General features: G+C 44.3%; 1 protein-coding gene and 1 long non-coding RNA gene across 3 annotated transcripts in view; both read right to left on the reverse strand.

Annotated features, from left to right (window-relative positions):
- Positions 1 to 44,404: 44,404 nt before the first annotated feature.
- Positions 44,405 to 108,863, reverse strand: LOC141107718 (cytochrome P450 2C8-like). 2 transcript variants are annotated; one of them, XM_073598638.1, is made up of 9 exons: positions 108,633 to 108,863; positions 90,206 to 90,368; positions 85,856 to 86,005; positions 84,739 to 84,899; positions 82,268 to 82,444; positions 63,456 to 63,597; positions 47,111 to 47,298; positions 46,334 to 46,475; positions 44,405 to 44,728 (listed from the first exon to the last, which is right to left on the reverse strand). In XM_073598638.1, exons 1-9 carry the CDS (start codon positions 108,813 to 108,815, stop codon positions 44,547 to 44,549), a joined length of 1,488 nt encoding a protein of 495 aa, XP_073454739.1. In that variant the 5' UTR covers positions 108,816 to 108,863; the 3' UTR covers positions 44,405 to 44,546. The 2 variants fall into 2 exon arrangements, with proteins under 2 accessions (XP_073454739.1, XP_073454740.1); XM_073598639.1 differs by lacking the exon at positions 108,633 to 108,863 and adding an exon at positions 101,382 to 101,399.
- A 33,851-nt stretch (positions 108,864 to 142,714) lies between these two features.
- Positions 142,715 to 144,179, reverse strand: part of LOC141107719 (uncharacterized) — a 6,365-nt gene continuing 4,900 nt past the window's right edge. Inside the window, exons 2-3 of the long non-coding RNA XR_012235956.1 lie at positions 143,154 to 143,297; positions 142,715 to 143,014 (exon numbers count right to left, since the gene is read on the reverse strand). This is a non-coding gene — a long non-coding RNA (uncharacterized lncRNA). The remainder of the gene's footprint in view (positions 143,015 to 143,153; positions 143,298 to 144,179) is intronic.

Consider the following 144,179-nt stretch of genomic DNA (forward strand, 5'->3'; position numbering starts at 1 on the left):
CGGGCAGGTGTGGAGCCGCACAGGCTGCAGGAGCAGTCCCAGCTGCCTTAGGGCCCCACATGGACATGCTGCACGCACATATTTTATAAAGATGGCACCTGGAGACAGGTGCCGTCATCCAGACACTGCCGCCACCTAGAGGCCTCTGCTATCCCGCACCTGCTGCCACCAGACGCTGCATGACGAGGCCACATGGGGTCCCAGCGGTGGTAGGGTGAGCCGCCGGCAACGGAATCTGTGCTTGATCACAGGCAAATTAGGCGGCCGCGAGGCCCCTGTAAGCGCGGGGCCTTAGGCGACCGCCTAATTTGCCTAATTAGAGAGCCGCCTCTGCCTCCTCAAATGGTGACAGGACAGTGCATGCATGCTTGATCAATAGCCACTGGCATGGCGAAAAGAAGCCAAGCTCCCCTGACCCTGTCCTGGTGTCATACCTGCACAGGTACTCATTGATGGCCCTCTGCTGTGCGTGCAGCCACTGCAGCATTGCAATGTTGAGTTCCATCTGGTGAGCATGTCACAAATGAGGTTGGTGGGCAGGTTGCATTCCCTTTGAATGTCAGCCAGGCGAGCACTGGCATTGTATGACTGGCAGAAATGACCACAGACTTTTCTGGCCTTCCTCAGGAGATCTTGTAAGCCTGGGTACCTGGCCAAGAAACACCGCACCACCAAATTCAGGATGTGTGCCAAACATGAAACATGGGTCAAGTGTCCCTGTTGGAGGGTGGAGAGAAGGTTGATGCCATTGCCGCATACATTGCCATTGCCGCTTGCGTAGCCCCTTGAATGCTTACGGAGCACTGCTGGTTCAGAGGACAATTCTGCAGAAGAGGCCATAGAGGAAGAAGAAGAGGAGGGGGTGGAGAGAGATGTGGCAGAATCACCACCAGATTTTTGGAGGCGTGGTGGCGGAACAAGCTCCAACAACACTGAACCCTCTCCTGCATCCTTCCTAGCTGCCAACAGAGTTACCCAGTGCACCGTGAATGAAAGGTAATGTCCCTGCCCATGCCTGCTGGACCTTGAGTCAACGGTAATATGAACCTTGCTGCTGACTCATTGGAGTCGTGCCTCCTCCTCCTCCTCACTTTCCTCCTCTCTTCTCTCAGGCACCCAAGTACAGTCAGTGACCTCATCATCCCCTCCCTCCTCGTCACTGGAACAAACTTGGCAGTATGCTGCAGCTGGGGGAACATAACTGCCAGTTTCTTGCCCTTTTGTGGCACCCCCTCTCTCTAGGCTCATGTTACTCCCTTCCTCAACCTGTGAACCAACATCAGAGCCTTCAAATTGCTGTTCATCCTCTAGCAGCATGTAACTGACACTATGAATTATACTGTCGAATAATTCTGGTGAATCCTCCATGCACGATGGTGGGGCTATGGAAGGAGTAACTGTGGACAAGAAGCCAGTGGAATAGGCCACTTTTGCAGCTGCGTTGGAAGGCAAACTATTATGAGCCTGGGTGACAGAGGATGAGGAGGATGAGGACGGCTTTGTTATCCACTCCACCAACTCTTCTGCATGTTGTGGCTCAATAACACGGCCAGCAGCAGAAAAAAAGGACAAGCATGCCCCACAGCCACCTGCAGAGAATGCACAGTGTCCATGACCACCACTGTTCACTGTAGACACAGAGGCTGCTTGCCCTCTTTTAGTAGCCGGTGAGCATCTGCCTCTCCTTGGTGGCCTTCTGGATATGATTTTTTTTTTTTTAACACTGCACAACACTGTAGTATATACTTTGTACACTGCCTGCACTGTATTAGAAACTGTACACTGCCTGCACTGTATTATATACTGTGTACACCACCTGAAGTGTATTAGAAACTGTACACACTGTATTATATACTGTGTACACCGCCTGCACTGTATTAGAAACTGTACATCGGTTGCACTGTATTATATACTGTGTACACCACCTGAAGTGTATTAGAAACTGTACACATTGTATTATATACTGTGCACACCGCCTGCACTGTATTAGAAACTGCACACCGGCTGCACTGTATTATATACTGTGTACACCACCTGAAGTGTATTAGAAACTGTACACACTGTATTATATACTGTGTACATCGCCTGCACCGTATTAGAAACTTTACATCGGCTGCGCTGTATTATATATAAATTTATATTACATATATACTAGAATGTTTATATATAAATACACCGCCTGAAGTGTATTATATACTGTACACCGCCTAATGCACTGTATATATAGTCTACACTGAATGCAGAGTGTATATATATATATATATATATATATATATATATATATATATATACAGTATATACATATACTAGACTGACTGTATATACAGTATATATCAAATACACTGCCTACACTGCCACTAACTAAATAACCTGCCTGCTTAATCTAGCTCAAGCTATCTCTCCGTCCACGGCAACAACACTACACTATACATAGTCTATACTACACATACTCTATATAGTATGAGGCGTGGACTTAGTACCCCTTGCAGCGGAGCGCGCTGTGATTGGCCAAAGCATGCAGGTCAGGAGAATGCTTTGGCCAATCATCAGATGCTAATGCACTGCAATCTATGGGGCATTCTGCGGCGTTCGAATTTTCGGCGAACGTCCCATAATGTTTGCTGTTCGGGGAACGAGCGAACACCCGATGTTCATGTCAAACTTACGTTCGACTTGAACATCAAGCTTATCCCTATTATACACCACTAACTCATAAACAATTTCTCATACAGTCCTCTAGTGTAGGGGTCTCCAACCCCCGGGCCGTAGTGTCTCTGCAGCCAGGCCATGGATGCGGCGGCCGGCATGAGAGAGCAGGGCGGGTAAGAAAGCCTGCCACATCACAGAGGTGGGCAGGTGAGAGAGCCGGTGGATCACAGAGGCAGACAGATGAGAGAAGCTGGCAAGCAGAGATGACATCATCTCTCTGTGCCCGCCCCACATCACAGCTCTTCCGCCCTCACAGAGCTGGTGTCGGAGGTGCGGCGGGGAGCAGAGAGATGACATTATCTCTCACCGCTGGCTGCGCATCACCTCTCTCCTGCCCTCACTCAAGAACGACTACTGCACAGAGGCCTGCCTCTGTGCTAAATGAACCAGTGCCACCAATGCAGTGACAATCCACATCTGGTGGCACTGGCAGGCAGCATGGCATTCATCAGGTGGCAGGCAGTGTGGCAAGTGGCATTCATCTGGTGGCAGGCAGCATGGAAAGTGGCATTCATCTGGTGGCAGGCAGCGTGGCAAGTGACATTCCTCATCTGGTGGCAGGGTACGTGGCAAGTGGCATTCCTCATCTGGTGACAGGCAGCGTGGCATTCCTCATCTGGTGGCAAGTGACATTCTTCATCTGGTAGCAGGCAGCATGGCAAACAGCATTCCTCATCTGGTGGCAGACAGCGTGGCAAGTGACATTCCTCATCTGGCGGCAAGCAGCGTGGCAAGTGGCATTCATCTGGTGGCAGGCAGCTTGGCAAGCTGCATTCCTTATCTGGTGGCAGGGGACGTGGCAAGTGCACTCCTCATCTGTGGCAGGCGACATGGCAAGTGACATTCCTCATCTGCTGGCAGGCAGCATGGCGAGTGACAAGCTGCATCTGGTGGCAGGCGACATGGCAATTGAAAATGGCAATTGAAAAAATCAGATCAATATCACCATCACAGATGATGATTAGGTCATCAATATATCTCCCGAAGAAAATAATGTTGGCCGCAAAGGGGTTGTTTTTGTAGATGAAATTGTTTTCCCATAGACCCATCGCCAGGTTTGCATAAGAGGGTGCGAAATTCGCCCCCATTGCTGTACCTTGTATCATCTGGGATGGTGATATTGATCTGATAACTCTTTTTGTCCAACATTGCAATACCAATCCTTATGGGCTGTCTTTTACGTCAGCCACTGACTCAGCCACTATCGCTTTTTTAGATCTAGAACTGGGACATGATGGTTCCACCATCACCTCTAAAAATTATACTAAGCCCACAGCAGGCAATTCGTATTTACATTTTGAAAGTTGCCATCTTCCCAAATGGGTTACAAACATTCCCAAAGGACAGTTCTGCCGTCTCCAGCAGAACTGTACTAGGGATTCAGACTACGTTGAACTAAGTGAAACCCTTAAAAGAAAGTTTTTTGACAAAAAATATCCTGAAACTCTAGTGGAAGAAGCCTTCAAACATTATCTGCATGGCAAACCACCAAAATCCAAAACTAATCCACCTACATATGATGGTTCTAGTAGGTTTATAACTACCTTTCATAACAAACATAAAGGTATGGAGAAGATCCTAGAAAGGCATTGGGGTATTTTACACCAAGACCCCCATTTAAAAACTTTACTCCCACCTCGCCCCAAAGTCATCTACCGCAGGGCTCCCAGTCGCTTTCCAGTGACGTCACAGCTCCGCGTCTGCCCTCCACCAGCGTTCCAGGCCTCGCTCTGAATTACATCTCCACCGCGGCCAGCTCGAGCGGTGTTCAGCAAAGCCCCACGCACGGCAGGCAGCAGTGATACCTGTGATCGATCTGATGAACTCCCTCTTTGGATCATATCCGCACTATATGCCTCTTTTTATTCTTCAAAATGTGAGTTGTTTGTACAAAGTGTTTTTAATAAATTGGCTTACATACTACACTTAGAGGCGCCTCCCCTCCTTGTGTTTTTTCCTGCAGATTTTGGAGCTTGGTTTCAGCTCTCCCTGGAAGGCAGCCCTCTGTGTGGATCCCCTAATATCAGTTCTCCTTCTCATATAGACTTTTGTGGACTATATTAGTTATATTTATAATTTTAGTTTGCTACTAGGGATGAGCTTCGAGTTCGAGTCGAACTCATTTTCGACTCGAACATTGGCTGTTCGCAAGTTCACCGAACAGCGAACAATTTGGGGTGTTCGCGGCAAATTCGAATGCCGCGGAACACCCTTTAAAAGTCTATGGGAGAAATCAAAAGTGCTAATTTTAAAGGCTAATATGCAAGTTATTGTCATAAAAAGTGTTTGGGGACCTGGGTCCTGCCCCAGGGGACATGGATCAATGCAAAAAAAAGTTTTAAAAACGGCCGTTTTTTCAGGAGCAGTGATTTTAATAATACTTAAAGTCAATCAATAAAAGTGTAATATCCCTTTAAATTTCGTACCTGGGGGGTGTCTATAGTGTGCCTGTAAAGGGGCGCATGTTTCCTGTGTTTAGAACAGTCTGACAGCAAAATGACATTTTGAAGGAAAAAACTCATTTAAAACTACCCGCGGCTATTGCATTGCCGACAATACACATAGAAGTTCATTGATAAAAACGGCATGGGAATTCCCCAAAGGGGAACCCCGAACCAAAATTAAAAAAAAAAAATGACGTGGGGGTCCCCCTAAATTCCATACCAGGCCCTTCAGGTCTGGTATGGATATTAAGGGGAACCCCGGCCAAAATTTAAAAAAAAAAATGACGTGGGGTTCCCCCTAAATTCCATACCAGACCCTTCAGGTCTGGTATGGATTTTAAGGGGAACCCCGCGCCAAAAAAAAAAAAAAAAAACGGCGTGGGGTCCCCCCAAAAATCCATACCAGACCCTTATCCGAGCACGCAACCTGGCAGGCCGCAGGAAAAGAGGGGGGGACAAGAGTGCGGCCCCCCCTCCCTCCTGAACCGTACCAGGCCACATGCCCTCAACATTGGGAGGGTGCTTTGGGGTAGCCCCCCAAAACACCTTGTCCCCATGTTGATGAGGACAAGGGCCTCATCCCCACAACCCTGGCCGGTGGTTGTGGGGGTCTGCGGGCGGGGGGCTTATCGGAATCTGGAAGCCCCCTTTAACAAGGTGACCCCCAGATCCCGGCCCCCCCCCTGTGTGAAATGGTAAGGGGGTACATAAGTACCCCTACCATTTCACGAAAAAAGTGTCAAAAATGTTAAAAATGACAAGAGACAGTTTTTGACAATTCCTTTATTTAAATGCTTCTTCTTTCTTCTATCTTGCTTCATCTTCTGGTTCTTCTGGCTCTTCTGGTTCTTCTGGTTCTTCCTCCGGCGTTCTCGTCCAGCATCTCCTCCGCGGCGTCTTCTGTCTTCTTCTCCTCGGGCCGCTCCGCACCCATGGCATGGGGGGGAGGCTCCCGCTCTTCTCTTCTTTTCTTCTTTTCTTCTTTTCTTCTTTTCTTCTCTTCTTCTCTTCTTCCTATTCATTTTCTTCTCCGGGCCGCTCCGCAATCCATGCTGGCATGGAGGGAGGCTCCCGCTGTGTGACGGCGCTCCTCGTCTGACAGTTCTTAAATAACAGAGGGGGGCGGGGCCACCCGGTGACCCCGCCCCCCTCTGACGCACGGTGACTTGACGGGACTTCCCTGTGGCATTCCCCGTGACGTCACAGGGAAGTCCCGTCAAGTCACCGTGCGTCAGAGGGGGGCGGGGTCACCGGGTGGCCCCGCCCCCCTCTGTTATTTAAGAACTGTCAGACGAGGAGCGCCGTCACACAGCGGGAGCCTCCCACCATGCCAGCATGGATTGCGGAGCGGCCCGGAGAAGAAAATGAAGAAGAAGAGAAGAAAAGAAGAAAAGAAGAAAAGAAGAAGAGAAGAAGAGAAGAAGAGAAGAGCGGGAGCCTCCCCCCCATGCCATGGGTGCGGAGCGGCCCGAGGAGAAGAAGACAGAAGACGCCGCGGAGGAGATGCTGGACGAGAACGCCGGAGGAAGAACCAGAAGAACCAGAAGAGCCAGAAGAACCAGAAGATGAAGCAAGATAGAAGAAAGAAGAAGCATTTAAATAAAGGAATTGTCAAAAACTGTCTCTTGTCATTTTTAACATTTTTGACACTTTTTTCGTGAAATGGTAGGGGTACTTATGTACCCCCTTACCATTTCACACAGGGGGGGGGCCGGGATCTGGGGGTCACCTTGTTAAAGGGGGCTTCCAGATTCCGATAAGCCCCCCGCCCGCAGACCCCCACAACCACCGGCCAGGGTTGTGGGGATGAGGCCCTTGTCCTCATCAACATGGGGACAAGGTGTTTTGGGGGGCTACCCCAAAGCACCCTCCCAATGTTGAGGGCATGTGGCCTGGTACGGTTCAGGAGGGAGGGGGGGCCGCACTCTCGTCCCCCCCTCTTTTCCTGCGGCCTGCCAGGTTGCGTGCTCGGATAAGGGTCTGGTATGGATCTTTGGGGGGACCCCACGCCGTTTTTTTTTTTTTTTTTGGCGCGGGGTTCCCCTTAAAATCCATACCAGACCTGAAGGGTCTGGTATGGAATTTAGGGGGAACCCCACGTCATTTTTTTTTTTAATTTTGGCTGGGGTTCCCCTTAATATCCATACCAGACCTGAAGGGCCTGGTATGGAATTTAGGGGGACCCCCACGTCATTTTTTTTTTTTAATTTTGGTTCGGGGTTCCCCTTTGGGGAATTCCCATGCCGTTTTTTATCAATGAACTTCTATGTGTATTGTCGGCAATGCAATAGCCGCGGGTAGTTTTAAATGAGTTTTTTCCTTCAAAATGTCATTTTGCTGTCAGACTGTTCTAAACACAGGAAACATGCGCCCCTTTACAGGCACACTATAGACACCCCCCAGGTACGAAATTTAAAGGGATATTACACTTTTATTGTTTGACTTTAAGCATTATTAAAATCACTGCTCCTGAAAAAACGGCCGTTTTTAAAACTTTTTTTTGCATTGATCCATGTCCCCTGGGGCAGGACCCAGGTCCCCAAACACTTTTTATGACAATAACTTGCATATAAGCCTTGAAAATTAGCACTTTTGATTATTCATGTTCGTGTCCCATAGACTTTAACGGTGTTCGCATGTTCGAACGAACTTTTTTCCTGTTCGCATGTTCTGGTGCGAACCGAACAGGGGGGTGTTCGGCTCATCCCTATTTGCTACTAACATGATGGTAATATAAGGCTTCCGGTTTTTGCGCCTTTACTTGCTTGTAGTGACATGGCAATTGACACGCTCAGGGCTCCCACTGATGCTGCATTATGGAGAGTTGAAATATTTCATTTTATATTACAATGTAATAACAGAAATAATGCGCGTCAATCATCCTGACACCATAACAACCATGGTGCCATGATGATTGAAGCGCCAGCACCAGCTACTGCTCCGATAAGTTGCCGCGAAAAATTGCTTACCCCCCGCGCGCGCCCCCAACTCCTCTCCCCTGGGCCTTGGCACAATTTTCTTTCACACAGCCGGTCCACAGTGCCAAAAAGGTTGGGGACCGCTGCTCTAGTGAATATAGAAAAGAGAATGATTGCTATGCCCTGGGGTGGCAATCAAAACACCCTAGATAAAAAGTGCCACATCCTAGTAGTGATAAATTGAAGGATAGAGAAAAATGGACTTTAAAGGCACATATAAAATATTACACCAAATTTTTAATAATTCACATATATTAACTACATATACAATGCACATTGAATAAAACACATTCATTTAGAAAATACAAAACGAAGAAAGGAACCTATTGATCAAACCTAAGAGATGTGGGTCTTGGATTGCTGAATGTCAAAAAAGACCTCCACTAGGGTATGGCATCCACTAGTAGGCTGTTCATAGGTCCTTTGAAGATTTAAAATTTTCTCAACATGTTTCGCGATTTGGAATTATCGCTTTTTCAGGAGCTTCTGTATCTTTGATTAAAGAGATAGTTTTGCAATTAGAAATATACCAATATATATATATATATATACACAGTGGGGACGGAAAGTATTCAGACCCCCTTAATTTTTTCACTCTTTGTTATATTGCAGCCATTTGCTAAAATCATTTAAGTTAATTTTTTTTCCTCATTAATGTACACACAGCACTCCATATTGACAGAAAAACACAGAATTGTTGATATTTTTGCAGATTTATTAAAAAAGAAAAACTGAAATATCACATGGTCCTAAGTATTCAGACCCTTTGCGCAGTATTTAGTAGAAGCACCCTTTTGATCTAATACAGCCATGAGTCTTTTTGGGAAAGATGCAGCAAGTTTTTCACACCAGGATTTGGGGATCCTCTGCCATTCCTCCTTGCAGATCCTCTCCAGTTCTGTCAGGTTGGATGGTAAACATTGGTGGACAGCCATTTTTAGGTCTCTCCAGAGATGCTCAATTGGGTTTAAGTCAGGGCTTCGTTATTTTAGCTGTGTGCTTAGGGTCATTGTCTTGTTGGAAGGTAAACCTTCAGCCCAGTCTGAGGTCCTGAGCACTCTGGAGAAGGTTTTCGTCCAGGATATCCCTGTACTTGGCCGCATTCATCTTTCCCTCGATTGCAACCAGTTGTCCTGTCCCTGCAGCTGAAAAACACCCCCACATCATGATGCTGCCACCACCATGCTTCACTTTTGGGACTGTATTGGACAGGTGATGAGCAGTGCCTGGTTTTCTACACACATACCACTTAGAATTAAGGCCAAAAAGTTCTATCTTGGTCTCATCAGACCAGAAAATCTTATTTCTCACCATCTTGGAGTCCTTCAGGTGTTTTTTAGCAAACTCCATGCGGACTTTCGTGTGTCTTGCACTGAGGAGAGGCTTCTGTCGGGCCACTCTGCCATAAAGCCCCGACTGGTGGAGGGCTGCAGTGATGATTGACTTTCTACAATTTTCTCCCATCTCCTGACTGCATCTCTGGAGCTCAGCCACAGCGATCTTTGGGTTCTTCTTTACCTCTCTCACCAAGGCTCTTTTCCCCCCCCGATAGACCAGTTTGGCCAGCTCCAGGAAGGGTTCTGGTCGTCCCAAACGTCTTCCATTTAAGGATTATGGAGGCCACCGTGCTCTTAGGAACCCTAAATGCAGCAGATTTTTTTTATAACCTTGGCCAGATCTGTGCCTTGCCACAATTCTGTCTCTGAGCTCTTCAGGCAGTTCCTTTGACCTCATGATTCTCGTTTGCTCTGACATGCACTGTGAGCTGTAAGGTCTTACATAGACAGGTGTGTGGCTTTCCTAATCAAGTCCAATCAGCATAATCAAACACAGCTGGACTCAAATGAAGGTGTAGAACCATCTCAAGGATGATCAGAAGAAATGGACAGAACCTGAGTTAAATATATGAGTGTCACAGCAAAGGGTCTGAATACTTAGGACCATGTGATATTTCAGTTTTTACTTTTTAATAAATCTGCAAAAATGTCAACAATTTTGTGCTTTTCTGTCAATATGGGGTGCTGTGTGTACATTAATGAGGAAAAAATGAACTTAAATGATTTTAGCAAATGGCTGCAATATAACAAAGAGTGAAAAATTTAAGCAGGTCTGAATACTTTCTGTCCCCACTGTATAGATATATGTATATCTATAGTGTGAACTCGCCACACTTGGTGTTCAGAGAATCTTAATTTAACCCCTGCTGGTGGAACGCTGCTGCATACCAACACAAAGCCTCCCCTGGTGGATAGGAGGGGCTGACCACAGGACCCGGCAACCCCCCCCAAAAAACAAACAGCAAACTAAAAATGCAGATTGTGGTATGGGGTGCATCAGGTAACTAAAAATGTAAGATATACATATTGTACTAGACTGACTTATAAAGCGCTAGAAATAAGAGACAATAAGGAAAAGGTAATTAAATACTTACATTGCTGGAGCAAGCAGGAATCCACAGCTGCCTGTGGGTGCTAATATGGGCCGTCCGTGGCCGCTATATTGTCTGGAAAAAGATGGGGCATGATTATAGTTCATGGACAAATCCAAATCGCGAAACTTTTAAATCTTCAAAGGACCTATGAACAGCCAATTAATGAATGCCATACCCGAGTGGAGGTTCCCACAGGAAGCACATAATTGGCATCCATCTCTTGGGTTTGATCAATGGGTTCCTTTTTTTCGTTTTGTATTTTCTAAATGAATGTGTTTTATTCAATGTGCATTGTATATGTAGTTAATATATGTGAATTATTAAAAATGTGTTATAATATTTTATATGTGCCTTTAAAGTCCATTTTTCTCTATCCTTCAATTTAGCTCTAGTGAATAGGGATGGGCCGAAAACCCCCCGTTCGGTACGCACCAGAACATGTGAACAGGCAAAAAAATTTGTTCGAACACGCAAACACCGTTAACGTCTATGGGACACGAACATGAAAAATCAAAAGTGCTAATTTTAAAGGCTTATATGCATGGTATTGGCTTAAAAAGTGTTTGGGGACCTGGGTCCTGCCCATGGGGACATGTATCAATGCAAAAAAAAGTTTTAAAAATGGCCATTTTTTCGGGAGCAGTGATTTTAATAACGCTTAAAGTGAAACAATAAAAGTGTAATATTCCGGGGCATGGCCTGGACGGGAACCGAAATGGCTGCTTGAACAGGAGGCTCCCGCACTCGGAGGACGACAAACGCCTTATTTGGGGCTTAAAGATCACTTACCCATGATGGGAAAGCCCAACAGAAGCACCTCGACACCCCGCACACAAAAAGACCCAGGCACGCAGATTGGCGGTAATATTCCGGAGATATTTCGGACCAGACAAGCGGCGCAACTCGAGGCTTCTCAGGCCGCGCAGTCCTCACACACTCTACAGGCCTCATCCCCGGACTCAATTAGGAGCAGCACGGACCCGCTTATGGACGAAGACGGCTCCGGAGTTCCTCTCCCAAGCTTACTTGACCTGCAAAGAGACCTCCAAAGAGTCGCCCTTGACATCAAACATACCATGATGTCGGCGATCTCAGATCTCAAGGCGGACATTCACTCCATGAACGATCGAATCACAGAGGTGGAGGAAAACGCTTGCACACAAGCCACCTCTATCAGGCAAGTACAGAAAACGTATGATTCACATCTGCCACATTTATTTGAGCTCCATAGACAAGTGGAAGACCTGGACAATAGGGGACGCAGGCATAACGTGAGGGTGAGGGGGGTCCCAGAAGGAGTCGACCAGGCCGCACTGCAACACACAGTCTGTTCCATCTTTAATGACTTACTGGGCCAACCAGCAGACTCCCCCATAGAAATGGAAAGCATACATCGTGCATTAAGATCCCCTCCCCGCGATAATGAACCACCCAGGGACATAGTCTGTTGCATTGTTAACTTCCCCTTGAAAGAGGAGATTCTTAAAAAAGCAAGAGACAGAGGCCGCATATTACTCAATGGCACTGAAGTGAAATTGTTTCAGGACTTATCTCAAATCACTCTACAGAACAGGCGCACCTTGCGCTCCCTGCTGGAAGTTTTTCGCATGCACAATATCCAATATAGATGGAAGTTTCCGTTCTGCCTGTCGGCATCCACTAGGGGTCACACAGCTTTTCTTAGAACCCCGGAAGATCTACCCACCTTCTGCGAACAAATGGACATTCCTCAGATGGACATACCTTAGTGGTATGCTTTCTACTTCCCTACGGATCCATGGAAGCCAGTCTCATACAACTCATCACCCAAGGCCCAAAGACAACGCTCCAGACACCGCAGACTGGACCCTACTTCACCGGGAGATCGCCAATCCCACCGAGACCTCCCAGCCCGCAGCCCCGGCCTGGCAGATACTCCTCGTCTGAACCACTAGAGGACATCGCTCTCCTTTACACTGACCATACTGTTTTTACACAGTAAATCTAACTTTTCCTCCCTTCTAGCATATTGCTTATCCCCCTCCCCCGGTTTTCTTTTTGTTTTTTTTCTCCCTATGTTTTTCTCCCCCTTTTCGTTTAGCCGAAGGAGCAACACCAGTCTTCTCAAGGACTAGTATTGGAATCTCTTCGCCCAGATAAGAGACGCATATATATGACCCTTGCAGAAGTTTCAACACCTCATCTGGACTTGTGAGTAGCGCTTTGGCCAGATGTGACCGATCTGTTATCCTACTCACTCACATCCCTAACACCAATACCAGTTTTACACTTACCTTGGTTGTAACAATAACTTTCCAAACGGGCCGATCTCTCTTGCCCACAGCAAAGGGCTTTAATTTTATTCTTGGTTATGTTATGCTCGTTTTGCCTGTTTTGAATGGTTAAGAATTTACTTTAAAGACAAAAAGGTGGGAGTCTGGATCCTTAAACTCTTAGTTCCTATTCAATCTATTGTCTGTGCGGCCTATATTCGCCAGACATGCAGTTAATTTTCCCTTCCAACGGTATCTCATACCCCACCCATGACTTATATACTTGTATCAAGCTCTTTGCAGCCACACTTTACCATTAGCAAGTAAGGAAATGAGGCCAACCCATCCCATTAACAGTAAATCCTTACCAATACTATTTCCCCTTTAACTCTCCATTGCCTACGCAAATTCTTGAACCCGGAGCAGAGATCCAGACTCCCACACTAACTAACTAAAGGGGGGGCAGAAAATACAAAAATTTAGAGAAATATTAGGAAAACTCAGTTACAGTAAGACATAGAGGACTATGTGTAGAAGTTTTTCTTGCCTTCCCTAACGGATAAGCCCCCAAGGGGTCAGGTTACCATCGGTTGTTGTTTTCGCATACTTACATACATGTTTATTATGTTCTATGAGGGAAATGTTTCTTTTTCTCCCTTTTTTTTCCTTTCTTTTTTTTTTTTTTTTTTTTTTTTTGTTTGTATAATGGCTTAATGTGCAGAAACATAGATCATTGACAGGGATCCTAGGATACCATTATTAACACCAGAACTATCATATAAGGTACCGAAAAATTTTTACTATACACAGGATTGAGCTGACATGCATTTGGTTCCTTACCACCCACACATAGCTTTCCATAGTGTAGTTTATTGCACACATTTCCGTGCCCCCAACCATTATTATTTAGCATGATTCGTCCTCCATAGTGCTGCAGCACTCATTCCTACCACAGCTCGCATAACCCACACAGCTGTCCATACGGACTAGAGCTACTAAACCGGACATCTCTCCCTTAGGTGGATAGGCAAGCCTTCGCCCACCTCCGGTACATCCTATTTATGTACCCGTTGTATTTTTGAGGTACGTTCCCTAATTCCCCAGACTTTAAGTCTACCTACTTCGCCTTTCCTTCCCCCCATCTTTTACCCACCTCCCTTCCCCCCTCCTGCTCCCTCCTTTTTCTGTCCTCTCATTCCCCCTTTACCCTACTATCTCTACTTTATCTAACCCTTCTTGCCTACTCTACACCCTCTTTATATCACATCTACTCTATAGGACGGGGGCCGCTCCTCCTTCCTCCTCTCCAGCCTCCAAATATCCACGGATCCATTCTGCAGCATGCGTACAGGACACAATACCAGCTAGCTCAACTTAAGACCCTTTGATCTCTGGGATACCCACAATGTCGAGGGGAGTTGCAATCTCTACACAACAGCGTTCACTCAAATGCCTATCACTAAATGTAAAAGGCTTAAATATTCCAGAAAAAAGGTTGCAAGTATTATCGGCACTGACTAAACACAAAGCTCATTTCCTCCTGTTACAGGAAACACACTTCTGTGCAAAACATGTCCCCAAACTGTTGAATCATATATATAAACACACACTCCACTCTACGAACCCAACGTCGAAAACAAAAGGAGTATCTATCCTTATCTCCAAACACGCTGACTTTCAACTGAAAGACTCCCTGATTGATCAAGAGGGTAGATACATTTTTATCAAAGACAATTACGCATCAAAACCAATCACAATTGCAAATGTGTACTGCCCAAATGAGCACCAAGTAACTTTCTTCAGACGAATTTGTGACCTTCTTTCCACATTTCAAGTGGGCATAGTACTTCTTGGTGGTGATTTCAATGTCCCACTAAACCCAACCTTAGATTCTTCCATGGGGACCTCTGCACTCCCCTATCGGGCATTACGACAAATTAAACTCCAATTACAGAACTTGACACTCCACGACTCATGGCGCACCATGTACCCGACTGACAAAGATTATACATTCTTCTCCTCCCCACACCAAAAATACTCGAGAATTGACTACATATTTCTATCACAAACAGACTTAACACTTCTCTCCCATGCCACAATAGAACCTATGTTCCTATCACACCACCATCCCATCACAATCACTTTAACATTCCCAGACTACAATAACAGAACCAAGACCTGGAGACTGAATCCCTCCCTCCTTAAAGACGCTGACGTAGTGAGACAAATAAACACCCGACTCCAACAGTACTTTCAAGAAAACTCCTCCCCAGATATAACCCCGGTCACACTTTGGGAAGCCCACAAATGTGTCATTAGGGGGAAACTCATAGCCCTAGCAACAAAAGAGAAAAAAAGACGACAGGCACATATTGCATCCCTCCTCGAAACTATCAATAGACTTGAAAAAACTCACAAACAATCTACCTCTCACTCCACACTACAGGACCTCCTTTATGCTAGATCCACTCTATTGGAGGAACTAGGGAAACGCACAAGACGACAATATGTGCTCAGACAAAAAGTGTTCTATGAACACGGTAACAAAAGTGGGAGATTGCTTGCACGCACTATACAAGCTGCCAAGACCTCTTCCATAATTCATCACCTTCGTACCGATAGGGGTGCAGTGCTCTCTAAAAATGAGGACATAGCAGCCCACTTCGAAAGCTTTTATGCTAAACTATATAACCTGCCATCCCATAACACAAACTCTTCCAACGTCTCACTTCGCCAATCTTAAATATATGATTTCCTAGCCCAATACTGCCCTAAACCGATAACTCCACAACAGGCTGCTGCCTTAGAATGCCCTATGACCACAGAGGAGTTGTGTTTGGCAATAAAACAAATGAAAGTAGGCAAGAGCCCAGGCCCAGATGGCCTATCACTAATATTAAAATATAATTACTACAAAAGCTTCCTAGAAACTCTTTCACCGCAAATGCTCAACGCCTTCAACTCCCTGTCGGACCCTTCTACCCCATCAGGCAACCTGCTTGAAGCCCATATAGCAGTCATACCGAAATCAGATAAAGATCCATTCCTAGCGTCCAATTACAGACCCATTTCACTACTCAACGTAGATATCAAACTATATGCAAAAATGTTAGCAAATCGATTACTGCCCCTAATTCCTGGCCTGGTCTCAGCAGACCAAGTGGGTTTTTTTTCCGGGGAGGGAAGCCAGAGAGAATACCATCCGCACCTTAAACATACACCATTGGCTCACTTCCTCGGAAGCGAAGGGGTTCCTGTTGTCACTCGATGCCGAGAAGGCGTTTGACAGGGTGGCCTGGGACTATATGCGGGAAGTGCTGAAGGGCATTGGTTTACTACCACACATGCGTACATACATCAACGCTTTATATGACAATCCCTCAGCAAGAGTTAAAGCAAACGGCCTCCTGTCAAACGCCTTCCCAATAACCAACGGTACCCGCCAAGGATGCCCCCTATCCCCTCTCATTTTTATCTTAACCTTAGAACCCCTTTTAAATAGACTGCGGGCGAATACGGATATTCAAGGAATAACTATAAATCTGAGGGAATTTAAGGTAGCAGCTTTCGCAGACGATATCCTGCTAACACTCCAAGCACCTCACATAACTCTACCTAGCCTGCTGAAAGACATCAACCATTTTGGGGTCTTATCAAATTTTAGGATAAACTATCCTAAATCACACGCTCTGAACATATCCCTCTCCCCGCAGGTGGTCACTCACTGCCAAGACTCCTTCCCCTTTCAGTGGAAAGGCGCCGCCATTACTTACTTAGGCATCCAAATTACTAAGCGACTCACAGACCTATATGACTAGAATTTCCTTCATGCCCTCTCGAAAATTCAGACGGAACTAAAGGAGTGGGCCACCCTTAACGTATCATGGTTTGGACGCTCAGCCCTGATCAAAATGATTGTCCTCCCTCGCCTCCTGTACTTAATGCAGACCATTCCAATACATTTACCCACTGCATTCTTTTGTTCGTATAAAAAGGCTTGTACGACCTTTATTTGGAAGAGCAGTCCTCCAAGAATCAAATACTCACGTCTGACCTGCAGCAAGGTCAAGGGTGGGATTGCACTTCCAGACCTCCACAAGTATTACATGGCCTGCCATTTAACTAGAGTAGTTGACTGGTGTACCAACAGAACAGGGAAACCCTGGGTGACTCTACAAAAAACTCTTTTATACCCGGCCATCTACACAACCTCCCCTGGCTCTCATCCAAACATTGGACACAATCAATCAAGAAACATCCACTTATTTACCCGTCACTACTCGCTTTTACTTCTGCTATGACAGCCTCTCAACTATCTTCACAACCAGGACCTTTGACCTCCCTGAGGGGAAATCCAGACTTCTCCCCGGGAGCATCAGACACATTCTTAAAACAAGAATGGCCACATGAAGAAGTCCAAGCACACCACTTCTTCCATGCAGGCCGGCTATGATCGTATGATAATCTCAGATCCATATCCCTCACAAAAGACTTTCCTTTTTGGACATGTAGACAGCTGACACACTTTCTCTCCTCTACAACTCCCAATAATACATGGTCAAGAAAACTAACTCCATTTGAAACCCTATGTACCCAGAACACACCTCAAAGACACCTAATATCCACCGTCTACTCTCTCCTCCAAGAAACGCCACACCACTCACAGACTGAAACCCTTCGCTTTTCCTGGAATAAAGACCTACACATAGACCTCACTGAGGAAGATTGGGAAACCATTCATGTTCACAACCACAAAGGCTCACTAAATGTTGCTATCTAAGAGAATGGATATAAAATACTTACCAAATGGTACAGAACACCGTCCAGCTTACATAAATTCTCGCCCTCAATCCCAAATACGTGCTGGAGGTGCAATAAAGAAGAGGGCTCTATGATCCACATATGGTGGGAGTGCCCGATCCTTCAGGTTTTCTGGAGGGAGGTTCACGACATAATACAACGAGTCACTACTTACACCCTGGATTTCGAACCAGCACAATATCTCCTCCATCATACAACCTTACCTAAAAGATCTTACCACAGATCGCTGGCCATGCATATGGTAAATGCAGCCAGGTTATGCATTCCTGTAAAATGGCGATCAACCAACCCCCTGACAATCAGGGAATGGTTGACAAAGATTGCTAAGATAGAGGAGATGGAGGAATTGATCTATACCTCACAAGACGGCATACAAAAATTCACCAATCTATGGGCTTGCTGGACACATTTCAAAAGCACTAACTGCTATAAGTCGTATTTCCCAATATAATTTTTTCCCTCTCGTGAGAGACGAGAAAGATTTCGGAAGCTCCTTATAGCAGAGTGGATCAGCTGGGGAGAAGGGGCGGCCCCCTACCCTCCCTTTTTTACCCTAATGCTCTACGTATATCCTTCTTCTCTGTTTTTCCTCTTTTTCCCTTTCCCCCTACTGTTTCTCCCTACCCCCACACCTTCCCATTCCAAATTTTTCCATCACCCCCATTCCACCCAAAGTCTATATCCCTCTTACCCATACCTATACATAACCCCCTTGCAATATTAGATTGTGATAACTCAACACAGTCTAAAACTTAATAGAGACAGACCTTCCCGTTTTAGTTCCACACAAGTTTCATGCTCCTACTTACTTCGTGACTGATCCTGGTGAAAATGGCCCACACGAAGTACTCCTGATTCCTATAGTACTTGTATACAGAAAATGTCTCGTAGTAACATGTTCAGCTAGTTCTTCTTTTACACATTCTAATTAACCTACCATATGCTTGTGTTCCCCATGACTTTAATGGCATTAACATTTACTGTAACACTATTATATAAAATGTCATGGAGCATTTCTCAAAATCTGTTCAACTGTTTGTACATGTAATTGTGCTTTTTTCTCAATAAAATCTTTTTTGTGGAAAAAAAAAAAAAAGTGTAATATTCCTCTAAATTTTGTACCTGGGGGTGTCTATAGTACACCTGTAAAGTGGCGCATGTTTCCCGTGTTTAGAACAGTCTGACAGCAAAATGACATTTCTAAAGGAAAAAAAGTCATTTAAAACTACTCGCAGCTATAATGTATTGTCGGTCCAACAATACACATAAAAGTTCATTGATAAGAACGGCATGGGAGCGCCCCCCCTCCTGAACCGTACCAGGTCACATGCCCTCAACATTGGGAGGGAGCTTTGGGGTAGCCCCCCAAAGCACCTTGTCCCCATGTTGATGGGGAGAAGGGCCTCATCTCCACAACCCTTGTCCGGTGGTTGTGGGGGTCTGCGGGCAGGGGGCTTATCGGAATCTGGAAGCCCCATTTAACAAGAGGACCCCCAGATCCCGCCCCCCCTGTTTGAAATGGTAATGGTGTTCCAAATTGTTCGCTATTCGACGAACGGGCAAACAGCCAATGTTCGAGTCGAACTCATGTTTGACCCGAACATAAAGCCCATCTCTAGTAGTGAATATAACAAGTCCCATTTATCCAATGTAACATGCTCTTGTCATAAACAGTTCATCAGTGCTGTGCTATATTGCATACACTTTTCTTTGTGCGTCATGCAAAAAAAAGTGTGCTTTACCCACATTTACCAGAGAGCAATTGACCCAATGCCTTTCAGCAATGAGTCAAACTGCACTTTTTGGATTTCACCCTCCCGGGTATCGTCCGTGGTTATCAATAGATGTCACCCTCTCTCCACTCTTGTTGCTCTTCTTCCTCTTCTCCAGTCTCAGCAGTGGAATCAACCCTTCTGTGATCTTGTATTTCTCAAACAATAGGGGAACACATGGGGAAACCATCATAGTGCAGTAACCTTCATTCATTAAAAAGAAATTGCCAATGCACTTACATTACATAGAACAAGGGACTGCATGTAATACCAGAATCGCTGCCACGGCGTGCACTCCATGGGGTGGAAGTGACATTACCGGAAGACCCACCCAATGCGTTTTGCCTTGCCAATTAGTGTTATTTGACCACTTCAAAACATGTCCAATTCTGACATTTCTCACATGCATGTTAAAATCTGCATTTTCTTTGCTAAAGAATCACCTAGAACCCCAAACATATACAGTACATATATATATATATATATATATATATATATATATATATATATATATATATATATAGAAAGTAGAGGCTCTGGAGAATACAATGGTGGTTTTTGCATTTTTTTTTATTTTTTAGCCACTTTAAAAATGCAAATTTTCCTGCAAAAATAGCTTTAATGGTGTTTAGTGCACACAAACACAAAAAAACACTACTATGCAAACGTTTAGGCAGTTGTGAAAAATGCTGTAAATAAACAATGCTTTCAGAAATAGAGTTGTTAATATTTTTTTTCATCAATTAACAAAATGGAAAGTAAATGAACAGAATAGAAATCACAATCAAATCAATATTTGGTGTGACCAACCTTGCCTTCAAAACAGCATCAATTCTTCTAGGTACACTTGCACATAGTTTTTGAAGGAACTCAGCAGGTAGGTTGTTACAAAAATCTTGAAGAACTAACCACAGATCTTCTGTGAATTTAGGCCGCCTCAGCTCCTTCTGCCTCTTCATGTAATTCCAGACAGATTTGATGATGTTGAGATCAGGGTTCTTTGAAGGCCAAACTATCACTTCCAGGATGCCTTGTTCTTCTTTACACTGAAGATAGTTCTTAATGACATTGGCTGTATGTTTGGGGTAATTGTTTATGCTGCAATAAATTTGAGGCCAATCATACACCTTCCTGATGGTATGGTATGATGCATAAGTATCTACCTGTATTTCTTAGCCTTGAGGACACCATTGATCCTGACCAAATCCTCAACTTGCAAGGAACCTCCACCATACTTCACTGTTGCCTGCAGACACTCATTATTGTACCACTCTCCAGCCCTTCAGCAAACAAACTGCCTCCTGCTGCAGCCAAATATTTAAAATGTGGTCTCATCAGTCCAGAGCACCTGCTGCCATTTTTCTGCACCTATGCTGTCATGCATAGTTGAGTCGCTTAGACTTGTTTCCACGTTGGAGGTACGGCTTTTTGGTCTCAATTCTTACATGAAGACCACATTTGGCCAGACTTCTCCAGACAGTAGATGGGTGTACCTTGGTCCCACTGGTTTCCGCCAGTTCTGTGCTGATGGCACCGCTGGACCTCTTCTGATGTCGAAGGGAAGTAAGCATGATGTATCTTTCATCTGCTGCATTACGTTTCTTTGGCCGACCACTGTGTCTACAGTCCTCAACGTTGCCTGTTTTTTTGTGCTTCTTCAAAAAAGACACAAACCGCAAATCTTGAAACCCCAGTCTGCTTTAAAATCTTTGCTTGGAAGAGATCTTGTTGATGCAATATAACTACCATGTTTTTTGTCACTGTGTTCAGTCTTGCAATGGTGTATGGACCTGTGACATGAAACTATCTTCTACAACCTCACCTTAGAGTGAGTTTGGCTGTTCCTCACCCGGTTTTAAGCCTCCTACAAAGCTGTCTCTGTTTCAGTTAATGATTGTGCTTCAGCCTACATATGAACTGGATCATCATTAGCAACTGCTTGGCAGAATTGGTTATTTATACACCTGACTCTAATCCTCCAAAATCCCTTACTTAGGGTAGTCACACCAAATATTGATTTGATTTAGATTGTTCTTCTGTTCGCTCATTTTGCATTTTGTAAATTGATAAAAATAAACAATTAAAATATGTATTTTTTAAAGCATTCTTACTATACAGAATTTCTTCACAACTGCCAAAAACGTTTGCATAGTACTGTAATACTCAATATTTTGGTAAAATATAAAATATGATGTTAATCCGAGTAAATAGACACCTCACATGTCACACTTTAAAATTGCACATATCGGTGGAATGGCGACAAACTACGGAAACCTAAAAATCTCCATAGGCAATGCTTTTAAAGCCTTTACAGGTTACCAGTTTAGGGTTAAACAGGAGAATTGCTCTCACTGTGATGTACCTCAAATGTGTGGCGTGGGAGATTGGTTTGGTCAGATGCTTTACAAGCCGTTACTATTACATCAAAGCAAAGGCAGAAGTGATGAAATCTGTGTCACTTCTGGTTTCTTATGGCACAGAGGGGGGTGGGTATGTAAATTCTTCCCCACTGTGTTCTCCGGGACACCCATTGGCAGCAGTCCCGGGCTCCACGATTACATGGGAGAGCCCGTTAAGGGCGGCGGGCAGCAGCTGGAGGGGGCCCACTTTTGTTCCCTGTAGAAGTAATCAGCCGGCCGTAGAGCCACTTGGATCACTTCTACATTAAAGCCGATCGTGGGCTAGAAATTCTGGTACCACCATGATCCTGGTACAACCACTTCAGCCTAAGGACATACAGGTATGTCCTAAGGGCATGAAGTGCTTAAAGTGTATGCAAACCCTTGCAGTGGAGTTCTCTTATTAGGTCCCTTTTGGTCTGCTAAATATACCATTAAAAGTGTTTTGTTATATTGGTTTGATAAGTGCAAAGAAATACTTGTTGATCCTGACAGAGATCTAGTGAGCTCCAAACTTCCTGTGTTCTCTGTAATTAATTCCTACCAGTTAGAATTGCTTCCAGGAATCTCTATGGACCACCTATGTTATGGAGAGAGGCATTCTGTAGTCCTAACATACTTCTTGTCTTAGGGTGCCAATAGTGATCTTCACTAGATTCTATCCAGTGAGCATTTGGTCAGCTCAGTCACATGTGGCCATCACATGCAGCTGAATCCCATCCCAAAAAATGCAGATTACAAGTCTGCACATACTGTCCTTGACACAGGTGGTAGCCAGAGGTCTATGCATCACATCCTCCTGACCCTGTATGGTTAATACCTTTCTGGGGGTGTTCACACAGGTGCTCACGACTCATGGCCAGATATTGCAAAAAATAAAAAATAAAAGTCTTTACTGTTTTGAATCAGTTTATACAGCACAATCTATATAATGGTATAGGATAATAACTGTCTAAATACTGAGTGAGGTAGTTGAATGTTTTCTTCAGCTTGGAGGTGCTTGAAACCCCAATAAGAGCTTACAATGTGTCTTCCTATTCTACACAGCCAGATCACTAGAGAAATATCAGGGGGGTATAAAAGAACTTCTAAATATTATGGTAATGGTGGGCAAAGGTACAGTTGTATATTCGCCCAGATAATTGCATATACCAGGGGCACCAGGGCCATATAATAGGTACGTTCCTCTGAATTATTTGCGCATATCAAGAGAAAAAAGGGGAAGAGGAAAAAGAATTCATCAAAGAGGAACAGGCAATTAGTAAAATCAAAAATTTACGCCCTTAGAAATCCTGAAGGCGGTGATTGGTTTTCGGGGCCCCGTACGCGGCTAGGCTCCCAAAAAGTCCCACACATGTGGTATCCCTGTACTCAGGAGAAGCAGCTGAATGTATTTTGGGGTGCAATTCCACATAGGCCCATGGCCTGTGTGAGAAATATATCATTTAGTGACTTTTTTTGTAAATATTTTTTTTTTTTTGTCATTATTCAATCACTTGGGACAAAAAAATAAATATTCAATGGGTTCAACATGCCTCTCAGCAATTTCCTTGGGGTGTCTACTTTCCAAAATGGGGTCATTTGGGGGGGGGTTGTACTGCCCTGCCATTTTAGCACCTCAAGAAATGACATAGGCAGTCATAAACTAAAAGCTGTGTAAATTCCAGAAAATGTAACTTTTGCGCAAACCAATAAATATACGCTTATTGACTTTTTTTTTACCAAAGACATGTGGCCGAATACATTTTGGCCTAAATGTATGACTAAAATTGAGTTTATTGGATTTTTTTTATAACAAACAGTAGAAAATATCATTTTTTTTCAAAATTTTCGGTCTTTTTCCGTTTAAAGCGCAAAAAATAAAAATGGCACAGGTGATCAAATACCATCAAAAGAAAGCTCTATTTGTGGGAAGAAAAGGACACAAATTCCGTTTGGGTACAGCATTGCATGACCGCGCAATTAGCAGTTAAAGCGACGCAGTGCCAAATTGGAAAAAGTCCTCTGGTCCTTAGGCAGCATAATGGTCCGGGGCTGAAGTGGTTAAACAGCCAAAAAGGAATCAAGACCTGTGTATGGGGAGCAGAACGAGCTAATTGTTGATAGCTTGTTGCTGGAGCAGTAAATACTGCAATCCTAATCGGCAAAGTTCATTATACACTTACACTGCCGGGGGACACAGATTACAAGGAAGAGCGGTTCCTATATGTGAGGAGTGGTGAAAAGCTGTGAACCATTGAGGGATGGAACGGGCTACAGGTAATAGCTATACAGGTGGATCATCAGCCCTTAGAGCTTACCGCTTAGATAGACAGTCCAGTACTGATAAATAGCAAAGGTAAGATCTCACCCATGTATGAGCGCTGGAAAGTGACACCGATCCATATGAAAAAGCCATGAATTCATCAATCCATCCCTGGGTAGTTCATCGGACTGTCTTCCATCGCTGTGTGTAAAGTGTCCCAAAGGCAGTATTCAGGGAATGTGATGTTTAGAACAGGGAGGTGCAAACAGTGCATCCGGTCATCCCGTCATCCAAATCCAAGTCCCGGGTAATTTTAAACTGACCTCGTAAGAGTACAGGCGGACGTTCCAGGTCTGTGTGAACGCTATTGGGAGCGTGATGGCGTCATGCTGACGTGTTTCATCCGTCACTCAGGTTTCCTCAGAGCATGCTCCATAGCCGAGACATTCATCTTATATACCCCGTACATAAAGTGACGTGGGTGTGTTAGTTTCTAGTTGCCTCGGCGACGGAGCCACTAATTTACAGCCATACGTGTATACAGGACCATAGTACACAGATAGCGGGCCGATTCATAGGTGCCAACACCCATAGAAGAAGAGTAAAGGGACGAGGGGAACAAAGTAAATACAAAATTAAAATAGATCACAGATGATTATAAGAAGATACAAATGAAGAAATTAGTTAAGATTGAACAAATAAAGATTAACAAATAAAGATTAATCAAAAAGGGAAATAATAAAAAGAAGAGAGGGAGAACCATAACAAGACAAAGAGCGGGGGAGGGAAAGGGGGGGAAAGGAAAGAAAAGGGAGGGGGGTTAGGGGGGATTCCTCCATGGCTAATAAGAATTAGGGTGTAAGAAACACAGAGAGGTTGCATTCATTATTCAAACCAAATGGGTGCATGCTATTTAGATTGTATATCCACATTTTTTCTTTTTTACAAAGGATTCTGTCAAAGTCACCCCTTCTCTGGGGAAGGTTCAGCCTATAAATACCCTTGAACGTCATTCCAGAGGAATTCCCACCATGGAATTTCAGAAAGTGCAGGGGGATAGGGCACTCGTCGTCCTTGCTGAGGATACTTTGGAGGTGTTCACCGATTCTGATTTTAAGTTGCCTTTTAGTTTTACCAACATACTTCTTCCCACAGGGGCAGGTGAGCATGTAAATGACTCTGGTGGTATTACAGTTGATGAAATTATGAATTTTAAACTGTTTTATACCATCAGAATCGGTGAACACATCCATGCGTTCAGCATATCTGCAGACCGAACATCTGCCACATCTGAACATACCCTTCAGAGGTGGAAGTTGAGTGAGCCAGTTAGGAGTTGGTGATCTCTTAAATTCTGAATGTATAAGATGGTCTTTCAGATTCCTGGAGCGACGGGCGGTAAGAAGGGGACGTGCACCCACCAGGTTGCCCAAAGTGGGAGATTCTGACAGAATATGCCAATGTTGGCTTAGTATTGCCTTAACTTGGTCCCAGTGGGCACCGAATTTAGTAATGATCCATAGAGGTCCCTGTGTACTATTAGATCATGTATCATGTATCTTAGGTTTAGGGTCTTTTTTCATGAGTAGTCTCTGTCGGTCTGTCTGAATAGCCCTCCTTTTGGCTTCCCTGATTCACGAATGAGAATAACCTCTCTCTCTGAATCTGCCATAGAGATCCCTAGCTTCAGCTATAAAATCTTCTTGATTTGAACAGTTTCTACGCGTTCTAAGGAATTGACGCACCGGTATTCCCCTGATCAGGGACCTCGGATGATCGCTGGTGGCCTGAAGGAGGGTATTGGCTGCTGTGGACTTTCTGTGGGTTTTGGTATTGATCAGTCCATTCTTAGCTTCAATGGTTAGATCAAGAAAGGAGAGGGTATGGGGATGAGCAGTAAAGGTAAGTTTAATGTTACGATTGTTGGTATTCAGCTCATTCATGAACTGCAACAGTTCCTGTTCAGAGCCCCCCCAGATCATGAGCACGTCATCAATGTACCTCAGCCACAGGCGACTGTGGCTGAGGTACATTGGCGACGGGTATACCAGTTCCTCCTCCCACATACCCAAGTGGAGACATGCATATGAGGGGGTCCAGGGTGCTCCCATTGATGTCCCCCTGGTCTGCTGATAGTAAGTTCCCAAAAATTGGCAGTTATGTTCCAATAAGAAGGTAAGAATCTCACCTATAAATTCACTCTGTTGTCCAAGAAGAGGGAGCTTCCTTTCAAGAAAAAATTGAAGGGCCCTAAGTCCCCAGGTGTGGGGGATTGAGGTATATAGGGATTCCACGTCAATCCCTACTAGGAGAGCACCCACCGGCAGAGCCATAGTGTCCAGCTGCAACAGTACATCCCTGGTATCTTGTACATAGGAGGGTAAATCATATACCAATTCCTTTATGGGTGCATCAATAAATTTTCCAATCTTTTCAAGGGGACCGTTGACAGCAGACACTATGGGTCTGCCGGGTGGGTTGTGCAGGGACTTATGAAGTTTGGGTATGATATAAAATGTTGGGGTGTTAAACTGCAGTACCCGTAGGTAATTGAATTCCTTCCTTGTAATCAGTTTTTCTTCCAAGCCAAAGCTCAACATATAGTTGAGAGCATTAACAATGGCAGGGAAGGGATTGGAGTGGAGTTTACGGTAGGTGGATATATCACCAATCAGTCTCCTTACTTCATTCTCATATTGATCGTCAGTAGGGATGAGCTTCGAGTTCGAGTCGAACTCATGTTCGACTCGAACATTGGCTGTTCGCAAGTTCGCCGAACAGCGAACAATTTGGGGTGTTCGCGGCAAATTCGAATGCCGCGGAACACCCTTTAAAAGTCTATGGGAGAAATCAAAAGTGCTAATTTTAAAGGCTTATATGCAAGTTATTGTCATAAAAAGTGTTTGGGGACCTGGGTCCTGCCCCAGGGGACATGGATCAATGCAAAAAAAAGTTTTAAAAATTGACGTTTTTTCAGGAGCAGTGATTTTAATAATGCTTAAAGTCAAACAATAAAAGTGTAATATCCCTTTAAATTTCGTAGCTGGGGGGTGTCTATAGTATGCCTGTAAAGGGGCGCATGATTCCTGTGTTTAGAACAGTCTGACAGCAAAATGACATTTCGAAGGAAAAAACCCATTTAAATCTACTCGCGGCTATTGCATTGTCGTCCGACAATACACATAGAAGTTCATTGATAAAAAACGCCATGGGAATTCCCCACAGGGGAACCCCGAACCAAAATTTAAAAAAAAAAATGACGTGGGGGTCCCCCTAAATTCCATACCAGGCCCTTCAGGTCTGGTATGGATATTAAGGGGAACCCCGGCCAAAATTTAGAAAAAATGACATGGGGGTCCCCCTAAATTCCATACCAGACCCTTCAGGTCTGGTATGGATTTTAAGGGGAACCCCGTGCCAAAAAAAAAAAAAAAACGGCGTGGGGTCCCCCCAAAAATCCATACCAGACCCTTATCCGAGCGTGCAACCTGGCAGGCCGCAGGAAAAGAGGGGGGGACGAGAGTGCGGCCCCCCTCCTGAACCGTACCAGGCCACATGCCCTGAACATTGGGAGGGTGCTTTGGGGTAGCCCCCCAAAACACCTTGTCCCCATGTTGATGAGGACAAGAGCCTCATCCCCACAACCCTGGCCGGTGGTTGTGGGGGTCTGCAAGCGGGGGGCTTATCGTATTCTGGAAGCCCCCTTTAACAAGGGGACTCCATCTCCCCCTGATTTGGGGGAGAAGGAGAGGCCTTTCTTCAATAATGAGAGGTGGTAGAGCATTAAGCGGGAACTGAGTAAGGTTAAGCACTTTCATATCATGAGGGGAGACAAAGGAAGTAGAATGACATATAATGGGGGATTCTTCTATGTTCTGCGTGTTTGATTCCTCAATTGTCGCTGGCTTTTGCGTGTTTCCCTTGTCCTTCCCTGACGGGATGGAGACTGATGTGTCTATGTCTTGTCTTTTATTTTTGGTTTGGTTTTTCCTGTAGTTGTAGTGGGGCTGTCTAAGGGGGGTTGACCCTTCTCTAAAAAGGTCACAGAGAGGTCTTTATGTTCACTGTCACTGTCAGTAGATGAGTATTTTTTATGATTAATTTTAGAGCTATGAGGATTGCTTCTTCCCCTGCTTTTACATGATCTGCTTCTGCCTCTATGGATCGTGGGATCGAATAGATCACCACGTTCAAGATCCAGTAGATTTTGTTTGAACTTCTCCTGTTTATGAATTTTCAAATTTCTTTGTGTTTTTTAAACTTCTTTTTTGAGAAGTTTGTTATATTTTTCAAAAGAGGAGTCAGTCTTGAAGGGTTCAAGTAACCCCACACTTACATCTATTTCCGCATTGATTTCGTCTAATTGAAACTGTTCCTCATCAACAATCATTTGCATAATCTCAATACCACGTTTCACACAGCTAGCCTTCCATGCCTCAATGAAACGAGGAGTATGGAGATGCCCGGATGGGGTGACTCGTTCTCTCAGACCCCGTGGTATTATACCATTTTCAATGTGGGATTTCAGAGAAGAGATATCCCATTTCCTGTTCAGAAACTTAATATTTAATTTTTTATGGTTTCTGAACAGGGTCTGAAGTGAATCCTCACCACTATTTGAGGTGGGTTGTTCACAGGAGAAGGCAGACTGAATTTCTCGGTCTATGTCAGCATCTAACAAATATGCCATATCAAGGGGAAAGAAGGAAAAAGAAAACAGTAATAGAAATATGCACCTATGAATGGACCCACAGAATAAAAAATGGGGTGGAGGGTACCGATTGGTGTATGTGAAAGCAGGGCCAAGTCATACTAGAGAAATATCAGGGGGGTATAAAAGAACTTACGGCACTGCTAAATATTATGGTAATGGTGAGCAAAGGTACAGTTGTATATTCGCCCAGATAATTGCATATACCAGGGGCACCAGGGCCATATAATAGGTACGTTCCTCTGAATTAGTTGCGCATATCAAGAGAAAAAAGGGGAAGAGAAAAAAGAATTCATCAAAGAGGAACAGGCAATTATCAAAAATTATGTATAAATGCTATTTATTGAAAATACACTTTAACACCAATCAAAAAATATATGGTTAAAAAACCAGGTTCGTCTAATTGAAACTGTTCCTCATTAACAATCATTTGCATAATCTCAATACCACGTTTCACACAGCTAGCCTTCCATGCCTCAATGAAACGAGGAGTATGGAGATGCCCGGCTGGGGTGACTCGTTCTCTCAGACCCTGTGGTATTATACCATTTTCAGTGTGGGATTTCAGAGAAGAGATATCCCATTTCCTGTTCAGAAACTAAATAGTTAATTTTTTATGGTTTCTGAACAGGGTCTGAAGTGAATCCTCACCACTATTTGATGTGGGTTGTTCACAGGAGAAAGCAGACTGAATTTCTCGGTCTATGTCAGCATCTAACAAATATGCCATATCAAGGGGAAAGAAAGGGGGAAAGATCACTGTCACAGGGGAAAGATCACTGTCTCTTCACCATTCACCTCTCCCTAAAGTGGAGAACCATAGGAAACACCAACTCCTGGCCCACAGTCCCTTGTAGAGATTGAATCTATTCCCAGATGAGGATCACCTTCTTCCCTTTAGCTGTTCAGTGTTGAGGACCCCTCCACAGCCGCTTCCCTTCTGTGCACGAAGGTAAAAAACCTTCTGTGTGCTGCTCCTCCCTAATACTCACCTGAACTCACTCTCAATCCAACAATGTGCATGAGAGCCTTGGCTGTCCCAGAACTCCCTCTTCTCATGGGCTAAGACAGCAGCGGGATGCATTGGCAGTTATAGCCAGTGAGTCAATGAGGAATGAGTGGCGGGGCTGAGCCACGGCTCTATGTGTCTTATGGAGAGCAGGGCTCGGGTTTGAGCATGCACCATTGCCCCATAGCAAATAGATTGCTATGGGGCCACTGGTCGAGGGGGAGGAGCCAGGAGTGCCGACAGGGGGACCCGAGAAGAGGAGGATTGGGGCTGCTCTGTGCAAAACCATTGCACAGAGCAGGTCAATTTTACATGTTTGTTATTTTTTTTTATAAATAAGCCAAACCTTTAATACCACTTTAATGTTTAGAGAAAGTGGTGCAATGTTTGCATTTTGTAGTTTGATCTCCTGTTATTTTTCAATCGGTATTATTATTCTATGTCATATTTTAATACAATGGCTGATTTATTACAGTATAGTGCTAATTTAGTTTTAATTTGTTTATTTTAATTCATGGTTATTGTATATAATGACTTGTTCTAATTGTTCATTTTAATTCTTGTTATTGTGTCATACAGTCGTATGATATTGTGATTTTGTGTTGTTTAGTTGAATGTAACTGTATATTAATAATTTCCCTTTGGGATTAATAAAGTATTCTGAATCTGAATCAGAATTAGTCAATTCATGAGCCATCCTCAAGCCGGTGGGGTGCAGCTGGGTACAAGGATGGAATTTAGTAAAGCCTTTTGGCTAGCATACCCTTTTTTGTAAACTACATTAACTGAATTAGAACCTTTGTCATATTTTTCTTGTTCCCTGCATGCCTCTGTGTAATCATATGTGCTTTCATGTGCACATACCTCCCAACTTTTTGAGATGGGAACGAGGGACACCTATTAGCAAATGTATTTAGGCATAGGACACACCACGTGCCATGCTCCTCTAAAGGAGTAGATAAATGCAAACATTCAGGCAAATGGCAAAATTCACGAATGCAGAGTGCCTCAGTTCTTTTTGGAAACAAAAGAGGAGAGACGTTTGATCAATTGTAGTTTGGCCAAACATTTAAAAAAATAGCAAACCTAAAAAAAAAAAAAGAAAAAAAAATTAGCAAACCTAAAAAAAGAAAATCAAAAAGAAATTTGAAATATGAATTTCAGTTACAAAAAAAAACAAAAAATACAGAATTGTGTAGAATGGTTTGGGAGAGTCCTGGCAGCTCTCTCTGATATAATGTCAGGACCGAAAAACAGCATGAGCAATTTAAAAAAAAAGTCACCGGAGCTTATAAAATAGGAGGGTACGACCTGGTGGTACTGGCAGTCAACCTAAGGGTGCCCAGGAAACAGCAAAGTAGATATAAGGCAAAAAATAGCCTTGGGAGCAGCCTTTGATCACTTTCTTCCAGAAGCCTTTTGGTAATAGAAACTGCCAAAAATAATGCTGAAATTTGGATTCAGCTAAGAACATCTGAATTCATAAAATCCATTACATCTGAATTTATGAAATTCAGTACGAATCAAACACTATACAAATTTCAAAACCAACTCTAGTATTTGCAGCTCCTTGGGGAAGTGAAGCCCGTAAGCCAGTGGGTCACTTATAGCTGTCACAGCAACAAGAGTCATGGTGTCTGGTGTCCTGCAACCCCATGTTCAGTGAAATGTGAATATCAGAGCATTAGAAGAAAACACATGAGGGAAAGGTGAGCTCTCTATTGAATGCAGTTATAAAATGTCCCTCTTTTGAATAGGGTTATAAAATGTCTCTGGGGCGTGCTCTGGTCCTGGTCCGAGATTGGGCGCTTAACTCCAGGGCTCCGATATCCCGAGGTCCTGCATATTAACCAATGGATGCTTCTCTCACCAAATGTCAGGGAGAACACACCGCAGTGCTTCTGCCACCAGGTTCCGATCAGCCAGAGATCAGGGAACCCAGCTAAGCGGGAATATTCGGGAGTTATTCTGCACTCTGCAGCAGCGGGACAACATGTCTGCATCACAGGGCACCTCCCGGAGATCCCGCTCCTCTAGCAGAAGTCCACTCCTTTCACAGGATACAAGCTCTGCCCCAGCTCCTCCGAGCTCAAGAGACGAGAGCCACAAGCTCGAATGATGTCCATGAGATCGCTGCCGACATTAAGAATACACTGTGGGCAGCCATCTCCGACCTCAGAGAAGACTTACATGACATCAGCGCTAGAGTGGGGGAAGTAGAAAGAACAGAAACCCGCCATGATGCCTCTCTCTGCCAGGTGCAGCAAGTCACTGAGTTACATGCCATACATCTGCGACAGCTTCACCGCCACCTAGAAGACCTCGAGAACCGCGGCAGGTCTCACAACTTAAGGGTAAGAGGCATGCCTGAAAGTATTAATAGGCTCGCCCAAGCCACAATAGCCCTTTTTAATGACCTCCTGGAAAGGCCTCAAGATGCCCCAATATAAATGGAGCACATACATAGAGCGCTCAGACCACGAGGCAGAGACACTGATCCTCCAAGGGATGTGGTATGTTGTTTTGTCAGCTTTCCTCAAAAAGAAGAAATCCTAAGGAAAGCACGTAACAGAGGCCGCATAATGTCCCATGGTGCAGAAGTCAAAATCTACCAAGATTTATCAAACATCACCCTGCAACGCAGAAAAGAGCTGAGACCCCTCTTAGACCTCTTACGCTCTAAATCTATCAGCTACTGCTGTAAATTCCCTTTTGCCTCTCAGCTACCAACCAAGGTCGCGCAGCAAGTTTAAGAGTCCCTGAAGATCTGGATCACTTCTGCAACACCCTGGAGATTCCTGTGATTGACCTACCTGATTGGTATAGTGACTTCCGTCTGCCACCAACAAGACATTGTCTCTGCTTGCATGACAGAGGATAAGGAGGATGAGGAAGGTTTAGTAAGCCAGTCCACCACCTCCTCTGCATGCTGTGGCTGGATAGCATAGGCAAACTCACTAAACAGAGGAAATGATGCCCTACCTGAGGACTGACCACCACGTCCACCTTTGCCAGTGGACACATTTTTTGCTGGCCCCCTTACAGTGCCATTACAGAATCTGCTGTGCTCTTATTTAGCATTCGGACCACCACCTTATCTCACAATGTATTACAAATTAAAATCATTCTTTTGGATGTATATAATCTGCATAAAAATATTTAATGTGTTTTCTTTTTTCTAAAGCAGCAACTGGTTGGCACCGCAGCCCCATGTCACATGATTATTTACCATGCAATTTCTCTGTAGTACTAACACTGCAAGGGCTGCTAGTAACTGTCTCCTCATTCTTGCATAGCCAGGTAACAAGCATTTTTCACTTGCATCCGGACACAAGAAGTCAGTCTCAGAGCTTGTTTTTTTTTTTGTTTTTATTTAGGGATAATAACTTGGATGAGGTAAAGGGATTATGGGATGCCCAGCTTGACAGAAACAAGAAATGGGGACAACTTCCTTCCTCTGAACAATGTAAGGACCTTCAGTCCTTCAGGATCAGCGGCAAAAAGTCCCTTGAGTACTAGGAGCTCTTAGCCTCCTATTAGAAAAATAGCACAGTGCATTTTAAACTGAATTTAGGAGTAGCTCCTCTCCTTGGTAGAACTGCTCCCAACTCCACTGCCTGCAGGAATTAGCAGCCCACCTGGCTGCTTCAAAGATAGGGATAGAAAGAGTTATGTTTATATCCCTATGTTTTCAGTTATTCGACATTATAAAAATTACATTATTTTCTAAATGTATTACAATTTGCTGTTTCAATAAAACCAATTGTGAAAAAAAAAAAAAGAAAGTGTTAAGCACAGCGCTGTCCTTCATAAATCATGCTACATATGGCAATCATTCCCCTTGTGAATCCCTGGGTGTGCTGATGTACTCACTCTGTCCTCTTTGCTCCCTGCTGCTCCTTAGGCAGGATTCCTCCTCAAACTACAACACTGGTAGGATCTTCCCAAGACAGCCCAAGCCCAGCTTGGAGGCAGAGCCCCTGACAGACCTGGGAGTCCCTTCCTAGGCCACCAGTAGCCTCCTCAACACTCCATCTTCCACCCGACCCCTTTGCTGACATGGCTCCACCATATTTAAGGTCTGACTCAGCCAGCCTGCCAGGACATTCTGCCTGGAGACTGGCCAAGTTCCCTCAAGTATGCAGATCAGTACCTCCTGGCCTACTCCCCCTAACTTCTAGAAGCTTCTATAAGCTTCCAGATCTAGGGGGAGATACCAGAGACCTGCCTCTCTAGAGCCATCCAGCCTGACCTGCAGTAACCTTGACCCAATTTCTGACTCACAAACCTGCCATGAGTCATAACTAACATTTGCTCTGCGCTAACACCAGTAGCATGCCAGAGGGTGCTACATCTCACAGAGAAGAACATTTATCTTACTATGTTACATGATGGTTCTGCTTGCTCATCATTGCTTTGCCTTGATTATCCTTAAATCTCACTACCATAAAACATCTGGCTGAAAGTAATAGAGCCTCTGTTCTCTCTAGTGACACGCTATATTCCCTCCTCCCCAGGTAGCTACATAAAAGGTTATGTAGGGACTTGAGGGGAGGGGTGGTGAAGCTGGGCCAGCACAGGCAGTAACTAGTCATTCCCAGAAGAGGAGAGGACTGTGACATGCAAGGATGGAGGGAGATGTGCTAGGGAACTGACTTTTGAATTAGTCAAATATGCCAGCAAGTTCAGAGGCATATTGCACACGAATGAAACATTTTTAAGAAAGTTAAAAAACCTGCAAGTCAGCATTTACAATGCTTGATTTTTTGGACTTTGATGTATTTTGGTCACAGCTTCTAATTTTTAAATCTACTTGTGCTGAGCGGTGCTGACATGGACACCCATGGCTCCAATTTCCAAAGTGGATATCAGGCAATCAATTTCTCTGATTCTCACACTCCCTACTGATGTCACTTTCTGATGAATCCCACCCTCGGTGAAAGTACTGTTCAATCCTGCTACTATGAAAGCATGTACATTCAATACACACCTTCATTTATTCTACAAATAATTGCAGTGTTTTTTCACTGCTGGCAACACTGTATCTATCACCCTGGGGCTCTGTTCCACCTCACACTCCTGCAGGGCCGCCATCAGGGGTGGACAGCCGATACAACTGTAAGGGACCCCAGTGCCCGAGTTGCCCAGCACGGCCAGGAGAAGGCAGTTTCGGGTGAAGGGGAGCCATGCTGTGCAATATAGATACAATCTCAGCAGCTTCTGTTGCTCTGTGTTATTGAGCTCAGACATCAAGCTCTTTACTGCCTCCTCTGGCTTCTATGTGCATGTGCACCCCTCGTGTGAGCTGCCTGTACTGTGTTATGTAGTCTGATTGGCTGCAGCTCTTCTGTGTGTCAGCAACATGACAGCTTTGTGGAAACAAGAGCTGGAACTAGGTAGGAAGACCTTCTTTACAAGTAGGGGCGGTGAAGGAAAGGGAGGGGGGCTGTTTGTGTACAGAGAGGGGCCAGAGCTTTGTGTGTATGTGGGGGGCTGTAATATATACAGGTGTGAGGGGGGCTGACATATATACAGGTGTGGGAACTGACATAAATATAGGTGTGGGGGCTGACATATATACAGGTGTGAGGGCTGACATATATACAGGTGTGGGGGGCTGAAATATATACAGGTGTGAGGGGGGGCTGACATATATACAGGTGTGGGGACTGACATATATATAGGTGTGGGGGCTGACATATATACAGGTGTGAGGGGGCTGACATATATACAGGTGTGAGGGGGCTGACATATATACAGGTGTGAGGGCTGACATATATACAGGTGTGAGGGCTGACATATATACAGGTGTGAGGGCTGACATATATACAGGTGTGAGGGGGCTGACATATATACAGGTGTGAGGGGGGCTGACATATATACAGGTGTGAGGGGGGCTGACATATATACAGGTGTGAGGGGCCGACATATATATAGGTGTGAGGGCTGACATATATACAGGTGTGAGGGGCAACTGACATATATACAGATGTGATGGGGACTGACATATATACAGGTGTGAGGGCTGACATATATACAGGTGTGAGGGATGACATATATACAGGTGTGAGGGGGGCTGACATATATATAGGTATGAGGGGGCTGACATATATACAGGTGTGAGGGGCTGATATATACACAGGTGTGAGGGCTGACATATATACAGGTGTGAGGGGCAACTGACATATATACAGATGTGAGGGGGGCTGACATATATACAGGTGTGAGGGAGGCTGACATATATACAGGTGTGAGGGAGGCTGACATATATACAGGTGCGAGGGGCTGACATATACACAGGTGTGTGGGATGACATATATACAGGTGTGAGGGGCTGACATATATACAGGTGTGAGGGGCAACTGACATATATACAGATGTGAGGGGGGCTGACATATATACAGGTGTGAGGGAGGCTGACATATATACAGGTGTGAGGGAGGCTGACATATATACAGGTGCGAGGGGCTGACATATACACAGGTGTGTGGGATGACATATATACAGGTGTGAGGGGCTGACATATATACAGGTGTGAGGGGCAGCTGACATAGATACAGCTGTGGGGGCTGACATATATACAGGTATGAGGGGCAGCTGACATATATACAGGTGTGGGGGCTGACATATATACAGGTGTGAGGGGCAGCTGACATATATACAGGTGTGAGGTGGGCTGACATATATACAGGTGTGACGGGGGCTGACATATATACAGGTGTGGGGGCTGACATATATACAGGATTCAGGGGGGACTGAGTATGTACAGGTGTGAGGGGGCTGAGTGCGTACAGGTGGGGTGGCTGGAGTGCGGATTCAGTGGGATGCCCGTGGGCAAGCCCTGGGGAATGTTGGTGGTCAGGCTCGGGGGGGGGCAGGCCTAAAGCTGTGTAAGGGGCACAAACATTTCTGATGGCTGTCCTGCACTCTTGTACTCTGTACTCTTGATTCTGCTTCCAACACTATTATCTTTTGGCTTATTTAGTTCACTTTGCCTGTTCTGTCCAACCTATTTGTATTTTTTCTGTTGTTGTATTGAATTATATCTGGTTACTATTGCTTGATGTACGCTGATATCTAATGGCATTTTTGGCCCACTACAACTTGCATACTGATGTGTTTTGATATCTTTCTCTGGCCTCCACTCCCATTAGAGAATATATAAACCCTATATTTCATATTCCTGATACGTGGCGGCTGTATTATGTATTTGTATAAAAAAGTATCCTGTTCTTTTTGTATTGCTTCCTTTGTGTGAAATCGATGGTGTGCCTGCTAATCCCTCTGATTTCCTAATAAAAACTGACCACACTATCCGTGAGAACACAGCATGGTCAGTCGTCTAGCTGTGTTGGGAATTTTTCCATTGATACATGTCCCCAGGGCAGTACCCGGACCCCATACCCTTTTTATGGCCAATAACTTGCATATAAGCCTTCAAAATGGGGACTTTTGATTTTTTATTTTTCGGGTTCGTGTCTCATAGACTTTAATTGGGTTTGCGGTTTGGGTCAGAACTCTTTCTCTGTTTGGGAGTTCTGGTGCGAACTGAACTGGGTTGTTCGGCCCAACTCTAGTCTGTGTGTGTGGAACTATGCTTGCTACTGGCAGCTTCTGTACCCCTTTGGGAGAACCTGTGTCATTCTCAGCTGCCCTTCCGGGGATTAGCACTATCTATAAAACAGTAAAATAGTGGCACAAGAACATTATTTTATGTCATGGTTTGCATCGACAATGATGAGAGAAGGCAACGTATAATGACTGTTATCCTTGTTTTTTCCAAACAGTATGTAAACTCTGATCGTTTGTAATTTAAAGCAGAACTAAATTTTTTCAACCAACGTAAACTATTGTTAATCCTTATACTGCTAGCCTTAGTAAATTGATAGGAAGGTATATTATATTTACTTGTTCTAAACTGTCTTCAGTTGCTTCCCCTAGGCCAAAATGATGTCATACTTCCAAAGAGTTTTCATGAGCATTTTTTTTTTCTTTCACCTGGAGTAAGCGGGGGGAGACTCTTTCTCAGCTAAGCACATCTTCCTGCCTACTTGCCTAAGCTAAGGGCAGATGGATTCCACAAATTTTTCACTGATCCCAATCACCACTGACACCACCAAAAACATCATCAGAAGCCTCAGAGACAGCACATCACCAAACAACATCATTCCCACAAAACTCCTGAAAGAATGTTCCGACATCTTGGCTCCCACTATAACACACCTCATCAACCAGTCGTTCAAAGAAAGGACTGTTCCAATCGCCCTCAAACATGGCATCGTCAAACCCCTCCTAAAGAAACCCAACCTCAACCCTAAGGACCCTAACTATCGCAGACCGATAAAAAGCCTCAACAACATCTCCAAGATTATCGAGAAAGCAGTAGTACAACAGCTTCAACACCACCTGGACACGCACAAACTTCTGGACCCTCTGCAATCAGGCTTCCGCCCAGGCCATGGCACAGAAACGGCACTTCTCAAAATATGGGACGACGCCCTCGAAGCAGCTGATGATGGAGAATCATGTCTTCTGGTACTGTTGGACCTCAGTGCAGCGTTCGATACAGTGGACCACAATACTCTACTCATCCGCCTCACAGAAGTAGCAGGAGTCACAGATTCAGATTTACACTGGTTCGCATCCTTCTTAGGAAATTGCTCTCAGACAGTGAAACTAGGAGCTTTCACCTCTAAACCCACGCAATCTCTTGTGGAATCCCTCAAGGTTCTCCCTTGTCACCAGTGCTCTTCAACATCTACATCCACCCACTCCTCAAAATCATCAGAAAATCGGACCTCTGCTTCCACTCATACGCTGATGATACCCAACTCTACCTTCTCATCAACGAAGAAAAAGACCATCATCAGCAACTAGAAAAATGCCTCACTTTGATAGATGACTGGATGACCACTAGCTCTCTTAAACTCAACGGATCAAAAACAGAGCTTCTTCTCCTACACGCAAACTAAAATTCCAAAACTAAGACCCCATGGACACCGCCCACCATCTTTGGACAGACCATCTTTCCAAGCACCAAAGCCAAGAGTCTCGGAGTCATTTTTGACTCAGAAATGTCAATGGATGCACAAATAGGATCAGTAGTCAGCTGATCTCACCATCTCCTCCGCCTGCTACGTAGACTCATCCCCTTCGTCCAAGAAGAGGACAAAGCAGCAGTAGTTGGAACAATCATCAATTCCAGACTCCCTCTACATAGGACTACCCCAATATCAGCTTGCACGCTTGCAACTCATCCAAAACACGGCGGCAAGACTGTTAATAGGAAAAAAACCCTGGGAATCCATCTCCCCTTCCCTGAGGAGCCTACATTGGCTAACCGTAAAGAACCGAATCACTTTCAAGACCCTCTGCCTCACCCACAAATGTATATGTCAGGAACGGTGTCATCTCCGGTTTCTCCTGCTGGTGGCACTATTACATTCAGCACCAAAAGGGTGTAATTCCAGTGGCCACCAGCGGGGGTCTCCCTGCCTGGTCTGCAGACTTGCCATCAAGCACACCTGTCATGGTTTTGCTGGACTATATAAACCCGCCCTGAACTAACCTCCAGTGCTTCAGTATTCCTCTGCTAGCCCTTGTCCCTGCCAGTACCTGCTCTTGTTCCAGCCTGTTCCTGTTTGTTCCTGAACCCCGTTTGTGTATCCTGTCCTTGAACCCTGTTTCCTGTTCCCTGTTACCTGCTCCTTGGTCTGCTTCATTATTCCTGGTTTCTGTTCCCTTGTCGCTTTGGCCCATGCCTTATATTTTGCATGTTGGTTTCCTTGCTTGTGTATTATATTAGTTAGATAGATAGTTAGGTTGGTTTGGGGGTTTGCTGTGTTTTCACCATTTTCTTGTTTTTGGTTTGCTGTCTTGTTTTCACGTGTATCGTTATCATTATAATAAACATACTTTCTTTATTTACTCGTTTGTCCCTGATTCCTTGGTGCAGCCCAGCGATCTGATCACCTGCATTGGATGTTGTGTATAACATCCCCGACAGAATACTGAAGCCATACAATCAGATCGGTTGCACCTGGGAATTGGGGCCTGAGTCCCAGCTATTGTTGAAATATGGATTTTGAAAGTATTTTGTATTTATCACTCCTGGCAACTGATGACAGAGACCTTTGTTATCAGACATTGGCTGCATACACTAGGGAACAGTTGTTAGAAGGCATGCGCCTAGCTCATGTTTTTATTGAGCAAGGCAGTTTTTTGTTTGAAGATGTGCAACCATTAATTTGGATCTGTACTGAGTTGGCCCTGTCTGATGTCGCTGAGGGAGGTGATGACTATACACCCCCTTTTAGTGCAGCTCAGGTAGAATCTTTAGTTTGGCTGTTGGAGGATGACTCAGCATTCTTTTTTGAACAATATTCAGCTTGTCCCCAGCAGGTGCTTGCAAAATGCATTGAATCAGTGCAGTCTCTGGTCAGACAAGCCAAGTGCAAACCTGATGCAGTGCAATCATTAATACAGGCCTGGTCAAGTCTGTTGCATTCAGCTTCTGTTAGCTCCAAATATACTTCTCTACCAATGAAATACCAGTACCCTGTTTCCTCCTGCTGCACCTACCCTGCCTTTAACTCCCCTGATGCTTCTCAACTGCCTTCATCAGCTCCACTAAATCTCCCTTCAAAACCTACTCCCTCTGTCTTGCCATCCTTTCACTCTTCGCTTCTACCAGCTGCATTCCCTACCTACAGCCCTGTACCCACTTATAGATCCCTAGTGGCTAAAAGCAAAAAGAAGCGGAAGTTTTTTCCAACCCATACCATCATGCCAGTATCCAATCCTGCCTCCCCACCAGCTGATCTGTTCCAGCCTGATGTGCCAGCACCTGTGCCCACTGTCCAGTCTGAAGTTCCAGTACCAGCTGCCCAGTTTGAAGTTCCAGTACCTGCTATCCAGTCCGATGTACCTGCTGTTCAGCCTGCTGTGCCAGCACCTGTGCCCACTGTCCAATCTGAAGTTCCAGTACCTGCTATCCAATCCGATGCACCTGCTGTTCAGACTGTTGTGCCAGTACCTGCTGTTCTGCCTGATGTGCCAGCACCTGTGCCCACTGTCCAGTCTGAAGTTCCAGTACCAGCTGTCCGGTTTGGAGTTCCAGTACCTGCTATCCAGTCCGCTGTACCTGCTGTTCAGCCTGTTGTGCCAGTACCTGCTGTTCTGCCTGATGTGCCAGCACCTGTGCCCACTGTCCAGTCTGAAGTTCCAGTACCAGCTGCCCAGTTTGAAGTTCCAGTACCTGCTATCCAGTCTGATGTACCTGCTGTTCAGCCTGCTGTGCCAGTACCTGCTGTTCTGCCTGATGTGCCAGCACCTGTGCCCACTGTCCAGTCTGAAGTTCCAGTACCAGCTGCCCGGTTTGAAGTTCCAGTACCTGCTATCCAGTCCGATGTACCTGCTGTTCAGCCTGTTGTGCCAGTACCTGCTGTTCTGCCTGATGTGCCAGCACCTGTGCCCATTGTCCAGTCTGAAGTTCCAGTACCAGCTGCCCGGTTTGCAGTTCCAGTACCTGCTATCCGGTCCGATGTACCTGCTGTTCTGCCTGATGTGCCAGCACCTGTGCCCACTGTCCAGTCTGCAGTTCCAGTACCAGCTGTCCGGTTTGGAGTTCCAGTACCTGCTATCCAGTCCGCTGTACCTGCTGTTCAGCCTGTTGTGCCAGTACCTGCTGTTCTGCCTGATGTGCCAGCACCTGTGCCCACTGTCCAGTCTGAAGTTCCAGTACCAGCTGCCCAGTTTGAAGTTCCAGTACCTGCTATCCAGTCCGATGTACCTGCTGTTCAGCCTGTTGTGCCAGTACCTGCTGTTCTGCCTGATGTGCCAGCACCTGTGCCCACTGTCCAGTCTGAAGTTCCAATACCAGCTGCCCGGTTTGAAGTTCCAGTACCTGCTGTTCTGCCTGATGTGCCAGCGCCTGTGCCCACGGCCCAGTCTGAAGTTCCAGTACCAGCTGCCCGGTTTGCAGTTCCAGTACCTGCTATCCAGTCTGATGTACCTGCTGTTCTGCCTGATGTGCCAGCACCTGTGCCCACTGTCCAGTCTGCAGTTCCAGTACCTGCTATCCAGTCCGATGTACCTGCTGTTCTGCCTGTTGTGCCAGTACCTGCTGTTCTGCCTGACGTGCCAGCGCCTGTGCCCACGGCCCAGTCTGAAGTTCCAGTACTGACTATCCAGTCCGATTCACCTGCTGTTCTGCCTGTTGTTCCAGCACCTGCTATTCTGCCTGATGTGCCAGTGTCTGTGCTTGCTGCCCAGTCTAAAGTTCCAGTACCGGCTGCCCGGTTTGAAGTTCCAGTACCTGCTATCCAGTCCGATGTGCCTTCTGTTCAGCTTGTTGTGCCAGCACCTGCTGTTCTGCCTGATGGGCCTACTGCCCAGTCTGAAGTTCCAGTACCTGCCGCCTGGTCTGATGTCTCTGTGCCAGCCCTCCAGCCTGATGTCTCGGTGCCAGTGTTCCAGTCTGAGGTGCCAGTGTTCCAGCCGGAAGTACCAGTGCCTGCTCTCCAGCTTGATGAGTCCACTGCCCAGCTTGAGGTGCCCATGCCTGCTGCCCAGCTTGAGGTGCCCATGCCTGCTGCCCAGCTCGATGTGCCCATGCCTGCTGCCCAGCTCGATGTGCTTTTGCCTGCTGCCCAGCTCGATGTGCTTTTGCCTGCTGCCCAGCTCGATGTGCTTTTGCCTGCTGCCCAGCTCGATGTGCTTTTGCCTGCTGCCCAGCTCGATGTGCTTTTGCCTGCTGCCCAGCTCGATGTGCTTTTGCCTGCTGCCCAGCTCGATGTGCTTTTGCCTGCTGCCCAGCTCGATGTGCTTTTGCCTGCTGCCCAGCTCGATGCGGATGTGTTACTGCCCAGCGTGATGTACCTCTGCTTTCTGCTCAGCCTGATGACATGGTGCCTGCTAAAACTGTTCCTGACTGATGGCCATCTTGCCGCTGGGTCAATCCTGTCTGTCGCCTGGCTTGAATGTAATGCTCCTGTGTGGTCTGCCTCCGATGGTTTCTTTCCCGTTACCCTGCTAATTTTCATCTCCAGATCCAAACTTCCTGACCCGGGTGGTGGGGTACGTGTCCTATTTTCAGACTCTGATGGCACGTCCCCCATTGAACTAAAAGACTCTGACCTTGGAAGTGCGAAGAAGTCTGCAGACTCTGTAGGGAAACATTTTAAGGTGTTTCTGCACCCACTCGGACTGCCGTACCCAGGGCTGAATGGAGTGTCCGGAGGCCACTCCTTTAGGAGGGGGAACTGTCAGGAACGGTGTCATCTCCGGTTTCTCCTGCTGGTGGCACTATTACATTCAGCACCAAAAGGGTGTAATTCCAGTGGCCACCAGCGGGGGTCTCCCTGCCTGGTCTGCAGACTTGCCATCAAGCACACCTGTCATGGTTTTGCTGGACTATATAAACCCGCCCTGAACTAACCTCCAGTGCTTCAGTATTCCTCTGCTAGCCCTTGTCCCTGCCAGTACCTGCTCTTGTTCCAGCCTGTTCCTGTTTGTTCCTGAACCCCGTTTGTGTATCCTGTCCTTGAACCCTGTTTCCTGTTCCCTGTTACCTGCTCCTTGGTCTGCTTCATTATTCCTGGTTTCTGTTCCCTTGTCGCTTTGGCCCATGCCTTATATTTTGCATGTTGGTTTCCTTGCTTGTGTATTATATTAGTTAGATAGATAGTTAGGTTGGTTTGGGGGTTTGCTGTGTTTTCACCATTTTCTTGTTTTTGGTTTGCTGTCTTGTTTTCACGTGTATCGTTATCATTATAATAAACATACTTTCTTTATTTACTCGTTTGTCCCTGATTCCTTGGTGCAGCCCAGCGATCTGATCACCTGCATTGGATGTTGTGTATAACATCCCCTGACAGTATACAAGGAAACGCTCCTCAATACCTATGCGAGAAAATAAAGCACTACACACCCAATCGCAGTCTTCAATCTTCTAACCAAAACCTCCTCCTTATTCCAAAAACCCACTACAAAACAAAAGGAGAACGAAGATTCGCAGTCCAAGGACCACGGTTATGGAACGCTCTACCTACTCACATTCGCATGGAAGAAAACCATCAGGCCTTCAGGAAGAAACTCAAGACCTACCTCTTCTAAGAAGCTGGACAACACAGGACAGATCTAGCGCCTTGAGGCGATTCAGTTCACATTTGCAGCGCTATACAAATCATTCATTCATTAATTCAGGAAGTAAATGCTACATGAATCATCTGCCCTTACTCAAGATGGCTGCAGCTAGAAACCCTGGGGGTTGGGGGGTTCAAACTGATTTCTTAACAAAATAAAGCATGGAGACATGGATGGATGTGTGAGTTTGCTTTGAATATTTAAAGAAATTAATTAAACAGCATTTTCAGTTTTTGGTGCTCAGATGCAGTTTAGTTCACTTTAATTGTTTCTTCTGTAATGTAACAGGAAGGGTTTTTAAACAGATTTTTCAGTCTGTGAACATACTGTAGTTCATGGAGTTTGGGTTGAGAAGCTGTCAGGATAAAATCTTTTAATTAAATACCTGTGAAGTAATGAGCTCATTAACAAAAAGGTAGGCTTAGGATCTGCCAGACAGAATGCAATGCACAATAAATTATATTAAAAAAAAAACGTGTATAATTAAAGGCTATTCTGTTTATTACCCAATAATTACTCATTATTTAATATTATGCAATTATATTTGTGCTGCAAAAACAAATGGTTATGTTGGTCTCTGATGGTGTCTAAAGTATGACACCATCTCTTTAATGTTATATGATGGGTATTTTACCGAGGGGTGACAAACATTTTATAATTCCGAGCTCTTGAAGCATTGGTTTTGGGTTCTGGGGTGATCTCTAGGTCTTTCTTATCCACTGTTGGTTTCAAAGTAAGCCTCTGGAGTATAGTAGTGAAAAACAAGAAAAGCTCCATACGGGCTAGACCTTCTCCTGCACATACACGCTTACCTAAAAAGAAGAAAAAGGAAAAAAAAAATCAGCTTTAAGATAGCAGCTATAGAGACCACATGTACAACCTGCAATGTACAGTTTTCTGATTGTTGGTAACATGGTGCTCTGGTAACACCTAAATCTGAGCATGGTCCACCCTACATGTTTCGTCATACATGATGTTATCAGAAGCAAGGACAAGTTTGTCCTTGTGTTTAACTTTGCATGCCAAGCCTGGAGAGCTAAGGAGGTCCTGTTTGGATAGCTATGGTGACTGCTCAGCTGAGCTTGGGTGAATGTCTTTCTTAAACTTTTCAAGTGCAATTGACCACTCATAGTCTGAGGGTCAATAAGCTCTAATAAGCTGCAGAGCGTTTCAATGTGGGTGTACAGCATTGATTGTCACTTTCTTGGTTGAGGTTGAACTGTCTTCTTTTGTTTGCATGAATACCATCTCAGGGATTCTTCTTTTATGCAGCATCTGATGACCCCTTTGGTTGAACTCTTCCTTCCAGTCTTCGAGATGTATGTAAATGGCCTGCAAAATGAACTTTTGCTACTGCTTCTATATGCACTGCTCACTGGCTTTCTATGAGGTTTTTAGTATGGTAAAGTGGACCTTTACCCATTAAATTAACATCTCATCTGCTCACTCCTCTCTCTTTGTTACTCAACTACAGATATTATTTTATGTTAGAAAAGGTAATTATTATTATTTTTTTTAAATAGTGCCATTTCCTAAATTTCTCGCCTAGATGTAAGGTTGACCACCCTATGGCTCCTAGGATGTCCATGTCATACATTTAGGGAGGCATTGTTTCTGTAAGGGATGAAGAATTGCTTCATTTGAATCCTGGCAGAGATCAGAACATGAACGGGACCTTGCACATGCACATACATACTTCCTTTGGGTCTCTGCCAGGTATTTGGAACCTCGAAGTGACCTGCCCTCATGTCTGCACATGCATGAGCAGGGCAGGAATTTCAAGATGACAGCACAGAAGCAGAGCAAGGCAAGGAGAGGTTTACCAGCAAAGAAGACAACACTGGACTTAATGAACTAGTAACAATCTATTTTTATTATCTTAGAGGGAAAATTATTAGAGAGTTGAAATTTAGTTTTACCTAGATACGGTGAAGTTCCTCTTTAACCTGTTCTTACACAAACAACAGTTAAGTCTTGCCTTCTGTTCATATTTCCACTATCTATAATTGTGCAAATGAGAAAATCTAGCTAGTCTGACCAACACCTTTGCTGAACAAAAGCTATCAAACATGAATTACAAGTAAAGTCAGCAGGAACGTGCATTTGATTGAAGACTGTGTCTATCCTGATCTGAATAGGTTTTGCCTCAATCACATCCCTGCCTTCCCTGGAAGTTTATTTCTACAGATAAAACAATTAAAGCCCAATCCATTGCGGTTTGCTTCTAACCTAGAAGCAGTGACTTTATATATGCAGAGGAATCAAAGCATGTATACAGAGTATTACATAGCAAACAAAAAAATATTAATATTTATAGGAGCAATGGTTATATCATTTAAATTATAATATTTACATTTAGCTTATTTATGTTACAGATACAATAGATTCCTTTTAATATTTGCATAGTTCTTTGGTACCTGCAGAAAAAGGCATAAAAGCATCATTCTTCTTAAAGGCCCCATTCTCATCAAGAAAGTGTGCAGGATCAAAGTAAGTAGGATTCTTAAAGAATTTGGGATCTTTCAAAACAGATGTGAGGGTAACAACCACCAAGGTGTCCTGAATTGAAAATAAGATAAATATACAATCAAAACATAATTATCATCACAGATTTTCATTTGGGGTTTAGGAGTCATATGTTAAAATATTTTGCTCCTTAATTCAGGGATTAGCAACCTGAACTTGAAGTGGCAGTATGTCCTGCATTTTAAAAGAATCTGTCACTTTGCCAACCCCCAGACCATTTTATATTGACCTCTCCAACAAACTCTGCCACTCCTTCCACCATCACAGCAACCAAAATACCTAGGGTCAGCTGGTGTCAGATTTTAGATGGAGGAGTGACCTAACCTCATCCATTATGTAACAGTGCTCAGGCCTTGTGGTAGGCCTGAGAACTGCATCATGGAATGGGGTCACATGTCCCCTTAGCCAGAAACACTGGGTATTTGGCAGCAACGGCCACAGAAGAGGAGAATTGGAGAAGTAAGAATAAGGTAGTCCGGAGAGGAGGATTTTATAAAGATCCTGCCAATTTGTCCTGAATGTGACAGGATCTCTTTAAAGAAATGTGCATAATGTGCCTTTAAATTGTTTCCATTATACAACTGACAAAATCAATGCACATCAACAAATTTTGTTAGGAGATGATCACTTGGCAATTCCTTTTCTAAAACAGACATTTCTACTCCTACCTTAGGAATCCTATAACCTCGGAAGGTGATGTCTTTGCTTGTAGCATGAAGTAATCCTGATGGAATTATATCAGCAAATCTCTGGATTTCATGTATAACAGCATCTGTATATGGCATCTTGTTCCTGTCTTCCACAGAGGGAAGGCGATCTTGTCCAATCACAGTGTCAATTTCTTTCTGGACCTTTTCTGCAGGTTACATGAAAACTATGATAGAAATGGAAGGGAATTGTCCCTCAAAAAAACATACCATCAAAAAGCAAAAGATCTCCATGAGAAGGCAATGCTGTGCAATGACTAGTCAAGGACATGCTCCAGGCTGGAGAAAGAGATATAAGCAGTAGAAACATGATGTGAGATCCTGGGACAGGAAAAGCCAAAGGTATAGAGCAATTGTGGGTAGTCAGAAAAGTTAGGAGTCAGAGTTGACTTTAAAAAATAGGTAAAGCATAGACAGAAAAGAGATTCTAAGGCAGACCTGGCATCCAGCTATAGATTCAGAAAGAGGTTTGTGGCATGCTCTTCAACCTATAATTTTCACCTTAACCACTTCAATACAGGACGCTCTCACCCCCTTCTTGCCCAGGTCAATTTTCAGATTTAAGTGCTGCCTTACTTTGAATGACAATTGTCCGATCATGCAACATTGCACCCATATAAAATGTTTATCATGTTTTTTCACACAAATAGAGCTTTCTTTTGGTAGTATTTAATCACCACTGGGTTTTTTGCAAAACAAATCCAAAAAAAAACAAATTTTGTAAAAAAAAGTTTTTTCTTTGTTTATGTATATACATAATAACCTATTGCAAATAAATAATGTTTCTTCATAAATTTAGGCCAAACTGTATACTGCTACATTTTTTCTGGTGAAAATAACCAAAATCAGTGTTTATTATTTAGTCTGTAGGAAAGTTAAATGCCACGTACACACGATCGGATTTTCCGACAATAGTTGGATGTGAGCTTGTTGGTGGAAAGTCCGACCGTGTGTATGCTCCATCGGACATTTGTTGTCGGACTTTCCGCCAACAAATGTTGGCTAGCAGGTTCTCAGATTTTCCACCAACAAATGTTTGTTGTCGGACTTTCCGATCGTGTGTACACAAATCCATCGGACAAAAGTCCACGCATGCTCAGAAGCAGAAGCGGTCGGTCTTGTAAACAAGTGTTCGTAATGCAGTATTAACATTTGTAACGTGGCAAATTATGAAATCTCCAAATGCAGCGCACAATTCTCTTCTTCTTTAATGGGATAATAATGAAGCTTCTTTGCTGGTGATACTGATGGAGTTATTGAAAACGAAGTTTCAAAGGCTTTTTTTTTCTAGTGATATCAAGAATAATATTATTATGCTTTATTTATTTATTTTTGGGCAAGTTACCACAATACCATTATCCCATAGTTTTTAAGATCAAGATCAAAGATCGTAGTTTTTAAGATCAAAGATACAGCGATGTTGGTGTCCCTTGTTAATTTTACATTGTATTTTATAAAATGTAACTGCCTACTCCCAAACTGTCATTTGAAGTAAAACACACAGCCAAGTATTATTCTACACAATTTTTTTATTGTGCATTAAAAAAAAAAAAAAATTAGACATGCTATCTGCCAATAGAACTTAACCAAAAAGTGCAATCTATGCATCCAAAAATATAGAAAATATACCAAATCAAATCATTATTATTCAACCCAAATATAATATCAAAGTAATAACTCCAAGGTCAATAATAAATAACACGTTATCTCCTACAATTCTGCAACATGTCTGGTTGACGAACGGCCGTTCAGAAACTGAAAAGCGCTACATGAAAAAAGCAAAAAGAAAAGCACGAATCAACACTCACCAAACTTCTACTAACACGAAATTAGCAGAAGGAGCCCAAAGGGTGGCGCTAAAGAGCTGAAAAACCCACCTAGTACGTCTAGTACGTCACTACATTCGTAATTGTTGGCCAACATTTGTGTGACCGTGTGTATGCAATTAAGTTGGAGCCAACGCCCTTCGAATAAAAATCCACGGTTTTGTTGTCGGAAAGTCCGGTCATGTGCACGGGGCAATAGAGTCCTCAAACTATGGTATATATCTGAAAATTGATTAATCCTGATGTACTGATGGCCTATCTCATTTCCTGAGGCCCAAAACACCAGGAAAGTACAAATACCCTCAAATGACCCCTTATGGAAAGTAGTAAGAGGCATGGCGAGTTTTTTAAAGTTGTAATTTTTTGTCACTTATTTTGGAAAATGAAGAAATTAAAAAAATATTGTTTTTTTCGCAATTTTTTTTTTTACATACTGTCAGCAGTGCAGTACAGCGTCATCATATAACTGGTGTGACAGCGATCAGGGACACTGACTGGTGACAGTATGTAAAAAAATATATAATAACTTTTTTCAATTTTTTTCCTTTTTATGCCATTTCTTTCTTTTCTTAAGATTTTTTTTAAACACACTGTGAGCAGAGCAAAACAGTGTTATCACAGTAATACTGTACTACTCTGGGGTAGTGATTAGGTTTTTTCACTTTTTTTTTTTACACACATTATGATGGCTTATACCAGTCAACTCCACAGGAATAAACAACCGTTTTTACTGAATGAAATGGATTCATTCATTGTTTACTATTGTGATTAGCTGTGATTGGCCACAGCTAATCACATGGTACAGATGGACACAGCCGGTGACAGATTGCACCAGAGCGTGACCCGCGGAGCGCGTTTTGGGAGGACGTCATATGACGTCCACCAAGAATGATGAATGTCCCGCCCAGCCATCATATTACAAAAGGCTGGTCAGGAAGTGGTTAAAGTGACTCACTTTATGGTCATTGCAAAGGACAACGGGGCACTCTTTGCAACTGGAGAAAAAATGTTTAATATCTGCATATGGAAAAGCTTCTTCACAGTAAAGGTTGTGAACACATGGAATAATTTCCCTCAGAAACTAGCTCCAGCCAGCTCAGATGATGTTTTTTAAAAGAACTGGATTAATCTCTAAATGCACAGCATATAATTGGCTATTAAAGCCTAAGTTTACTAAAGAGAAAAAAAATCAGCACAAGAGACATTACTTACGATGATCAATGTAATGTGTCCTTTGTGTTGATGTCTCCTCCTTTAGTAGAAATCCTCTTCTTCGAATTCCCACCCCACCCCGGCACCATAATCTTCCAGCATGGCAGGGGTTAATGGAGCCAACTGTGCTGTGGTCTACCAAGGGTGCTTCTGTACACAGAAGAGGATCCCATGCCCATAGCAGCTCAGTGAGTCTATGGAGACCAACCAATGCTGGGCAAGAGTGGGTTAAACAGTTCAGGTTCTACCCCTACCGCTTTTGTGGCTGTTTTTGTGGAGGGCATGCAGCCTGCACAAGCACACCTGGCTGCCATTACACAAAAGTACTACTACTTTTGCTACACATGTTGGGTATACAGTTAAGTCCCATACACACTATTAGATTTTCTGCAGATTTTTGTCTTCAGATTTACCAAAACCATATAATATGAGATCAAACCTTAAGAGTTTCAATTTGTATGCAATCAGGCAGGCCCTTTCACTACATGGTTTTGGTAAATCTGAAGACAAAAATCTGCAGAAAATATAATTTGTTAAAGGGGTTGTAAACCTACGTGTTTTTTCACCTTAATGCATCCTTTGCATTAAGGTGAAAAAACACCTGGCAGTGACCGGCCCCCCAGCCCCAATTACCTGAGCCCTAGAACTTGACCCACGGGGACGTGCTGTCTCTCTGTCCGAGGTTCTCGGCTCTTGATTGGATAGATTGATAGCAGCCATTGGCTCCCACTGCTGTCAATCAAATCCAATGACGCGGGCGCCGGGGGGCAGGGCCGAGTCCTGCATTCGGCATCTATGGACGCCAAATGCTGGACTCGGGAACGCGCCCACAAGGTAACCCCCAGGGAGAGTGCTTCTGCCAGGGGGTTTTCTGATGTGGGGAGGAGCCGCAAGAGCCGCCGAGGGACCCCAGAAGACCAGGTTTGGGGCCACTCTGTGCAAAACGAGCTGCACAGCGGAGGTAAGTATGATATGTTTGCTATTAAAAAAAAAAAAAAATGAACCTTTAGTGTCACTTTTTCTTACCCTATTCCTGTAAACATGATGCTACAAATTTATGTCTTCTGTGTTTTGTGTATGTTTCTCAATATGCATTCTAATCCTGTATGTATGGATTGTATGTATGGATGGATGGATTCTGCACACTACCAGTTCTGCTTTGTATACAGGGTATATTTCTCAGTATGTGTTCTTATCCTGTAGTATGGATACTGCACAGTACCAGTTCTTTTTGTCTGTATACTGGGTATAAATCTAAGATCCTGTTCTTATAGTGCATGTACTGCACAGTACCAGTTTTCTTGCTTTGTACACATAGTATAATCCTCAGCATTTGTTTTTTTGCATGTATTATATGAATAACACACAGTTGGGCAGATTTACGAAGCATTTGCGCCATGAGTTGTGGTGCACGCCAATGCGCAAGTGACATTTTCGTATTTACAAAACAGTTGCGCCGGTAACACAGCGAGATCCCCCATTTACTATTCTCTTCCCGGCACACGGGAGGAGGTGATCGGTACGCCACTATAGACATGGCGCATGGCATCTTTAACTTAAAATTTAAACAAGCTGAAAGTGCCAATATTATGGGGGTGATGTGATGAAGTATGGTACTAACTGCCCAAGTCACAAATATGCCCAAAATAGAATGAAAAAGTAACTTTCTCCGAACAAGCCGGCAAATACATTAAGAACTGCGGGAGGTGAATTTATGCACTGCGCATGCTCAAACGGCATTTGCACTTGTTCAAATGCTTTGGTTCACTGCGCCGGCAAAATCTTAGTAAATGTCAAGCAACGTAAATGCATTTGCAAAGGTTGAACGGGCGCACCTCTAGACTTTTTTTTTTTTTTTTAACGCTGATTCACTTTGCGGCTTTAATGAAATGTCGGTCGGGCAATACACATAAGAGTTAATTGATAAAAACAGCATTAAGAAAAAAAACGAAATTCAGAAAAAAAAATGTGCGGGGTTCCCCCGAAATTCAATGCCAGGCTCTTCAGGTCTGGTATGGATATTAAGGAGAACCCCACGCCAAAAAAAAAAAAATGGCATGGGGGTGCCCCTCAAAATCCATACCAGGCCCTTCAGATCTGGTATGGATTTTAAGGGGAACCCCACGCCAAAATTAAATGGCGTGGGGTCCCCCTAAAAATCCATACCAGACCCTTATCTGAGCACGCAACCTGGCAGGCGGCAGGAAAAGAGGGGGGGACGAGAGAGCACCCCTCCCCTCTTGAACCGCACCAGGCCACATGCCCTCAACATTGGGAGGGTGCTTTGGGGTCCCCCCCAAAGCACCTTGTCCCCATGTTGATGAGGACAAGGGCTTCATCCCCACAACCCTTGCCCGGTGGTTGTGAGGGTCTGCGGGCGGGGGGGCTTATTGGAATCTGGAAGCCCCCTTTAACAAGGGGACCCCCAGATCCCGGCCCTCCCCCTGTGTGAAATGGTAAGGGGGTACAAAAGTACCCATACCATTTCACAAAAAAAGTGTCAAAAATGTTAAAAATGACAAGAGAGACAGTTTTTGACAATTCCTTTAATTAAAGCCTTCTTTTTCCATCTTCTTGGGATCTTCTTCCTTCCTTCTTCCTTCGGTTTCTTCCTCCATCTTCTTCTTCCTCTGCTTCTTCCTCCGATCCTCGGCTTCTTGCTCCAGTGTTCTTGTCTGGCATCTTCCTCCGCGGCGTCTTCTTCCCCGCTTCATTCTTGGGCCGCTCCGCATCCATGATGGGAGGCTCCCGCTGTGTGATGCTTCTCGTCTTCTGACACTTCTTAAATAACGGAGGGTGGGGCCACCCGGTGACCCCACCCCCCTCTGACATCACGGGGAAAGCCATAGGGAAAGTCCCTGTCAAGTCCCCTCTGAAGCACGGTTCCGTTATATAAGTGTCAGAAGACAAGAAGCGTCACACAGTGACGGAGGATCGGAGGAAGAAGCAGAGGAAGAAGAAGATGGAGGAAGAAACAGAAGGATGAAGGAAGGAAGAAGAAAGAAGACCCCAAGAAGATGGAAAGAAGAAGGCTTTAAATAAAGGAATTGTCAAAAACTGTCTCTTGTCATTTTTAACATTTTTGACACTTTTTTTGTGAAATGGTAGGTTACCATTTCACACAGGGGGGGCCGGGATCTGGGGGTCCCCTTGTTAAAGGGGGCTTCCAGATTCTGATAAGCGCCCGCCCGCAGACCCCCACAACCACTGGGCAAGGGTTGTGTGGATGAAGCCCTTGTCCTCATCAACATGGGGACAAGGTGCTTTGGGGGGGACCCCAAAGCACCCTCCCAATGTTGAGGGCATGTGGCCTGGTACGTTTCAGGAGGGGAAGGGTGCTCTTTCGTCCCCCCCTCTTTTCCTGCCACCTGCCAGGTTGCGTGCTTGGATAAGGGTCTGGTATGGATTTTTAGGGGGACCCCACGCCATTTTTTTTATTTTGTCTCGAGGTTCCCCTTAAAATCCATACCAGACCTGAAGGGCCTGGTATTGATTTTGAGGGGGACTCCCAAGCCATTTTTTTTTAATTTTGGCGCAGTTCCCCTTAATATCCATACCAGACCTGAAGGGCCTGGTATGGAATTTCGGGGGAACCCCACACATAGTTACATATAGTTACATAGTAGGTGAGGTTGAAAAAAGACACAAGTCCATCAAGTCCAACCTATGTGTGTGATTATGTGTCAGTATTACATTACATATCCCTGTATATTGCGGTCATTCAGGTGATTATCTAATAGTTTCTTGAAGCTATCAATGCTCCCCGCTGAGACCACCGCCTGTGGAAGGGAATTCCACATCCTTGCCGCTCTTACAGTAAAGAACCCTCTACGTAGTTTAAGGTTAAACCTCTTTTCTTCTAATTGTAATGAGTGGCCACGAGTCTTATTAAACTCTCTTCTGCGAAAAAGTTTTATCCCTATTGTGGGGTCACCAGTACAGTATTTGTAAATTGAAATCATATCCCCTCTCAAGCGTCTCTTCTCCAGAGAGAATAAGTTCAGTGCTCGCAACCTTTCCTCATAACTAAGATCCTCCAGACCCTTTATTAGCTTTGTTGCCCTTCTTTGTACTCGCTCCATTTCCAGTACGTCCCTCATGAGGACTGGTGCCCAGAACTGGACAGCATACTCCAGGTGCGGGCGAACCAGAGTCTTGTAGAGCGGGAGAATTATCGTTTTATCTCTGGAGTTGATCCCCCTTTTAATGCATGCCAATATTCTGTTTGCTTTATTAGCAGCAGCTTGGCATTGCATGCCATTGCTGAGCCTATCATCCACTAGGACCCCCAGGTCCTTTTCCATCCTAGATTCCCCCAGAGGTTCTCCCCCCAGTGTATAGATTGCATTCATATTTTTGCCACCCAAATGCATTATTTTACATTTTTCTACATTGAACCTCATTTGCCATGTAGTCGCCCACCCCATTAATTTGTTCAGGTCTTTTTGCAAGATTTCCACATCCTGCAGAGAAGTTATTGCCCTGCTTAGCTTAGTATCGTCTGCAAATACAGAGATTGAACTGTTTATCCCATCCTCCAGGTCGTTTATGAACAAATTAAATAGGATTGGTCCCAGCACAGAACCCTGGGGAACCCCACTACCCAGTGGAACGCATCAAAAACGCGCATGCAGAAAAGCACCTGGAACGCATCCGGACTGCGTTTCTATGGTGTGATCTGGCCCTTAGGGCCAGTTCACATCATAGAAATGCAGTCCAGGTGCGTTCCAGGTGCTTTTCTGCATGCGCGTTTTTGATGCGTTCCAGTGCGTTTTGGTGCGTTTTTGATGCAGTCCAGTGCTTCCCACCCCCTCTTTTTTCGTAATCTTAAATAAGGACAAGTGCATTCCAGTGCATTTTTAATGCGTTTTACAGCTTTCCAGTACAGTCCAGTTCAGAAAAAATTTAGCATGTTCTACTTTTTTTTCTGGAACGCACTGGAACTGCAAGCACTGGTGTGAACTATGCCATTGAAAACCATATAACTGAATTTCCATGCATTTTTGATGCATAAAATATGCACTGGACTGCAATGGTGTGAACTGGCCCTTAAGCAATTTGGCATATTTAAAGGCATTTCTCCTTGTTTCGTTTTTGGGGTTGTCCAATTGGTGACATTGATATATGTCCCTTAGGGTGGGACATGGGCCCCTATACCCATTTTAAGGCCATTAACTAGAAGATAAGCCAGCCAAGTGGGGACTAGTAAAATTGCCAAGTCAGTTCCAATAGACTGCAATGGTATTAGTTGTCTAACTTTTGCACATGTTAGGCTCTTTAGTTGCCCCCCTGGACTGGGGGGTGTTTTGTCCCATCTGTAATTTTGGTGCATGCTGGATGATGTGCCTAATTTTGGACAGGGGGGTGGCTTATTTTGTGCTAGCTGCATTTGGGTTGTTCTGGGCATGCTCAGAGACTTTGTTTTTTTTGGGTGGTGCTTTTTGTGTGTGAACAGCACTTGGATGTTTCTGGGCATGCTCAGAGTGTGTTTTCTTGGGTTAGTGATTTAAGGACATCCTTAAGAGGTGTACCCACTTTGAAGTTCTCTCTACATTGGGTGAACTTGCATTTTGTGTGTTTCATGGACTTTCCATGTGTTTACAATTGCCTCATTAGCACACAACCCTTTGTTATATAAAGCTTGCAGATAGCATTCTTTACTTTGCCCTGAAAAGAGATGTGTTTGAGTGTCCTTATCGAGTGTCTAACACATGTATTTGGTTTGTTATGTTGTTGCAAAGCAGTGTTTTTATGCAATTTATTTGTTACTTTGGTTTTTTGTTTTTTTGGGGTGGTGCTTATTTTACCATGAAATCTTTTTTTATGTTGGCAATTTTTGTTGTTTTTACGTTCACTTTGATTTAACTGTCTGTGCTGCATTATTTTTAAAATTCTTTCTCAATATGTTGTGCCTAATGTTATTTTAATCCTCAATAGATGTCCATTTGTGGGTGCACTCTTTTTAACTCCTGTTAATTTACACTGCAAAAGGGTCAAACCTCAAACATATTCTGTTAGTGTCTCAAATTGACATACATGTGTGTATTTTGCTTTCCTTGCTTCTTTTCTAAGTCCTGTTTGTTTTGGACCAATAAAATTGTTTCAAATTTTTTATGTTTTATGTGTGTTCTTTTCATGCAACGGATTTCCCAGCTGAAGCTTAACTAGGCTGATTGGCATGTCTTAGACAAATCCCTTTTTTTAGTTTTAAGTTACTTTCCTGGTGCCTTCATGGTAGCACATGCATGGAGTGTGCGTATGCTGCCATGGATAGTGACCAGGAAAGTAACATTTCAGAGTGCTAAGTATTCAATTTTCTCTTTGCACAGTGGTTTTCAGCCTCAGTCCTCAAGTACCCCCCTGACAGGACATGTTTAGGAAATTTTATCATATCTAAAATAGCTGTCCAAAATACAAAGCCATTGACTTTGATTTAAAGCACCTGTGCAAGATGAAGGAAAACCTGCAAACATGGCCTGTTGGGGGTACTTGAGGACTGGGTTGAGAAGCACTGATTTAGAGCACTGAACTAAAATCAAGCTGAAGACAATCCTATTCTAATTGTGGACATTTGAGGGAAATCAAGATTTTTATTTTTTTAAGGTTGGGCTTGGTGTCCCTTTTCTTAAAATTGGCTTTGCTTCCTGTCACATAGCCAAACAGGAAGTGAGAGTAAAACCCTAACAATATTTTTCCTTGGGGGCACACAGGTTAATCCAACTAGTGCCCCCACTATGCAAATTGCACTCTGGCACTTTGTTGTGTACACCCCAAATTATTAGGTATTTTGGGGTTTGTTAAAGGCAAATCCTTTCTGCAATGCAAGTGTAGTTGATGAAAATCAGAGGGTTAGCACTGGTGATTTTATCATCCAATCATGTAGAGGCAAAGATGCTGTTTCGTTTCTTTTCCTTGCTTGTCCCCCTCGGATCTCCAGCAACTGCACTTCTAAGTGCACTTGTAGTGCAAAGTGGATTTACTTTTTAGTAAATAAACCCCAAGATACATAATAATTTGGGATGTACATGGCAAAATGCTAGAGTGCAATTTCCCGAATGGGGAAACTATTTAGATTGACCTGTGTGTCCCCAAGGACATACATTGGTAGGGTTTTACCCTCACATCCTGTTTGGCTATGTAACAGGAAGTGAATAATTTTGAATGAGAAATTGGCAAATTGTGGGAGGTGTCTTCACCCTATCAGGGCTGTAGACATCTGACAAAACTTCTAATCCCTCTGCAGTCTATCCCCAAGCAAAAATAAGAAAGGATTTTAATTAGTTTAACTTTACAAAGACACATTCCTAAGTTCAATTGTGATGCATGTTAATGGCCCATTTAGAACTTTAATAGAAAGTCATCAGTTGCCTTTGACTCTAAACATTATTTTTGGCCAGTCCTAGAAATCTGCATCTGTTTTTCTATTAACCACTTGATGTCTGTGCTATAGCCAAATGATGGCCACAGCATAGCCCTGAATTTCTGGGAGGCTGTCATAGGACAGGCTCCCCGTGTGCTCCCTGCAGGGCGTGCAGCGTGCACTGAGACTCGGGTGATCACAGATCAAAGTAAGGGCTGATCCCAGCCCCTTACCACGCAATTAGCTGTCAGCCAATGATGGCTGATCACATGATGTAAACTAAAGCTCGGTAATTGTTTATTTTTTCTCCTCACGCTGACAGCATGAGGATAAAAATAAAAGCTGATCACCGGCTTAGGTGCAAGGGACATTGGTCCCGAAGAGGCAATTCTGCCTCATCTGTGCCCACCAGTACCACCTGCCAGTGCCACCTATCAATGCCCAACATTGGTCCCAAGCAGTGCTGCCTATCAGTGTAACCAATCAGTGCCGCCTCATCAGTGTACTTTAATGAAGGAGAAAAATTACCTGTTTGCAAAATATAATTTCAAAATATCTGAAAATATACAAAATTATTTATAAAAATCTGTCTTTTCTTTTTTTTTGAACAAAAGAAAAAAACCACAGAGGTGATCAAATACCACCAAAAGAATGCTCTATTTGTGGGAACTTTAAAAAAAAACATTTGGCTAGTATGACCGCGAAATTGTCATTCAAAGTGCATCAGCGCTGAAAATTGGTCTGGACAGCAGGGGGGTTTAAGTGCCCAGTAAGCAAGTGGTTAATTTCCATGGCAAATATGGATTTCTGTAATAAAGATGTGTGCCCGCTGTGTACACAGCATGTGCGCATGGGCGTAAGCAAGTCGCACACATATGAACGGTACTCATTGTAAATCATGGGGTACAACTTGTGATGCAACTTTTCAGTCCCAAGTGGCCTTAGGCTCTCTTTCCACTACTGCGAGTCGTTGTGTGACTTGACACAAGTGAAGTCGCAGGACAAGTCAAAACACATGTATTTCAATGTTCCCCCGTTCTAATTGGTGCAACTCCCAAAAAAGTTTTTGCACTACTTTGTTCCAACTTCAGTGCGACTTTTTCTCCAATGTTTTGAGCTAGTCGCATGACATGGCATTAAGGCTCAGTTTCCACTATTGCAAACCCAAAGTTGCGTGTTTTTTGCCGCGAGTTTCCCGCAACTTTTTGTCGAAACTTGAAGCAATGCCTGTGTATTTTTGAGGTCTATGGACCTCAAGTTGCATCAAAGTGGGACCAAAGTAGTGCAGGGACTACTTTGAAGTTGCTGCGACTTGAAGTCGCACAGATATGAGCAGTACTCATTGTAAATCATGGGGTAGAACTTGTGATGCAACTTTTCAGTCCCTAGTGGCATGACAAGTTGCAATAGTGGAAAACAAGCCGAAAAAGCACATTGTAAATCACGCAACTTTGGGGTTGAAATAGTGGAAAGAGAGCATTAGGCTAAAGGGGTAATAGGAAGATACACTGTAAGATTTACTTCTAATTGTGGAAAATCAAACAGGCTCTTGCACTGAATCTAATTTATGGAAGATCTAACTGATTGGCCAGTGTATGGTGACCTTTAAAGATATGAAAACTTGAATTTTTGGTGTTTAAGCCTCATACAGACGATGGGACTTTGTACAAACTTTGCAGTGGATTTTTGTACAAAGGGCGTTGGCCTTAGAGTTCTTTCACACGGACGTGTCCGTGTACGGAGCCCGCTCTGCTCAGCGGGGGATCGCTCCGTCGATCCCTGCTGAGCAGGCAGATGACATGTCTGTCTCTGCACACTGTGCAGGGACGGACCTGTCAGAGTGCCGCTCTCCTCTATGGGGATCGGATGATGACGGACCGTAGAGTCCGTTGTCACCCAATCCGATCTGCAGACGGATGGAAAAATAGGTTTTTCCTCCGTTACACTTTTTAGGATTGGAGTGGGTCGGATGTCAGCGGACATGTCACCACTGACATCCGACCCTCCATAGAGGTCTATGGAGTGTCCGTTCAGGTCCGCAGGTCCGAGGCGGACCTTAAAGATTCATCCATTAACACTGGGGCTGTGCGGGCGGCAGCGGTAAAATGGTGCTATTTTTCACGCTGCTTTACTGGCGGTATTTGGCCGCTAGCAGTTTTAACTCCCGCTAGCGGCCGAAAAGGGGTTAAATCCGCTCGCAAAACGCAACCGCAGTGGTGTTATGCCGGCGGTATAGCCACGCTGTCCCATTGATTTCAATGGGCAGGAGCGGTTTATACACCGCTCCTTCACCGCTCCAAAGGTGCTGCTAGCAGGACTTTTTTTAGGCCCCTTTCACACTGGGACGTTTTTGAGGGGGTTCGGCGCTAAAAATAGCTCCTGAAAAAACCCCAAAAGAAGCGGCTCCATTCACTCCACTGAGGGCTTTCACACTGGAACGGAGCGCTGACAGGGCAACACAAAAAGTCCTGCCAGCAGCTTTTTTGGAGTGGTGAACTCACTGCTCCTCCCAATTGAAATCAATGGGGCAGCACTGTGATACCGACGGCAAAATGCCGCTCCAGCATACCAGGCCCTTCTGTCTAGTATGGACTTTAAGGGGAACTCCCTATGCCAAAAAAACGGCGTGGGAGGTGCCCCCCTCAGAATCCATACCAGACCCTTATCCGAGCACGCAGCCCGGCTGGTCAGGAAAGGGGGTGGGGACGAGCGAGCGCCCCCCTCGAACTGTACCAGGCTGCATGCCCTCAACATGGGGGATGAGTGCTTTGGGGAAGGGGGCGCTGCGGCCCCCCCCACCCCAAAGCACCTTGTCCCCGTGTTAATTAGGACAAGGGCCTCTTCTGGACAAACCTGGCCGTTGGTTGTCGGGGTCTGCGGGTGGGGGGCTTATCAGAATCCGGGAGCCCCCTTTAATAAGGGGGCCGCCAGATTCTGGCCCCCCACACTATGTGAATGAGTATGGGGTACATGGTACCCCTACCCATTCACATGGGGGAAAAAGTGTCAAGAAAAAAACACACTAGACAGGTTTTTAAAGTAATTTATTAGGCAGCTCCGGGGGTCTTCTTCCTACTTCAGGGGTCTCTTCCGCACTCTCCGGCCTCTTCTCCGTGCTCTCTGGATCTTCTCCCGGTCTCCGGATCTTCTCTGCGCTCTAAAGTTCTTCTGCCAGGCTCCTCCGCTACCTTCTGCTCTTTTGCTAGCGGTGGCCCGATCTTCTCTCGCTATCTTCTTCCAGCTCTTTTGCTAGTGGTGGCCCTCTTCTCTTCTCTTGTCTTCTCTTGTCTTCTCTTGTCTTGTCTTCTCTTTTCTCTCCCGCTGTAATGCCGTCTGCGAGGTGTGCAGCGACTTATATAGGCATGGGGCGGGGTCACCGGGTGACCCCGCTCCCATTATGACGGCACAGTCCCGGGGAATGCTGGGACTGTGCCATCATAATGGGTGGGGTCACCCAGTGATATCACATAGTGACCACGCCCCATGCCTATATAAGTCGCCGCACATCTCGCAGACAGCATTACAGCGGGAGAGAGCGTTGTGTCAAAATCAGAAGAAAAGAAGAGGGGAGAAGACGACGAAGAAGACCGGGCCACCGCTAGCAAAAGAGCTGAAAGAAGATAGCGGGGGAGCCCGGCAGAAGATACCGGACAGCAACAGAAGAACCGGACAGTGGGAGAAGATTGGGCCACCGCTAGCAAAAGAGCGGCAAAAGAGCAGAAGATAGCGGAGGAGCCCGGCAGAAGAACCAGAGACTGGGAGAAGATCCGGAGAGCGCGGAGAAGAAGCCGGAGAGCGCGGAAGAAACCCCTGATGTCAGAAGAAGACCTCCGGAGCTGCCTAATAAATTACTTTAAAAACCTGTCTAGTGTGTTTTTTTCTTGACACTTTTTTCCCCCAGGTGAATGGGTAGGGGTACCATGTACCCCATACTCATTCACATATGGTGTGGGGGCCGGGATCTGGGGGCCCCCTTATTAAGCCCCCCGCCCGCAGACCCCGACAACCAACGGCCAGCAGCACAGAGCTTCTGGGTCTTTACCTTCAGGAGAGGAACTAAGCCTGGAGGGCTTGCTGCCATCTGGGCAACACTGCCATGTGATTGCTGTTCGTGAGACCTCATGTGGGTGATCTGAGGGCCTGGATGCTGAAGCAACAAAGTGCTGACTGAGGGACTGTTGTTTGAAGATCTAATCTGGTATCACAGGAGAAAGGTGTTGCATGAATGTTGGAAGGAGGCAATTAACTTTACTTGGACATTTTTTGAGTACAGACTGCTGTGAGAGATCTTAGAGGCTTTTGGGCTGCTGCCACCCCCTCTGGTGATTGAGAGTCAGCTGCGTGTTTGTGTAAAGGGAACATAGGCTGGTGTCCTGAAAAGCTCAATCTATCTAGTTCTTTGTGAAGAGATGAAGGGACTCTGCTCTGATTGCTCTAAAGAAAGAAGCTTGTGTGCTTTAACTGCTTCTACCACAAAGCCAAGTCCATAGTTTGCTTTTGCAAGGACTACATAGTTCTTTTTGGACTATACCAGGCAATTCCCTCAACCCTATCCCAGTTACCCCAAAAATAATAACACCAAAAAGAACAGCCCTAGACTTACTATTGAGCCAAAGTCTGGCTGTGATCATGGGCCTGGCTGCAGAGCAATCACTGGGAAAAGGAATCCAGGCAATCCATGGCTCCTTCGGGGTTAGTGCTACATAAAGATTCGTTCTTATTCTGTTTGTAGGAACAGGGCCTATACACATTCACAGATCAGTAATCATCCAGCTTAGTCAAAAAATGTGTCTCTTTCATTCAATCCTCTTTTATAGCTCATATAGCATGTATAGGTAAAGGTAGGTCAATACAAACTATATTTCCTGAAGCTACACCCAGATACCTTGTAGCAGATGGTGCCGTAAGCATTGTGATTTTTTTTCTGCCTCTGTAACGTATCCCTTCAATTTATTTTGACAACTGTGCTCAAACATTCTCAATTTAACTGAATAGATGCTTATGAGAAACCTTTCCTGTAAAACAATATCTAAGACAGCCTTAGACTGGAACAGTCCATAGGTTCATGGCTGGGGACCATAATTTAAGTTTGAGCATAATCAAAGGTATTTTGGAACAGTCCATAAGTTCCCGACTGGGGATTAGGAAGTAGGTTTAAGCAAAGGCAAAAAAGGTAGGCTGGAACAGTCCATAGGTTCACACCCGGGGACCATAAAGTAGGTTTGAGCATAGGCAAAAGAGGCTCTACTCACAGAATCCTACAACCAGATCAGTCAATGGGTGGAGCCTCTTGTAGAGTAGTCCAGCATCCAGTCCAAAGGGCTCCAGGGGCAAGCAGCCCCCTCTCCCTTTTCAGCTCACAGATCCATTCCCTCCACAGGGAAGAAGACAATCTCCTCAGGGCTCCAGACTATTTAACAGCCTCCCAGCTACCACTTGGGCACACCTCCCCAGGGACTGGCTAGGCCCTGCTCAATATTCAGGCTGGTCATTTGCTTTACCCCTCCCCAAGCTCCAGAAACTTCCTCCAGTGGCAGGTGGAAGCAATCAAACTGCCAGTCTGTGCAGCTCTGAAAAGACAGGACCATACAATTACTGCTCACCTGGTTACAGAAGTAGCCAAACACGAAATTTACCTAGCAGCCTAACTAGGAGGGTGCTACAGAGAATTACCTCTCACTCCATCTCTTGTGCACCTCTGGGGCAGGAAGTAAAGGAAAACTTCCACAACAGGACAAATACTGCAAAAAATAACCCGACAGGCATTTTACCCCTTTGTTAAAACTGAAAAAAAAGCTATACATTATGTTAGTAGCAAGCTATACAATGTTATTAGAAAGGTAATACTGTAGACAATAATATAAATTTTATCTGGAATGGCAACAGTCATACAAACATCTAGAAATACCTTGTATCTCTGGAAATTTCTGCATTATTAGGAAGGCATATCTTAGGGTAGCACTTGAAGTCTCCGTACCAGCAAAGAACAAGTCAAGAACTGATGCCAACAAGTTCTCTTCAGTAAATTCTGTATTTGTTTTTTTTTTCTCCTATAATAAAACACAGATACTCCAAATTAGTTGTGATGCATACATATGTATACATACATGTATGTATTCTTTATTTTAGTGGCCATCATAGGGTATTATGTATGCACTGATGTCAAAGATAACATAACATTATTTCTAGCAGATATTAACTTTTACAACTTAACGTGTTTTATAGACAAGGGCGTGTGTCCTGGATTGTAGACATGTGCACTGCTGAAAAATTTGTTAGCTTTTGTTTTCGTTTCATGCGTTTTTTTGGGGTTTTTTTTTGCTTTTCGGGTCATTCATTATGATCAAAATTCATTATTTTGAATACATTTGTAACTTTGGAAAAATTTGAATTTGTTACGTTCCATTTGTTTAGGTGTGGTATTCATTATTTCGATAATTCATAAAAATTGAAAATCCGAAAATAAGAATGAAAATCCGAAAATTCAAAAGAATAAAAATCAGAAAATAAGAACGAAAATCTGAAAATCCGATAATAAGAACGAAATTCCGAAAATTTGAAAGAACTAAAATCTGAAAATAAGAACGGAAAATCCGAAAATAAGAACGAAAATCTGAAAATTTGGAAATCCAAAATAATAACTAACTAATAATAATTAACTATTAAATTATAGGTATTGGAATTTCCTTTTAAATTTGGCTGTTAGTAAACATAACATAAATAGGAACGTAAATAAGAATTAATCCGAAGTTACAAATTATCCAAAATAACGAATGCCACATCTAATAATAATGAATTAATATAATAATTAATAATTATTATTATTTATTATTACTAATTTGTTAACGTTCCATTCGTTTAGATGCAGCATTCGTTATTTTGGATAATTCGTAACTTCTATCTTCTGTATCCAACATTGGGCACAATTTACTGGAGGAACTCTGCGCGTCCGTCCATATTATCACCCATCCACTACTAGTGACTGATCTAGTCAGTCCAGCTTGGTCTCCAGCATAAACAGAGTGTCCTAGAATGACAGCAACTACTTACTGTACTGTATCTGTAGGAGAGCAGTATTGTCATCTTTAGACAGGAAGTGTGTTAGGAGTTCTAGCTATGAACTAAAAACCTCCCATTCTCCTGATCTCTATAACAGAGGGGAAAGATGCTCTGTATTTTACAGAAGAGAACTAGGAAGGTGGATAGCATTGGGCACGTACAGGCAGATTAACCTACCTGTACGTTGCCCTTTAAGAGGCGGCTCGCGGGCGTGCACCCGCCGGGAGCTCCGTGACTGCGATCTTGGGTCCCGCGGACCCGATGTCCGCGGGGTTACCCGTGTTCGTCTCACGGTGAGTTCTGCCTAGTGAAACTGTCATTGATCTCTGCTCCCTGTGATCGGAAGCGGCGATCAGTGTAGTGTAACACACAGCCCCACCCCCCCCACAGTTAGAAACACTCCCTAGGACACACTTAACCCCTACAGCGCCACCTAGTGGTCAACCCCTTCACTGTCAGTGACATTTTTACAGTAATCAATGCAATTTTTTAGCATTGATCGCTGTATTAATGCCAATGGTCCCAAAAATGTGTCAAAATTGTCTGATGTGTCCGCCATAATGTCGCAGTCATGATAAAAATCGCTGATCGACGCCATTATTAGTTAAAAAAAAATTATCAATAAAAATGCCATAAAACTATCCCCTGATTTGTAGACGCTATAACTTTTGCGCAAACCAATCAATAAACACATATTGCTATGTTTTTTTACCAAAAATATGTAGAAGAATATGTATCAGCCTGAGGAAAAAAAATTTGCTTTGCTGGGGTTTTCGCCTTCCTCTGGATCAACTGTGGGTATAGGATTGGGTATATGGGATTGTTTGATATTATTTTTTATTTTTTTTTATGGTTGAACTAGATGGACTTGTGCGTTTTTCAACCGGATTTCTGGAAGGATGAACACTTTTTTTGGACTTGCAGAAAATGTTTTTTAAAAGAGAAAACTAATGTGGCTTCCACATCTGTGCACTAATATATATTATACTATATTTTTGTTCTTGGGTTTATACTTTAATTCATGGTCTAGGACTATGATTTCCTTCTCTCCTGCCTCAGAATGTGAATGGGTCCTCAACATCATAAGATAAAGTACAGGACTAGTGGTAGACGCTGATCCTGCATTGTACACAATGACACCTCTAAGAGGAAAAGCGACATACCCAGAGAAGAAAAGTGGCTTCAGGAGACTGGTCGTCAATACCAGAATATCTGATGCTTCGGCTGCCTTGAGTCAATGGATTAAGGTAAGTATTCCTGTCTACTAGATCCCAACTGTATAAAACAAGAATTAAATCCTACATATGCTGGGGGAAGGGCTTTCCCCATCATTTAATATTTTTGGCCAGCCTGAAGTCAGGCTTTAAAGCCATTTTGGTATTAGTGTACTGTAGGGATCTACTGCCTTCTACTGTCTGAATTTGTAAATGCCTGTAAATATATTATGTATGCACTTCCCACCCCAGAGTTTTTGGCATTGAAACCCTGGAAGGAATAGGTGGAGAAAGACAGAAAGTCTCAGCCACATCTCCTTCCCATGCTCCAAGTCAGAAGAGACAATTATACACTACTAGGGAGGGACTAACACACAGAGTAGATAGGTTGACTCTAAGTTCCATTGCCACCACTCAATTGCTGCTGGTGAGCATTCCAAGCTGATCAGACAGCAATTTGAAGATCCCCCGTGACCTCTGATCTTGTCTTCAGGTCTCCAACACAAAGACAGATACCTCATAATTCTCAGGGGCCCCTGCAATTGGACCTTGCTGCAACATTCATCCAGAGGTATCTCTACTAATAACCATATAAACCCAAGTACATGCACACAATTCCACCAGGGCCCTGTTGTACGGTGACCAGACGTCCCCAGTTTCCGGGGACAGTCCCCGGACTCAGGACATGCTTTTCTCCCCCTGCAGTGCCGATCCAGCCCAGATTCCCCCCGAGCAGTGCACAGCTGATTGCACACAGACACACAGCTGTGCTGGCCGCTCTGCTGAATGGAAGGAAGGAGAAGGGAGGTGACGGGGCCCAGACTGACACTCATGAAGGAGCATTCAGAGGCCACACTACACCTGACAATTGGCCGCAGCTTGCAGAGAGACTACACGTGATGGACAGCCAGAACCAAACTGTTGAGATACAGAGAGAGGAGGGGGGGGTTACAGTGTACAGAGAGGGAGAGGGGGGGTTACAGTATATGGAGAGGGGGGTTAAAGTATACAGAGAGGGAGAGGAAGCTTACGGTATACAGAGGGAGAAGTGGGGTTACAGTATATACAGAGGGGGAGGGGGGTTACAGTATATACAGAGAGGGGGGTTACAGTATATACAGAGAGGGGGAGGGTTACAGTATATACAGAGGGGAAGGGTTACAGTATATACAGAGAGGGGGGTTGCAGTATATACAGAGAGGGGAAGGGTTACAGTATATACAGAGGGGAAGGGTTACAGTATATACAGAGAGGGGGTTACAGTATACAGAGAGGAGGGGTTGAAGTATACAGAGAGAAAGAGGGGGAATACAGTATATACAGAGATGGGGGTACAGGATATACATAGAGGGGGGTTACAGTTTATACAGAGAGAGGGGTTACAGTATACGGGGGGGGGTTACAGTATGTATAGAGAGAGAGGGGATATTAAGTATATACAGACAGAGAGGGGTACAAAATATACACACAGAGGGGGATACAGTATATACACAGAGAGGGGGATACAGTATACACAGTATACAGAGAGGGGGTACAGTATATACACAGGGGGATACAGTATATGCAGAGAGATAAAGGGGAGTGGTACAGTGTATACAGAAAGAGGGGGGAGATGCAGTATATACAGAGAGAGAGAGGGAGGGGTACAGTATATACAGAGAAAGAGGGGATATGCAGTATGTACAGAGAGAGAGGGGGTACAGTATATACAGAGAGAGAGGGACATACAGTATATAGAGAAACATATAATTGTATACTTATATATAATATAAACAAATGTATCGTATCATCTTAACATTTGGTAGTCATATCCCAAAAAAGTATAGAAAATATATATTTTTTTTTAATCTCATGGGCAAAATGTGAGAAATAACATGTATATCATACAATAACTCCATAAACACATACACTGTATATATCATTTGAGGAAAATATGCTTATAAAATACCATTTGCCAAAAAAAAAAAAATAATGTCCCTGGATTTCATTTTAAAAACCTGGTCACCTTACTCTGTTGGGCTCTTTGCTGATAATATCTGTTTGTACATTGGATGTATGTACTGTTAATAATCTTTTCCTATATAAAGTTTGTATTATTACTATTTCTATTGGTGTACATGTATATGTTTCTGGATAATGCTATATGCTGGTTGCAGTAGTTCCTCTGCTCTCACTTACTTTTTGATAAGATTACTGATTAATTTCCCAGGAAAGGTCATATAGGCCCCCGTTCTAAATGGAGACCCTGCCCACCTCATTATAAAACCCACTCTTCCACTTAGCGAACGTTCTGTTTTTCTTATTTACATACAGGTTTAGTGCAATATTCTGTTTTGGGAGAGCCATTTCTCATAACCCCCCCTGAAAACCAAAAAAGAAAAAAATGACTACATTATATTACAGTACATTTCCAGGTAGGATTTTCTAAAACTACCAACTATGTACTCATAGCTCATAGCCATTGCCAATTCAAGTCAGTTTAGAGGCATACAGACACATTATGATGAGATATCTCAGGTTCATGCATGGACAATGTATACAATTACTGCAGCTTTTTGTGAGTGTGGTCTCTATTCAAAGGGAATGTTAGTGAATAAAAGCAGCCATGTTTACTTTGAATACCCAATCATGTGCAAGAGATTTTAAAAATGTTTTTTCCTAACACATGATTGGGTATTCAAATTGAACATAGCTCACCATATTCAGTAACATTTATTAGGTAGAAAGAAGAATACAGTTTGCAATGTGAGCCACTACTTACACAAGTCAACACAAAGATATTCGTTTTATTATTTTTTTATATGAAAGGAATATGACCCACTTAATTTAATTAACGCTGTCAATAATAATATTCTATAAAATTAATTTCTATACATACTTTGTACACTCTGAAGAAAAAAATAATTATATCTTCATTCCAACGCAGGGAGTCAGTTACCTTCCCAAATATTTCAAGAGCTATATATACCGTATTTATCGGTGTATAACACACACCCCAAGTTTAGGAGGGAAGTTTAAAAAAAAAACTTTTAGGAGGTAAGTTTAAGGAAAAAAAACTTACATTTTAAATGCCCATCAATGCAGCCTTGCACACTGTCCACCTGCAGCCTTGCACACTGTCCACCTGCAGCCTTCCACTGTCCACCTGCAGCCTTCCACTGTCCATCTGCAGCATGTTTTGGTTTTAAATTTAGCGCCGCCGCCGAGATCTTCGGCTCCTCTCGCCGCCGACATAGACCGAGCCGAGCCGAGTGTACTCGGCTACTCGGCTCCGCTCGCAGTAACGCCCCAGTCCCACCCCTTGGCCCGGCTCCTATGATGGACACAACACCGGTCCAATGTCGGGACGTAAAGGCTAGGAGGCGGGACTGGGCGTGACTGCGAGCGGAGCCGAGTACACAGTACACTCGGCTCGGCTCATTCAATGTCGGCGGCGCTCTACAGACAGCGGAGATCAGCGGGGATCGGCGTATAACACGCACCCACGGTTTTCCCCTGATTTTAAGGGGAAAAAAGTGTGTGTTATACGCCAATCATAGGCGTGTGCACAGGGTGTGCCAGGTGTGCCTGGGCACACCCTAATCGCCTTGTGTGGTGCATATTCCCCCCTGTTTAGACCACTGATATTTCATTAAAAAAAAAAATGTTACAAAATAAAATAATTTAAAAAGAATAAAAATAAAACTACTGACACTGTCCACTGCCCTACTGACACCATCAGTACATATACATTTGAGCTTTGGGGTGCACACCCTAATGCAATAGGCTGCGCACACCTTTGACGCCGATAAATACGGTGTGTGTGTATATATATATATATATATATATATATATATATATATATATATATATATATATATGTAGTAAAGCTTGGGTGATAATAGATCCACGGGACCAAGTGCATAAACCGTTTAAACTTTAAACAAGAAGGATTTTATTTGTAAGCAAATCAAAAATAAAGCTTCATTCAGTACAGAGCACAAAAATATCTTCACTATTAGGGATGAGCCGAACACCCTCCGGTTCGGTTCGCACCAGAACCTGCGAACGGACCGAAAATTCGCACGAACGTTAGAACCCCATTGACCTCTATGGGACTCGAACGTTCGAAATCAAAAGTGCTCATTTTAAAGGCTAATTTGCATGGTATTGTCCTAAAAAGGGTTTGGGGACCCGGGTCCTACCCCAGGGGACTTGTATCGATGCAAAAAAAACTTTTAAAAACGTCCGTTTTTTCGGGAGCAGTGATTTTAATGATGCTTAAAGTAAAAAAAAAAGTGAAATATTCCTTTAAATATCGTACCTGGGGTGTGTCTATAGTATGCCTGTAAAGTGGCGCGTGTTTCCCGTGTTTAGAACAGTCCCTGCACAAAATGTAATTTTTAAAGGAAAAAATCTCATTTAAAACTGCTTGCGGGTTTAATGTAATGTCGGGTCCTGGCAATATGGATGAAAATCAGTGAGACAAACGGCATGGGTACCCCCCAGTCCATTACCAGTCCCTTTGGGTCTTGTATGAATATTAAGGGGAACCCCGCACCCAAATTAAAATAAGGAAAGGTGTGGGGCCACCAGGCCCTATATACTCTGAACAGCAGTATACAGGCAGTGCAAACAAGACAGGGACTGTAGGTTTGTTGTTAAGTAGAATCTGTTTGTAATTTTTAACGGGTAAATTTTTAACGTGTTTAGCTCCAGCCAAAAAATCTTTTTTAAGCTTTTTGGAAAACAAACATAGGGAAGGGTTATCACCCCTGTGACATTTGTTTTGCTATCTTTCCTCCTCTTCAGAAGATTTCACCTCACTTTTTGTCCCAATGACAAATGTTTTTGAAAATTTGGGGTTTTTTGTGGAACAAGGATTGGAAAGCATCAGTGGAAAGGAGAAATGTTTTTCCCATATTAACTCTTACAGGAGAGAATTTCCCTTCCTAGGGGTAGATTTTATCTCACTTCCTGTTGTCTCCTTCCGTTTGCAAGTAGGAGTTGTTTGTAAGTTAGATGTTTGAAAGTAGGGGCCTGCCCTATATACTCAGCAGAAATTTGGGCAAAGGTGTTGTTGTGGCCACAACACTGTAAGCCCTCACAGGGCCCTGCTGTGAAATATTAGATCAAGAATTGTAATTACATGCCCCTGTTGAACAAGGGCAGAAAAATTGGGCCTTTGGTGGTGGTGGTGCCACAACACTGTAAGTCCTCACTCGCTCTTGGTGGGTGCAGAAATGGGCCCTGCTGTGAAATATTAGATCAAGAATTGTAATTACATGCCCCTGTTGAACAAGGGCAGAAAAATTGGGCCTTTGGTGGTGGTGGTGCCACAACACTGTAAGTCCTCACTCGCTCTTGGTGGGTGCAGAAATGAGCCCTGCTGCAAAGTATTGCATCAAAAATTGTAATAACACGCCCCTGTTAAACAGGGGCTGAAAAATTGGGCCTTAGGCACTGGTGCTGGTGCCACAACACTGCAACCCCTCACAGATACTCTAGTTGGAACGCAGAAATGAGCCCTGCTGCAAAGTATTGCATCAAAAATTTAATTACAGGCCCCTGTTAAACAGGGGCTGAAAAATTGGGCCTTAGGCACTGGTGCTGGTGCCACAACACTGCAACCTCTCACAGATACTCTAGTTGGAACGCAGAAATGAGCCCTGCTGCAAAGTATTGCATCAAAAATTGTAATTACATGCCCCTGTTAAACAGGGGCTGAAAAATTGGGCCTTAGGCACTGGTGCTTTTGCCACAACACTGCAACCCCTCACAGATACTCTAGTTGTAACGCAGAAACGAGCCCTGCTGCAAAGTATTGCATCAAAAATTGTAATTACACGTCCCTGTTAAACAGGGGCTGAAAAATTGGGCCTTAGGCACTGGTGGTGGTGCCCAGAACCAAAAATGTTCTTACAAGCTATCAGCGTGATGATTGAGGAGGAAAAGGATAATTACTCAGGGATAGTCACTCAGCATCAGCATAGGCAGTCTTTGAAGGGATCTGAGATTTCAAAAAAAATTATTCGGTTACATCAGCATCAGGTGCTTGGTAGCTGGTGATGATCCAAGACTGATTCATTTTTATGAAGGTCAGTCGATCGGCCGAGTCGGTGGACAGACGCACCCTGTGATCGGTTACAAAGCCTCCAGCAGCACTGAATGTGCGTTCTGAAAGAACGCTGGATGCAGGACAGGCCAGTAGCTCAATTGCATACTGTGCAAGCTCTGGCCAGTGATCCATCCTCAAGACCCAGTAACCCAGAGGATTTTCGGTGGGAAAGGTGTCCAAGTCAGATCTTGCCCCTAGGTATTCCTGCACCATGTAAAACAGACGCTGGTGATGGTTGCTGGAACCAATCATACCTTGGGGCTGCGGACCAAAAAATTGTCTGAACGCATCGGTCAGACGGCCACCTTTTCCACCTCTCCTTCTTTGACTGACCGAAGCCTCAGCAACACGTCCAGAAACAGGAGTTTGTAACCTTCCAGTCTCTGGGAACGCGTTGCACAGACCTTTCTGCAAGGCCTCCCGAAGATGTTTCATCCTCTGCTCCCTCTGCGATGGCAAGATAAGGTCCGCAACCTTACCCTTGTAACGTGGATCAAGGAGGATTGCCAGCCAGTATTGGTCCTTCTCCTTGATACCACGATTACGGGGATCCTTACGCAGGCTTTGAAGGATCAGGGAGGCCATGCAGCGTAGGTTTGCTGAGGCATTCGGTCCGGAGTCCTCTGGGTCACTAAGGATGACATGGTCCACAGCCACCTCCTCCCAGCCATGTACAAGTCCATGTGTTTCTTGGGACTGATCCCTTAAAGACTGCTGCTGATGTTGAGTGCCAGGCTCCACCTCCATACTGACACAATCTTCCTCCTCCTCCTCCTCCTCTTCTCCCTCTTCGGCGGGCATGCAGGAACACTGTCTGGATAAAGGGGGCCTTGAGAGCTAAGGAAGTCCTCCTCTTCCTGCCTCTGTTCTGCCTCAAGTGCCCTGTCCATTATTCCACGCAGCGTGTGCTCCAACAGGTGGACAAGGGGGACAGTGTCACTGATGCATGCACTGTCACTGCTCACCATCCTCGTGGCCTCCTCAAATGGTGACAGGACAGTGCATGCATCCCTGATCATGGCCCACTGGCGTGGGGAAAAAAAACCAAGCTCCCCTGACCCTGTCCTGGTGCCATAGTCGCACAGGTACTCATTGATGGCCCTCTGCTGCATGTGCAGCTGCTGCAGCATGGCCAACGTTGAGTTCCACCTGGTGGGCATGTCACAGATTAGGCGGTTCTTGGGCAGGTTAAACTCCTTTTGGAGGTCCGTCAGCCGAGCACTGGCATTATATGACCAGCGGAAATGCACACAGACTTTCCTGGCCTGCCTCAGGACATCCTGTAAGCCCGGGTACCTGCCCAAGAACCACTGCACCACCAAGTTAAGGACGTGAGCCAAACAGGGCACATGGGTCATTTGTCCCTGTCGGAGGGCGGAGAGGAGGTTGGTGCCATTGTCACAAACCACCATTCCTGCCTTAAGTTGGCGTGGTGTCAACCACCTCTGAGCCTGCCCCTGCAGAGCTGACAGAACCTCTGCCCCATTGTGGCTCCTGTCCCCCAAGCACACCAGCTCAAGCACCGCATGGCATCTTTTGGCCTGCGTACTTGCGTAGCCCCTTGAACGGCTACGGAGCACCGCTGGTTCCGAGGACAAAGCACAGGAAGAGGCCATGGAGGAAGAAGAAGAGGAGGGGGTGGAGCAGAGAGGTGTGTCACAATCATTAGCATTTTGGAGGCGTGGTGGCGGAACAACCTCCAACACTACTGCACCTTGTCCTGCATCCTTCCCAGCTGCCAGCAGAGTCACCCAATGCGCCGTGAAACTTAGGTAATGTCCCTGTCCATGCCTGCTGGACCCTGAGTCAGTGGTAATATGCACCTTACCGCTGACTGCCCTGTCCAGCGAGGCATGGAGATTGCCCTCCACATGCCGGTAGAGAGCCGGAATCACCTTCCGTGAGAAAAAGTGGCGTTTGGGTACCTGCCACTGAGGAACCGCACATTCCACAAACTCACGGAAGGGGGCAGAGTCTACCAACTGAAAAGGCAGCAGTCGAAGTGCTAGCAATTTTGCCAAGCTAGCATTCAACCGCTGGGCATGTGGATGGCTGGGAGCGAACTTCTTTCGGCGGTGCAGCAGCTGGGGCAGGGAAATTTGCCTGGTACAATCTGACGTCGGTGTACCAAAAGCAGATGGCCCACAAGTACTTGGCTGTGACACACCTAATTCTACACCTTCATTCCTCTCAGTGCAGGTCTCAGAGAGGACTGAAGGTATAGTGGGGTTGGAGATCTCAGCTTATGAGGAACAAGGAGAGGTCCTCTTTGTTCTTTGGTGTGTTTCTTTTAGATACGCTTGCCAACGAACTGCATGGCAGGTCAACATATGTCTGGTCAAGCATGTGGTACCCAAGCAGGAGATGTTTTGGCCACGCGAGATACGCTTGAGACATATGTTGCAAATAGCAGCGGTGCAATCTGATGCACTCGTCTCAAAAAAGGCCCACACCAAAGAACTTTTTGAATAACGCGCAGAGACTGCAGCGCCCTGCACATGTGGAGCTTTGGGGTGTGATGCAGTCAAGGTGCTGCCCTTAGGCAGGCCCCTGGAGGGCATCCTGCCTTGTTGGTGATGTGCCGCCTCCTCCTCCTCCTCTTTCCTATCAGGCACCCACGTTGAGTCAGTGACCTCATCATCCCCTCCTTCCTCATCACTGGAGCAAACCTGGCAGTATGCTGCAGCAGGGGGAGCATGACTGCCAGATTGCTGTCCTTCTTGGGCACCCCCTCTGTCCGTGCTCACGTTACTGCCTTCATCGAGCTCAGTATCATCATCAGAGCCTTCCAAACGCTGGGCATCCTCCTGGAGCATGTAGCCAACACTGTGGTCAAACAGTTCGAGGGACTCCTCAGGAGGACATGGTGGGGCTAGGGAAGGAGTCACTGATGACATTGAGCCAAGGGAAGAGGCCGCTGCTTTGCCAGACAAAGTACCCTGGGCATGGGTGAGAGAGGATGAGGAGGATGAGGACGGCTTGGTCATCCACTCGACCAAGTCTTCCGCATGTTGCGGCTCAACACGGCCAGCTGCCGAAAAAAGGCCAAGCGTGTCCCACGGCCACGTGCTGATGAGGATGCACCGTCTCCACGACCAGCACTAGACACAGAGCCTGCTTGCCCTCTCTTATTGGCTTGTGACTGTCTGCCTCTCCTTCTTGGCCTTCCAGACATACTAATGGCCTGTAGCTGCACTAAGCTGGGATATATATATATATATATATATATATATATACTGATACTGCAGCTAGCAAAATCAACTGCCTGCCTGTAGTATGAGAACACCACCAACCTTCTACAGGTAGCTTTAGCTGAACACTGTGCAGAGCTCGCAAAAACTAACTTGTAGCTTTTTTAGCTGCCTGCGGTAGTGATAGGATCAGGAAAACACCACCAACCTTCTACAGGTAGTTTTAGCTGAACACTGTGCAGAGCTCGCAAAAAAATAACCTGTAGGTTTAGCTGGACACTGTGAGGAGGACGCACCACACTAACTTGTAGTTTTAGCTGAACACTGTGAGCAGGACGCACAGCACTAACTTGTAGTTTTAGCTGTACACTGTGAGCAGGACGCACCGCACTAACTTGTAGGTTTAGCTGAACACTGTGAGGTGGATGCACCACACTAACTTGTAGTTTTAGTTGAACACTGTGAGCAGGACGCACTGCACTAACTGTAAATAGTCTAGCTGCCTGACTGTGGTACTAATAGGATCAAAAGAACACCAGCAATTTTCTTCAGGTAGCTGTATATACTGTAACAAGACAAGCCTGCCTGTCAGTAAGAAGATAACAGGAATGGATCTAGCTGAACACTGTGAGCAGGACGCACTGCACTAACTTGTAGCTTTAGATGAACACTGTGCAGAGGTCTCACTACACTAACTTGTAGGTTTAGCTGAACACTGTGAGCAGGACGCACAGCACTAACTTGTAGTTTTAGCTGAACACTGTGAGCAGGATGCACCGCACTAACTTCTAGGTTTATCTGAACACTGTGAGCAGGACGCACAGCACTAACTTGTAGTTTTAGCTGTACACTGTGAGCAGGACGCACCGCACTAACTTGTAGGTTTAGCTGAACACTGTGAGGTGGATGCACCACACTAACTTGTAGTTTTAGTTGAACACTGTGAGCAGGACGCACTGCACTAACTGTAAATAGTCTAGCTGCCTGACTGTGGTACTAATAGGATCAAAAGAACACCAGCAATTTTCTTCAGGTAGCTGTATATACTGTAACAAGACAAGCCTGCCTGTCAGTAAGAAGATAACAGGAATGGATCTAGCTGAACACTGTGAGCAGGACGCACTGCACTAACTTGTAGCTTTAGATGAACACTGTGCAGAGGTCTCACTACACTAACTTGTAGGTTTAGCTGAACACTGTGAGCAGGACGCACAGCACTAACTTGTAGTTTTAGCTGAACACTGTGAGCAGGATGCACCGCACTAACTTCTAGGTTTATCTGAACACTGTGAGGTGGACGCACCGCACTAACTTGTAGTTTTAGCTGAACACTGTGAGCAGGACGCACCGCACTACCTTCTAGGTTTAGCTAAACACTGTGAGGTGGACGCACCACACTAACATGTAGTTTTAGCTGAACACTGTGAGCAGGACGCACTGCACTAACTGTAAATAGTCTAGCTGCCTGACTGTGGTACTAATAGGATCAAAAGAACACCAGCAGTTTTCTTCAGGTAGCTGTAAATGCTGTAACAAGACAAGCCTGCCTGTCAGTAAGAAAATAACAGGAACATATCTAGCTGAACACTGTGAGCAGGACACACCGCACTAACTTGTAGGTTTAGCTGAACACTGTGAGCAGGACGCACCCCACTAACTTGTAGTTTTAGCTGAACACTGTGAGCAGGACGCACTGCACTAACTGTAAATAGTCTAGCTGCCTGACTGTGGTACTAATAGGATCAAAAGAACACCAGCAATTTTCTTCAGGTAGCTGTAAATACTGTAACAAGACAAGCCTGCCTGTCAGTAAGAAGATAACAGGAACGGATCTAGCTAAACTGAATACAGTGTATATATATATATATATATGCAACACCTGGGATGCATATATATACACAATACACTGTAAGTGCAGCTAACTGACTGACTGTTCTGCCTAATCTATCTAACTCAAATCAAATGAAACTGTCTGTCTCTCTCTCTCTATCTATGAACGCCGGAACACACACTACACAGGGCCGCCGTGCTGGCGGCCTTATATAGTGTGGGGCGTGTGCTAAATCCCCTGAGCCATAATTGGCCAAAGCCTCCTTGGCTTTGGCCAATTACGGCTCTCTGTTCAGACGGCGCTGTGATTGGCCAAGCATGCGGGTCATAGTGCATGCTTGGGCAATCATCAGCCAGCAATGCACTGCGATACCGCAGTGAATTATGGGCCGTGACGCGCCACACGAATTTGGCGCGAACTGCCCATATCGTTCGCAATTCGGTGAACGGGCGAACAGACGATGTTCGAGTCGAACATGGGTTCGACTCGAACACGAAGCTCATCCCTATTCAGTATAAAGAAAATTAAAGAAAAGGCACTTACAGTTTGTGGACGGGTCTTCACCCCAGAGTTTTAAGAGTCCTTGTTGAATCTTTAGAAGCTTCCAACAGATACACAGCTCATCAACCTACTCCTCCTCACCACCACCTCTAGCACTACTTCCTGATTTCCCCACATTCGAACCTCGAACCAAAATTTAAAAAAAAAATAGCGTGGGGGTCCCCCTAAATTCCATACCAGGCCCTTCAAGTCTGGTATGGATATTAAGGGGAACCCCGCGACAAACTTTTTAAAAAAATGGCGTGGGGGGTCCCCCTTAAAATCCATACCATTCCATTCAGGTCTGGTATGGATTTTAAGGGGAACCCCGCGCCAAAATAAAAAAAATGGCATGGGGTCCCCCCAAAAATCCATACCAGACCCTTATCCGAGCACGCAACCTGGCAGGCCGCAGGAGAAGAGGTGGGGACGAGAGAGCACCCCCCCCTCCTGAACCGTACCAGGCCACATGCCCCCAAAATTGGGAGGGTGCTCTGAGGTAGCCCGCCAAAGCACCTTATCCCCATGTTGATGAGGACAAGGGCCTCATCCCCACAACCCTTGGCCGGTGGTTATGGGGGTCTGCGAGCGGGGGGCTTATCGGAATCTGGAAGCCCCCTTTAACAAGGGGACCCCCAGATCCTGGCCCCCCTGTGTGAATTGGTAATGGGGTACAAATGTACTCCTACCATTTCACAAAAAAAGTGTCAAAAAGGTTAAAAAACACAAGAGACGGTTTTTGACAAGTCCTTTATTAATTTCTTCTTCTTTCGGCTTCTTCTTCCATCTTCTTTCTTCTGGTGTTCTTTCGGTGTTCTTCTTCTTCCTCCATCTTCTTCTTCTTCTTCATGTTCTTCTTCTCCTTCTTCTTCTTCCTCCGCTCTTCTAGTCACGCATCTTCCTCCAGGCTTCTTCTCCGTATGCACGATACGCCTCAGTGGGAGTCTTCAGCCGCGTGACGCTTCGCTTCTTCTGACAATTCTTTTATAATGGACGGCGGGACCACCCGGTGACCCCACCCTCCTCTAATGCACGGGGAATTCACGGGAGTTCCCTGTGGCTTTCCCTGTGTTTTCATAGGGGGCGGGTTCACCCTCTGATAATGACTTTTTTCCTTTGAAATGTCATTTTGCTGTCAGACTGGAAACATGCGCCCCTTTACAGGCATACTATAGACACCCCCCAGGTATGAAATTTAAAGGAATATTACACTTTTACTGTTTCACTTTAAGCATTATTAAAATCACTGCTCCTGAAAAAAACTGCCGTTTTTAAAAATTCTTTTTGCATTGATACATGTCCCCTGGGGCAGGACCCAGGTCCCCAAACACTTTTTATGACAATAACTTGTATATAAGCCTTTAAAATGAGCACTTTTGATTATTCATGTTCATGTCCCATAGACTTTAACGGTGTTCGCGTGTTCAAACAAATTTTTTGCCTGTTCGCAAGTTCTGCTGCCAACCGAACCGGGGGGTGTTCGGCTCATCCTTACTCTCTACCACAGCATCATTTTTCTCTCCTGTTGTCAGCTTCCTACTCAGAAAAACTACGGGGTGCTCTTCCCCATTGACCTCTTGAGACAACACTGCCCCCAAGCCCGCACTTTAGGTTTGTCTGCACCACAAATCTCTCGCAAAATCAGGAGCCACAAGCACCGGATGCTGGCACAATGCCACCTTAAGCTTCTGAAAGGCTTCTTCAGCATTTGTATTCCATTTGATCATTACTGACTTCCTGCCTTCTGTTAAGTCAGTCAATGGTGCAGCTATGGTGGCAAAGTTGGGGACGAACCTTCGGCAGTAACCAACTATGCCCAGAAATGCTATGACCTGCTTTTTGGTTAGGAGACAGGGCCAGTTCTGTATGGCTTCTACCTTATTTAACTAGCCCCCTACCCACAATTTACCCTAGGTACTTGGCCTCCTCCATCCCAACTGCACATTTCTCAGGATTAATTGTGAATCCTGCTTTCCTCAGAGAGTCTATGACTGCCTGAACCCGGGGAAGATGGGGCTTCCAATCAGTGCTAAAAATTATAATATTATCCAGGTAGACAGAGGTGTATTGTCGATGGGGGTGTAATGTTTTGTCCATTGATCTTTGGAACGTGGCAGGGGCAGAGTGTAAACCAAATGGCATCCGTTTATATTGGAAGTGGCCTTCGGGAGTGAAAAAAGCGGTTTTCTCTCTTGCTTCCTTGGTGAGGGGAATCTGCCAGTACCCTTTTGTGAGGTCCAAGGTGGTGATGTACCGGGCGGGACCCAACCTCTCAATTAACTCGTCTACCCGGGGCATCGGATAGGCATCAAATTTGGATACTTCATTAAGTTTCCTAAAGTCATTACAGAAACGCATGGTACCGTTGGGTTTCGGTATGAAAACTATTGGACTTGATCATTCACTCTTTGATTCTTCTGTGAGGTCAAGCTCAAGCATCCTTCACACCTCTTCGGACATTGCCTTCCTATGAGCTTCTGGGATACGATAGGGTTTTAGTCTAACCTTTACATTGGGTTCTGTTATAATGTCATGTTCAATGACATTGGTGAGCTCCGGTAACCCTGAAAACATTGCTCTGTTTCTTTGCAGAAAGTCCTTCATTTGTTGGGTTTGAGGCTTAGAGAGGGTAGCAGCAACCTGCACCAGGTCAACTCCGGCAGGGTCCCCTACATTGACACCTACCACAGCGGACATCTGTTCTCAGTCTCTCCAGGGTTTTAACAAATCGATGTGATAAATTTGGTACGGTTTCCCAGGTTGGTGCATACTGTAGTTCACCTCACCCACTTTTTCCACCACCTCAAATGGACCCTGCCATTTGGCTAAAAATTTGCTCTCTACTGCGGGAATCAGAACAGCCACTCAGTCCCCCACTTGAAACTGCCTGACGTTAGCTGACTGGTTGTACACCCTCCTCTGGGCATCCTGGGCCTTCTGGAGATACTTCCTCACTAATGGCATCACTCTAGCCATAGGCTAGGCATAACTCTCCTGCATTTAAGTGATATGCTCTACAACTGTTTTGTGTGGGGATGACTCACTTTCCCAGGTTTCCTTCACTAGATCCAGCAGTCCATGGGGTCTTCGCCGATACACCAGTTCAAACGGTGAGAAGCCCGTGGATGCTTGTGGAACCTCTCGGATGACAAATAACAGGGCAGGGAGCAACATGTCCCAGTCCTTCCCGTCCTTCTGGACCACTCTTTTTAACATTGACTTCAGGGTCTTGTTAAACCTCTCAACGTGGCCATCTGTCTGAGGGTGATAGACGGACGTCCGCAATTGCTTAATTTGAAACAGCTTGTACAAGTCCGCCATCACGTTCAACATGAAAGGGGTGCCCTGGTCTGTCAGTATCTCCTTGGGGAACCCAGTTCGTGAAAACATTTGAAACAACTCCCGGGAAATGGCCTTAGAGGACGCTTTCCTTAAAGGGACCGCTTCAGGATACCTGGTGGCGTAATCCAGGACTACTAATATATATTGGTGTCCCCTGGCTGACTTTACTAAGGGCCCCACCAGATCCATATCAATCCATTCAAACGGTACCTCAATTATGGGCAGGGGTACCAGGTGTCCCTGGTGTCCCCATGGATACAGACTACGCATAGAGTCTTATTTACTGGTCCGAGTCTCCCAATCACCCTTGCATGTACAAGTGTTACCATGCTACCGGAGTCCAGTAGAGCCCTGGCAGGAAGGTGGTTCACCCACACTTCACACTCAAACCATCCTGCAGCCAGATCAAGATGAGTGGCACACACTCTTTGCACATAGAAGGAGCTTCTCCGACCAGTCCCGCAATCCATAGGCTCCTCCTGAAGTGGGCAATGCTGCCAGGACAGACATCGACTGTAGGTCCCCCATCCTTGGGACAGGAACCAACCTTTGTGGTTCTGCGGAAGATGATGCAGGTTTGCGGGTTCCAACGTCTGGCAGGGCTTCTCTCCTAGGTGCTGTGGCCAGTCTGGTTGCCCTTGGTGTGGGTTCCCGATGCTTGGCAGGCCCAAGCAGGTCCTCCACCACAGTGTACATTTCGACCATCTCAACCAGCTGGTCAGCGATTGCAGGGTCCCCATGGCTTACCCAGCGCTGTAGGTCAGCTGGCAGGGACCGCAGGTACCAGTCCATCACCACCCTTTCCACCATTTGTGGGCCTGACAACTTTTCTGGCTGCAGCCATTTTTTAACCAGCTGTACCAGTGTGTGCATTTGGGACCTGGGTGGTCGGTCAGGTCGGTGTTATATAGCACCCATCCAGGACCCAACCTTGGCGCCCTGTACAATATATACTGTTATACTGTATTTATATATATATATATATATATATATATATATATATATAAATACAGTATAACAGTATATATTGTACAGGGCGCCAAGGTTGGGTCCTGGATGGGTGCTATATAACACCGACCTGACCGACCACCCAGGTCAGCCATAGGATCAGCCATAGGATTATGACCACCCACCATAACATTATGATCACCCACCTGAAATTCAAAAGGTCCCCTTTTTGTCACCAAAACATCCACTCCACTAGACAAAGCATCATACTGCCTCTTTCGTGGTCCAGTTCTGATGCTCATGTGCCCATTGTAGGCGCTTTTGACTGTGGACACGGGTCAGCATGGGCACCCTGACTGGTCATAATGTTATGGATGCTATGGCGTATTACTAGGGATACTCATAGGTTATGCTTGTTCTTCTTAAAGGTAGCAACAAAGTAGAGACAAAAATTTCAGCAACATTCCAACACCAGTTTCACTCAATCCCTGAACTCACCTCTTCCATCTTTATGAGAAAACAGTCTATGAAGTCCTGTGGACAGTTTTCATCCAGAACTTCTCGGTGGGACTGCACCGTCTCCCTCACAAATTCCCTCAGCTTTTCAAAATTGGCAAAAATGTTCTGATGGGGTCCAGGAACCTTGCTCAGCAAGTTTGGAAACATGTTAAGAATCTAAAACAGAAAAAAATATATATACAGTATTTTTTATTAGCTTATTTCTCAAATTCTGGGTCTAGTTGCCAGTTACAAGTCTTTGTTGAATATACTATAGCCACACCAACATTCTCTAAGACTCTTTGAGTAAATTTTATATTCAGAGGCTCAAGGATAGCCTTCACAAGCTGGAAGAATTTTATTGGTGTGTTGTTTGCTAAGCTGCAGCTGTTATTACACAGAAATGCATGCTTTTATCTTTGGACATGTGAGTGCAATATATTATGTTTTCATATACATTCCCTATCAGTACATACTACACAATGAGTCTTTATGTCCAATATGCCCCCTATACAGAGAGTGGAGTTGAGGAGCTGTGAGCATTTGAAGCTGTTCCTTTGACTTGTCTTTGATTTGAAAGCCAACATTTGGTAAGCAGCCAATTTTACCTTCGCTTCCACTGGACGTTTGGGGACACTTTACCTGCTTATCTCTTTTTCTTGGAGTCACTTCAGGGCGTATCATCTGCTTTTTGTACATTTGTGGACTTCTTAGTTTTTTTTTCATATATTTGTTATTTATATATGGGTTGCTCTATGGACTATTTTGTATCACTATTTGTAATCAAACACTTATATTTTTAGTTTGATTATAGTAAGTGCTGCACTTTTGTTTAAATATATTGATTGGATTGGTATTTGTTGTCCTGTGCTAGCAGCTGTTTTTCAAATTTTTTTGATCTTTTTGATTTAAAGCACGGATGTTCACAGGTTCAGAATCTTCACTGATATACAGCTTTTCAATATATTATCAAGCAGCATTTATAGTGTTGAATCTCATCTTGTGTGTAACTTCAAAAATGGGTATATGTGAATGTGCTTCCCTTCAGAATCCTAGTTGGATTTTGCCTTTGCTGATAGTGTGGATTTTGGTATCAATGTGTAATACATTTTTTTAATATAGCAGTCATACACGCACTGTAGTGGTGAATGATTAATTATACATGGTGGAAAATATAGTGATCTGTCCAAAATTGGATGTATAGGGTAACAATCATCTCATACCTCTGAATTAATTTTGCCTTTTAAGCCTCTTACACACGATCGGATTGTTGACCAACAAAACCGTGGACTTTTGTCCGAAGGGCATTGGCCCAAACTTGTCTATCATACACATGGCAAGGAATTGTTGACCAACAAACGTGAATGTACTGACGTACTACATGGCTTTAGTGCCACCCTTTGGGCTCCTTCTGCTAATTTCGTGTTAGTAGAAGTTCGGTGAGTGTTGATTCGCGCTTTTCTTTTCGCGCTTTCCATTTAGCGCTTTTCAGTTCGTGCTTTTCAGTTCGTTTCTGAGCGGCCGTTCGTCAACAAGACATGTTGTGGAATCGGAGGAGATAATGTGTTATTTATTATTGGCCTTGGAGTTATTGCTTTGACATTATTTTTTTGGTTGAATAATGATTTGATTTGGTATATTTTCTATATTTTTGGATGCATAGAATGCACTTTTTGGTTAAGTTCTATTGGCAGATAGCATGTCTAATTTTATTTGTTTTCTTTTTTTAATGCACAATAAAAAAATTTGTGTAGAATAATACTTGGCTATGTGTTATACTTTGAATTACATTTTGGGAGTAGGCAGTTACATTTTATAAATACAATGTAAAATTGACAAGGGACACCAACATAGTTGTATTTTTGATCTTAAAAACTACAGGATAGTGGTGTTGTGGTAACTTGCCCAAATTAAAAAAAAAAAAAAAAAAAAAAAAAAAAGCATAATAATATTATTCTTGATATCACTAGAAAAAAAAAGCCTTTGAAAATTCGTTTGCGATAACTCCAAGTAGCTTCATTATCATCCCATTAAAGAAGAAGAGAATGTGTGCTGCATTTTGAGAGTCATAATTTGCCACGTCACGAATGTTAATTCTCCATTACGAACGCTAGTTTTCAAGACTGACCGCTTCTGGCTCGTCCTTGCTTCTGAGCATGCATGTTTGTACTTTGGACTTTTGTCCGACTGATTTGGGTACACACGCTCAAAATATCTGACAACAGACATTTGTCCGCGGAAAATGTTGAAACCTGCTATCCAACAATTGTCCACAGAAAACCCGACAACAACTGTCCGATGGAGCGTACACATGGTCGGATTTTCCGCCAACAGCCTGTCATCACACGTTTCCCATCTTAAAATCCGATCGTGTGTACGAGGCATAAGCCAATAGACATCACTAATAAATACAATTTTATAGCAAACACATTACAGCTATCTAAAAAAAAAGTCTCCTTTTGAATAGTCACCTGGCCTGCCCGAGAGTTTAGTCCCCGGACAACTTCTCTGATGTATTCTAGAAGGGTCATAAATTTCTTGTCTTCGTAGTCAAATCTCTTACCAAACACAATGGAACAAATAACATTGGAGACAGCCAATCCCAGCAGATATGTTGGGTCAAAAGGGGAGTCTATTGACAGAAAAAGAAATCCAGTTGGAGGGCTATCACTATACACAATTAAATAGAAATAAAGACAGTGTTTTTTTTCATTTTGGAATGAGTAAGGGAGGGTAAAATCCCCTGTAAGTTTTTCTTTCCATCTGCGCCCAAGTAGGAGATTTTACTTCCTGTCCCATATCCAAAAAAAGTGAGAGTAAATCCCTCCAAAGTGGTCCAGTTCTGATGCTTACATGCCCATTGTAGGCACTTTTGGCTGTGAACACGGGTCAACATGGGCACTCTGACCAGTCTGCAACTACGCAGCCCCATAAGCAACAAACTTTGATGTACTCTGCATTCTAACACTTTTCTATCAGTACTGGCATGAACTTTTTAGCAAATTTGAGCTACAGTAGATCTTCTATTGGATTGGATTACACGGGCCAGCCTTCGCCCCCCATGTGCATCAATGAGCCTTGACCCTGACGTTAGTTTTCCTTCCTTGGGCCACTTCTGGTAGTTCCTGACCACTGCAGACTGGGAACATCCTACAATAGCTGTATTTTTGGAGTTGCTTAGACCCAGTCGTCTAGCCATTACTATTTGGCCCTTGTCAACGTCAATCAAATCCTTTTGCTTGCTATTTTTTTCGGCTTTTAACCTGTAGACTTCAGGGACAACCTTGCACTGCCTAATATATCCCACCCACTTCAGGTGCCATTGTAACAAGATAATCAATGTTTTTCACTTTACCTGTCAGTGATCGTAATGTTATGGCTGAACAGTGTAATTATTAGGGCTACTCATATGGTATTCTTGTTCTTCTCCAAATTATTAACAAAGTAGAGACAAACATTTCACCAACATTTATACTGTATATATAAAATATCAGTTACAAATTTACCAAAAACCATTACAATTTTTCTAAGGGTCTCAACGAGGGTAAACGATAAAAAAATGGCTCATTAATTGTTACAGTCACCTACCTTTGTTCTCTGAGAATTTCTCTCTCAGATAGTGGGCCTCTTCCTGGATCCTCCCCTCAATGCTCCTTTTCCCCATGCCAAAATTTCTCAAGGTCATTAAAGAGAAGCGTCTCATAGCTTTCCACCTTTCTCCATTACTCACGATGATCCCTTGAACATAAGATTGTTTACTCAGGACAGTTGAGAAAACTATACTACAATGCCAACAGGTGGTGAGCTCCAAGCCTGTGAAAGATCATAGCATGATAGCTGCATTTGGAACAGTTATTCCTGCACTATAGCCTGATCTCCTTTGTTCCACAACCAAGAGCACTAACCTAAACTCTCCTGCCACAATCATCTCTTGCTTCAGAGTCCCCATGTTTCCAATGACCAAGAAAGTGCTATAATATATATAAATAATAATAAATGTTTTTTAAGATGCTTTGCATTAAAATTTTGAATTGCAGTACAGACAAATACACTAAACTAACCACTAAATATAATACCAGTTTGTCCTGTGTAATATTTTATTCGAGTGTTAAAATTGCATAAACGATAAAAAACAAACTTTCTGAAAGATACATGCACTCATTCACATAAACCATGTGAACTCGTAGACTTAAGCATGTGAGGGTGGTTGTATAAGGGAGGGTTGCCCATCTATCCCAGATTTTTGTAAAGTGTTCCCTATTTGTATATGTTATTTTAAAGAGTGGGAGATTGGAGTTATATAATTGTATGCGTTATGAAAGGCATATACATTTGCTTTTAATGCCTCATGCACACGAGACGCTGTTAAACGCGTGTTCAGAGTTGGACACTTTTTTCAACTGCCCCTGAACTCATTCAATGTTATCCTATGTGTCCATGTACACAGTCTCGTTTTTTTGGCGTTTTTAGTTGCGTTTAACCTCATTTTTCCAGAAGCAAAAAAAAGGGTTCAGACGCAAAAGTTTTCCATGTTTCAGACGCTAAACGCGGCTAAACGCATTTAGCCGCATTTGTGCTTATAAGTGTTTTTAAAGGAACCCTATTTTTTGGACCAGAAAACACAGAAATATGATGGTAAACTGCAGCAGAGAATGGGGAATTTGGGGTTCCTAGCACCAAGTGGCCCCGAGATATGGGGCCCCAAGGTCGGGTCACAAAATTTCATTCTCTGCTGCAGAAAAGTGCTTGACATTTTCTGACCTGACTTTGGGGCCCAATATCTCGGGGCCATTTGGTGCTAGGAACCCCAGCTTTGGAACTGTGGTAGTGCTAGTTCCTCTCCACTGTGTTAGCACACCAAATTTGGGGGTCCTAGCACCAAGTGGCCCCGAGATACGGGGCACCAAAGTTGGGTCGCAAAATGTCATTCTCTACTCTGCAGACGCGGCTAAACGCAGCATGCAAACGCGGCAAAACGGGCGTTTCTAAACGCCGGTTTCAGCTTTTACAAACATACATTCAGCAGAGTTTGCACCGGCGTCTCGTGTGCATGAAGCCTAAGACTCTTTGAAACATGAGATTAGGCCCCTTTCACTCGGACGGATAGAATTGTGCTTTTAGCTGCGGATTTTCTAGTTTTCTACCGCAGCTAAAAGCACACAATGCTTTCCTATGGCCCCATTCACACACTGCGTTTAGCTGTGATTTAGTTACATGCAGTTTGGTGCGGATAGAAAAAATAGAATTGACTGCATCCAGGAGCGATTTAGTGCAGCTATCTGCAGCTATCTGCACATAACTGCAGGTAATCGCAGTGTACTATTTCTCCTGCAGATAGCAGTGGCAACAAGGAAAGAAAAGCAACAGGAAACACATCAGAAATGGCAAGAATGTTCCAAACGCAGCTAAATGCAGTTAAACGCAGCCGCATGTAAACGCACGTAAACGCAGGTAATCTCACTGTACAAATGCAGCTGATCGCAGTGCCTGGGGTCTTGAATTTCACAGAACATATTATATGCTTTTAACTGCAGCAGAACAGCCGTCCGTGTGAAAGGCACCTTAGAGAGTGTGTCTTTTTGTCATTGGGACCATACTTTGTTCTATGGTAAAATATGGACAATAAGGTAAATTGCCAGGTTTTTCTTCCACACAGCATACTTATACAGTCATTTTTAATGCTCTTTGAATAAAGCCCAGCCGTTTTTAATGGTTTCTGTCGAAAATCTGACGGACTTTAGATTTGGAACATGTTTCAATTCTTTACGTCGGAACTCCGCCAGGCCCAGTTCCTATCGAGAAATCCGCTCATCTGTATGCTAGTCTGACAGACGAAAAACGACGCTAGGGCAGCTATTGGCTACTGGCTATGAACTTCCTTATTTTAGTTCGGTCATACGTCATCAAGTACGAATCCGTCGTTGTTGCCGAAAAGTCCGCCCGTGTGTACAGGGCATAACACTCTTTGTAGGCAGGTTGTAATGTGGTAACTTTAGTGAGTTAGCGGCTGACCCAGGTCTGGATAAGGGTTAAGTGATGTGAGTTCAGTTCTCAGGTTTTTTTCATCCCAGTTAGTCCACCTGTGCTATAAAAAGGGGAAAGGCTGAGGTCCTTGATTGGTTATGTTCCCGCTCACTTGTGGTATCAGGACTACTGTGCCTTGTAGTTCGTTGAAGGCACCATGATTTTCAGAGGACATACAAGCCATGGAGAATACCAAGATGGACTATCACTTCATGGAAATATGCCTGGGCAGCCACAAAGTTGTAGTTAGTTTAGGGACAAGTAGGTTGTTCATATTGAATGGTTATGCTGCAATTTGTTCAGTAAAGTTACATTAACTATTCTAAGCCTGGTCTGAAGTTATTCAAAGGGGTGCATGTTGGTTCTGGCGTAGCTAAAGAACCTGTGTCTGTAAAGCACAAAAGGGGTACGAAGCTATACCGCAACAAAAGGGTTTACTTGGCAAGCCAAGGAGAACGAATGTAGTTGCTAAGAGTAACCAGCACAATTTAAAGAAACCAAGCAACCAGATGTTAGGCGTAGGTCTTTGTTAGGCTCCCTCCCTATCCAATAACAACTGGAACCAAACCTGCATTACGGAGACTTATGGCCTGGTCACAAGTTACGGGAAGTGAAGGAGTTAATGTGAGCACGCATGAGGTCCATGCTTTGTGCTGGGCGGGACTCTTTTCTGTTAGTGGGAGTAAGACAACAGAGGTATGCTGGACTGGTGGAGAGGGCGCAGCACGCCCCTCCTAATGTAACGTACAAGTTACAGTGTGTTACAGTGTATAGTGACATGGGACAGTACTTTATAGAGGGACTCTGTATGTTATTTTACTTTGCACAGTAAAAGCTCATCTCTAAGTCAGGGAACTGCCTTAATGTTAGATTATTCACAACCGCTGTCTCCCCCTAGTCCTGGGCATTAATGAGTGCGCTCTTTGCAAAAGGTACCACGCATGCAGGGAGAAGATGACCCCATCCACACCTTTACCACCCCAGAAAACTATTTGCTTGTTTATTTTAATGTGGAAAAATCTCTCTCTCTCCTACATACACTGCTTCTATCCTGAGGATGATGTGAGCTCCTCTATACATAGTTTGAGAATAGTCAAGAATTATAAAGGTAAAAGAGAAGTATGGCCAAAGCCATTTTTGGTCATACTGCTCCTGTTGATCACAGAAGTACACCTATTTTTGCTCTCCTGTGACCCAGAAGACATATCAGAGCTGCTCCAGGTTCTGGAAGGGACAAGATTGCCGGGATCCATCCAGCAACCTGATTAAAAGCTGGCTCCACATCTCAGCCCTCATCTCTTAACTTCATAACTTAAAATGTTGGATTTCCCTTAACATTCTGTCCTACTGATAATGATTAGCAGGACAAACAAAGATGTAAAACTTGACAGAGAATCTATCCAAAACTAAAAGAAAACCAAAGTTTTGCCTTATCATACACTTTTATATTCTTGAAAAAATAAAATGTGAGAAGTCCACACAGGGGGCAGGTCAGGAAGCTGTCGCCTGTAATCGGCCAATCATTTGTGGGCAAGGCATTCCCTGCCCCGCAGTTACACATATACATACCAAATACTGTATACATGCAGCTGCAGGGTCGGGAATGCCCTTGCCACAGTTGATTGTCCCATTACAGCTGAAAGCCTAGCAGGTTCTGTCACAATGGTCTAGAAAAGCATTCAAACACACCCAAGCTCATCAGTTAAGAATTTTTTTTCCCACAAAAACAATGACAATAGGGAACATGCATTGTGCAAAATCCAATGGCTTCACTGATCTTTCAGCAACATAAAATCTGATTGGTTACTGCTACTTTGCAAATCACTATTGCTCTCTCCCTATATTATTAAATAACCCAGTGTACAGATAGAATTTATAAGCTGGTTTGACAGTATAGTGTATCTAGTTACTTACCATGATTTCTGAATAATAAGCTAAGCAGATCCATTTCTCCTCTGTTGCTGAATGCATCACTGTGTTCTACCAACGCCTCTTTCACTGCATCGTACCCAACCAGTACAACTACAGGTATGGTGGTCAAGTAGCAGGTGTACACAGGTCCATAGGTCTCACTCAGCTAAAGAGTTGTGACAAGATATGGCATGCACAAAATGAATGCAAGAATACAAGAAATGCAGAGAAAATTGAGAAATGTTGTTAGAAAAATGATTTATATTTAAATAGGAACTCCAGTCAATGTTATATTTATTAAAAGTCAGTAGCTACAAAGACTGTATCTGCTGACTTTTAATAAACAGCCTCTCAACTGTCCCACAATCCAGTGATGTGCTCACCCGTACCGTCCCTTCTATCCCCGGCGCCAGGATCTTAACTTTGGGCACCTGGCTGTGACAGCTTGTGGCTTTACAGCCGGGTGCCCATTGTGCACACGTGAGGTGCGCTGCGCTCTGTGAATTGCTGTGCTGTCTTCAGGGACCTGTGACGTGTTCCAGAAGACTGCAGGGAGGCAGGGGGAGAGGAAAACTTCCCTTCGGATTGCCTAGACGATCCGAGCGAAAGTGGGAGCGGGTACCTATCAAATCCAGGTACCCGCCCCTCCCCCCCAAAAAAAAGGGCCACGTAGTGAAGAGGAGGTCTTAAAGCAGAACTTCCCCTTTTGGGTGGAGCTCCGCTTTAACCACTTGACCTCCGGAAGATTTACCCCCTTCATGACAAGGTAATTTTTTGCCATATGGCACTACGTTACTTTAACTGACAATTGTGTGGTTGTGCAGCTCTGTACCCAAATAAAATTTGTGTAATTTTTTTCTCACAAATAGAGCTTTCTTTGGTGGTATTTGATCATCACTGCTGTTTTTATTTTTTGTGCTATAAACAAACAAACAAAAAAAGAAACGACAATTTTGAAAAAAAATATATTTTTTACTTTCTGCTATAAAACGCATCCAATAGTAAAAAATAAAAAAACCCTCAAATTTCTTCATAAGTTTAGACAAATATGTATTCTGCTACATGGTTTGGGCAAAAAAAATATTACATGCATATTGATTTGTTTTTAACCAAACGTTATAGCGTCTATAAACTATGGGACATATTTATGGAATATTTATTTATATGTATTTATTTTATACTAGTAATGGCGGCGATCAGCAACTTATAGCGGGACTGTGATATTACAGCAGACATTCTGACATTAACTAACACTTTTGACACTCTGCCTGGAACCAGTGACACTAATACAATGATTAGTGCTAAAAATATGCACTTTCACTGTACTAATGACACAGGCTGGGAAGGGGGTTAAAATCTAGGGCAATCAAGGGGTTAACTGTGTGCTTAGCCAGTGTTTGTGTGTTAACTGTGTGCTGCTTTAACTAGTAATGGATTCTATTCCCTGCTTTGTAGGAACACAGAATCCATTTCTCCCCTTATCAGAACTGAGATGTGTATTGTTTACATAGACATATCTCAGTTCTCTGAGTATTGACGACAATCAGTGGGTGCCAGAGGACATCGAGTGCCCGGCACCCACAGATCGGCTTCTGCTTTAAATTATCACAGAAGAAGTGGCCGACATGTGCCCCCTGCAAGCGGAGGTCCAGAATCACGTAATGTATATATATTATCTCACAAAAGTAAGTACACCTCTCACATTTTTGTATATATTTTGTTCTATCTTTTCATGTGACAACACTGAAGAAATGACACTTTGCTACAATGTAAAGTAGTGAGTGTACAGCTTGTATAACAGTGTAAATTTGCTGTCCCCTCAAAATAACTCAAAATACAGCCATTAATGTCTAAACCACTGGCAACAAAAGTGAATACACCCCAAGTGAAAATATCCAAATTGGCCCAAAGTTTCAATATTTTGTGTGGCCACCATTATTTTCTAGCACTGCCTTAACCCTCTTGGGCATGGAGTTCACCAGAGCTTCACAGGTTGCCACTGGAGTCCTCTTCCACTCCTCCATGATGACATCACGGAGCTGGTAGATGTTAGAGACCTTGCGCTTCTCCACCTTCCGTTTGAGTATGCCCCATAGATGCTCAATAGGGTTTAGGTCTGGAGACATGCTTGGCCAGTCCATCACCTTTACCCTCAGCTTGTTTAGCAAGGCATTGGTCGTCTTGGAGGTGTGTTTGGGGTCGTTATCATGGTGGAATACTGACATACGGCCCAGTCTCTGAAAGGAGGGGATCATGCTCTGCTTCAGTATGTCACAGTACATGTTGGCATTCATGGTTCCCTCAATGAACTGTAGCTCCCCAGTGCCGGCAGCACTCATGCAGCCCCAGACCATGACACTCCCACCACACTTGCCTTAGTACTCCTCACCTGGTTGCCACAACACACGCTTGACACCATCTGAACCAAATAAGTTTATCTTGGTCTCATCAGATCACAGGACATGGTTCCAGTAATCCATGTCCTTAGTCTGCTTGTCTTCAGCAAACTGTTTGCAGGCTTTCTTGTGCATCATCTTTAGAAGAGGCTTTCTTCTGGGATGACAGCCATGTAGACCATTTTGATGCAGTTTGTGGCGTATGGTCTGAGCACTGATAGGGCCCTTCAACTTCTGCAGCAATGCTGGCAGCACTCATACGTCTATTTCGCATACATCTGGATGACGCTGAGCACTTGCACTCAAATTCTTTTGTCGACCATGGCGAGGCCTGTTCTGATTGGAACCTATCCTGTTAAATCGCTGTATGGTCTTGGCCACCGTGCTGCAGCGCAGCTTCAGGGTCTTGCCAATCTTCTTATAGCCTAGGCCATCTTAATGTAGAGCAACAATTCTTTTTTTCATATCCTCAGAGAGTTCTTTGCCATGAGGTGCCATGTTGAACTTCCAGTGACCAGTATGAGAGAGTGAGAGCGATTACACCAAATTTAACACACCTTCTCCCCATTCACACCTGAGACCTTTTAACACTAACGAGTCACATAACACCGGGGAGGGAAAATGGCTAATTGGGCTCAATTTGGACATTTTGACTTAGGGCTGTGCACACTTTTGTTGCCAGCGGTTTAGACAATAATGGCTGTGTGTTGAGTTATTTTGAGGGGGCAGCAAATTTACACTGTTATACAAGCTGTACACTCACTACTTTACATTGTAGCAAAGTGTCATTTCTTCAGTGTTGTCACATGAAAAGATAGAATAAAATATTTACAAAAATGTGAGGGGTGTACTCATTTTTGTGACATACTGTATATATGTTATCTTCTGCACCGCTGCTGCCCTGTAGCAGTAAAACTACCATGGGGTGGAAGGCAAGTGGTTAACTAGATATGAAAATAAAGTTACCATTAAATACACTCTAAAAATGAATAATAATGTAGTCAAAAAAAAGGGTGGAGCTGTGTTTGGCATTCGTTCCATCTATGGGCACAACCCTTGCAACCTGATCAGGTATTTAAGAATGGGGTTCACTACTGTGGGCTGGGCTGACCCTGAAAACTGGTCAGATGGTAGTCTCTCCCCCATTGATCATGTGGTGGTGTTCCCTAAATCTCTCTATGATGGATGAACTTTTGCTTTTACACCTGGAATGAAGTTCCTTCAGCTTAAAGTTTCATGAGAAGTGTGGGAATGTGCAGTGTGGTGGGGTGGTAGTAAACTGAGATGGGCAGAACACCCCCTGTTCGGTTCGCATCAGAACTCCTGAACAAGGGAAAAGTCCTAACTCAAAGGGCGAACCCCATTAAAGTCTATGGGAGCCGAACAGGAAAAGTCAGTCAAAAGTGCCCATTTTAAAGGCTTATATGCAAGTAATTGGCCATAAAAAGGGGACAGGGGTCTGGGTACTGCCCTGGGGGACATGTATTATATGCAAAACATTTTTTTTAAAGCAATAGTTTTTTCAGGAGCAGTGATTTTAATGATACTTAAAGTGCAACAATAAAAGTGAAAAATTCCTTTAAATATAGTGCCTGGGGGTCCCCTTACTCTGTTTGTAACAAAACAAGGAATTGGTCGCACACTGGAACTCCAAGTTATCTCAATGTCATCTTTATTGTCAAAAGGGTCAGACAGATACAGGCAATGGTAGATGTTTTCACCACGAGACAGCTTCCTTCAATGTCTTGTGGTGTATCTGAAGCAAATCTGCTCAACTGTGTTTCTGTTCCTAGTTTTTACTCCTAAAATTTGACCCCTACCTTATCTTTAAAAGGGCTGGTATGTCTTGCAGTTCTACAGAAAACCGCAGGCTTTAACACCCCCACGTAATGATGGGAGTTGCTCAGTCTCTATGCATTGACATTCCTGAGGAGTGGGCAAGAACAATGTGTGAAACTATTTTAAGTATAGGATATAATTTCTTTAACATCTAAATCAAATACTTCATAAATCAGTATGCATATTATATTCATTGAAAACTCAATGTTCTTATTAGTATCCTAATCAAGAAATATTGTAGTATAAAGAACTTATAATCTTAACTAAAACATAAATGGGGGGAGGTAAGACGCCTCTGATGATATCCACATAGGATGAAACATGTCATCCACATAGGATGAAACACGTCAGGCTGGCCGATGCAAGCACGCTGTGAGCCGCGGACCAATTCCTTTCTGTGATGATTTACTGTTTATTCCTGTAAGTAGACTACAATAAATGCCTATTTTTTATCCATACGGGCTTCACTATTATTGCTCTTTCCTTACTGGGATATCCTGCTGGGGACTGTACAATCCATTCGTCTTCCCATACGTACCTTGATGTCCTGATGATATGTGACCATCTGGCTTTTCCCATATTTTCGCTGTTTGTGATGGAGTGTCATTCCGAGTTACTGTTGAACCTTGGCATCATTTGATTACATTGCGTGTTTTTCACATTGTTCTGGTAAGCAGATTGGCAGCACGTGGGTGTGGTGTGCTTTCTTTGTGTACACTGAAGTTTGGTGGAGGCTTCACGTCATCTCTACTTTCCAACCATTCTTATGGACTAATATATTCATATAATCACTTTGTTTAATTTAGCGCCGCATTTGGATTTTTTTATTTATATGTGTTTGATGAATCAACAAACTATGCTGGCAGCTAACCGTTTTTTCTAGTTAGCGCAGATATTTGTTCACACTTGTTTCAAGAACTAATTATTACCAAATGTGAGCTCTCCAAAGAAATGCTTATGAAGCTTATATCAACATGTATACTTTCGCAAGTATAAAAGTCTATATAATTTCACTTTTTCCATAACTAAAACATATAAATATATAATTACACACAACTCAATTTTTCTCTAAAGATCTAATCCATTCATTCATTTGTTAATATTTGTTAATTGATAAATATTAGATATTAGGGCGGCACAGTGGTGTAGTGGGTAGTACTCTTGCCTAGCAGTAAAAAGGATTGCTGGTTCAAATCCCAACCATGACACTACCTGCATGGAGTTTGCATGTTCTCCCTGTGCCTGCGTGGGTTTCCTCCGGGTACTCCGGTTTCCTCCAACACTCCAAAGAGATGCTGGCTTCTGTCTAAATTGGCCCTAGTATATGAATGTGAGTTAGGGACCTTAGATTGTAAGCTCCTTGAGGGTAGGGACTGATGTGAATGTACAATGTACATGTAAATTGACGGCGCTATATAAGTACCTTAAATAATAATAATATTAGATTAAAGAAACTTTCTAACAGGGTTCCCCCCAAAATCCATACCAGACCTTATCCAACCATGCTGCCTGGCAGGTCAGGAAAGGGGGGGCGAGCAAGCATCCCCCCTCCTGAAGCATACCAGGCCACATGTCCTCAACATGGGGGGGGGTGCTTTGGGGCAGGGAATCTTGTCCCCCTGTTGCTGGGAACAAGGATCTCTTCCCCACAACCCTGGGCTCTGGTTGTGGGGGTCTGCGGGTAGGGGCTGATGGGGGCTGATTGGAATCTGGAAGCCTCCTTTAACAAAGGAGCCCACCCCCTATGTGAATGAGTATGGGTACCTGTCACGGACACTGGACACTGACCTCTTTCTGTCCACATTCACCCTGTTATTTGGTATTGCTATATTAATCTTGGTTGTTAATTCTGAACAATACATGATTTTTGAAAGAGCTGATAACATTGACCTGCGGAGACGAACTGTCTGGTCACCTAGGCTGCCTTAAGTGTTGTGTTAATTAACATGTTAATTATATAATTGACTTAAGTTTTTGCTAGTGGTTGGGGAGTATCCATGTGTCAGTCCTACCTCATTATCTAACCCCTTGTGTTAAAAGTGTATAAAAAGGCTGTATTCTGTCCAATAAAGCATTCAGGATTCTACAAGCGGCTAGACTTGTATTCAATGCAGCTATAATAATATATCTCTCTGGTCAGACTGGAGGAAGCGGTATTACTGATGGAAGCACTCAGCAGAGTGTGGTATAGGATCTGTCACAATTGGTGGCAAGCTGTGGGATGCTTCCTCTTGCCTAGGTACACCCAAATCACCACCGGGACCTCCTGCTCCTAACAGCAGATGGAACATCACTACGCCAGACTCAAGTGCAGCACCTTCAAGGATCTCTTGGAAGCCCGTGGAAAAGTCTCCAGCAACAAATCCAAAGCAACTCTCATCACTGAACTAATGGAGATTGACCAGGCCAGCAACCCACCAGCAGATACCTCAGAGGCGACAGAGTTCCATCGTGACGTCTAGTGGGGACTGGCCTTGTATGGTACTCACCCCCTACAGGAGGTTATCCGCCGAAAGGAGAGAGAGCCTTACACAGAATGGGCTCATCAAATGACCCGAGCAGTGGAAAGTTGGATGACCGGGTGCCAAGCTGTTACCATGGCAGATGCGCTCCAGTTAATCCTCCTGGAACAATTCTACGATCATACCCCACATGAAGTTAGAGACTAGGTAAAGGATCAGCGGCCAGTCACAGTAGATGAAGCTGCCACTCTAGCTGACCAATACGTGGATTCAAGGCGGACTGTACAACCAGAGCCTAAGACCCCAGCTCGGCCTGTCCCCACATTCCATGGAGCGTTGCCCCTCCACACCAGACATCGATCTCCGGTCCCACTCAGCTACCATCTTCACGAGGAAAAGGGGACCTCTGCTACAGATGCAACCAAGCAGGGCATGTTAGGAGGTATTGTCCGCAGAATGTTTTCCAGGACGCGCGGAACAACAGGGCCCTTGGACCTGCCCGGGCTGCTGCACACTGTCTGGAGAGAGATGATGTGACTTACCCAAGTCAGGAGAATATTGGAATTCTGCATGAGAGACCCTGTGCAAGCTGCTGCTACAGATAATCGTTTGCACCATCGACAAGCCGTGTGGATTAATGGTCGGCTGCCCAGAGACTGCGAGACAGTCCCGAATGATAAACTTGGCAGAGCAGTTGGGACGGTCTGTGGCTGTGCTGGTGGCTGGGGGAAATGTTATGCGGGTCCCCACAGCCAGGGTTCACCTTGATTGGAGTTCGGGGGCCAAAGAAGTGGAAGTTGGAATAATGCAGAACTTACCTGCAGAGGTTTTGTTGGGCAACGATTTGAAACGTTTAATTCAGCCTTCTCCCTGGATTTATCCCCAGAAGCCTTCCCTGTTACCACCCACTAGCAAGCCCGGATGGAGGTGCGCTCCCTGGAGGACGGGACCCAGGTAAGACCTGTCACCCCTGACCTAGACTGTACTACCCTAGCTATTCCTACCCCGACTTGGGCTTCTCCCCAAGACTTTGCTCAGGCAACTCTTAGCGACTCTTCCCTAGCTAGCTATAGGGAAAGAGCAGGATTGGACCCTGGGGGTTGTAGGGGGAATGGATAGAGTGGGTCCAGGGATTACTCTATCGGGTTACTGAGGAAAAGACAGCCTCCCATCCACCCAAGCGGCAGCTGGTTGTGCCGCAGAAATATCGGCATGACCTGCTGCGCATTGGACATGACATCCCCTTAGCCGGACACCTGGGGATGTCCCGGACCCTCCGCCGTCTGACTCAGTAATTTTTTTGGCCAGGGATTACAGGGGATGTCCTACGGTATTGCCTGACCTGTGACACATGCCAGCGGGTGGGTAAGCATGGGGGCCCACTGAAAGCTCCCCTACACCCTTTACCGATCATTGATGAACCCTTTAGCCGCATTGCCGTAGACCTGGGTGGACCATTGCCCCGACCTAGTCCTTCTGGGAAGAGATATATCCTTACTTTGATGGATTATGCCACCCGGTACCCGGAGGCCATTCCCCTGGCAAATATCCATGCAGAAACTGTGGCTGATGCTTTGCTCCAGATCTTTGCCAGGGTGGGTTTCCTTCGGGAAATCATCTCCGACCAGGGGACCCAGTTCACTGCTGAGCTCACTCAGCAGTTATAGAGGCTCTGTGGGATAAAGCCCCTACAGAGCTCTCCTTTTCACCCCCAGACCAACGGACTGTGTGAGAGGTTCAATGGAACACTGAAACAGTTGCTTAGGACATTTGCAACCTCTCACAGGGATTGGGAGCGATATCTTCCACACCTTCTCTTTGCTTATCGGGGAGGTGCCGCAGGAATCTACCGGGTTCTCCCCGTTTGGGTTACTGTATGGGAGGCGGGTGAGGGGACCCCTAGATCTAGTCAGAGCCCACTGGGAAGGGGGAATTGATCCCCAAGGCTCCTCTATCGTAGCATACGTACTTGAGTTTAGGGACAGACTGAAGGAGCTCACGGACACTGTCCAGGAGAACCTTCGGGCTGCCCAAAGGTGGCAGAAACTATGGTACAATCGTACTGCTCGGAACAGCACTCTGGAGGTTGGGCAGAAGGTTCTTGCCCTCAGGCCAACCAAGCAGGACAAGTTACAGGCCACTTGGCAGGGATCTTACTGGGTTGTAGCAAAGCTCTGTGACACAACCTACCTAGTGGCTAAATGTTCGGATGAAAGAATCCGACGGACCTTTCATGTGAACATGTTGAAAGCATAATGAGAAAGATCAGGAGAGGTAGCCACTATATGTGCTCCAGCTGTGGAAGATTCTGAGAATCTTCCCCTGCTGGTGCTCCCGGAGCTAAATAGAATTACTGCAGGGATAGAGACGATAAAGCTTCACAACCAGCTAGGGCCGACGCAGAGAGAACAAGCTAGACAGGTCCTTAGTCAGAGAAGGGAAATGTTCTCCACAGTCCCTGGGTACACTACTATGGCAGTACCTTGGACATCGAGTAGGCAGTGAACAACAACGACCCGAGCCTGCTAAGATTGAGGCAGTTGCCAAGTGGCGACCCCCCGTACTAAAACCCAGGTCCTGGCATTCCTCGACACAGCTGGGTACTATAGGAAATTTGTCCCGCAATATAGTTTCATCGCAAAGCCCCTGACAGACCTGACTAAGAAGCACCTTCCCCGACAGGTTATGTGGTCCCCCAAGTGTGAAGCTGCCTTCCAATGATTAAAGAATGCACTAACTTCAGCTCCTGTTCTAGCTGCCCCTGACCCAGCCAAACGTTTTAGTGTCCACACAGATGCCTCTACATTCGGGCTGGGGGCAGTACTGAGCCAAGTAGGACCTGATGGTGGTGAGCACCCAGTGGCCTACATCAGTCAGAAGCTGCTACCCAGGGAAGTCGGTTATGCAGCCGTGGAGAAGGAGTGTTTGGCGGTGCTGTGGGCTCTCAAGAAATTCCAACCTTATCTCTACGGATGATCTTTTACGGTGCTCACTGACCACAATCCATTAATCTGGCTTAATCGGGTCTCCGGTGATAATGGACATTTGTTACCATGGAGCTTAGCCCCTGCAGCCTTACAATTTTACCATCCAGTATCAACCAATCTAGTATCATACCAGTATTCAATGCAGCTATAATAATATATCTCTCTGATGGTCAGACTGGAGGAAGCGGTATTACTGAAAGAAGCACTCAGCGGAGTGTGGTATAGGATCCGTCACAGTAGCCATTCACAAAAAAAGTGTCAAAAACTCATAAAACCACAGAGACAGTTTTTGACAATTCCTTTATTAAAAAATAAAAAAACAGTCCGTCCCCCCAAAATGCTCCACCTTCGTTAACGGCCGACCGCTGCCGAATGCCTCCTCCGCCCTTTGACAGTTCTTATATAGGTAAGGGCAGAACCATCTGACGATGTCACCTGGTGGCACCGCCTCCTTGTAACAGCACAGACATGCTGGTGCATGCTGGGCTGCCAATGTCACAGGCGGATGGTACCATCTGGTGACATTGTCGTGTGGCACCGCCCCATAGCTATTTAAGAAATGTCAAATGGCGGGCCAGCCAGACCATGCGAGCGTTCATCGTGAGTGGACCTTTTTTTACTTTTTCCAGGTACGGAGATGCGACGGGCATCTTAATTGATGATGGATCTACATCGGGGGACATTGGTTTTTATTTTTTAAAAAAGGATTTGTCAAAAACTTGTCTACTGCCTTTATTAACTTTGTACACTTAACTTTATTAACTTTATACACCCCCATTCACGTAGGGAGGGGGCCGGGATCTGGGGTCCCCCTTGTTAAAGGGGGCTTTCAGATTCCGACAAGCCCCCCACCTGCAGACCTCACAACCACAGCCCAGGGTTGTGGAGAGGAGACCTTCGTCTCCCCTTTTCCTGACCTGCCAGGCTGCTTGCCCAGATAAGGTTCTGGTATGGTTCCAGACCCTGTCATTGAGAGCTGATGACTCACCAGCCGGCTTACCGGCCCACTCCTTTACAACCAGGTTATACCATGCCCTGATAGCACTGTGCAGCACGCAGTGCATTTCAGGGCATTCAACGGGGCAAACACCCACCAAACACCCTGCAAATTCAGGTGTTGGACGAACGAGGCGAACAGCCAATGTTCTGCCCAAACTCATGCTCGGGCCAAACTGTTTGCCCAATAGTAGCAGTAAACACTCAGAGCCCCATTGCAGAGAACAGAACTATAAATAATGTCAGAGTTGAATAATTCACAAGGCGGTCAGGAATGCGCCCAACTCGGGAACACTCACAGAATGTATCAACGGTGTGTAGGAGAGCAGGTCTCAGATGTGTCGACAGCATCTGTCTTGAGGGGTGGAATGTGGCCTGGCTGGTCCATACAAAAATGATTTAAAGGGGGAACACCGGGAAATCTAATGTGGGAGGGGGCTCTGATGGCCATAGGCAGAGATTACCTTCTGCAGAGTCAATACACTAATGTCCCCCTTACCCTAATGTATTCACTCTTGGTGTGTGGTTCCTCTGCTTCTTCATCCTCTAGGCACCAGCTGGACTCCTCCACATCCTGGGGCTCCTGCTTTTGCCACTGACTGTCACTGAGACTCGATCAGACCATGGACATGGTCCAGGTGATGGTCCTCCTCTGCTCCTGGCCTTGATCCTTCCTCTTCATTCTGTCAGACAGTCTTCCCCCATCCGATTCCCGCACTCCCACTCTTGGCTCCCCCCCACCTACAATTTGAAAAAAGCTATATTTATTAAAGGCAGCCGTCATTTGTAACGGACATTTACAGATAGTGTTAAAATCGGACAATTTTAACAAACTGTCTGTATATTTACAGACGACTGGCTAACCTGCCTCCAAGTAGTTAATAGTCAGCTCCACGATCAGCCGAGGGGGAACCTGATACAAGCACAGAGCACTTTTAACCTCTCCTCCCACTCAGCCAGAGGAATATTGGAGCCATTAAACTTGGGCACCAGAATTAAGCCAGATTCCTTTGGTGCCCTTATGGTTCCTACTCCTCCTTCCACACCCGCTGCAAGAAGGGACATATCCTGCCAACTGTCACCAAGTGTGGGAAGGTACAGCATGGTATGGAGGCAGCAAATACTCATGGCCCAATTGCAGAGAACAGAATTTGTATTAATGTCATCAAAGTACAATAATTCACAAAAAGCCCAGCGGGAAGACGTCTGATTAGGAACACTCACAGAATGTATCAGCGGTGTGTAGTAGAGCAGGTCTCAAATGTGCCAACAGCGTCTATCTTGAGGGCCAAAGCTCCTGGTTAATAGCAATAGCTCTGAGCGTTTGAGAGCTCACTCCCATGATGGTGGAGAGAAATCTCTCCTCTGATGCAATAGCTCTGAGCATTTGAGAGCTCACTCCCATGATGGTAGAGAGAAATCTCCCCTGATGCAGTAGCTCTGAGCGTTTGAGAGCTCACTCCCATGATGGTGAACGTGGAACCTCTTCTTTTAATCTTGGATGGGGCAATTTCCATAACATTGGTCTCATACATAAATACCACTTTATTTATATTTGGACTTTTTTGTTCACATTATTTGAGTGCTGCACTATTGTTTACATGATTATTTGCACTATATGTCTAGTGAAGTGTCAGCTGCTAATTAGTCTCCAAGGGCAGTTTTTTACATTTCCATCAATTACATATGAAGTCCACGATGAGCCCTTCTTGAGAGTGATCTGGAGGATCTTTTATTGTAGTACTTCTATGGATGAAGTAGAAGATGTTGTATATCTATGGTTTATCACTCTACAGTAGGGATGAGCCGAACACCCCCCTATTCGGTTCGCACCAGAACATGCGAACAGGAAAAAAGTTTGTTCGAACATGCGAACACCGTTAAAGTCTATGGGACACGAACATGAATAATCAAAAGTGCTAATTTTCAAGGCTTATATGCAAGTTATTGTCATAAAAAGTGTTTGGGGACCTGGGTCCTGCCCCAGGGGACATGGATCAATGCAAAAAAAAGTTTTAAAAACGGCCGTGTTTTCAGGAGCAGTGATTTTAATAATGCTTAAAGTCAAACAATAAAAGTGTAATATCCCTTTAAATTTCGTACCTGGGGGGTGTCTATAGTGTGCCTGTAAAGGGGCGCATGTTTCCTGTGTTTAGAACAGTCTGACAGCAAAATGACATTTTGAAGGAAAAAACTCATTTAAAACTACCCGCGGCTATTGCATTGCCGACAATACACATAGAAGTTCATTGATAAAAACGGCATGGGAATTCCCCAAAGGGGAACCCCGAACCAAAATTTAAAAAAAAAATGACGTGGGGGTCCCACTAAATTCCATACCAGGCCCTTCAGGTCTGGTATGGATATTAAGGGGAACCCCGGCCAAAATTTAAAAAAAAAAATGACGTGGGGTTCCCCCTAAATTCCATACCAGACCCTTCAGGTCTGGTATGGATTTTAAGGGGAACCCCACGCCAAAAAAAAAAAAAAAACGGCGTGGGGTCCCCCCAAAAATCCATACCAGACCCTTATCCGAGCACGCAACCTGGCAGGCCGCAGGAAAAGAGGGGGGGACGAGAGTGCGGCCCCCCCTCCCTCCTGAACCGTACCAGGCCACATGCCCTCAACATTGGGAGGGTGCTTTGGGGTAGCCCCCCAAAACACCTTGTCCCCATGTTGATGAGGACAAGGGCCTCATCCCCACAACCCTGGCCGGTGGTTGTGGGGGTCTGCGGGCGGGGGCTTATCGGAATCTGGAAGCCCCCTTTAACAAGGTGACCCCCAGATCCCGGCCCCCCCCCTGTGTGAAATGGTAAGGGGGTACATAAGTACCCCTACCATTTCACGAAAAAAGTGTCAAAAATGTTAAAAATGACAAGAGACAGTTTTTGACAATTCCTTTATTTAAATGCTTCTTCTTTCTTCTATCTTCCTTCATCTTCTGGTTCTTCTGGCTCTTCTGGTTCTTCTGGTTCTTCCTCCGCGTTCTCGTCCAGCATCTCCTCCGCGGCGTCTTCTGTCTTCTTCTCTTCGGGCCGCTCCGCACCCATGGCATGGGGGGGAGGCTCCCGCTCTTCTCTTCTTCTCTTCTTCTTTTCTACTTTTCTTCTTTTCTTCTCTTCTTCTCTTCTTCTTCATTTTCTTCTCCGGGCCGCTCCGCAATCCATGCTGGCATGGAGGGAGGCTCCCGCTGTGTGACGGCGCTCCTCGTCTGACAGTTCTTAAATAACGGGGGGGGCGGGGCCACCCGGTGACCCCGCCCCCCTCTGACGCACGGTGACTTGACGGGACTTCCGTGTGACAAAAACTGTCTCTTGTCATTTTTAACATTTTTGACACTTTTTTCGTGAAATGGTAGGGGTACTTATGTACCCCCTTACCATTTCACACAGGGGGGGGGCCGGGATCTGGGGGTCACCTTGTTAAAGGGGGCTTCCAGATTCCGATAAGCCCCCCGCCCGCAGACCCCCACAACCACCGGCCAGGGTTGTGGGGATGAGGCCCTTGTCCTCATCAACATGGGGACAAGGTGTTTTGGGGGGCTACCCCAAAGCACCCTCCCAATGTTGAGGGCATGTGGCCTGGTACGGTTCAGGAGGGAGGGGGGGCCGCACTCTTGTCCCCCCCTCTTTTCCTGCGGCCTGCCAGGTTGCGTGCTCGGATAAGGGTCTGGTATGGATTTTTGGGGGGACCCCACGCCGTTTTTTTTTTTTTTTTTTTGGCGCGGGGTTCCCCTTAAAATCCATACCAGACCTGAAGGGTCTGGTATGGAATTTAGGGGGAACCCCACGTCATTTTTTTTTTTAAATTTTGGCCGGGGTTCCCCTTAATATCCATACCAGACCTGAAGGGCCTGGTATGGAATTTAGGGGGACCCCCACGTCATTTTTTTTTTTTAATTTTGGTTCAGGGTTCCCCTTTGGGGAATTCCCATGCCGTTTTTATCAATGAACTTCTATGTGTATTGTCGGCAATGCAATAGCCGCGGGTAGTTTTAAATGAGTTTTTTCCTTCAAAATGTCATTTTGCTGTCAGACTGTTCTAAACACAGGAAACATGCGCCCCTTTACAGGCACACTATAGACACCCCCCAGGTACGAAATTTAAAGGGATATTACACTTTTATTGATTGACTTTAAGTATTATTAAAATCACTGCTCCTGAAAAAACGGCCGTTTTTAAAACTTTTTTTTGCATTGATCCATGTCCCCTGGGGCAGGACCCAGGTCCCCAAACACTTTTTATGACAATAACTTGCATATTAGCCTTTAAAATTAGCACTTTTGATTTCTCCCATAGACTTTTAAAGGGTGTTCCGCGGCATTCGAATTTGCCGCGAACACCCCAAATTGTTCGCTGTTCGGTGAACTTGCGAACAGCCAATGTTCGAGTCGAACATGAGTTCGACTCGAACTCGAAGCTCATCCCTACTCTACAGCTATTCCTATTCACTCCAAGATCAACCATTTTTCTCATACAAATATTTAAGGAACTGTTGTTACTCTGAGAGAGCACCACTGCTATACCTATGTGATTATTACATCCTTGATGTTTTTTACATAGTTACATAGTAGGTAAGGTTGAATAAAGACAATAGTCCATCCAGTTCAACCTGTGTATGTGTACGTGTGTCAGTGTTGCAAATTATTTCCCATATCCCTGTATGTTGTGTTCTTTAAGATGCACGTCCAAGTGTTTTTTAAAATTATCAATACTCCCTACTTACACCACCAATTGTGGAAGAGAGTTCCACATCCTTATCGCCGTGGCAGTGGAAAAAAACATGCACAGCTTAAGGTTAAACCGCTTCTCCTCCAATCTCATTGTGTGGCTCCCTGTCCTCTTACACTCCCAGAGACTGAATAGTTTTTTTCCTACGCTGAGATCACCATTGAGGTATTTGTAAATTGCTATCATGTCCCCTCTTAAGTGTCTCTTCTCCAGTGAGAATACATTTAGTGCTTGTAGTTATTCCTTGTAATTGATGTCCTCCGGTCCCCTTATTAATTTTGTTGCCCTTCTTTGGACTCTCCAGCTCCAGCACATCCCTTCTGAGGACTGGTAACCAGAACTGGATGGAATACACCAGATGTGGCCTAACCAGGGTTTTATAAAGTGGCATGATTATCGTTTTATCTCTGGAGTATATGCCCCTTTTTATGCATGCTAATATTGACATTGCATGCTATTGATCAATCTGTCTTCTACTAGGACCCCCTGATCTTTCTCCATTCTTGACTCCCTCAGAGGTTCTCCCCCTATTAAGTAGTTTGCATTTATGTTTTTACCTCCCAAGGGCAGTACCTTACAATTCTCCACATTAAACCTAATTTGCCATGTAGTTGCCCATGCCATTATTTTATTCAGGTCTTTCTGTAAAATTTTTATATCCTGATGTAAAGTTATTGCCCTGCTTATTTTTGTGTCGTCCGCAAAAACTGAGATTGAGCTATTTATAAGTTATATATGCTTAACACGTTCATTAGGAGTGAGTTTATATATATTTGTGCTTTGGGATCTATCTATGCATCTTCTTCACTAGTAGGATCATTTTGGGCAGAGTTTATTTTTAATAGGTATACCTTTGTTTTTACACAAACGGGGAGAAGAGCGCACAGGCTCTGGTGCAAAACCTTTTTATTTAATGAGTAAAAAATAGATAAAAATGATAAACATGAGTAGGTACAAACATGTCATCTGATAATCCCTCTCCTCAGCATGGCATGTGCAATATATTAGGCTGCCACCACACTGCACACTGACTGGTCTTGCTATTCAGAGACTCCACAGGCCGCTGGGTAAGCCCTTAGTACCACATGATTACGAGGGCTGGCAGCTGGTTGGGTGTGCAGGCAGTTGCTATGACTATGCGTTTCAGAGGGTGTGGCTTCTGACATGAGTGCAAGTACTGTTTATTGTGTTTTGCATACCTTTGTTTTTAGCTTGTGTTCTGTGTCTGAAGACCAAGCCTTTTCTGGCACTTTTTGTTTACAAGTAAAAAAATTACTTAGAATCCCAAACATTATATATATATCTATATCTATATAGATATATATATATATCTATATATAGATATAGATATATATATATCTATATCTATATAGATATAGATATATATATATATATTTTTTTTTTTTTTAGCAGAGACCCTAGAGAATAAAATGGTGATCGTTGCAATTTTTTATGTCACACGGTATTTGCGCAGCAGTTTTTCAAACACAATTTTTTGGTGGAATACTACACTTTGAATTTTAATGCAAAAAAAACACAATACATAACACAATTTTGTTTGTAAAATATAATAGATGATGTTACGCCGAGTAAATAGATACTTAACATGTCACACTTGTGCACACTTGTGGAATGGCGACAAGCTACGATACTTAAAAATCTCCATAGGGGACACTTTCAAAATTTTTACAGGTTACCTGTTTAGAGTTACAGAGTTTACATACTGCATACGTGCACAATTTACGTATGTGTTCGCTTTTGTGTGCAAGCACGGAGGGATAGGGGCGCTTTACATTTTTTTCCTTATTTGTTATTTTTTATTTTTACACTGTCCTTTTAATTTTTTTTTTTGTCACTTTTATTCCTATTAGAAGGAATGTAAACATCCCTTGTTTTAGAAATAAGGGATGACAGGTCCTCTTTATAGAGAGATCTGGGGTCTAGAAGACCCCAGATCTCTCCTCTACCTTTAAAAGAAAAAAAGATCAAAAAAATGTTTTTGATCGTTTGTTAAAAAAAAAAATTTGCTTCTGCCCTAGACCGGAAATGATGTCATGATGTCACTCCAGTCCTCCAAGATCATAGAGGTGATCAGAGATGATCTGGTCTCTGCTCACCCCTGTGACCAGCCACGTGAACCGTCAGATCATTTCCCAGGCTCACAATTTGAACAGTAAGCTCAAGAAACACGATGGGGGGCGAAAAAAAAAAATTAAGAGCTTAAAAAATGAGGGTAAAAGCTGAACAACAGGTTTAATATGACTTTAAATGATTTGTTTTGACCAGGCTGATCCAAATGAACCATTTCTTTTACTAGCATCAGCTACATTATATACAGTACGCAGTGTTCTGACAGTGGAATGAAACTTCCCATGCCATTCCTGGAACAAAATTGAGTTGGACTGAACGCTGCTCAGCTATTCATGAGAAGCCTTGTATTTTATGAATGAAAATACAAACTTCCTTGGTCCAAACAAACCATCATAAGAAACCTGGAGTTATGCTTAAAAGAAAAGTAAGGGATTTTTTTTAAAGAATCATACTCACCTAGGTGGATGCAGCATCGCTCCGATGCTGCATCTGTCCCCTGCCGGCTCTAAGGCTGAGAACCGAGCGATCAGCGGTGTTTGATCGCTCTGTTCTCAGAGTTCTGTGAGCAGGGATGCTTTATTGTCACGATCTTGCCCCAGCTTGGCCCAGCTCTGAGATATTCAGCCCGCTGTCAGCTGAAAATGGGTGACGGGAGTTCAGAACAAACTGCACCTCTGTGATCCACAGGAGAAGGGCAGCCAAACAAGCTTTTGCTTTACTTCTTCTTTAAATTAAATCTTAAGTCATCTTTTAGTAATTTTTTTGCCATTTGTGTCCTACTGCCCTTAACTGAATAAACATTACATTATTTTCTTCGTATTTACTATTGAATGCATGGGAATATCACCAATTTTATTGGTTACCCTGAATACAAAACTCTACTAAAAACATTTCTCATTTCTCTATAAGCAATAAAGTTCTAACTTACCTTCATCAAATCTTTAGGCACTTCTGTGGTGCTCATTTGCATTATATTCCCCAGTAGGGGTAGAGGTGTTGGCCCTGGAGGGAGATTACTGTGCTTTACCCTCCTCCACCATGTAACCAGGTAAATTAGAAGAGTGACCACAGTAAGCAGAAAGAGGGTGATGCATGTTTCCAGCGCCATCATGAAGGCAACTAATTCCCAGAGACATACGTGTGTGAAATATATACTTGCATGCTTGAACTTTGAACACTGGCAACATTCCAACCAAACACGTGCTTTGTTTATACACTGTGGGCGTGATATGTGATTGCTGCTGTTCCCAAGTGATAATGCTTTGTGCTGTGTAATTGTATGGGGATCTGCTACCATAAATGGAAAAAGTAAGAGGCTCAGAGGAAACTGTTCACAAGCTAAAAAAGAGAGAGAATAATCGCCCAAACCTAAAGGGGTATCAGTCCTGTTAGATAACACTATTGTTATTCTTATACTGAATATATACTTATTGTTACTTTTGTTTATATTTATCTTCTTCTGGATATTTGGTGATGGTCTAAGTCGAGCATAAAGTAGAGCTTTAGGTATGATTTTTATTGCATAACCATATTGGTCCAGCTTCGACCACTATAGGTAGGGGTGAGCTCAAGGTTCGGTCTAATCACAAGTACAAGAGCCAAACGCCATATATAATATCTGTATTACTTCCACTATTACACATGACAGCTTCCCTCAATAGTTAATGGTTGTTATTGACACCGGTCGGTACAGGCATGTAATCATTGGCTATGTAATCAAATGGACATGAATAGTTTTAAAAAAATGGTCTGGGATTCCCTCCCTTTTTCATATCAGGCTGTCTGGTATGGAGTTTAAACAAACACACACAAAAAAGCGTGGTGTCCCAGAAAATCCATTTGTGTCTGATATAGATTTTAAGATGGACCTCATACAAATAAAAAAAGTGTATGGGGGCCCCCTAAAAATTCACAGAAGAAAAGGGGGAGAGGAGTGTGTACCCCACCCTGACAAAACATATTGCTTCCATGTTGATAAGGGTATCACACACAACCCTGGCTGGTGGTTTTGTGAAGGTCTGCGGGTGGGGACTTATCAGAATCTGGAAGCCCCAGTTAAAGCGGAGGTCCGGCCATTTAAAAAAAAAAAAAAAGTCAGCAACTACAAACACTGTAGCTGCTGACTTTTAATAAGGGCACTTACCTGTCCAGCGAGCCTGCGATGTTGGCCCCCCGAGGCCGATCCTTCCATCGGATTGGGTGCTGGCACCGCCATCCTAACTAAGACGCGCGGCACTTTGTGAATGGTCCTGTGGTTTTCTGGGACACACACATGTCCCAGAAGACAATGGGGCAGCTCACCAAAGAGGAGGAAGTGAAGGAGCAGCGCCGCGGAATAGGAAGAGGCAGATTAGGAAGACTGCCTAGCAACAGGCATTTCTGGTAAGTAAAAAAATTTTTTTTTAACAAATGTTTTTTTGTTTTTTTTTTTGTAGAATATTAATGTAATTTTTAATTTTAGGGTGGACCTCTGCTTTAACAAGCACCCAAATACCACCCCTTCTTGTGAAAGAGTATGGGGTACATAGAACCCCTACTAATTCACAAAAAAAAAGTTGTAACCTAAAAATTAAGACACCCAAACATTTTACCTTTAATAAAAGAAATAAAAAGTCCCTCATTGTAAATCCATTGTCAACCATGTCATCCAGTGATGCAGGTCCATGTCAATCATGATGCCCAATAACTGCCAAAAGGAAATAAATTGCCACAGTTGAGACACGATCCCCATGTTTGCTTGCTACTCGCCAAATGACAAGTCTGGTTGATGACAGCTGTTATATACAAAAGGGGAGGGGTCATCCAGGTGATGTCAGTGACTATACATGGACATGACCTTATATGGTCAATGCCGTCACTGGGTCAGTGACCTCAATGACCTGTGCAGAAGGGAAACTAATTGGAAGTGGACCCTGAGATTGTTGCTATTACTGCAGTAGCACCAACTACTACAGTGATTTGCAGCTCCCAAAGCAATCACTCAAGTATGAGATATGCATACCTACACTGTGTCAAGCTGGACCAATGTAACTCTGCAATAAAAATCATACCTAGAGTTCATCTTTAAAACTGAATTCCAGGCAGATATATACGTGGTGGTATCAAAAAGTTTTGAGACTAGTTCTGTTTACAAGAAAGTACTTTTTTATGTACATATACACACTATCACCTTCGAAAAAGTCCCCTTGTACAGCAATACAGTGCTCCCAGCGTTCATGTCACTTCTGGAATGTGTCCTGGAAGTCAACATTTTGAAGCGTGTCAAGCAAATCTGTTATTTGCGCTAGATCTCCTCAATGGTGTCAAAATGGTGACCTTTGAGCTGGATCTCCAACTCATTGCAGCAACACTGTAAACTTACCAAATCATGTCAAACGTCTCTGTGGCAGATTTGCCCAGTTTCATGCAGAATTTCAGGTTTGCTCTTTCTTCTATTTTGCTGTCCGTGATGAAATAGCAGATGTAGTAATGCACGTGGTCAGAATAGCACCAGTTGCACAGCTCCCAATGTACACAAGACAATGTAATTTGGCACACTGACCTATGAATGTCAGTACTCCCTGTGACTGTACGTGCTGCCATCTGTTGGCATGTTACAAAACTTGTCTCAAAACCTTTTATTTCCACCTCATTAAAAGCACAAATTATCAGCTCTGTAAACATTAATACATCATAAAATCTATTTTTTTAATTCAAGCAGTAAGTATCTGAATTTGCTATCAGTCTCTTTCTTGTAGCATACTGTACAGCAGCGCAAGAAGCTAGTGGGATGTCCTGCTGTGCAAGAAGCATGCTGATAGGAAGAAATCAAAGATATGATATTATCAATGTGCTGCTTATCCTCTCACTGTCCACTCACAGGGTTTGGGTGGAGACCTGCAGGTGAAAGTGAAACTGCAGCAGAGAAAGATCAAGTCCTCTTTCCTTCCAGAGAGGGCTATACTGTGTAGCAAAACTATGTATATCACAGAATTGCATAGTCAGAATACAAATCCTTTGGCAGGTAAACAACTCTAATGCCCCATACACATGATCGGACTTTCCGCCAACAAAACCGTGGATTTTTGTTCGAAGGTTGTTGACTAAAACTTTTCTTGCATACTGACGTTCACACAAATGTTGGCTAACAATTACGAACGTGGGAACACGGTGACGTACAACATGTACGATGAGCCGAGAAGAAGGAAGTTCAATAGCCAGTGCAGCTCCTTCTGCTTGATTCCGAGCATGCGTGAACTTTTGTGCGATGTACTTGTGTACACACCATCTGACTTTCCGACAACAAAGTTTTGTTGGTGGAAAATTTGAGAACCTGCTCTCAAACATTTGTTGGCGGAAAGTCCGACAGCAAATGTTCAATGGAGCATACACACGGTCAGACTTTCCAATAACAAGCTCACATCCAGCATTTCCCATCAGAAAATCTGACCGTGTGTACGCGGTATTAGGCTTCATGTACACTTGTCCATCATTTACCGTGGCCGTGGAAAAATGCAAATGCAGTTTTGCCGCATCTTGCGGTTTGGCGCGGCCGGCGGTCAAAACGTTCCTATCCTGAACGTAATTCTTCCATATTCAGGAGAGGGTGATTGAGGAAGGTTGAACCTCACCTAACAACAGCAGCTCCTTAATGCTGCTAAAAGCCTATGTGTTTATTGGCACATAGGCTTTTATGAAAAAAATGCCAAAAGCTCCTAAACTCAAGTTTAGGAGATGCTAGTGTAAATGAAGCCTTATGCCGCGTACACACGAGCGGATTTTCCGTCAGAAAAATCTTGGATGGTTTTTCCAACGGAATTCCGCTCAAGCTTGGCTTGCATTTACACGGTCACACAAAAGTTCGCTGAACGTTCGATCGTCAAGAACGCGGTGACGTACAACACTACGATGAGCCGAGAAAATGAAGTTCAATGGTTCTGAGCATGTGTCAAATTGTTTCCGAGCATGCGTAGGAATTTTGTGCATCGGAATTGCTACAGACGATCGGAATTTTTCCGACCGAAAAATTGAGAACATGCTCTCAATCTTTTGCTGGCTGGAATTCAGCCAGCAAAAGTCCGATGGAGCATACACATGGTCGCATTTTCCGGCCAAAAGCTCTCATCGGTCTTTTGCTGGCCGAATTTCCGATCGTGTGCACGCGGCATTAGAGAAGAAATCTCTCCAAAATGCAGCAAAAGTCCTGGGCAGTTTTTACCACAAGGTTGATTCCTTAACTTGATAAATACTACATGATATTCTTCATATTTACTATGGGATTTGGGCTTTTTCATGCTCCCTGCATGTAAAATTCACCAAGTTTTCTTTTTACCCAAATCACAAAATTCTACTATGAAGTGTAGCGCTACCCCATAGGAGCCACTAGAAAGATTCCCAGGGTCCTTTTTTCCGAACAGATGCCCCTCAGCCAGGCACGAGAAACAGGAATAGATTCTGGACAGCCGCACTCTTGAAAAAATAGCCTTGTATATTTGGAAAAATTCACATCAAAATCAAAGATAACAGCAGACAAAAGAGAGCTGACGTTTCGCACTAACATTAGTGCGAAATGTCAGCTCTCTTTTGTCTGCTGTTATCTTTGATGTGAATTTTTCCAAATAAACAAGGCTATTTTTTCAAGAGTGCAGCTGTCTAGAATCAATTCCTGTTACTCGTTATTAGCAATTGCCAGCACCTACGGCTTCCGAACCGAAAGGAATTCTACTTCCTGTCTGTCAAATACTCCTGGAGCGGTGATATCTCTCCCCCTCAGCCAGGCACACCGGAGGGGAGGTTACTTATCTTCTAAAGAACTGGGAGCCTGCAGCAAACTTAAGGATTGTAATTTTCCTCTGGTGATAAAGTCCAAGCGAAGTCCTTTCACTGGGAATTAAATAGACTAAGCTTTTCAGGACACTGGACACTATGTCCTCTCTACACGCACAGCTGACTCTGACCAACGAGGGAATGGTTTCAGCCCAAAGATCTCCCTCACCAGTCTGTACTCACAAAGGTTCCCAGCCAGAAGGGCTGCTAGCCCTTCTTGGCAGTTCAGCTGAGGATTCTGCCTGTTTCATTGAGGTCCCAGCTGTATATAGCTGGGGGAGGGGGCTATTCTGCTGCAAAAACAGAGCTATAGGAGGGGTTTCACAGAGGATCCGGCCTGAAGGCTCACTGAAGAGACTGTCTGCCTAAGTCTGGAGAGAGACATCCAAGCCCCAGGGACACTGAGTACACATCTGAGAGAGAGGAATCCTTGTGACTGTTGCTGCTATTAAGTAGTATAGTGTCTGAACGGATCGATAACTTTGATATGATCAGAACTATATTAGCGTCCCCAATAGTTTAGGGTTCCCAAAAACGCAGCGTTAGCGGGATCAGCCCAGGGTGACCCAGGATATAATCGGCTCCACAAAATTCAGCCCCTCGTAAACCACTTCAACCAGCAGTTTGCAGCCTTGTTTACTCCCAATCAAGTTGTCTGCGTTAATGAGTCCCTAAATAAGTTTTCTGGCCGCTTGTCTATCAAACAGTATCTTCCCAGCAAGTGTGTCAGATATGGGGTCAAGATGTATAAGCTCTGTGACAGGGCAACAGGCTATACATATAGTTTTATGGTTTACGAGGGAAGAGATAGTCACGTGAAGCCCAAAAACTGCCCAGACTACATAGGGAGCGCTGGTAAGATTGTGTGGGACTTGGTGTCACCCTTTTTCGGAAAGGGGTACCACTTGTATGTGGACAATTTTTACACAAACGTGACACTTTTTAGTCACCTTTTTGATTGTGGAATTGGCGCATGTGGCACCGTGCGATCTAATCACGGGGGCTTCCCCCAATGGCTTATAGAGTCCCGACTTAGACGTGGGGAGAAAGCCTGCTTGAAATGTAATAATTTGTTAGCAGTGAAGTGGAGGAATTCACAGAATGTTTTCATTATGTCCTCCCCTCACGACAGTCCAAATTCCTATGAAGACTGGTGTTGTGGAGAAACCTCTCTGTGTCCACGAATACAACCTTAACGTGGGAGGGGTGAACCTTAACGACCAGTTGTTGGCCCCGTACCTAATTGCCTGTAAGGCCAGATGCTGGTATAAAAAAGTGTCTGTATATTTATTCCATTTGGCTCTGCTGAATTCTTATGTGCTTTACAAAGCTTCAGGACGAACTGGATCCTTCTTTAAATTCAGTGAGCCGTCTGCATGAGAGGCATTTTCTGTATGTCCTCCCTAGTACCCCTGCCCAAAGAACACCCCAAAGAAGAAGTTGTGTCTGCAGAAAACGTGGATTTAGGCATGACACCCGCTTTTATTGTCCCTCCTGTCCTGACCAAACTGATCTCTGCATCGGTGACTGTTTCAAATGCTACCACACACTAGTGGAGTATTAGCGTAGGAGTCCTAAGAAACACTTACACAGGGTCTCGAAAGATGAGATGGCCATTACATTTTGAGAGACCCTAATCTGAAACGTTTACAGTTTATATAAAAGTGCAAAAAAAACCCCAAAAAACACAGAAAAAAATAAAAAATAAAAAAAGCCAAAAATAGTTGTGGTTTTATTTTTCTTCTCTCTCTTAGGTTCACTCTTTATTGTTCGCTCTATTGTTCGCTCTCTATTGTTCTATATTTGTTCTCTCTCTATTGTTACTGTATTTTAGAACTGTAATGTTTTATTTTTACTATGTTTTGTTGTATTTGCTTTGCAGGTATGGTATGTCTTACTCTTATACTGTAATGTTACTTTGTTTTGTTTTTTATTTCAAAAGATTTTTATTTTGAATGGAAGCACATTTAAAATACAGTAATATACTTTGTTATATATAAGAAAAAATTAAGCAACAGATGAAATATGAGACATACCTAGGTTAGCTGTAGGTAGAGAGCTGACTTTGTTAGGAACCCCCGATCCATGTTATGGATGGGGACCGTCGGATAATCTAAAGAGTAATTCAGCCTGATTGACAGAGGGTCTTTCACCTTCCGGCACCCCTAACGGGAACATACTGTGCCGGAAGGGGAAGCCCCCGATCCTCACCAACAGTCCGAGCTCCCCCAATACAGAACAGTGAAACTTCAACGCATATAGATCAGAGAGCTAAAAAAATCAAAGGGTTATCAACTCGAGGAAGGGAAGGGAAGGAGCATCACTATTCTTTCTGAGCGTTTTATATTGACATATTAGAAGGACCAATGGGTATGCTCACCAGTCGAGTCCTTGGTTCCCAGGTAATCTCAAATTTATTGGCTGTATCCTGCACAATAATGGATAGCTTTTCCTGGGATATTATCCAGGATATTTTCCTTTTTGCCGCTAAGAGAGAAATTCTCGGTTGTTTCCAGGCCCTGGAAATCATGAGTTTAGCCCCTAGTAGCACAAAATATACCAGTTTACTAGAAGATTTGGAGATCCGTGGGATCGAGGCGTTTAGGAGGGCCACCATAGGAGTCCTGGGTACCCGGGTCTCCACCAGCTTGTCAATTATGTTGAATATTTTTTTCCAAAAAGAACATATTCTGGGGCATTCCCACCAAATGTGAGACATCGTGCCTTTGAGTTGACAGCCCCTGAACACAGAGGGTCCACTGTGGGGAAAACAGAAGCCAGTCTGGAAGGAGTGTAATACCATCTGGAGATCACTTTCAGGCTGGCTTCTATCAGAGTGGTATTAAGGATACCTTTGAAAGATTTGAAACAGGCCCTCTGCCAGCTCTCCAGGTTCCATTGGAATTGAAGATCGGATTCCCAGGCCTCCATGAAGGACGCCTTTGAGACAGGAGAAGTAAGAGACGAGTAGATTACTGAGATCCCCCCCTTCTGGTCCATAGCTTGACCGCACCACAATTCATAGTCAGTACATTTTGAAGGGAGAAGTTTATCTTTACATAGAGAGTGTAAGAAATGGGATATTTGGCCAAACCTATATTGTTCAGAGTTGGGAAGTTCAAGCTTTTTGATGCAGTACTTTAGGGTGAAGGGGCCTATAGCAGTGAAGAAATGGCCTGTCCTATAGAGTCCTTTATCCACTATAAAGGCCAGGACATTTTTACTGGGGGGGGGGAAGTCTGGGTTATTATATAGATGAGTCAGGGGTTTATAGGTTGAGACTAGAGTCGGTGATGAACGTAGGGAGTCCCAGAGAGCAAAGGAGTGGGACAGAGTAGGTGCGAGGATCGAGGGTTTGTTTTTCAGGGGGCTCCAAAGCAAGAAGTCTAAAGTGAAGTTAGGGACCACATGTTTTTCTATCTGAACCCAATCAAGTTTCTTGAACCTAGAGTAAACTAGACAATTGGGCAAATCTGGCAGCCTGATAATATTTGTATAGGTGGGGCAGTCCCAGTCCTCCTTTTTTCCTATGTGTGTATAGGGCTCTTTGGGGGATATAGCCCACCCTGCCCCAAGTGAACTTCAGTAGTTTGCTTTGGAAAGCTTAATATGGTCCCTCCAGATGGGGATGGGTAGAGAGCGGAAAAGATATGATAATCTTGGGAGTAGCGCCATTTTAATCGAACTTGACCCTTCCCAGCCAGGATATGTTGTTTTGAGACCAGGTGCATAGGTCCCCTTCTAGCTTGCGGTACATGGGGGGATAGTTATGATTATACAGGGTTTCAGTTTTAGCTGTTAAATTAATTCCCAAATATCTAATGGAGGAGTCGCTCCATTTGAATTTGAAGGACTTTCGTAAAAGTTCCACAGTGTCGGTTTGTAGGGAAATGTTTAGTGCCTGGGATTTGGAATAGTTCACTTGTAAGCCTGATATCCTAGCGAAGCCGTCTAAGGTGTGGCATAAGTTGGGAAGAGAGGTTATGGATGAGGTGAGGAAAAGCAGCACGTCGTCCGCGAAAAGGCCACATTTGTGAATTTGGGAGCCGCATGATACACCCTTAGTATTCAGGTTTTGGCGAATAGCTATGGCGAGCGTTTCTATTGCTATCGCGAATATAAGCGTCAAGAGTGGGCATCCTTGTCTAGTCCCCTTTTTTATCATTATAGGCTTGGAATAGTAGCCTTGGAGCCATATACAGGCTGTGGGATTGGAGTATAGTGCCTGCATCAGGCCCATGAATCGCTGGCCAAAGCCCCAATGTTCCAAAATGGCAAAAATGTAGGGCCATAAGACCGAGTCGAAGGCCTTTTGCAGGTCCAATGACAGGAGCATCCCTGATTGTTTAGGGCCCCCCTCCCAATTAGTTTGGAGAATGGATACCACATCTATTGCCGCCTTATCTTATCTGGGCCTTGTCTGCCCGGGATGAAACCCACTTGATCCTTGTTTATATATGTGTTGATGAAGGAAGCTATACGGTTAGCAAGGATTATGGTTAGAATCTTTTTTTTTTCTTTTTTTTTGTCACATCAGGCGACATTTTGAGAGGCTTAAATCAACTTTGCAGTTCATTCAACTTCCATCCTTCTCTCCTTTGTTTCATCATCGTGACACTTTGCCATATCAAAAAGAAGGAAAAAAGAAAGTGGATAAAATCGAACACACAGCCACTCTAATGAAATTACTTATCCTAGCTAGGAGTCGTGCCCGACAGTTAATACTATTCCTATTCATTTCTATGTAACCCACCCTTGCTCCCTACCCACCCCTATCCGCCCCCTCCCCATCTCTCCAAGGTCTAGATTAACAAATTCTCCTCTTCTAGTCTAAGGCTTTCAATTCTTTGGCGTAACACCATGTTTTTTTGAATTTTTTCCAACTTTCCCATTCTGCTAAGTTCACACTTCCTGTATCTACCACCGAGCTTGCCTTGATCTCCATATTGTATGTTTCCTCCACTGCATCTATCCACTCCCATGTCTCTGGGCTCTCCCTCTTCCGCCAGCTCTTCGGTATTATTCACTTTGCGGCGTTCAGGAGGTGGGGAACCAGTGACCGCTTATATTTATTTATATCTCCCCCTCCCCATGAAACAAAACCTCCCAAGGGTCTTCTGGTACTTCTTTCCCTGTTATTTTCTTGACTAAGGCTAGTATCTTCCTCCAGAAAATTTTTATTTTAGGGCATAACCACCATAGGTGCGCCATTGTTCCAATTTCCTGGCAGCCACGCCAGCAATATGCCGAGCCCTTTTGGAAGTCGCTTGTTATCTCTGGGGTTAAATAGCTTCTACTTATGCATTTATAACTCATTTCAGCCGTACGAGCATCAATTGCAGAGTTGCCAATCATTTTCAAGACTCTCCTAATTGTGATTTCATCTTTCTCAGTGCCCAATTCAGTCTCCCATTTTTTTATAAATGGGGGCGTCTCCAGCTGGTCCATCCTCATAAGAATTTTGTAGGTCTTTGAGACTATATTTCTTGGATCCTCCATATCACAAAGCTTCTCAAAGTCCGTCAATTTATCTCCAGTTCTTATAGGATTTGGTAGTTTACTCACAAAATGGCACAGCTGGAGATACCGCCATTCGTCTAAACCCCGTGTCCCTCTTCCCAATCTAAGTTCTTGTAGTGTCATAATTTTACCCTCCTTAATAATGTGTCTTAATTGTGTCTTACCCCATAGTGTTTCTTTTCCGCTTATAATTTCTAGTCCTGGTATGAAAAAATTACTATCCGTTAGTGCCAGCAAAGGTGAATTATATTCCCCGTTGACTTTCTTGTATATCCCATCCCAAATTTTAAATAAATTACGTGTTATTACATGTGTGCTTTTGTCTAAATTTCTAGTGTGTGGAGGGTTCCAAATCATTCTTCCTAATGGTACTTTACTTAAATTCCCCTCTATTCTAACCCAGCTTTTTTCATTCTCTCTCTTTGCCCATTCTACCATTCTAGACAGAGCTACGGCCTTAGAATAAGTCTGAATGTCTGGTACTGCTAGACCCCCGTTTGTTTTCTTCTGTTTTAAGGTCCTAAAGGAGACCCACGGTTTTTTGTTTTTCCATATGAAACTCATTATTATCTTGTTTAACTTTCTTAAATAATATAGAGGAAGTGGAAGTGGTATCATCTGAAATAAATAAGTGATCTTTGGGAGTAGAACCATTTTGGTGACGCTTATATGGCCTATCCATGAAAGGGCCTTACCGGCGTAATTTTTACAGTCGAGTCTAACTGTATCCAACAGGGGTAGGTAGTTTATTTTAAATATCTTTTCGGTAGAATTAGCCAACTTGATTCCTAGGTATTTTAGTTCTTTAGTCCATCTAAAACTAAACTCTCTCTTCAATGTTTCCCTTTCAATTTTTTTTAAGTTTATATTTAATATTTCTGATTTTGCCATATTTATTTGAAAGTTGGATACCTCCCCATATTCCCTTATGACTTTTATTAATTTGGGCATAGTGGTCGCTGGGTCCGATATATATAGTAACACGTCGTCGGCATAAGCTGCGACTTTATGTTCATTTCCTCCGATCTTAATGCCACTTATATCTGGGTCTGCGCGTATTGTTGCCAAGAACGGTTCCATAGTGAGGACGAAGAGCAACGGGGACAGCGGGCATCCCTGTCGTGTACCATTCTCCATTTCAAATGGCAAGGACATTACTCCATTCACTCCCACCATTGCCACTGGATGATGGTACAGGGTTTTAATTCTCTGAATCATTCTGGGGCCCAGCCCCATAATTTCCAAAGTCTGGAACATGAACCCCCAGTCTACCCTGTCGAAAGCCTTTTCGGCATCGATCGACAGTAGTAGCCCTGGGGGTCCCTCATCCCTCACCTTTTGCAACAGAAGCAATGTTCTAACCCCGTTGTCCTTCCCCTCCCTTTTAGGAACAAACCCCACCTGGTCTGAATTTACCAGGGCATTCATTGACCCCTTTAACCTCTTTGCAAGTATTTTTGCGTAGAGTTTTGTGTCGGTATTGAGGAGGGAGATGGGACGATAACTTGTTTTCTCTTTTCCATCTTTCAGTATGATCGTGATGGAAGCCTTTAAGGCCTCTCTGCTCATCTCGTAACCCTCTCCCAACCCATTAAAATACCGACACAACCTCGGAATCAGTATTTCCTTGAATATTTTATAGTAAGTTAGGGTGAATCCGTCCGGGCCCGGACTTTTCCCAGGGGCCATTTCAGCTATTGCATTTCTGACCTCATCTTTGGAAATTGGTGTTTCCATACCTTCTCTTTCATTATCTGTAAGCTTAGGCAATACTGCCTTTTTTAGATACTTATAGTTTCTTTCTCTCTTATTGCATGTCTGAATACCCTGTTTGGAGACAGAATAAAGCTCCTGATAATAATTTTTAAAAGCCTCCGCTACTTGTCTTGAAGAGTGCACTAGATTGCCCTCCTTGGTCTGGATTTTTTCTATGAAATTCCTAGCTTTACCCTTTTGTATTATTTTTGCTAAATGTTTACTTGGTTTATTTGCCCAGCAGTATCTACCTCCTGCTATCTTACTATGTATTGCTCTGACTTCTTGTTCCAATGATGTTTTCAACTCTGCTCTTTTGATGACTGTTTGTTTATACGTCTCTGATGGAAGATGACCTATTTGCCTCTTGTGTTTCTGTTCTAAACTACCTAACTCCTCTGTTAATTTTTTAATTTTCTCACGTCTCTCTTTTTTCTTCCTTGTCCCTAGCTCGATTAAGACTCCTCTTATATAGGCTTTATGGGCCTCCCACAAGGAAGACCCAGATACATCTCCCGAATCGTTTACCGCAAAGTAATCCTCTAGTTCTTTACTGATTCTATTGAACCCATCCTCCCCTCTTATCAGTTCTTCGTTTAGGCGCCACTTCCCGAAAATGTCCCTCCTCTTCACCTATTGTAATTTTTATGGACATTGGTGCATGATCCGAGTAGGTTATATTTCCTATCCAGGAATCAACCACCTTGTCAATATCCCTATGATCCATCAGCCCATAGTCAATCCGGAAGTATGACCCGTGCACAGGGGAATAAAACGTATAGTCCCTTTTTTGCGGATGTTGCACCCTCCATATATCCACCAGCTGAAGGCTAACGAGTTTTTGTTTAATCCCTCTTAATTGTATACTGTTCTTCCCCTGTGCCCTGGCCGTACTGTCCAAACCCAGGTCCATACAGAAGTTAAAATCCCCCATTAGAATCATATGCCCTTTCCTAAACTCTGTTAATTTTCCCAGAACTTTTGCCACATATTTCATCGGGTTTTTGTTTGGAGCATAAATATTAGCTAATGTGTAATCTCTTCCATTCAGTCTACCTTTAAGGAATAAATATCTACCTTCTGTATCCGCTAGCCTCTCTTCCAGTTCAAACCTAGTTCTTTTTGTAAATCCGATGGCGACCCCCCGTGTTCTATTTGAAATAGCGTCTCCTTGGAACCAGACCGGGTATTCCCCTGAAAATAATCTTAATCTTGATTGATGTGATATATGTGTTTCCTGTAGGAATACCACCTCTGGTCCAAGCAGTCTAAGCTCGTTGAATATACTTTGTCTTTTGTTGGCCATATTTAGGCCTTTGACGTTATACGTTATACATTTTATTGTATCTAAAATCATTTTTCTACTTTCCGGCCTTCCCCCTAGCCCCAGACCTTGGAGAGATGTCCCATGTTCTCCTTATTGAGATTAAGGTGAACCCCCCTCCCTTATCCCTCCCCCCCTTCCCCCTTCCCTACTTTCCCCCTTTTGGTCTTATCTAGACCTTTAAGCCAATGAGGATCGCATACATCGTAACCCTCCATTGGTCTCCACCTCCAAAGGTGGGGCTGTTGGTGAGTCGGCTCACCGATCGGTGTTATCCTGGCAACCAGATGTACTAATCAGTACCTTACTACTCCTATCTTACCTAATTTCCTTTACTAGTTTCCCCTCCCTCCCACCCCCTCCCCAGTTCCCCCTTCTTCTCCTCTTCTTTTTACAACGATCCTATTCCCATTTCTATCCACCGTTCATTTGACCAGTCCATCGTCGTGGGCACTTGAAGGCCCAATTTCCTGCAAAATTACTCAATCTCCTCCGGGAATCTCAACCTGGCAGTTCTACCATCTTTATTGCCCAGTAGGCATGCTGGGAATCCCCATGTGTATTTTATATTTTGATTTGTCATTTGTTCCAAGAGTGGCTTCAGGAGACGTCTTCTCGCTAATGTGTCTTTTGCTAAGTCTGCAAATACTTGGATCCTTGCTTCCTCGTACTGTAATGGAGTTTGCCCCCTCAATTTTATCCATATTTTTTCCTTGTCTTCGTAATATCTGAACCTCACAATTATATCACGACTTCTTTCTGTTCGACTACTGTCCAACCTTCCCATGCGATGCACCCGCTCAATCTTTGGGAAGTCCTCCCCTTCCATCTCCAAAAGGGGAGAGAAGATAGCCGCTACGGTCTTCCTGAGGTCCTCACCCCTCTTTTCCGGGATACCACGAATTCTCAGATTCTGTCTGCCATTTCTGTTCTCCTGGTCCTCTAATCTGTAACAAATTTTCATCTGATTTTGTTGAGTTGTTTTAATTTGTTCTTTTAAGTCTGAGATTTCCCGCTCCTGTTGATCGATTATATCTTCTGCTCTCTCCACTCTGGCTAACAAGTTGCCTAGGTCTGTCCTAAGCATATTTATCTCCAATTTGATTGAGGTTTCCAGTGCTTTGAACATCTCTGTGATTTCATTTTTAGAGGGGAATTCTGGTTCATGCCTATGTTCCATCATTCTAGTTGATTCATGCGCACTTTCGATTAGTGATGACTCTCTGGATTGAGTGGGGGTCTGATCTCCCTTCCCGTTTTGGCCCTTTTTCCTCTTGCCTGACATAGTTGACGTTTGGACTTCTTGCTGGGCGCTCCCCGAGCTCCCCCCCTCTGGTTAAGTACTGTTTAATAGAGCTTCCAGTGGCACTTCCAGCTACGTTGTCTTTAGGTGTCTTCGGAGGGCCCCCTTTCCCCAATTTGGATGTATTTCTGCTCATTATTTATTCCAGTGGACTGTATGGCAAGAGTTTTAATCGCCCCATCCGAATAGTGCCAAAAGATGTTCGTTTTTCCAACACCAAGGTTTTTCTTACACTTGTATTCTCTCCAAAGTTCTTTTCCAGATTAGGAACCGAGTAATTAATCTGTTTTCTGTGAGGTGAATACTTTATTGAAGGTACTACTTATTTCTAGCGTCTTCACCTTAGCCGCCTCTTTCTAGGGGTTTGCTGATTTTAATGCTTGTATTAACCCATTCCTTTTGATGCTGGTGGGTATCTCTGCTGTGAGTGGTACCTATATTTCTCTTGCTCAACATATGGTACCAGGACTAACAATTATAATATACTTTTAGGGCGCACCTAGAGACTTTTGGGCACAACTAGGGACTAAGGATGTCTAATGCTTCCTGAACACTTTCCCCTTTAATGCGAATGTAACGGTACTACTCGGGTCGACAGAAGATTACATCAACAAATTTCTATCAACTTTGTAGTATCTTTTGACCCAGATGGTTGTTGACTATGTCCATAGGATGGTGGACAAGTGTCCCACCCTTCTAATAATGATACTGCAGCTTGTTGACACTCTCTTTTAAAGGTGTGTTAGGACCTAATCAACATTCTAATGCCCCTCCGTCCCTTGCCTCCAGTGTAATAAGGTCCCCACCCGGCCTAATTCCAGGAGTTTCTGTTTATTGTGCGCAGGTTTTTGGGGTCCTATCCATAAGAAATGGTTTATACTATTTATGTTTGTTCTTGAGCCTTAGTACTTCGTATGCCAACCATAAAGGTGTCCAATATAGCTGATGAATAGACAAACAAAAAAGTGCTTTATTGCCTATTGCCCCATCTACTCCACACAGACCAATGTCTCTGCTCCAAGGTCTTCACCAAACCACATCCATATAGAGACACTGAACAAATGTAGCATTGTTAGCACAAGCATACGATGGTGCATTGTAGTTAACCCATTACTTATCTCTCTGGTTTAGACTATTTAGAATAACATTTAGGCCCATTACTCGTCTCCTTTGTTTAAACTTATGCTGAGTAACAAGCTGGTGTTGTAGAGTCTCAGTTGGGACTAGGGTATCCCTCCAGGTGTGTTAACGATGTTGTATAGTTAAATTTAAATTATTTCATTTCCCACATTTCATCAGCAGTAAAGTGAATATTGTTTGTTAACCAGTAATAATGTTCACCCTATATTGCCGATAACCTTCTATCGATGTAACTGGCTGTATATAAAGTCCCATGTAGTTTTATTCAACAGTTCTTATACCTTAGCATTTCCTCCTCTGGTATTTTTTTCCCTTCGGGAGTCAATTTTCAATATTCTTCTTACCTTTGATGATATAGGCAGGAAAAGGCACCTCTTACCATCATCTGACAGAGCCTGCGACTTTACTCTAGATATGATGATCCGTGCCGACTGCATGCGTTCTCAGTAGGGGAGATCGTTTGAGGAATACTGCAGGCTTAGGGGAACCCAGGTCGGCTGGTCACTTACAGACGGATCCGTTCTGTCCGCTTGCCTTCGCGCTGACAGGCTCAAGTGGGAGGGGGTAGGGGGAGAGAACGGAGGTATCCTGTGGGTGAAGCGAGAGCTTCTCTCCGACCTTCGTGGTCGCACCGCTGAGCCCATTTCTCCCCGGACTCCGAGCTCCCGGCGCTTAGTTGCGGTGTGAACACCGCGCTCTGCTTCCTCGCCTCACCACAAAGTCTGCCTCGTCTGCTTCAGCAGCCATTTGAAGCGAGGCAGCCTAGACGCCAGTTTACCAACCCACCGCCAGCTCCTCCCTTCCTTTCGTCTCACGTCATCCCCTCCCTCCCCAAACTGAGCCTATGGTTAGAATCTTGACATCGCAGTTAATAAGCGATATGGGGAGATAGTTTCCTACATCTTCCGGGTTCTTGTCCGGCTTAGGTATCACTGCAATGTGCGTGGTATTGAGTTGTGGGTCAAGTGGGTGCCCCTTCATTTTTGTATTGAAGAATTTCGTTAGATGAGGGACTAAGGTGTTGGAGAATGCTTTGTAATAGGGATTTGACAGGCCATCGGGGCCAGGGGCAGAGCCAGTCTTCAAGGCCTTTATCACTCCTAGCACCTCGCCTTCTGTGAATGTGGCTTCTAGGCTGTCTTTGTGTTCTGCTGAGAGCGAGGGGATGGAGAGTTTGTCTAAAAATGTGCCTAATGAAGCGTCAGTGAGGGGCGTGCATGGAGAGTAAATGTTGTCGAAATAAACATGAAATGCTTCCAGGATCTTGGAGGGGTCAGCCGTGGTGCCTTGACCCGGAATTCTTATTTTTGGCATTATATATGACTTAATTCGGGGTATTAATTTAGCGGCCAGCATGGAGCCTATCCTGTCCCCTTGAGTATAAAACCTGTGTTTGTTCCAACTGCTTTGTTTTTCTGCTTTAGCTGTCAGAGCTAGGCTGAGCTCCAACCTGGCCTTGTCAAGTTTGGCTACTGTGGAAGGGGAGGGGTTTTATTTGTGAAGAGTAGGGATGAGCCGAACACCCCCCTGTTCGGTTCGCACCAGAACTTGCGAACAGGCAAAAAATTTGTTCGAACACGCGAACACCGTTAAAGTCTATGGGACACGAACATGAATAATCAAAAGTGCTAATTTTAAAGGCTTATATGCAAGTTATTGTCATAAAAAGTGTTTGGGGACCCGGGTCCTGCCCCAGGGGACATGGATCAATGCAAAAAAAGTTTTAAAAATGGCCGTTTTTTCAGGAGCAGTGATTTTAATAATGCTTAAAGTGAAACAATAAAAGTGTAATATTCCTTTAAATTTCGTACCTGGGGGGTGTCTATAGTAAGCCTGTAAAGGGGCGCATGTTTCCCGTGTTTAGAACAGTCTGACAGCAAAATGACATTTCAAAGGAAAAAAGTCATTTAAAACTACTCGCGGCTATTAATGAATTGCCGGTCTGACAATGCACATAAAAGTTCATTGATAAAAACAGCATGGGAATTCCCCACAGGGGAACCCCGAACCAATATTAAAAAAAAAAAATGACGTGGGGGCGGTCCCCCTAAATACCATACCAGGCCCTTCAGGTCTGGTATGGATATTAAGGGGAACCCTGGCCAAAATTTGAAAAAAATGGGGTGGGGTCCCCCTCAAAATCTATACCAGACCCTTCAGGTCTGGTATGGATTTTAAGGGGAACCCCGCGCCAATTTTTTAAAAAAAAATGGCGTGGGGTCCCCCCAAAAATCCATACCAGACCCTTATCTGAGCACACAACCAGGCAGGCCGCAGGAAAAGGGGGGGACAAGAGAGTGGCCCTCCCTCCTGAACCATACCAGGCCACATGCCCTCAACATTGGGAGGGTGCTTTGGGGTAGTCCCCCAAAACACCTTGATGTGGACAGGGGCCTTATCCCCACAACCCTTGCCTGGTGGTTGTGGGGGTCTGCGGGTGGGGGGCTTATCGGAATCTGGAAGCCCCCTTTAACAAGGGGACCCCCAGATCCCGCCCCCCCATGTGAAATGGTAAGGGGGTACAAAAGTACCCCCACCATTTCACAAAAAAAACTGTCAAAAATGTTAAAAATGACAAGAGACAGTTTTTGACAATTCCTTTATTTAAATGCTTCTTCTTTCTTCTATTTTCTTTCTTCTATCTTCTATCCTCTATCTTCCTTCGGTTTCTTCCTCCATCTTCTTCTTCTTCTGGTTCTTTTGGTTCTTCTGGTTCTTCCTCCGGTTTTCTCGTCCGGCATCTTACAGGCATACTATAGACACCCCCCAGGTACGAAATTTAAAGGAATATTACACTTTTATTGTTTCACTTTAAGCATTATTAAAATCACTGCTCCTGAAAAAACGGCCGTTTTTAAAACTTTTTTTTACATTGATCTATGTCCCCTGGGGCAGGGCCCGGGTCCCCAAACACTTTTTATGACAATACCATGCATATAAGCCTTTAAAATTAGCACTTTTGATTTCTCCCATAGACTTTTAAAGGGTGTTTTGCGGCTTTCGAATTTGTCGCGAACACCCCAAATTGCTGGCAAACAGCCGATGTTCGAGTCGAACATGAAGCTCATCCCTAGTGAAGAGCCCAAAGTTTTAAATACTCGTCCTTTAAGCTCTTTACGTTAGCTTCTCTTTCCCTTTTAATCTGAGATACCATTCTGATGATCTCCCCTCTAATGTCTTATGGGCTGCCCACAATGTTTCAGCTGAGATCTTCTCAATATTGTTAAAAAGGAAACATTCTTGCAGAGATTTATCTAGCATCGTGACACGGACAGGGTCAGAGAGAATGGACTCATTGAGTCTCCATTGTCCCTGACCTGTTCTATAGTGATGGGATTGAATTACCATGACAACTATTGAGTGATCGGACAGAACTGTGTCCTTGATATGGGACTTTATATTAATTGGAATGGAGTGAGTTTGAACTAAAAGGTGATCTATCCTTGCGTAGGAATTGTGAGGATGGGAAAAGCGGGTAAAGTCCCGTTTGAAAGGGTTCAATTCCCTCCAGACATCCGCAATGCCTTGGGCATGGACAAGTTTAGCTATCTTGAGGCTTTCTTTGGTTGGGCGGGTAAGTTGGTCAGTGGGGGGGGGTCTAGACTTATCCAGCCTCTGATCAAAGCGGCATTGGAGTCTCCTCCAAAAATGACTGTGCCCTCTAGTGATGGCGAAAGGGTGTTGAAGAGGTGTCTAAAGAACGCTGCTTGGCCTTTATTGGGGGTGTAATAGGAAACCAGAGTGTAGAGCTGCCCGTCTATTGTTCCCTTCACCATGATGAACCTCCCTCCTGGGTCTTTAGTGTCTGAGATCCAACTAAATTTACATGTTTTAGCAAGCACAATGGCCACCCCCTTGGTCTTATTTTCCGCACTGGCCAAATAAAAATTTGGGAAGTGGGAGTGAAGGAACTTGGGGCAGTACTTAGCTGGGAAATGAGTTCCCTGCAGCATGATAATATCTAGTTTTGAGGATTTGTAAGTGTTAAATACTTTCCTACGTTTAAGGGGGAATCTAAGCCCTGAACATTATGGGTAGCGACCCGTAGGGGGTTGTGTGTGCGGTCAGCCATGAGACCGGGGTGGAGGTGCGCTATTGAATCTACCGTCACTTACCTTCATGAGTGTCCTCCAGCTTCATGCTGAGAAGGGGCATATTGTTCGGCTAACGGGAGGAGTCTCAGTCTGCCTCGGCCCACTGAGGAATTTGTCTGAAATGGATAAAGTGGTGCTCCATAGGAAGAGAGGTAAAGAGAAGGAAGGAAAAAGAAAGTAAAGGAGAGTTTTCCCCTCCCGAGGTTACCTAGAACCCGGGTAAGAAAAAAGACCCCATGTGTCATCTCATGGTGAAATGTGAGATAGTATGAGGTCAAATTCACCAACCATTTGGTTGGATGTCCTATCTCCCAGATACCCACAGGCGCCCTCTTTGGGGTCAAGTGCCTGACAAGTAGGTATCGGATTACTAGCTCTGACTTCATGTTGTTGTCCTACTACAAACCATAATTCAATACATTTTTACTTGTTATTACAGACATCAGATATACACATCAGCCCCTGATGAAGCGAGGAGAGCTCGCGAAACGCGTCGGTTAGAGATGTATCATGTATATCTGTACTTTTTATACTTTGATGTTATGTCATGATGGTTATGTCTTTAGGACCATTTTATCATGTTGCTGTTTTTATGTAACTGTCACCTATGTTTATGACCTGTAATGGATGATATTTATTCCAATAAATCTTGTTACTTATATACTCTTTCTATTTATATGTGATCACCATGGACACTTCATTTAAAGTCCCACGGGCAAAAATTCTTTGTTTCTTTACTCTCAGGGAATAAGAGGAAACCAGTCTCTGCAATTAGAGGGATAATCAAATGCGGAGGCAAGTTGCAATGTGATCTTGTAGTCGCGGAGGTCCATTGTGTAAGATCTTCTGGACTTGGTCTTGTTCCATCTGGGATTTGATGAGCTGATCAGAGGAGGACGCTTGTTGGATCCAGTCCAGGAGGAGGATGCTTCCATTTCCATCTCCTGAGAGATTATCTTCAAGGTGAGCAGGAGCTTTTCTCCCATTGCGAAATTGGAGAAGGAGTAGCTCTGACCCTTGTGTGAGAATTTCACCGCAAATGGGCAGGCCCATCTATACCTGATATCCCTCTGAGTCATGGCAGACAAGAGCAGTTTCAGGGTTCTTCTTCGCTGGATGGTGGAAGGGGAGAGATGTGCAAAGATTTGCACTGGGTGAACTTGACAGGAGACCTGGGGGAGGGCTCGGGCCTGTTTCATGACAGCTTCTTTGACGGTGTGGTAGTGAGGTTTGGCAATGATGTCCCTGGGGGAGCCGTCTTTTCTGGGGGGACCCAGGGACCTATGCACCCTGTCCAGCTCCAAGCATGATGGCGGAATGTTTGGCATCAGCGACTTCATTAAATCCTGCGTAGCTGCAGTGACATCAAGAATTGTTTCCGGCAGCCCTCTGATCTGAAAATTGAGCCTCCTGGACCTATTTTCCAAATCGTCTATGCGTGAGAACGCAGTGTCCAGTTGGTCTTGAAGGGTTTGGATAAGGTCAGAGTTCTGGTGAGAGACCAATGCAGTCTGATCCAGCTTGCCTTCAATGGCGTCCATCCTGGATCTGATATTCTGGAGGTCTGCTTTAATTTCTCCTGTTATTTTAGCCGCTGTGGCAGCTAGGCCCCTTTCTAGGAGAGTGGAGAACTTGAGTTAGAGATCTTCCACAGAAAACTGAGTGTTTTGGGTAGGAGGGCCATGAGGGAAAGAGTCAGCATAGGCAGGTGCCACCGGCCCTGCTGGGGAGAAAGCCTGATCCCCAAATGCATGGCTGAGCAGGGACTCTGTGGAGGCCGGTAAGGGAGTCTGAGCTTGCATTCCTGTGGTATTAGACCCAGGGGTTAAGTGCAATAGGGCTGGGGCCAGCACTTGCCTGAGTTCTGGGGTTTCTTCTGCGAGGAAGGCATTAAGCTGTGAGGCCGCAGCAGCCACGGCGGCCATCTTGGTACACCCTGGATGGGTGGAGGCGGCAAGTTCTGGGTCCAGATTCCATCTGGCTCCGGGTTTAAACATGCTGGGGTGTTCTCCGGTGTGTGGGGGGCACAGATGCTGTTTGGATGGTACTCGAGCGGGGTCGGAAAGGGTGCTGTGGGCACTCCTGGATCGGTGAGGTGCAGAGCTCCGAGCTCAGGCGGCCATCTCGGAGCTCTCGCGCATGCGCACAGCTACTTTGGTTTTTTTTGCTAACCATCATTTGCTTAGCAGGTACGCCATTAAGCTGCAGCACGGGTTTATTTTTTCTGACAGCAACAACATTTGCTCCATGCATGTGAGGTATCACTGTGAAGGTCAGATCGAGGGCAGTAATTTTAGCAGTAGACCTCCACTGTAAATCTAAAGTGGTAACCTGTAAAGGATTTTAAAGGCTTTTAAAAATGTATGTAGTTCGTCGCTGCATGTTTTTGCGCAATTTTAAAGAATGTCGTGTTTGGTATCCATGTACTTTTGGGCAATATAGTGTGTTTTTGTGCATTAAAATAATTAAAAGAGAATTCAAAAAAATTGCATTTGGACAATCGCTGCGCAAATACTGTGTGAAAAAAAAAATTGCAACACCCATCATTTTAATCTGTAGGGCCTATGCTTTAAAAAATATATATAATGTTTGGGGGTTCAAATTAATTTTCTAGCAAAAAAAAAAATATCTTTTCATGTAAACAAAAAGTGTCAGAAAGGGCTTTGTCTTCAATTGGTTAGAAGAGTGGGTGATGTGTGACATAAGCTTCTAATGTTGTGCATAAAATGCCAGGACAGTTCAAACCCCCCCAAATTACCCCTTTTTGGAAAATAGACACCCCAAGCTATTTGCTGATAGGCATGTTGAGTCCATGGAATATTTTATATTTTGCAACAAGTTTCGGGAAAACTTTTTTTTTTTTAACAAAGTTGTCACTAAATGATATATTGCTCAAACATGCCATAGGCATATGTGGAATTACACCCCAAAATATATTCTGCTGCTTTTCCTGAGTACGGGGATATCACATGTGTGAGACTTTTTGGGAGCCTAGCCGTGTACAGGACCCCGAAATCCAATCACCGCTTTCAGGTTTTCTAAGGGCATAAAATGGTGATTTCACTTCCTCACTACCTATCACAGTTACGAAGGCTCTGTCCAGATAGCATAACCCCCCCCAAAAGACCCCAATTTTTGAAAGTAGGCACCCCAAGGTATACAACAAATGAGATAGGCAGTCATAAACTAAAAGTTGCCTAAATTCCTGAAAATGTACCCTAGTCAGTAGTCGCTATAACTTTTGCGCAAACCAATAAATATAACTTATTGACATTTCTTTTTACCAAAGACATGTGGCTGAATACATTTTGGCTTAAATGTATGACTAAAATTGAGTTTTTTTGATTTTTTTTATAACAAAAAGGAGAAAATATAATTTTTTTTCAAAATTTTCAGTCTTTTTTCGTTTATATTGCAAAAAATAAAAATTGCAGAGGCAATCAAATACCATCAAAATAAAGCTCTATTTGTGGGAAAAAAAGGACGCAAATTTTGTTCGGGTACAATATTGCATGACCGCGCAATTACCAGTTAAGCAGCGCAGTGCCAAATTGTAAAAAGTGCTCTGATCATTGAGCAGCCAAATCTTCCGGGGCTGAAGTGGTTAACTTTGTATTGACACCCACAGCGGTTTTGCATAGGGCAGTGTCAACTGCCTTTGAGAGACATGCGATGCGGGAACCCGCACAGGAATCTTGCTGGTTCTCGCATCACATATGTGTGTGAATCCAGTCTGAGGCTCACACCTGGGTTCACACCTATGCTAATTGGATGCGGTTTCTCCACATCCAATTCGCATAGCAGGAGATTGTAACTGGCTTACTATGGAGCCGGTTCACACATCTCCGCAGTGGCTCTGGTGTGTTTTGGTTAATTTCAGGTCCAAATTCAGCCTAAAATTTGGGCTGAATTCGGACCTGACACTGTGAATGGAGATGCACCAGACTTAGGGTTGCCACATTTTCTTCAAGCCAAACCCAAACACTTTAGCAGCCAGGGACACCTTTCGGTGACCCAAGGAGAATAGTAATGAGGTGCGCATAGCGTGCTGCAACAAACAGTGGGTGTGGCAAAATTTCTCTTGCTGACATCATCACCCTGCCCCCCAGTGATGCCGAACCTGCCCCCAGACAGCAGCCCGCAGCTCCCGGGCGGCAACAAATTTGTGTGTGACTATCTTGGTTACTTGCAGAGCCACAGCCTGGACTGAATAATGTGTCCGGGTTTCAGTCCGCCTGAAACCTAGACACATGATTCAAATCCTGGACAGGTGGCAACCCTAAGCGGACTCCTGCTGTGAGCCGCTGCTTGTTATAGTGTGAACGCAACCTCAAGGTTTTCCTGGCTTGGAACATTTTTTATGGTGTCCTAATGCTGTCTATTTCATGTCCCACTGGGTCTGTTCTGAGAAGCAGCTGCAAAAGAAAGAGTGTCTTCACATTCCTATTCGGTGTTCTGAAGTATCCCACAACTTCCTTCAGTCCATCCAAATTACTCAGCAAAAAAAAACTTGGAAAAAGGCAATCCCTAGACACAAATTCAGTGGCCCTTGTCCGGGTAGCGTTACATATATGTCCTTTAATGTGTAAATATTGAAATCAATAAAGTGTAGTTATGTGAGAGCCTACATATGCTCCTTTTTATGAATGTATGTGTATCCTTATTTTGTACACTGTTTCCATGGGGAACAGGAACGGTTTATTAAATATATTCATTAATTAATGGGACGCCGGAGAAAATGTGTTATATATTTTGTCTATCTGTATTACTTTTACACAATATATTTTCCGGCGTATAAGACGACCTTTTACAATAAAAAAAAATGCCCAAAAATCGGGGGTCGTCTTATACGCCGGGTATAGAATGCTGCCCGATGGATGCTTCAGCCACATACAGTATTCGCCGCTGAGCCAATCCCCGCGAGTGATGTATTCTATTAATGAATACAGAGCCTGCTCGGATTGGAGTAACAACCTCTGCCAATCCGAGCAGGCTACATACAGTAGCCTGCTCGGATTGGCTTTGAGAGAGGGAGAGAGGCACTGGCTGATGAGGCTACAGCCTCTGCCAATCCAAGCAGGTTTTGTATTCATTAAAAGAATACATCACTCACCATACTTCACAGGGTAAATATCCATTCATGAATCTCCCACTACTATACATCCTGCTGTTTGCTTTGAGGTCCCAAGCACCCAAGAGGAACAGGTGAATCTGGAACATAGGACAGGGGGTTGGTTGTATTACTAGTGAATTTTAATACATTTATTAAATGCATTTTGGTGGACAATTCCCATAGAATGTAACCCAAAAGTGGCATAAGTTTGGTTAGTGAAAATTCTACTTTCCAGAGGTGTGACGTTCAAGAGATCTCTGTCTGTGTTATTAATTTTTGATTTACTGTATGACATATCACAGCATGGCGGATGAGTAGCTGGCATTCTTGCTTTGTGTTCTTTAACCACTTCAATACCAGGCACTTAGGCACCTTCCTGCCCAAGCCAATTTTCAGCGCTGTCGCAATTTGAATGACAATTGCGCGGTCATACTACACTGTACTCAAACAATTTGTTTATTATTTTGTTCCCACAAATAGAGCTTTCTTTTAGTGGTATTTGATCACTTCTGCGGTTTTTATTTTTTGCGCAACAAATAAAAAAAGACCGAAAATTTTGAAAAAAAACAAGTTTTTCTTTGTTTCTGTTAAAATTTTTTGTAAATAAGTACGTTTTATTCTTCAATGACGGGCACTGATATAGCTGCACTGACGGGCACTGATAAGGCAGCACTGATGGGCACTGATGAGGTGGCACCAATGAGGTGGCACTGATGAGGTGGCACTGACAGGCACTGATGATGGGCACTGATAGGCGGCACTGATGGGCACTGATAGGTGGCACTGGTGTGCGGCACTGATGGGCACTCATAGGTGGCACTGATGGGCACTCATAGGCGGCACTGATACTTGCCTTGCCTTGAAAGTAGTCCTGGGAAAAATGTGGAGTAGTGTTTTCCCTGGATTGTGCACAGTTACTGAGCCCACTGTGGCCACACCACATACAATGTGGGAAGTTAGAACACCACAGAACTGGATGAATAACTAAATGCCAGAGTGCGTTGTGCTGTTTATATACATCTCACTGCCTTATTTTTTGAAAAAGTGCAAAACATACATTAAACAGAAATAGTTAATAAAGTCAACTGCCTTTGTAGGCCTTCTTTCAAAAATGACAGTTGCCTTGCATGGTCTGGCTCAACCACTTCAACCCCGAAAGATTTTTCCCCCTTAAAGCGGAGGTCCCACTAGAAAAAAAAAAATAAAAGTCAGCAGCTACAAATACTGCAGCTGCTGAATTTTAATAATCGGACCCTTACCTGTCCAGGGTCCAGCGATGCAGGGGATTGAAGCCCCGCTCGTCTCCCCCTCCGCTCGGCGGCACCAACATTTCAACTGTGGGCGCCCAGGTGTGGCTTCACAGCCAGGCACCCACTGCGCATGCACGCGCTGCACGCTGTGACTGGCCGCGCAATCATCTGGGACCTGTCACATGTCCCAGATGATTGCCTAGAGGGAGGGGGGAAAGGCGATCTCCCTTCCTGCACTGAGGGAAGTGACGTCAGGAGCCCAGGCACTGAAGTAGGCAGATTTCGTGGGACCACATAGCAACAGGGAAAAAAAGGTAAGTAAAAAGAATTTTTTTTCCAAATGTTTATTTTTTTTTTTTCATGCACATTAATGCATTTTTTTAATTTTTTTTTGGGTGGAACTCCACTTTAATAACCAGGCCATTTTTTGCTATACGGCACTGCGTCGATTTAAATGACAATTGCACGGTTGTGTGAAGCTGTACCCAAACAAAATTTGGGTCCTTTTTTCCCCACAAAAAGAGCTTTCTTTTGGTGGTATTTGATCACTTCTGCGTTTTTTATGTTTTGCGCTATAAACAAAAAAACGACAATTTTAATAAATATTAAACAATATTTTTACATTTTTTGCTATAATAAATATCCCCCCAAAAAATAAAAAAATAAAAATTTCTTCATCAGTTTAGGCCAATATGTATTCTTCTACATATTTTTGGTAAAAAAAAAAAAAAAAAAGATCGCAATCAATATATTGATTGGTTTGCGCAACAGTTATAAAGCGTCTACAAAATAGGGGATATATTTATGGCATTTAATTTTTTATTTTTTTTTACCATTAATGGGGGTGATCAGCAATTTTTAGCGGGACTGCGACATTGTAGCGGATAGATCAGACACCTTTGACACTTTTTTGGGACCACTGACATTTGTACAGAGATCTTCTTCCCTCTTCTCTTCCAGAGATGTTGACACAATGCTCTCTCCGGCTGTAATGCATGTTGGGACTGTGAGGTCATAAGGGGGCGTGGACCACGCCCCCTTATGACCTCACAGTCCCGGCATGCCTCGGGACTGTGATGTCGTAGGGGGGGCGGGGTCACTGCCTATATAAATCATAGCAGAGCGCACAGACAGCATTACAGCCGGAGAGAGCGTCGTGTCAACATCTCTGGAAGAGAAGAGGGAAGAAGACGATCCAAATGTCCGGGCTCCTCCGCTAGCAAAAGAGCGGCAAAAGAGCAGAAGATAGCGGAGGAGCCCAGCAGAAGGAAGAAGGCACCGGAGAAGAACCAGAGAGCACGGAGATGACACTGGAGAGAGGCAGAAGAGGCCTGAGAGACCCCCGAAGTCGGAAGAAGACCCCCAAAGTTGGAAGAAGACCCCTGGAGCTGCCTAATAAGTTACTTTTAAAACCTGTGTAGTGTTTTTTTTTTATTGACACTTTTTTCCCTAGGTGAATGGGTAGGGGTACCATGTACCCCATGCTCATTCACATTGGGTGGGGGGCCGGGATCTGGGGCCCCCTTATTAAAGGGGGATCCCAGATTCCGATAAGCCCCCTGCCCGCAGACCTTGACAACCAAGGGTTGTCGGGAAGAGGCCCTTGTCCTCATCAACATGGGGACAAGGTGCTGTGGGGGTGGGGTGGCCGCAGGGCACCCCCTCCCCCAAAGCACCCACCCCCCATGTTGAGGGCATGTGGCCTGGTACAGCTCAGGAGGGGGGGCGCTCGCTCGTCCCCACCCCCTTTTCTGACCGGCCAGGCTGCGTGCTCGGATAAGGGTCTGGTATGGATTTTGGGGGGACCCCACGCTGTTTTTTCGGCATAGGGGGTTCCCCTTAAAATCCATACCAGATCTAAGGGCCTGGTATGCCCCTGGAGGGGAACCCCTGCTGGTTTTTTATTTAAAATTTGGCATGGAGTTCCCCCTCATGATTCATACCAAACAGTGCCGGGCATTGGCGGTGATCCAAGTCGGATCCCCGCACCAGTGTGAACCCGGCTCGCAAGAGGCCTCGCACCACAGTAGGCACTTTTCAGGCATTTCCACGCAGGCTTGCAAAAGGGTCCTCTCTCGCAAGCTAGCGCCCAGCATTATTAACCAGTGGTTCTCTCCAGATGGTCAGGGGTCTTCTGATGGTCACAGTCACTTGCTGTGTCCACCAGCAAGTGAAACACTCATCTCTAGTGTGGGCTGTCAGGATTCAGGTCCCCTCCTATGTAGTATTGCACAGAGTATGATGGCAGCAGCAGTCTCTGATCAGTGCTGCACATACAGGGGGTTCTTCCAAAGAAGTGGGGTTCTGAAAAAAAGTGACACTTCTGCTCTTGCAGCATTCATCTGAACATTTTCTTCTCTCTTCACAGGTAATCTGCGTTTATATTCCCATGTCCTGCAAACTGAAAATTGACTGACCGCTTATATACATTTTTGGTAATCTGCGTTTATATTCCCATGTCCTGCAAACTGAAAATTGACTGACCGCTTATATACATTTTTGGTAATCTGCGTTTATATTCCCATGTCCTGCAAACTGAAAATTGACTGACCGCTTATATACATTTTTGGTAATCTGCGTTTATATTCCCATGTCCTGCAAACTGAAAATTGACTGACCGCTTATATACATTTTTGGTAATCTGCGTTTATATTCCAATGTCCTGCAAACTGAAAATTGACTGACCGCTTATATACATTTTTGGTAATCTGAGTTTATATTCCCATGTCCTGCAAACTGAAAATTGACTGACCGCTTATATACATTTTTGGTAATCTGCGTTTATATTCCCATGTCCTGCAAACTGAAATTGACTGACCGCTTATATACATTTTTGGTAATCTGCGTTTATATTCCCATGTCCTGCAAACTGAAAATTGACTGACCGCTTATATACATTTTTGGTAATCTGCGTTTATATTCCCATGTCCTGCAAACTGAAAATTGACTGACCGCTTATATACATTTTTGGTAATCTGCGTTTATATTCCCATGTCCTGCAAACTGAAAATTGACTGACCGCTTATATACATTTTTGGTAATCTGCGTTTATATTCCCATGTCCTGCAAACTGAAAATTGACTGACCGCTTATATACATTTTTGGTAATCTGCGTTTATATTCCCATGTCCTGCAAACTGAAAATTGACTGACCGCTTATATACATTTTTGGTAAATCTGTTTGTCACCGCTGTCTCAACTCCATCTGTAGCCATGCTCACATTATTTCAATGTTTATTTAGCCATTAAGTCTTACCTAAATTATGGGTTTCCTTATCTTTACAATTTTGGCCTTTTAGTCCCCTTGCAGTTTGATTGTGGTGTGAAAGTTATGCCCTGCTTGCTGTGTTCCTAATATGCCCTCCTAATTGATTAATTGCCAGATTCCATCCACACCCAACACAGTATATAACAAGGCCTTCTTTACGGGGGAACATACAGGGGGCTGCACATACAGGGGGTTCTTCCAAAGAATTGGGGTTCTGGAAAAAAGTGACACTTCTGCTCTTGCACTTCAGCGATTTGCACAAAGCTAACCATAGCAGATTGCAGGTGATCTCATTTTCATATTATCTCACCTTCTCTGAAACATGCTCTCTTTACCTCTCCTCCTCTTCACAATTGCAGCCTCTCTCCTCAAGCTCTCTTCTCTACATCCCTCTGCTCCACCACACAATCTGTACAAATCACCCTCACTTCTCCCCTCCCCCTACTACTGCACTCATCACCTCTTTCTAACTCTAAGCCCACTTGCTAACATACCCCCCAGGATACTAAAGCATGCCCCCTCATATTCTCATATTACCTCCCTCACTCTTCTGCTTCTCCTAATCGCTGGAGATATTTCCCCAAACCCTGGGCCTCCCTTATTTAACTGTGCCCAACACACCCATCACCATCACCCTACACCCTACACCCTCTGGCAGTAGTCGCAATCTACACAATTTAGTCTCCATTCCTCTTCTTCCCAACGCCAGCCTCCCTCTCTCCTGTGCCCTCTGGAACGCCCGCTCTGTCTGCAACAAACTCACTGCTGTTCATGACCTCTTTGTCACTAATTCCTTTAATCTACTTGCTCTCACCGAAACCTGGCTCCACGAATATGACACCCCTTCTCCTGCTTCCCTCTCCCAGGGTGGCCTTCACTGGACTCACTCCCCTAGGCCTAATGGACGCAAGGGAGGTGGAGTGGGATTCCTCCTATCCCCCCAGAGCACCTTCCAGGTTATTCACCCTCCTCCCTCTTTTTTCCTCTCATCATTTGAAGCCCACTGTATACGTCTATTCTCTCCTACTTCCCTAAGAATTGCGGTGATCTACCAGCCCCCTGGACCATTATCGACTTTCCTTGATGAGTTTTCTGCCTGGCTACCCTACTTTCTCTCTTCGGATATTCCCACAATCCTTCTCGGTGATTTCAACATCCCTGCTAATACAAACACTCCTGCTACTTCTAAACTTCTTAGTCTAACCTCTTCATTTGACCTGAAGCAATGGGTACAGGCTTCTACTCACTTTGATGGCAACACCCTTGACCTTGTATTCTCCTACCTATGCACTCCATGCAACTTCTCAAACAATCCTTTTCCTCTCTCGGACCACCACCTTATTAGTTTCTCTCTCCCCCTGTCTTCCACCACCTTTCCCTCCAATTGCCTAACCATCACCCGTAGAAACTTTCGCAACTTCAACTCCTGTCTCCTCTATTCTGCTACTGACCACCTCTATGACAAAATCTCTCCCCTGTCCTGCCCCAACCAAGCCATATCCATCTACAATAAATCTCTGTCCTCCACCCTGGATAAGCTCGCTCCCCTCACTACACGCAGAATCAGGCCTCGACCCCTACAACCCTGGCAAACAGATGACACTAAAATTCTCAAAAAACGTAGTCGCGCTCTTGAGCGTCTGTGGCACAAGACTAAGTCTCTCAAAGACTTCAACCAATACAAATCTGCCCTCCAAATATACTATTCTTTCCTCCACACTGCCAAGCAAACCTATTTTACAACTCTTATTAACACTTTCTCATCCAATCCCCGTAAACTCTTCTCTACCTTCAACTCTCTACTTTGTCCTCCACCGCCTCCACCCACTGACTTACTCACTGCCCAGGAAATCGCTAATCACTTCAAAAACAAGATTGATACAATCCGTGATAATCTCTATTCTACAGGTATTTCCCCCAGCTAAGACCCCATGTCAACAGATACAACTGACTCTCCCCCTATTCAAATCTACTACTACAGATGAAGTTGCTAAACTCCTTTCTATCGCCCACCTAACCACCTGTACCCTGGACCCTATTCCCTCTCAAATGCTACGGTCACCCTCTGACCCCATCCTACACTCTCTAACCCACATCTTCAATCTCTCCCTCACCTCTGGCATCTTCCCCGATGCTCTAAAACATGCACTGGTCACCCCCATACTCAAAAAGCCGTCCTTGGACCCTACCAATCTTAACAACCTACGCCCTATCGCCTTGCTCCCCTTTTCCTCTAAACTCCTTGAACGCCTGGTTTACAACCAACTGAGTGACCACCTCATTAAAAACAACCTTCTTGATCCCCTTCAATCTGGATTTCGCCCTCAACACTCCACAGAAACTGCTCTTTTAAAACTCACAAATGACCTACTAACTGCAAAAACCAATGGACACTATTCTGTACTCCTACTTCTGGATCTTTCAGCTGCCTTTGACACGGTTGACCACCCCCTCCTCCTCAAAAAACTTTACTCCCTCGGTCTCCGTGACTGTGCTCTTCAGTGGCTCTCATCCTACCTATCCCAACGCACCTTCAGTGTCACTTACAATTCTACTTCCTCCACTCCTCTTCCCTTCTCTGTCGGGGTCCCCCAAGGTTCTGTTCTTGGACCTCTTTTATTTTCAGTCTATACCTCTTCCCTGGGTCAGCTGATAGCCTCTCACGGCTTTCAATATCATTTCTATGCTGATGACACACAAATCTATCTCTCCACCCCTCAACTCACTCCATCAGTCTCCTCACGCATCACTATCTTACTAACCGACATATCTGTATGGATGTCACACCACTTCCTCAAACTCAACTTGTCCAAAACCGAGCTTATAATATTTCCTCCCCCACGTTCCTCTTCCCCCGACTTCTCTATCAAGAGCAATGGCAAAACCATCCACCCGTCCCCACATGTCAGGGTACTAGGTGTTATCCTAGATTCTGAACTCTCCTTTCAGCCCCACATCAGATCACTTTCCAAAGCTTGCCGCCTCAACCTCCGCAACATCTCTAAACTACGTCCCTTTCTAACCAATGAAACCACAAAGCTCCTGATTCACTCCCTGGTTATCTCTCGCCTTGACTACTGCAACTCACTCCTCATTGGCTTACCTTTAAACAGACTATCCCCCCTTCAGTCCATCATGAATGCTGCTGCCAGACTCATCCACCTTACAAACCGCTCAGTGTCTGCTACCCCTCTCTGCCAATCCCTCCATTGGCTACCACTCGCCCAACGAATTAAATTCAAAATACTAACAATAAGTTACAAAGCCATCCACAACTCTGCCCCCAGCTACATCACTAACCTAGTCTCAAAATACCAACCTAATCGCCATCTCCGTTCCTCCCAAGACCTCCTGCTCTCTAGCTCCCTCATCACCTCCTCCCATATCCGCCTCCAGGACTTCTCCCGAGCCTCGCCCATCCTCTGGAATTCCCTACCCCAATCTGTCAGACTGTCTCCAACTTTATCCACTTTTAGGTGATCCCTGAAAACTTTCCTCTTCAGAGAAGCCTATCCTGCCTCCATCTAACAACTGCACTATTTTCTCCATTAGCTCATCCCCCACAGCTATTACCCTTTTGTATCACTTGACCCTCCCTCCTAGATTGTAAGCTCTAATGAGCAGGGCCCTCTGATTCCTCCTGTATTGAATTGTATTGTACTTGTACTGTCTGCCCTAATGTTGTAAAGCGCTGCGTAAACTGTCGGCGCTATATAAATCCTGTATAATAATAATATAATAATCAGTACTTTTCTCCTGAACAGTACAGCATCAGATAACTCCTGCAAACTCTCGCCACACATCAATCTCCCCTCTTCACTGCAACCTTGTGGTGCTCTCTCTCAGCTGCAGACCCATTCTCTTTGCGTTGTTGTATCAGCCAAATACCTTCACAATCGAATCAAACCCAGCCAAGATGGTTGCCCCCTGCACTGGAGACACTCCATAGACCAGCATTGCAAAGTGGTCCCCTTAAAGAATAACTCCACTTTTGTTAAGAATAAAACATTCCCCTCTGGGTGATCAATGTACATTGCAAGGATTTTACCAACTTTTTTTGTAGATTTCTACCTCTTGTTATGCTGAAGATATAGCTGCTTGTTTGTCTGTGTCCATGTATGGCAACCTGTATGGGGGTGGTTTCATAATCACCAGTCAGCTGTTGCACCTGCAGGGCTCTAATGATAAAATTGACAGGGTCTGCATCCCTTTAGACGTGATTTCCCTTTGGAACTATCTCACCACAAATGACATTTTTGTTGTAGGGGATGTCAAAAATCTGATTTGTATCTTAGTGCAGACTTCAAAGCAAAGGGGGAACAAGGGGAAAGGGGATATTGGGACTTTATATGAAGCACGTAGTAGCAAACGAGTGAATTGGTGAATGTTAGGGATTTTTATTGATTGCAATGATAATAACATAACATAAAATGCTGGTAACATAGTAAGCAAAGTAATTACAGGACAACATTGATTGCCAAATATAGTAAAGTTTAGACATGATAATAACATGGGTGTCACAAGGTAAGGTCACAATAAAAATCCAAAGTTCACCAAGGCATGATTAGATAAAGAATGTAAGCAAGTTGATGCCTGCAAGAGCAAGGGCCTCTTACACCTGTAGGGATAGTAAGTGATAACTTCAAATACTGGTATGTAGGTAGGAACACGGCATATGGTGGCTCTACGCGTTTCGTGGCCTTTATACCACTCATCAGGAGCAAAGTGCGTGATAATTCTATGATAGAGACATGGTATGTAATTAATTGTAAAAAATAAATCAAATCAAATAAAAACTTAAGTAAACTTGAATTTAAAGAGGGGCATGACCAGGGATGGGGTAAAGGGAACCCCATACCGAGTACATGCTTACTTACTCAGGTATGCATGTTGGTGGGATGGTAGGTCGGCGCCACAAGCTGTCCACAGGCACCCCCCAATAGGAGCCTTGGCAGGCAACCCTGAGGGGACGACACACGCAGGCCGCAACCAAGGCAGGCATGGAAAAACACAAGGCACTCCTGTGTAGAAAAGGTGGAAAATGAAAACCATAAAAAAAAAGTTTTAGTGCAGACTTCTTGGAAAATCATTGAGCCAATCACACAAGCAGGAAATTACATTTCTGGGGGGCGTTTTATACACCATCTGTGTATAAAAACGCCTCCAGGTAGCCATATTGCATTGCGTTTTACATAAAATGAGAGTACTGCAGATTTAAAGGGAAAGGTCATTTTTAATAACATTCAATCACAATGTGACTTGTGTTGCAATTGTATAGGCTACATACATTTTTGTTATTTCCTATTTTTTTCCCACGAAAGTGGAGTTACCCTTTAAGGACAAACTCGCACAGGAACAGACAGCTGCTGGACCACTTTACCTCACTGGCAACTGTCCACTGCCAACGATAGGAGGAAGTGTGGTGCGCATTTCAGTGCATCACACGCAGCTCCTTTTTTTTGTTTGCTTTTTTTGTTTTTGTACAAACTTTATTTAAAGTATACAAAAAGTACACTTCATTCGTGTCACTCTACAGAAGCATAATATGCTGCGCTGCTGTACAGTACCATGCAATTCTGTACAGTACGCTGCAAAAATAGAGCAGCATGTCTGCATTGTATCACAGCATGCTGCAGCACAGCTCTGCACAATGGAGTAAAGTGCCTGCCACCGCACTATGTGTGAAATAACCTTTAATGTGGTTCTGCATTAATGAATATTCAGTTTAACCCTGTCCACACTGCAGAAAGATAATACAGCAACAACAAAGGAAGAAGTTCCACAGCAGTTATCAGTTATAGTCTAGGTTACACTACATACAATTTATACAGCGCTCTCAGACACTTCTGTTAGTAAAGGAAATAGTTTGTTTCAACCAGCATGGTCTGAACAAACTATCATAG

This window comes from Aquarana catesbeiana, linkage group LG09 (genome assembly GCF_042186555.1).
Source record: "Aquarana catesbeiana isolate 2022-GZ linkage group LG09, ASM4218655v1, whole genome shotgun sequence".
Classification (NCBI taxonomy): Eukaryota; Metazoa; Chordata; class Amphibia; order Anura; family Ranidae; genus Aquarana; species Aquarana catesbeiana.

Excerpts from the sequence above, each read along its gene's own strand:
- LOC141107718 (XM_073598638.1), bottom strand. The coding sequence starts at position 108,815 with ATGATGGCGCTGGAAACATGCATCACCCTCTTTCTGCTTACTGTGGTC. Across the intron at positions 90,369-108,632 it reads TGCCTAAAGATTTGATGAAG|CTGAGTGAGACCTATGGACC; the intron begins GTAAGTTAGAAC and ends ACAACTCTTTAG. Across the intron at positions 86,006-90,205 it reads CTTATTATTCAGAAATCATG|GGATCATCGTGAGTAATGGA; the intron begins GTAAGTAACTAG and ends CTTATGTTCAAG.